General features: G+C 30.2%; 1 protein-coding gene and 1 long non-coding RNA gene across 12 annotated transcripts; both read right to left on the bottom strand.

The window, feature by feature from the left end:
• Positions 1-25,036: 25,036 nt before the first annotated feature.
• On the bottom strand, positions 25,037-28,537 carry LOC129958135 (uncharacterized). The gene is made up of 2 exons (XR_008783158.1): positions 25,471-28,537; positions 25,037-25,316 (listed from the first exon to the last, which is right to left on the bottom strand). It is a non-coding gene; the product is annotated as an uncharacterized LOC129958135 (long non-coding RNA).
• Positions 28,538-31,195: 2,658 nt separating this feature from the next.
• LOC129958134 (nipped-B-like protein) lies at positions 31,196-128,087 on the bottom strand. 11 transcript variants are annotated; one of them, XM_056070338.1, is made up of 9 exons: positions 127,457-128,087; positions 117,794-117,914; positions 113,127-113,326; positions 105,420-105,555; positions 83,014-83,137; positions 63,720-63,891; positions 44,963-45,088; positions 44,434-44,549; positions 31,196-39,093 (listed from the first exon to the last, which is right to left on the bottom strand). In XM_056070338.1, the coding sequence occupies exon 9, from the start codon at positions 39,014-39,016 to the stop codon at positions 32,387-32,389; it is 6,630 nt and encodes a 2,209-aa protein (XP_055926313.1). In that variant the 5' UTR covers positions 39,017-39,093; positions 44,434-44,549; positions 44,963-45,088; positions 63,720-63,891; positions 83,014-83,137; positions 105,420-105,555; positions 113,127-113,326; positions 117,794-117,914; positions 127,457-128,087; the 3' UTR covers positions 31,196-32,386. The 11 variants fall into 11 exon arrangements, with proteins under 11 accessions (XP_055926313.1, XP_055926316.1, XP_055926312.1 ...); XM_056070341.1 differs by lacking the exon at positions 83,014-83,137 and adding an exon at positions 62,635-62,774; XM_056070337.1 differs by lacking the exon at positions 83,014-83,137 and having other exon boundaries at positions 117,790-117,914.
• Positions 128,088-128,516: the final 429 nt, after the last annotated feature.

Raw genomic sequence — 128,516 nt, 5'->3', positions numbered from 1 at the left:
AAAGAGTATTGTCTACTGTTGCCGTGCTATTTCGAACACAGTTTTCTGTTTCCTTGGGAACCCTTATCTGCCCAAAGATTCTGGGTTCATTTAAGATTAGAATGACTTACAGGCAAAGTAAAAGCCTTTCTATTTTTCGATTGAAACTATGTTTTGATATTGTTTATAATGTGAATGAAATAATTGTCTTGCTAATAACGATCCACTTGAAGTTCAACAAATGGTAGCAAGTTATCCTATTAGCTCCCAAAGTATTTTTATTTTTTAACTTATTTTATTAACCACCGAGCTTTTCATTGTGGGTCACCGAGAGCTGAGGAGGATCCCGCTTCAAAGAATTGGCATCCCCGTCAACTTGCCTATGACTCCTTCCTCACGTCTTTATCCTGGGCCCAGTGTCATCACCTATCTGCCACTCAATAATAACTATAAAAAAAACTTTTCTCATTGTATTAAAGAAAAAAACAATTTATCAAAGCCACCTGAAAAGAGAAATGCTTTAAAAATTAACGAAACATTGACGAATCAGACTTCCCCGAGTAGAACTCAGAAACGGTTTGAGGTTTGAATTGGAACAAAATCCTTTAGGAAGTACGTCAGATTTGATGTAGCATTCTAAATATAGATTCTCATCAAATTTTGAAATCTATCAAGTCTGAACTTTCGCAATAACTCATTCTGGCGATGACTTAAATCAATGAAATTCGGTATTAGATCTTGTGGCTACAATTGTCATTCCATTGAAGCGATCCAAAAAATCGATGCCATTCTCCCAATGTTTCCAATTTGATGCAGATCAAACCTTGATTGTAGAGTATACGAGAAAATTCCGGTTTCTTGTTGTTTACTACTCTTTTGGAATTTGCTTTACCTCCAGATTCTTGATCAAAATATCATTGGCCCTTTTTATGACTCGGATCAAAGCATTTTTTTAAAAGGTATTACATTTAATACTGTCTAGTTTTTAATCTTTATTATATTCACCAAATAATCATCACTAAAGGAGATGCTGCTTCATTTTCTGAGATATAGGGTGGCTGAAGTCGGGCGTTGACTCTTTTAAATGCCCAAACCTTATCTGAAAAACATACCAGTTCATTCCGTTGTTGTAACGCTTTGCGCAAAACACCCTATTAAATAAGGCACATATCTGTATTCCTTGCCATATTTTCACCTTTATTATTCTGAAAATTTCATCCTGAACAGAAAATTGAATCCTGAAGGAAATGACAGTCAGATATTTTCAATTTCTAAGAATAACCTCGTAATAAAGTAAATCGTACATAATCAAATTCGACTAGAATATTAGATAACGTAGTTTGCCTTTATAGCTTTTTTCTTTTACGAATATTTATAAAAGTCGGTGAAAACAATTTTTATCTGAACTAATACAATTAATAATTTTAGAACTAATAATTATCAAAAATATACAATCATCATTAAAAACCAATAACAGTAGAAAATTTCAAAACTCGAGTATAGAAAGAAGTGAGTGAAAAATCGTTTACAAAATTTCTTTCTTGCAAACATGGAACATGCGATTTAAATAAAAACATTTAAAAACCCTGATGTTCTTTGCGCAGGTTATGCTAGCATTATTCCCTGTCGTCTTACATGGCGTGTATACATGTCGAATGCAATAAAAATGGTTGCATAATAAATTTCACGAAAAAAAATTATAGTAAAGTGAATAAGATTTCATTTTTATTCCATAAAAATAATCCACAGTTAAAAATCGTATTCTGAACTGGAGGCATTACTTGATGAATACTCGTGCCAAATGCAAGAAGAATTTCCAGAATCATTGGAAATGATTGGGCAAGCCATTTCAAAACGCCCTGAAGTTTCAAAACACCTCAAAGCCATGAGAATGATTCTGAAGCTAGGATATTGGATTCCATACGAGTTGAAGCCGAGAGTTGTTGAAGGACGTTTCTCGCTTGTGAACAGTTCCTTTAAAGAGAATCGGAAGGAGTTTCTACATCGCATTGTGACTGTCGACGAAAGATGGGCCCACTACAGTAATCCCAAAAGCAAAAAATCATGGGAAATGCCTGAACATGCCACCTCGTCGGTGGCCAAACCTAATGTTCACGGTGCCAAGGTTATACTGTGCACTAGGTGGGTGCATCTCAGTGAAGAATTTTATGAGTTGTTGAAACTGAGAGAAGCCATCACAGGAAATCAGTATCGAATGCAACTGGTGCTTTTGAACCGAGCATTGAAGGACCAAGGGAGACACGACAAAATTCTTGTCCAGCGTTACAATGCTCTTCCACGTGTATCCAGACTGGCCAATACGTACTTGGAAATGCTAAAATGATAGCTCTTACCCCATCTCTCCAGACATTGCTCCTTCTGACTACTTATTGTTTCGATCGGTGGCTCAAGTAAATAAATTATTTCCGCTTTTAGAATGAAGCCTGAACATCGCTTGAAAAGACTCATTTTTTTTTCTAGACAGAGAAAATGAGTAGCTAACGATGAACAATACTTTGGATTATGAATAGTTAATCACTTTAAAAATCAAATTTTGAAAAAAAAACTGCGAAGCAAAGTATGTAGAAGGACGTCATTCAAAATGTGAACATGTCTACAGCTACAGTTCGTTTTTGTCTATGCATGTCCGTTCTCGGAGGGCTGTTCAAGGGGTCAACGAACCAAGTCTCGCCGAATGAAAACGTGAGTTGTTGCAGACAAATTTGTGCAAAAACACCTTGTGTTTCGTGTGGTTTGAAACAGGAACGGGCTGCAAACTCTGAATGTTATTCTCTAATGGATGGATAAATTCTAGAATTGCAGGACTAGTTTTACAGGAATGAAAAAAATTCACCAGGGAGAAGCAAGGGTTCACCGTAGGGGAAACACTTAAGTCTTCTTTGAGGCTAACTCGGATACCCGTCCAATGTGGTGTGGAAAGGCAGTAGCATTTAACAGTATATTTCAACTGTCGATGGGATCTTTCCATCATGCTATTTGAAGCTGGATGATAACTTGTCGTTCGGATCCGCTGTAAACCTAAAACTTGAGTAAATGCCTGAAATAGCTCATATTCAAACTGTGTACCACGATCTGTAGTTATGATTTCAAGTACGCCAAATCTTGCAATCCAGCCTTTAAGAAATGTTTCAACACATGTTTCGGCTTTCATATAGGACATCGGAAACACTTCCAGCCATCTTGAAAATCTATCGACGCATGTGAGGCAGTAAACATGACCATCAGATAGTGGTAACCGTCCCACGATGTCGAGATGAATATGATTGAATCGTGCTGAAACGAGAGGAAATTATCCGACTGGAGACTTGGAATGTCTCGATATTTTACTTTTTTGGCATTTCAGTTTCTAGAAAACTAGATGCAATCTTTCTGCAAAGAAGACCAGATAATTCTGTCTTTTATTAATTTAGCCGTGATTTTACCTGTATTACCGTGATTATCTCATCCTGTACCGTGTAGGTACAGGATGAGATAGGCAATGAACGCTGTTGAAAACAAATTTTCTGAAAGTTTCTGGAACGTAAGGGCGTCTAGTGCCTGTTGAAACATCACACATCAACTTTGATCCGCAGGCAAGTTCAATAGGTTTCGGTTTCAATCTTGAACCATTTTCCATTAAAGACTTGAGACTGTTATCGACCTCATGTTCCTTAGCCATAGTTTCATAATCGATTTTAGTTGGCAAGTGAATTTCAGCTACACGAGAAAACATGTTAGCTACTACATTGGAATCATCTGAAATGTGATGATAAAAATTGATCATTGCTAGCAAACGACACTAATAATAAACAGTCTTAGGCAATGGGAATTCTGGAACATCTTTAACGTTTTCCGGTAAAGGAGAGATACCTTCCTTATTAAAAAAAATATTCAATAAAGGGTAATTCTTTTAAACATTCAAAAATGCATTTTTGGTCATAACAAAACGATATTCAAGTTTTTGGAAAATTTGTCGCAAAGCATGCAAATGTGTGGGGAAATCTTTAGAGGCAACACGAATATCGTCCAGGTAAACATATCAATTTAAGCCACCAACACTTCGTCCATAAACCGTTGAAATGTTTGACCTGCATCCTTAAGACCAAAAGGCATGCGATTGAACTCAAACAGTTCTATTAGGGTGGTAAAGCAATTTTATCGATATTGGATTGGTTAACTGGTATCAGATTATAAGCTTTAATCAAATTTAGTTTAGAAAAAATTGCTTTGCCATTTAATTCCGTAGGAAAATCTTGGATATGAGGCAGAGGATATTTATCAAAAATTGTAACCATTTAATCTGCGGAAATCACCACATATGCGAAGAGTGCCGTCTTTTTTCTTAACAAGATGTACTGGAAGCCCATGGGCTTTTAGAAGGAACGTATGATACCTTGTTCTAGTAAAGACTGGACAACTTTTAATGCATTTAATTTTTCTGGTGCGAGTTGTCTCGGTTTACTGAACACCGGAAGTTCTTGAGAAAGTATACAATGATTCGTGGAATGATTTACTCTTATAAGATTGAGAACAGGTTTCATTATGTTGGGAAATTCAAAAAGTAATTGATGGTAAGGCGTATCATCCAAAATTGTTGTTAAGCCAATTGATGGACCATTACAGGTTTTACCATTCACTTTAAAGGAAGTCAACCTGTCAATTAGTCTACGATTCTTGATATCGATAAGTAATTCAAATCTTTCTAAAAAATCTGCACATTAAGTCGAGAGACATCTGCAATTACGAATTTCTAGGAAAATAATCGTCGTAAACCAAGATCTAATGATAAATATCTAGTGCCGTAATTTGAATAATTGAAGAATTTGCTGCATACAAAACGAAGTTCGTGTCAGGTACATGTTTAGTTAAATTCGCATAGGAAACTGGAAAAACAGAATAAGCCGCGCCGCTATCTATTAAAAATTTAAGTTTAGATCTGCGGTCGTAAACAAATAAACGACATAAATAATTGCAATCATCAGTAGCCGCTACGTCTGACGATTCTTAAAGTTTTCCGAATAGAAACATGGTTCCTCGGAATTTTTAGCTTTATTGCCATAACGTGTATGATACCAACATTTCTTAGTATCAGTGTCTGTAACAGAATGTGATCGGGAACGACATTTTGACGTTCTATTTCTATTATTACGTCGAAATAAGCGCGTAGACATTCGCTGAACTTGCTTTGACAACTCCTCAATTTTTGTTTCTAGTGACTTTAAAGAAGAATTTGTTGAAAAAGCACTAACCACTGCAGTATTAGCCGTTTCCTTCATTTTATCACCAATTTGTGATAGTTTTTGTAAATCATCATCACAAACTGATTGCATTGTAACAGGTAAACGTTGCAAGAAAAGTGTTTTTAAAACATCGTCATTAACGCGACCGTTATTTAATTCTTTCATTTGCATTAGAAGTTGTTAAGGAGGTTTAAGTAAGGTTTTATCTCCACGAAGATCTTTGAGTTTTAAATCTTCGGAGTCAGCATATAGTTTAATTATTTTATCTTTCAATAATGTTTATGGAATGTTAGGTGCAGGGGAATGAATTAGATTACTTACGTAAGCCAAAACATCGCAATCCAAGACAGAAATTACACAATGAAATTTAGAGCTTTCAGAATCCGATAAATTGAGATTTTAATAGCAAAAACCACAATTGAGATAATTCCCGATGTGATAAATAGAGATTTTAATTGCAAAAACCACAATTGAGATAATTCCCGATGTGATAAATTGAGATTTTAATTGCAAAAACTACAATTCAGGACTACTTTTCCAAAAAGGAGAAGCCTAAATGTAATACGAGTGAACTCAGCAAATGCATCAAGTTTCGTGTCGGCATCCATTTTGAACACTAGAGAACAGGAGTACGATCAAGTGCGAAAGTCAAAAATGATTCAGAAAGAAACATACCTCTCATTTGAAATTGATGATTTTTCATTTCCGCTGACAAAGCTGTACAGTATTAATGTCAAGGTCAACACTTGTGGGGATATGGGAGGATTCCTCATCTTAAAATGTTCAGTTTCAAGAAATGCTACGGCATTTTTTTTTAAAGAACAGGAGTAGATTTATTTTATACAAAAAGATAAAAAAAAAGATTAACAGAAGGAGTTAAAGTAGCTCTTTCGAGCTGTGAAAGAAAAATTAAGTTCTTGCCGGCCAGATTACATGGTAGTGTAATGTCTTGATCTATACTGATCAAATAACGAAGCAGAATTTCCATACAATTCTTTATTTTACAGCCCTATATATACAAAAGAACAACTTGTTCTAGGTTAAATAAATAGTTATTTACACCTGTAGTAGGAGACACAACAGTCGAAGTCGAAGGTTTATCTTGAAACTCAGTTCTCCATCAATACGGAGAAACAACACCACAGGGAACTTACAGGGTGTTAGTAAATACGACCACTCAAGGGGCAGCTCTCGGACTCCGAACTCGTGGGTGTAGTCCAACAGTCTGCCTGCAATTCGTTTCTTCTCCTCTCCCAAAAAAATCTCCGCACTTTATTTCGGTGACAATCTCCGCCTCTTAATTTACGGTCATTTGAGCTCTCTTTCGGCCAATCGGGCAATATGCTCTCTCAGCGGCGCCAGTCGGTCGTGGGAAGGTCCTTTGTGTGATGCACCTTTCATAACTGACTATTCTGGAACACGGAGTTATCATAGTCCTTTCACAATGAGAAACATTTAGCATCCAGATGTTTGGACACTCCTTTCTCTTTGAAGGTACTCTCAATATCTCTTGGACGAGGAATTCCCACATGTGGTCTTTCACTGTAGTCGCTAATGAACAGATGCGAGACCACTAAGGTGAAAAGATCCATCATCTAGCTATCTCGAGGAGTTTAGTAAGTAACTGCGACGACACAGCTGGCTGTAAATGTCTTATCAGTACTGGGAAACAGGGAATGTTACAGTAGGCAATGAAACAGCAGTACCCACAACTATAAATTCGAGTCTAACTTAATTATTCAACTAAAAGACCTTAATTGTGTATATATGCAACGGTAAATTTAAGACATGTTACGTTATACAGAAAGCTGAACATCTTACTTAAAAAAATGAGTTTGAGCATTATTAATGTCTTTCCTTTCTACGAAATCAATTGAGTTCCATGTAGAATTCTAAACAATTTTGCACTGAACTGGTTTTCTAAACTATTCTGTATAGTTTTAAAAATTCACCGTATCAATCTGTTTATTTGAACATTTAAGTGCGAAATAAAACACCAATTTGTAATTCTATAATTTTACCAGCGGCAGTATGATTAAAGGTTAGTTAAATTTATACAGTAGAGTAGTTTGTGTTGAAGATTACTTGGTTAAAGAGACTCAATAAGTACTGAACAAGGGCGTTTCAATGCTTGCTCATTTAAAGTATCCGAGTAGTTTGTGTTGAAGATTACTTGGTTAAAGAGACTCAATAAGTACTGAACAAGGGCGTTTCAATGCTTGCTCATTTAAAGTATCCGAGTTTGAAATGAATGCAGTAAGATAATTTCAATTCATATAAAAAAAAACAAATGTTAAAGAATCAATGAAATGACTTCTTGATTTTATAATAGCAATTAACCAAGAAATACTTTTATAGTAACAAGAATTATCTAATATGTGAGAAAAACTTCTAGTGAAATAATTTCTTTTAACTATCGGACAAAATTACCGAGAGTGTTGAAGAAACCACTTTTCATATAAAAAAAACTAATACTTCTAGTAATAGAATTTATATTAATCGAAAGAATCGATTCCCAATTTTGAAATCATTCAGAAGTCAGAGGGACTTAATTTGAAACTTTTCCACATTCAGAATGCATGAAAAATATCGTCAAGTACAAATAAAACATTGAAAGAAAAGAACTTGTAGACGGCTATGGGTATTCAACTTTAAAAAGTTTTGGAGACATCGTCCGTCAAGAATATTATTAGTCGATTTCGTGCATTCTCCTCGCCATTTTATATAAGATTTACACAAGGATATTCCACTCGATTCGGCAATACATTTGTTCCAGTCAAGATACAAAGAAGGCCAAAGCACGTTCATCTTTGAATGGATGCCATGTTATTAAGAAAGACGATCCTCATTCATTAAAAGCTATACCTGGATTTCAATTTCTTTGAAAAACTATGAAACCATTACAAATATGCTTTTCAAAATTTGGCCAAGAGTATCGCAAAAATAAGTCTGCTAAATATGAAAAGGCTAGATGCCATTTTTAGCATTCAGCTGCCTTTAATGATATTTTGATAATGAAATACAGTAGAGTGGATGGAAATGACAGCAATGCTGAAAGTGAATTAAAAAAGAAAAAAAAAATGAGTGAGTTAGACAGGGTATAAATACAGACAGGGTTCTTAAATTACTATTGTTAATGAACATCAAACGAATAACACCTAAAATGAATAAAAGTAACTTTTGTAACCATCTCAGCATTCTGAAAAATATACATTACTTCTACAAGAAATGTATTTCACATCTTTCACTTATTCTGTCACAAGTCGCTTATTCTGTTTCAAGATACTTTTACTTTCTTTTATCCTACTCTTTGCCGTTGCGAATGAAATGTTTCAAACGAACTCTTTTACATAAGATGAAGTAAATAAACCACATCATGTCAAAAACCCCAGCAGGAATGTTCCCCCCGAAGCTTTCTCGCATCATCCTCGATAATAGTCTGTCTTATCCCCGCATAAAATGGTGGACCTTAGGCAAGGTGGACAATAATATGCATGGCATGGATCACCGATCTTTGGCAGGAATCTAGAATTTTCAATGAATCTATCGCGAGAATGCGTATTCAAGACGCTTTTTTGCTAGCGTTTACAAACATTTAAGACCGTCCAAAATTTGATACGTATCTATATTTTCGATGCGTACCAAATTTTATTGCCTTTGCAGTTATCGAATTCATTTGAATTCCAACAGCCAGACAGACAGGCTCCAAATTGGATCGAAATTTATAAATTTCAATCGTCGATTTGAAGACCTAACACCAAGAATCAGACTCGGGAAGGTCCGAAGAATAGACAAGAAATTAAAATGAAAAGACTTGATGAATCAAAAGAAAAACAAAGAGTTAGCTGCAAAGCAACAAAATGACCCTATCAAGAATTGTAAATGTACTTCCGAAAACAATTGAAAAGTGGAATCTTATGCTAATGGAGATTTCTTTGAAAAAAAAATTGGACGTAAATACGAAGATGATGGAGAAACACCATAAGATGAACAGCTCACACCATTGAAGTTCCCAAATTTCCAATACAATATTCAGAATTTTGATTAAAAAAACCGTCAAAAGATTTCAAGCACCATTAAAATATTTCTTTCAGAAAAGATTAAAAATGCTACCGAAAAGTTTAAAATGCAGTAACGAAATGATTAAAAAAAATCTAGAATCTATGAGAACGCTCCAAATAAAAATGAATAACTTTAATATTTTTCATTGAATGTTTAATAATCTAATTTTTTGATAATAAATGTCGCGTTCTATATTTTTTCAACTATTATTATGTTACAAATTAAATTCGTCAACTTCTGTTATTATGGGATAAAGGGAGCATTTTGAAGTGATCGCGCAACCAGACAGGCACAATTTTGTTAATGAATGTGGTTCAAAATTGGATAGAAATCAATACCACATGACATATTTTCTCCGTTTACCTCAAAGTGTCTTTCAGTTACAGTGTTCAGACACAGATCATTCCAAAAATATTTTTTACGGATTCAAGGAGTTCCGAAACATGGAGATTTGTCAAACTCCCGAGGTCGCATTTTTTAATTCTTACAAAACTCTCTTTATATTCTTCGTATACGAGGAAATCAAAATCAAAATATTTATTCCTACTGTTTTGATTAATTATAATTAGAAATATTGCTCTTTTATCCATCTCTGATTTGATACGAAAAAATAACTATATAAAAATAAAAAGTCTTAACATCAAATGAAAAGAAAATGAATTGAATGAACCATTAAGATCGATAGTGACATTTTAAAATAATTTTCAAAAAAACTGTTTCGCTGGGATTACAGGTTACGTAAGATTTTCAGTGAATCTTAATTTAATCTTATTATCAACAAAATATTTTTAAACTTCAGATTTTAATAGCTATGTAATGCGTGTTTTTTTAGGAATCTTGCACAGTTATACTCATTGTACGATAAACTTTTGTAATTTCATCGAACATTTGATGTCTAATTTTAAAAGAAAAATTATTTGCTAATCCAATAGCATGCTTTTTGAATCTATGCACTTTCTTAAAAATATTAGGAAGAATCTTTTGTGGTATGAAGTTTTGGACCACAAAATATATGATATATGTAATATAACGGAGGGTTGTTCAACAAAAATATTTTTTTTTTTTGATTTCATAAAAAAAGCAATATACTTTATTAAAAATGAACGATTTTTAAGAAATTTTCTCCATTGCTCACTTTTTAAATTAACATTAGTTGCAATTGCCAGAGTATTCAATAATTTTATTAAAAGTATGCTTAAACTATTCTTCAACTACTTACAAAATCACTGCCTCAAAGCGAAAGCCACATAGCTTTTTTTATTATCTTTAATAATTTTTAAAATATTTTAAGTATATTTTGAAACAATATATTTCATTGTTAAAGCTGAAATCGGTTTCATTGTTGCCACTAATATTTCATACAGGTTTTTTTTTTTTTTTAACTCTGTTGATGATCAAGTAATGAAAATTCTGCTTATTTTATTTTTTTTTTATTTTGAGTAGGTTTTAGTATAAAGAATGCTTTTTTATAAATTTTCTGAAATTATATTGTACTTACAATTAAGGTTTAACTTCAAATCAACAGATGGTAAAAAAAAAATTTTAAGTACCTCCTCCACACCCGCGTTTAAATACTGCTGCTCTTTCCTGTGATAATTAGATGCATAAATATATAGACAGAAATCTAGAGAAATGCATAGGATAATGAACAGAATGGTGTAAAATGTTTAAAATAGTATATGTCTATCAAGATTCGTGTATCTAACAAAATTTTGTCTTTAATTTATTCTATAAAAACAAATTGACATTAAAAAATTTTGAAAATTGAAAAATATTGAAAAATTGAACAAAACATTGAAAAATTTTATCGAGGAAACCACCAAGAAATAGCGTTTAAAATATTTCATTTAAATTTTTAACAACCATTAGTCCCGGAAAACCAAATGGTCACCAAAAACAGCTAGTATGAAAAAAAAAATTCTTCAATTCACTTTCAAAGTGAAATGAAATTTCAAGAAAAAAAATAATAATGAAATAATGAAAAAAGCCAGGATGAAATATTAGTTGCAACAGTGAAAACGATTTGAACTTCATCCCATCAATTAAATGTATTTTTATAAAATACGTTTCAAATATTTTTTTAATTAAAAATGGAATAAAAAGGTATAAAAACTGGTATAATTGAAAAGATAATAATTATTTTTTTAGTTTTGAGAAGGAATAAATGTAATTTCTGTGCCGTTATATTTTTGAAAGTAATCACGGGAAAATGATAAAAGTTTTAATTGATTGTAATTAAAATTTCAAAAAAAATGGCCACTCTTCCAAGTGTCAATGTTTGGCAGCTCTGAGTGAAACGTCTTTTCTTGTAGACACACACATTCATTCATCTTTATTGTAAGAAGGGATAGAGATTAAGAAATTACTCTCAGCTTTACTGTTCGAATAAAATGGCATCGAAAGAATTCGCTTCAATTCCATTCAGTGTTTCATACAAAATAATGAAATTTTTCCTCTCATTAAAAAATGTTTTAATATTGTAAACTAACAAATTAAGATTGACATATTAGAATAGCAGAAAAAGGTCAAACTTACTTAAAAATAAGCTCAAAAGCGCCAAATTTTAATACGTACTTTCCACTAATTGATTTGAAAAATACGTCTTTCATGTTTTCTAAAAAATTTTATTGAACTAATATAAAACATAAAAGTGCCTGTTAATTTTTTTTTTAATATACACAATCTCTTCACGTCTCCAAGGATCTATCATCAAAATTCTTTTTTTGTGATTAGATTCTATTTACGATTTTTTCAAATAAATCCAAAAAGTTTTTTAATGTATTTTTAAAAATGACATACTCTCATCTCAATTAAAAAAAAACTCTTTTTATGATTTTATGTTGTTAACAACTGTTCTTAAAAGTACTTAATTTGAAAAAGGATGGAACAAAAAGTAATACTTTGCTATGATAATTTGAGGTCTAAACTCCGCCTAAATATATTTTGGCAATCTAAGATCATTTAAAGTTGCTAGCTTAACGTTTTTTCCTTTTATAAAGAAAGAAAACAGTAAAATTAAATTTAAAATATCATTCCATAAAAACCGTATTAAAATAGTCAAAATAAGACTAAAAAGAAGATGTTAAAGACCTTATTTGGAGGAATGAAATAAAATGCTGCCATTCAGCTCTTTTAGAGTCACTCATCATGAATTTTAATTGTTTTCACTAGAAGCACACATCAGAGCTCCTAGAGAAAACAATTAAAATTCCTTTACGCTTGATATCTTTTCAAGGTTAGAGATAAAAATGCTAGTTCAATTCTTGTTTCAACGAATTGATTCTAAAAGAAAAAAGAAAAAGACTCGAAGAAAAGAGTCAACCGCAAATGGTGATGACGTTCAATTTATTGTTCGGCAGTTCCACTTGCTATTCAGTTACTAATGGATGCAACAACAAGAAAGCGAACTTTTATATTGCAACATTATTCAACACTGTAAACGCTTAATACATCAAAATATAACTCCAAACAATAGCGATATAGTGATTATTGTAATTAAAATATCTCATTAAATTTTGATGTTTATTTAAGTATTATAAAATTATTATCAAGTTTTGAACATAATTTAAATAAAACATCAACATGATATACATAAATATAAAGTATCATTTATATCTATCATGTTGTAAAATTATTTTTAATTGACGGGAGTGGTCTCTCCAAAACTTTCTAATCAAAGTGTTCAACCCCACCCCTCGCCTTGAATAAAAGTAGAGAACGGCTTGCATGCTATCGGCGTTAGACTTTGTCGTGATCCTTGGCGATTAATCCCTGGTTCAAATCGAATTTGTGTTTGAAACCCGCTTTCAACCAATTCATTTCAACCATGGACGAGAGATCTCATCTTTTAGGAATTCATGCTGGTCCGCTTATGAATGAGGGCATGATTAGAAATGTCTACAAAATGGAATTTTTCTGTGCACACAGTTAGAAGCAATCTCTTCTACAATTCACATGTCATTTGAATTCTAATAACATTTTTTAATGGCATGAACGACCAAGCCATTTCCACGAACCCTGTGCTGAATTCAAACTAAACTGAAACCATTCAATGAAAGTGCATGTGCATCAATGATGGAAACTTTTAAGGACCGTTCATTCCCGCTGTTCGATAGGAAATGGCCGCCATCTTTGCAGATGTCTCACTTTCAAGACTTCCGATTATTTTCCGTCGCTTTCAACGTCTGTTTATGAAATGTCAGGTTTCTTTTCTGAATGAGTTAAACACTGGCGGCCGCAATCTTCATACAACTATTGCTTCGGAATGGTGAACATGATGGTTTGTGCGTCAAATTGGGTGTGCTTTGTCTAGAAACGTTTGAAAGGAAATATAAATAGAGTGGGATTAGACACTAGATTTTAAGAAGAATTCAATATAATGAATGACAAAGAATAAAATGAAAAGTTATTGAACTTCGTTTTTAAGACTAATATATATAGCTTAATTCGATTATAATTTTTGAAAGAATCTGATTCGAGATGGTCATGGAATTCTCGTCATAGTGTGTCGAATGACGAATGAGTTTGTAAATTTAAGAAACGGATTGTATGAACAGTGTGCATGTGAGTGTGTGTGGTACTATCATTTGGAAATAATATGTTTGAAGCAAAATGCAGTTTCATTGACGTTTTAATCCATCCCGGGAAGGCATAATTTATTTACAAGAACGGCATGTCAGCAACAGATTACTCAAGAAGTGGCGTAAAAAGAGGGAGAAACAAATGATCCCTGTCTTATATACTGTGATGTTTTAATAGGGATTTCCATGGCATGTCAATCAAAAAGCAAGGGAAACACAGGGATCTTTTATAAGAATTTGTAAAGTCAACGGTATTTTGCTCCTTCACGCAGAGCGCGTGAAAGTGTCGGTGTTTAGCCGATTCAGCAATTTTATAAAGCTTCTGTTGAATTAATTAAGTAGAGAAAGTAGAATTGGATCAGGAAATAAGACAATCAAATTACTATGGGCTAAATTAAGATAAAGCTTTGAAAATTAATTTGGATTAAATTAAGAGTTTAAAATATCATTATATATATATATATATATATATATATATATATATATATATATATATATATATATATATATATATATATATATATATATATATATATATATATATATATATATATATATATATATATATTGTAAACTCATATTTCTAACAAACAATTTCATGGCCGAAGAGATAAGATACTTTTTGAATTTTTCATTTATTTCATCCTGGGAGGCATGAATTATGTACAAGCAAGAAGAGATGAGATACGTCAATCTACAGCACGATATAAGAGCGAAATATTTATTCCGAGGGATTTTATACTATGAGATTCTGATATGGATTTCTTTACACGTGTCGACTTAGGTAAGGTATATGTATCTTTTAAAAGAATTTGTTTAGATGGACAAATTTTTATCCCTTCCCTAGGAGCGTGAGAACCGCTGATTTAAACATTTTTACATAGCTCGTATAGCCTTAATTAAATAAAAAAGGTGGAAATGGATCAGGAAATAAGAGAACATTTTAAAATTAAGTTAATATGGGTTAAATTAAGATGAAATTTATGAAATAAATTAAGTTTAAATTAGATTTTAAAATATCATTACATTTTCCACCCCTCCCCCCCCACACCGCAAGACGTGGAAGTGCGTCGGGGCCTCTTGACAACCAACCATACCTTACAGCGGTGTTCAAGTGAGAAATTCTAATTTGAAGGCATATTAAAAGTGATACCTAAGTTTTCCTTACTTTTTATTAATAAAGAAATCATTTTGAACAAGATTATTTAAAATATAAAAAAGATAAAGTGATATCTGTGAAAATATTAGATAAACTTAAATATTCAACAACACCAAAAATAATAATATTAAAATGCACAGTATAAAAATGATTTTCTGCAGAAACTCAGCTGATTGTCTCTATTTGGTGAGGAATGTCTCTTAGGAAAGCTTACACGCAGTGTCCTTTAATAGTAGAAGGTTCACCAAAATTATCAAATCGAATATAACATAATGGAATAATAAATTGAACTTATATAATGATAAAATATCAACATAGTTCTAATTTTGTATGAAATACTTGAATATGAAAATAAAAAATATGATATTCAAATGCTCTCATTATAAACATTAATACTCAAACAAATAGCATAAAAATGTGCAATTTTAAAAGTATAAACCTTTAACCTACTATTTAACCAATTAGTGGTGACTAATTAGACCTTGCCCCCTAATTTCAAGTATTGGGTGACACTTAATGGCCAAAAAATTAGGACAGCAAGAAGGGGAACGTAATTCTTATTCTCTTTCTACTACCATTCAAGGAGTATTCGTTTCCAAAAACGAAAACAAAATATCCAGGACAAAAATAGAAAGAGATAGAAATTAATTGGGAGGTTTACCCTATACCCGTGTCTCAATAATACTGCTATGTTTCAATACATGTTGTGATGGCACTTATCAGAACAACATCATCATCATGAAAAAAAAAGAACAAAACTAACACTTACGTGCGGAGACAACAAGTCAACCTAAGTTGGGGTTTACGTGGGAAAAAAATGGGAAATAAAAGGATTTTTTTTAAAAATTATATTCATGACTTAATTTTAATTTTTCTGTTGGGTAATAAGTTCTTAATTTAGACACATGGACAATATAAGTAGTTATGCATTTGGTTTAGTTATTTCATAATTTAAATCTAAAAGTTTAGTTACTATTTCAGATGGACCTGAAAATACTGGAGATAATTTTCTATGATTTGGATAATTAAATTCCTCATACATTATGATGTTATCAGGATTGAATGGAGAATTTATGAATCTAGAATCATTTTATTTTAATCATGATATTTTATGGTATTATCTTTGGCTGATTTTCTAGCTTCTTCTACTGGAGGATAGAAGATTGATTTTGAGTTAAGGGAAGAGAATAAAATAACAAATATGCAGGAGGAAATTTTTGTAACAAAATGGGGTGTTAAATTATATTTATTGATTACTTGTTCTAAAAGTCAAGTCAAAGGAATTTTAGTTGAAGAAGAATTGACTTTACACTTTAATTTATTTACTATTGACTAGTTAACACTTACACATTTCCCATTAGTTTGTGGATGATGTGAAGAGGTTAACAGATACTTGACACTGTAATTTCTGAGGAAATGTTTCAATTTATAGTCTGTGTATTTTCTGTAGGCGGTTCAAGGTTACATTTTCTATCTCGTTATTGGTTGTCTGGTACCAGTAACGCGGTAGAAAATATGACGAACCGCCTACAGAAAATACACAGACTATAGATGAGGTAAAAGCACCATTTCAATCAGTTAATTTGGAAGGTACCTGAATTTGGAAATTTTTTAATACAGGATGGTTATAATTAAACTTCCCCTATGAAGAGAATCACACAACACGGATTGCAAGAAATTTGATACACGAGATGCGTTCATGGAATTTTGAAGAAAAAAAATTAGTTCCAAAATGTCCACCAGAGGGCGCCTTTTCCAGAAAAACATTAAATTTAACAAAATAAACGACCGAAACGGAATACAGAAGCAATATTCAAAATCCAGAACAAGAATTATGAGTAATAAAAGTTAAAACCGGGAAAAGCTATTAGTTCTAGGAAAAAATGTCGAGATTTGCATGCTTGCGAAGAGGAAGCTTTATGCAACACAGGTTAGGATAAGAAACGTTGGCAGTCGTTGTCATGTTTTTGATCTATATTTCCGGCTATAATGATGATGGTATCTTGTTAAGACGGTGTTGTGCCTTTGAATGACTTAAAGAACTCCATAACGCTTCATGTGCGAAGCATCACAACTGATCAGTTACGATCTGCTGTTGAACACACTGCCCATCGACTTGAAATTTTGCAGGTGAATGAGGGTGGTCACATAGAAACTTCCCTACATCATCCCGGACACGATTAACAACTGTTCCTTTTGTGCAATTTTGTCCTAATCTGTTCTTGTTTCTGCAAACTGAACTTAATCCTCTGAAAACTGTAATCGATTTCATAACATTTGACACCTTTTTTTACGCAAATTGTAATTTACAGTCTATTGTAATGACTTGATCAAATAAAGAGTTTATAGACAATTTTCTTTATTTATATAAAAACAACTCTTTCTCATCTAGGTAAAATGGAAATGATACTATTCACAACACAGTTGAAAATGAAACAAGAATAGTTCCTCGAATCATTTCGGAGGAAACAACTTCACAAGAACAGCTAACAGGCTGTTAACGTCTCTAGGAATCCACCGAATCTCATTCGGGGGGAATTTTACTCAGAAGCCTGATTGACACGAAGCTTCTCTGACCTTTCCTCAGAACCGCTCTCTCTCTCTCTCTCTCTCTTCTCTCCTCTCCCGAAAAATCTGGCCTTTTATTTTTTACTCAAACTCAACCCCTCATTTCCACATTGGTGCACTTGGGCTCCTTACCCAATAACCGTTCAGAACAAACCTAAATGGTCTCTGGTCGACAGTGGGAATGTCCGTTGATGATCCGTCCTCCATAATGAAAAAAATGAAGATTTACATCCGGAGGGTTTGAAAGCCAATACCTCTTTCAAAGACACGATTTATTTCCCTGGAAAAAGCACGTGTGGTTCCTTATCTGGACTCACACTCATTGGCCAGATGACCGTAATTAAAAGGAGGGTCCCCCATCTGGCAGTCGGGAGGCACTTAACACTGTGGTAGTTCCGTTGATGAAACAGTTGGCCAGAAATGCCAATTATTAAGTGTGGGAAAAAGGAACGTCACCAGGGTTTCAGGACGATTGAGCTGAATTTTGAAAATATGTCTATGATCAATATTTAAGGAATAAAAGCCGCGGTCAAGGACACCCTGTATATATTGATTAATAATTACAATATATTTTCCAAATATGTAACGAAAAGTAATACTACATTATTTTAATTATTTTTTACCGTATCAATTACTATAGAAAAGGCTAAATAAACTTTCAGTAAATTAAAATTAATTAAAAATGTAAAGTTAAAGTGTTTCATCGTCGATTTTCGAAACCAATGAATTATTAAAATACAGTATTTTGACATGAATTTTAAAGTTGTCATTGGGCTTTTTTTTTTTTTTTTTTCATTATACTATGATTACATAACCGCATTATGCATAAATAGCAAAGAAAAAAAATCTTGTGCAAGCAAAATATAATAGAAAATAAAAAGAAAAGGCGCAGTAACAACATTAAGATTCAGGCAAGAATACTACATTTTTAAGGATTCATTCATTACAGAAATCAGCGACACAACGAAAAAAAAAGAGTGAAAATGGCTTGAATACACTCAAGACATTAAGTAGATGAAGTTCGAAATTGCCATTATTCAAAGATAAAAATATTCTGGGGGTTGGTGGGATCGCATATTTCAATAAATCTAATTTTATAAATATATCATTTACAGAGACTGATGGAACGATAATGAGCTGTAAGTTGATTTCTAGCAATCTTAATGATTAACAGCAATGAAGTGAGAAGGTGAAAGAGAAATGAAAATATTGTAAAGAAAAGAACTTTGGCTTTATTCAGCACCATAAATTTCAGGTAAGGGCTATTTCAATGTTCTACTGAAAGATGTATTTGACATCAAAAACAGATAGACATTAAATAATCTTAAAATGAGTCCTTTCTTTTCAAGATGAACTCCAGTTGCAAAATTATTACGATGCATTATTTCTAGTGGAATCTTTTTGTAACAACAAAATATTTATTTAAAGCGCAATTTCATTTCCAATCATTAGTAAAAAAAAAAAAAAAAAAAAAAAAAAAATGCTGCCTATATTTTGAGGGGAAAAAAAACCCTACGAGCATTAAAAGATTTTCAAGACCTATAAGCCGGTCCCAGGTTCGGGCATGGTTGTTCCTCATCTGTGTTCTATCTGTGAAGGGTGTGAGCTTGCCCCTTTCCAAAAAGGGGTTGTGCAAGCGAATGTGAAGCATGAATAGCTAAGACGTACTCTTGGCCTAGATGGCGCTACTGAAAACAAGAAACGCTCTCTCGGCTTAAAATCGCTGACTTTGTCAGCGGTGCCGTAAAAAACAACAACGAGAAAATCTATAAAATAAATTTTATAATATTCTTATAATTTCATAAACTATTAAAGATTTATGAGCTATGTAATAAGGATTATTGAAATTTTTTTTATCTGGTCATCACCGTTTCTGCCATGTTATTAAAAGTAATTTGAAATTTGGATGCTTTACATCACTGAAAGTAACTTTCAAGAGCTAATAATAATCATTGCATAAAGAAGTCAGTTGCCTGGTACAGTCATGATGGGCTCCAAATATATTCTTTCGTGGCTGTGTTTGCATGTCTGAAATAAAAACAAAATGAAAGATGAAAGAGTAGGACCATATTGTAGGATTTGAAGCTCGTCTCATCTTATATTTATCAATTTTCTGTATTTTCTGAAAGGAAAAATATTTAAAAAGAAAGGGTGTTTTTTTTTTTTTTTTTTTTTTTTTGTACTTGGTGTAAATTGCTAAACTAGACATTAGACTTTATGGCATGGTAGTAAAATTAGTAAAAGATAGATCAGAAGACGAATACTTATTCTATAAATAAATTCAAAATTGAAAAATGTTTTGATAAATTAAGGTTTCGTTTTGTAGCTTTATGATGGCTACAGGAGACAAATTTCAAAACATTCAAATGTAGCCTGATGATGTACATAAAAATAATGTCAACACTAAATATGGACATTTTTTTTAGGGATAGATGTTTTAAAAGATCAAAGCAATTTGTATAATACTTTAATCAAAAAAAAACTGCACAAATTACTGACACTTTTATTGTGCTTTTTTCATGCAATACAGTTTTATGTTATTCTTAGCTAATCATTTCTTTTCGCTCAAGGTTTATTAATTGTCAAAGAGCAATTCAAATGAACTGTCATTAGTTCTGTGGCACGGTATTAAAAAAGGTAACTGATAAAAATTTCAGTGTTGAAACGCTATTGTTTTGAATTTTTTTGAATACTAGAAAAAACAAAATCATTTCAATGTAATCATTAACTTTGACTTTGCTGATATTGTTTTGATCCAAATTATCCTGACTGCCTTGTGCATTTACCTGTGTTTGAATCTTTTTTTTAAATATCGTAAATACTACAACTTGCTAATGTATATAGAAAATCCAAATTTTGCATCTCTTTTTATTACAGCAGCCATTATTTTCATGACTTAATGCGGTTCTTCTCATTCTACCTACTTTAATAGTTGTATTGTTAGGAACAAATACAGCAAATTTTTTTTAAAGTTTCTGAAATGATAGAGAACATGCACAACCTGAATACATAGAAATATATATATTTTTTTTCCCTTCCTTACAACCAGCTCTACAAAATGGTTAATGCAACTGGAGCAACTTTTTCATGTCCATCTTTTCTGGTGTTACCCTATCCGAGGATTCATTTCTTGTTACGTATTTTCAAACAGAAAACAAAGGTTTCTCCCTAGCTATCTCCCGGAAACGTGTTCACTCACGGTTATTGTTTTGAGTATTTTGTTTCAATTCCAGTTTGTAATTCTTCCACAAACGCTGACGAATAATCGAATTTGCGAAATCCATGAAGCTTACAGTTTCGTCGAATTCAACCTTTCTTTCATCTTTTAGATGTGCATTAACTTCTGATTCTGAATCTAAGGAAGAATTGACATGTTGATCTGAAATTAATTTTATAGCAGTGAGATATCATATGCTACAAATGAAACGCTTCTAATTTATGTATAAATTAACAAAGTAATTTATCATAAATCTTTCAATTACCTAGTAGTAGGAAGATAAAATTCTTTTTAGATCATTTATTGTTATTACTAATAGAAAGTTCAAGTTTCTCTATCATATATATGTATAGAGTCATGTGTGTGTCAGTTGCAACTAGTGTTAAAATTCAATAAATATAAGAATGTTTAAGATTGCTGATTTGACCTTAGTATGAAAATTTCACACTTATGTGCCTTAAAAAATGTAAACTAAGCTTTTAAAATAGTATCTATATTTAATTTATTTAAGATAGGTTGGCTATCTATTATTTTTTAGTTATAATACATTATTACTCAGCATTGAACTAATATTAATATTTTCAAACTGTAATAACTTATTCTAGATATTTTGCTTGAAAAGTCTTAAAGAGTTTCTAATAAACTTAAATTTTAAGAAAAGTCTGATTTAAGTAATTACAATTTACATTTTCTGGCAGTTTCTAAGTATTTATAGGGCTCTTGACATTTAACAGACGGGTCGAATCTGATCTTTCTTTTTCGGTTAATGGAAAAATGTAAATTTACATGGCCCGTCCGTTAAGTGTTAAAATCTTACTTAAACGATAAGTCTATTGCTGCTTCTTACAGGCACGAAGATAATTTACCTAACCTCATGTAGAAGTATTCACTTGCTTTGTGGAAAAGAAATTTTTTTTATTATTTCGTGATACAATGATAGTAATTCAATGAGCATTTGTAGTATGCCTAATTTCGCGCTGTTCTGCTTATTAATGACATCAGAAATGGGTGTTTTCATTCGAAGTTTTCAATTCAATGTTTTATATCATTTTTTATTTCAAAATGTCAACAGAATAATTATTTGAATATTTACGTTGAGGGAATAATTCACTTCAATTCAAAGGGAAGTCTCTAATTAAATATGAAATCGAAAACACGATTATTTATCTTTTCTGTTCATTTCCTTGATTCTTTCTCACTAAATCTCTTAAATCTCGATTGTAACTCACATAGTTGTAATACTTTACTAGCGAAACTATGAATTCAAATAGGATTTCTCTAGGAAATACCAAAAATTTTGAAAACTTTACAAGTTAAGTATTTTATTTAAATTTAAATTAAATTAAACTAATAACGTTTTTCAGCCCAAGCTGGCTGCGATTGATTTTGCATTCAACTGGATTATGGAAAATGGCATCAAGTTTAATATTCATTCAGATGGCCAGTCTTCTATCGTGGCTCTTAGTAGAGCCAAGTTTAGGTCTGTCTATTAAAAGAGAAATTTTGTGAGGGTTAAAATGGTCTCAACAATAAACTCAAAGCGCCTTTAGGTGACCCGGACAGCGATTTCGCCGATCAACGTGCCAAGCTGGCATCTACGGAATGGAAGACCCTGTTCCCAATATCTGTGTAAAATTTAACGTTTGGCACAAGATTGGAGTAAATAGGATTTAGAATACGGGAAAAAGATATGGAGATTCGCTCCCAGTGTAGAGAAAAAGTGCTTAATACATAAAAGTTTTATTTTTTTAATCTGAACAAAAACCGTTTCCTTATTATCTCAACAGATTTAAAAAAAAAAAAAAAAAAAATCTCATCTGAGCCCTTGTGCGTCGGTCGGTGGTGTTGATCATTTTGTATGTTGCCTTATCAAAAAATTTCACCTTAAAGAGCGAGTGATTAACCATTGATCCATTTGGTTTAAGAATTTACAAAAAGAGAGAGAGAGAGAAAAGAAAAGAAAAAAAAGGAAAGCAAGGAATCTTTTTTATCATATTTTCTAACTTTTTAAAAAAATTTTAGTCATTAAAATAATTCTCTCATTTTCATTCGTAATTAATTAGGTAGACTTTAAGATACATGGCACGTAAATTTTAGAGTCTTAAATTACTATATTTTTAGTTGCATTATTTTTTATACCATGATGCCACCTGTATAACTTTGCCCCGTAAGTGGGGCAAGATTATCCGATTGCCTGAGGCATATTTACACTAAATGAATAAATGTAATATTTAGTGTGATTGAAATATAACAAATTAAACCCAAAGAGACTTAGTAGTATAAATTATGATCATTAATTATAATTAAATTTCTTTTTTATTCTTTCAAAATCGCTCCAGCAACTTATACAGACAACCAAAATTGGAATGATTTATGCTAATACATTCCATTCCTTATGAGCCGGCCAATTACATTCGGCGAAATTGTACCCACTGTTTATATTTTAAATCCTCACATTGTTTTGAGCATTAAGAATACAGAAAATTTTCATTGTCATGCTCTTCATCGGTGTATTTTAAGTGATAAATCCCTGTAAACCGTGATTTCTTTTTCTCTCTGCAGTAACTGGAAAGTTGTTTTGAAATTAAATCCGAAAGCCGCAATTACTTTTCTGAGAGATGGATCACTTTTTATATTTCAACTGGGTGCCACCTTCCAGATGAATAATTTTATTTCTTTTAGTATTCTTTTTTATAATTGCGAATCATAAAAAATAATGCAATGATTAAAAATCAGAAAAAGAAAATATTACTACGAGAGGCAATTTTACAGTGCTTAAATCCGCCCTATGCGCTGAGTGTAAACTTACTCGATGGCCATATTTTTATTATAATTAAGCACATTAAGTTTATTCATCCGTAAAACAATCAATTCAATAGTTTAAAACAATCACTAAACGACAATCGAAGAGACTAAATAGTCCTTAATAAATTACAACGTTCTAATAGTATTAGTTTTATTAAAGCCAATAAATTAGGGTAAAAAATATCCGTTAAAATTACCCACTTTATTCTCTGCTTTCAAAACTAACTCCAACTGGTGTGAGGGTCAGTGCACAACCACTATCGATGGTCAATGGCGGTCGAGAAGCTCCTCCTGAAATGACACGTGGCGTCCTCTGACGTATGGTTAATGAAATAAAAGCCTTGCGTACTCATACTCTCATTCGAAACTTTATTCGGTTTCCCCTGATTTATTTCTAAGTAATTTTAAAATAAAGGTTTTAATTAATTAAGTCGCTGTTATTTGTCCATTGAATTTTATCCTGGTAGCTAGTCAACCAAACATTTATTTTATCTTTCTACTCTTGAAATTTTGTTTTTGCGTTCGGATGCGGTGCAATGGAATATTTTATTATTTTTGTTTGAATTTGATTTACTCACTTATAAATGATGATTTTTACAACTGAAAGTTCTGAACTAACATTTCATTACATATTAAAGATTATGAAACATAACTAATAATCATAAATAGGATCTCTCTGCGTTAAATAATAAAAAAGCACTGTGATATTTCACTAGATCTATCTTCAGATATCCTTGTTTCTCTCTCAATACTTAATTCGAAATGCTTTCATATAAAATTAATTATAACAACTGATTTTAATTGGATGGTTTAACTAAATGTTTTTATTCACTGGTAATTGTTAAGGGGGGGGGGGATTAAGTGAAACTTCTTTTAAATCATTAGTATCCTTTTACGCGATATTTGTTAATTTTGCCCTCGTTTTAGAATGTTTTAGTCTTTTTTTTTACAAACAAATTAAAGATATGCGTGTTGTAAACCCAAAGGGGTAATAAATTGTAAAGTCCCGGGACTCCTTTGCAATTAAAACACACACACACACACATAATATATATATGTGTGTGTCTGTTATATTGGCTACTGGTGCCTAATGAAACCTTGCAAATATTTTTTTATATAAAGCTACAATGTTTTTATTCAATTTATCTGTTACTGTGAAAACCCGAAATCAGTCAAAATGCGAATTAACTAGGGAAAATGCGTTTTAACTGACAACGCTAGTGAAAACCCGAATTAACTAGGGAAAACGCGTTCTAATTGACAGCGCTAGGGAGAACCCGAATTAACTAGATAAAATGCGTTCTAATTAACAACGTTATAGGAACCCGTTTTATTAGTGTTTTGACTAATTTGTTAGACAATATAATTGAATCCAAAATTATTGAAATTAAACTATACTTACAATATTTAAGGAAAGAACTCACCATTGAAGAAAAAATACTTTACTTAGATATTATTTAATACAGTTCCATTATTATAAATGACTTATTTCGACATGGCAAACTATTGTGACACTTAGAATTGCAAAGAGAACCATTTTTCATACAGAAACGTTCCTTCGAAGAATAGTCTTTTTTACAAGAACAGCGGGCGAACCCTTGTCCAATTCCTACAGTTCCTTTCTTGCTGATATTCTCAGTGAAATGTCCTGATTCAGTACTCGTTCTTGAGTTAAGAAAATTTGCGGCGATACATCGAATTGAGATCTGAAAATCAGTGAATATATTAAATTTTTATGTTAAACTTGTACCGTGATTAGCTGTAGTCTACTGTATAAATACTTATCAAGTTAATATAAATAATAACCATATATTTATTGAATAAAAACTGAACTAATTAAGTTTAAATATATTTTCTTACCTCGAATACAATTTGCTCAGAACTCCATCTTTCATTCCAATTTTGAAGACCATCTTAATTTTTTTTCAAGCACTACACCGATGATATTTCGCAAATCAGTTTTTATTCTATCAACATATGGAATGGGAACAACTGAATTACCTCCAATATCAAACTCAGGATGTGTTGCATCGAAGATCTTTTTCATTCGTTTGGCTTGCTTTATTAAAGTTTCTTTGGCTTTCTCTCTAATTAGAAAAATATTGGTCGATTTACTAGCAAGCATATGCTCCCCTTATTGTGCTTATTCAGTTTCTTGTTTTTCTACATTCATATCCTCGAAAATTTTCTGTAGTTCATCCTTGTATTCGATATTTTTTATAATATCTGATTAGAAGGTTGAGGTAGCTCCAGCTCTTGGTTCAATACCAAACATAGATTTGTATGGCGATTGTTTAATTCTATTATGTAGAGCTCTGTTTTTCGTGAATTGGACAAAGTGAAGACCATTAGACCACTTTGTAGTCGGATCATCCCTCATCCATGAAGCTAGCATATTTTCTACGCCTTGATTGGCCCTCTCAACTGAATCCTGCGACTGGCTGTGCCGAGGTTTCCCATAAACAATCTTCAATTCTGGCCATTACGTACATAACTATTCTATAACGGAATTTACAAACTCTATTCCATTATCAGATTACTGTATACAAGGAGCCCCTAATATCAAAAAGATATCAAGTACTAGCAAAGCAACCTCTTCCGTTCCTTTGCTCTGAAGTGGTCGCAGTACACAAACTTTGTTAAATATTCCTGTAAACCATAATATCAAAAAGATATCAAGTACTTGCAAAGGAACCTCTTCCGTTCCTTTGTTCTGAAGTGGTTGCAGTAAAAAAACTTTGTTAAATATTCCTGTAAACCATAATAAGCCTAAATTCCTTATCTGCCTGAGATTGCATGTCAATCAAATCCACTTGGCAGCGTGTAGTTATTTCTGAGTGAATAATAGGTTTAGAAACCAAACCTTTCCTTTTTTAAAAAAATTTATTTTTTCTATTGACTTGTTTCATACATCGATAAAAAAAAATGTGTATTCTCAGTAGTTATGTTGGCAAATGTTCTTGAATCTTCACTTTTAAGTCTGTTTCTATCCCCATGTCCTTTGGCCACATGTGCAAATTCGATAGCATCACAAATTCCTTTAACTGGTAAATAATATCTCATGAGCTCATTTGAAAAAATCAACTTTTTTACTTCACTGGTTTCATGAATGTCAAAATTTTTTAATCTGGGGTACTGGAATGAAATCTTGCTAACGGCAGATTTTGCCTCTTCAACCTCAGATAAGAGAATGTTGAATTCATCATGCGTAATAGCTTTAAAGTTATTCTGGTTGGGTTTTTTTAATGCAAAAACTGTAACTGTTCAAGAAATTTAATTTTTCCATTTGGCGCATAAAGCATTAACATTTCCTTCACAAATCGTAAATAAATAAACAGCGCAAACACGTTCCAGCATGAATAAAACTAGACAGCACTTACTTTGAAAATATCACAAGCAAGAAATCTAGATTCATATGGTTTTAAATAGACAACACCTGCAATAACTAGAGAAAATGGGTTCTCCTTAGCGCTGTCATTTGAAACGCGTTTTAACTAGTTAATTCGGGTTTTCACTAGCGCTGTCAGTTAAAACGCGTTTTGACTGATTTCAGGTTTTCACTGTAACATATCTATTTTTGTAAACAATTTTCAACCATTTATAAGTGAAGCATGTATAAAAGAATTTGATTTTCTCCCCGACTACCTCAGGCATACACAAACTAAGCAGGTAGTGAGCATTAAATATATATTATTTGCTCTTTCCGCATACGATTTTGCATAAAGGCACGGGTGTTTAGTTTCTAAGGCCCTCACTAAAACTGTCGCCAAGGCATCTGTACTCCTCTTTGGGCCCATGGTCATTAATTACGTATCTGAATAAAAATTATTTGATTTTACATATGTAACGTAATCCTTAATGTTTGCTGGAACCCTTTCAAATCAGCCAGTAGAATAACAATTTGCTCCATCTGTTTGAACTAATTTATAAGAAGCATTTTAGAATTAAAAATTATTATGAAACAAAATAGAATATAAATTTTTATTTGTAAAAGAGCGTCTATTTTTCAGCATATTTTGATTCCATGAAACATCTTAATAGTAAATTTCATGCTACGTCTTTATTTGTTCTAAAGCAACTGTATGCAAGGTCGTATTATTAAATAAGTAGACAGTTACCTAGAGGCCTCTGTATCTCTTCTGCGTTATTTTCAAAGTAATTTAATTTAGTGCTTTAGTTTAAATTACAAGGGACATGCACTCTAGCTTATTCAAATTAAAATCAAGTATCATTTAAAGTTTGGAATGCTATTCCAACAATATTGTCAATCAATCTCTTTTTGCAAACGTAATATTGTTTTTTAAATATATTACTTAATAATTAAATATAGAATAAATTTAATTAAAAATGTTTTTTTTAACAATTTGGTCTACAATTACTTCAGAATTTACATTTTGATTATTTTATGCGCAAGATATTGAAATTATCTCTTCAGAAAGTGGCTCACAATTTAAAATATTTTTTATTTCAGCATGTCAAAATTTGCTACGTCAAATTACTCAGAGATTAAACAAAAATTATAAAAATTTTCCATTTCTGAAAGTTAGGGAAGGAAAAAGGGGACCCATGACTTGCATTGCCTAAAAATTCCTAAAGAATTATAAACTTTATTTTTCACCTTTTTTTCTTTTGAATATTCTTTTTTCCGTTAAAAACTTCCATGTAGTTTGCAAAAATGTATAAATCTTTGATATGTATAGCACTCTGGAAATGTCGTACTTTTTTAAAGCTTATGCACATAAAAAATGTATCTGTAGTTAATAAATTTTGAAGAATTTATGTAACTAGAATTTTTACTAAAAATCTTTCTCTCTGGTGTCTCTCAAATTTTAAACTAAAAATGCATGAAAACACACACACACACAACTGAAACTTAGTAAGTTGTTAACTGTACATATTATTACAAATGAATATTGCGAATATTGCTTAAAACACACTACAGATAAAATTTAAGTAATTTTTAGATTCCGTGTAAGTAATTTTTAGATTCCGTGTAATATAGTTTTGCAACATTCTTTCACTACTTGAAAGTTAAACCAAAAAGGTCTTTGTGAATTCGCGTGCTATATTTATTATTTGGCGTTTACTGCTAATCTAAATTCAGAAAAAGTGATATCTCTGTCTGTCCATGCAAATGATACCTTCATCCAAGTCGAAAATGATTGATCAGTTTTTTTCAGGAATTTATAGCAAGTACTTTTTGATTTGTTTCAAAGTTCCCTCCATCCATTTTGGAGGGGGGGGGGAAGCGTTTCGAAAGCTGCAAGTGTTTGATGAACTTAGAAAATTTCATTAGCATGCCAGAGCCTTTGGAATCAATATATATAATATAGATTCCGTTGGCAAAGTAATCAGTAAAAGATGCGTGAAAATACTTTCTTTGCATTACCTTAATGCATTTTGTTTCCTTTTTAATATTTAAATTCTTCCGTCAAGTGCCCTTTATCCCTTCCTTCCAGAATTCAGCAGTTCGCCCGATTTTGAAATACTGTGTAAACAATATCATGACATTCTTTCATTTCAAGAACTGAAATATTCTAAACAATTATTCATTAGAAATTCAAATCATCTTTCATCGCCTTAAAGCTATTCGCATTTCCTTCACAATCGCATTTTTCAATTGAAGTTTTTATATCCTTGAATAATATATTCGCTTTGTAAAAGCTAATGTTTCTGGAATGGCAATATTGTAGAGAGAAATGTTATTCTGTATTCAGTTACAGTTTTTATTTTGTTTCTCTAAAAATAAAAAGGTTTATTTTGCAATCAGAAACCTATAAATTTCTCTTTATAGTCCTAGAGAAAAATCCATTTCCATTACAAAATAATTGTTTGCACCTCAAAGAAACACTAATTATTCGTCAATATTCATGAGCCACTTTCTAAAGTGGAACAAGAAACATTAAAACCGCACATTCTGAACACTTTCCAAAAACTTTCGATAAACAAAATACGAAATGTTAAATTTGAGATGATAAAAAGAATTACACTACATATTGTGTCAAATGATATAAAATAAGCCCTACTACAGGCAGAAAAAAAAAAAGAGCACAAACATTATTTAAGTTTAATAAATAATAATAAATAAACAGCACGAGAAATATAATTTTATCCAAGAACCCCAATAAGTCAACAATTTGGTTAAAAAAAATTGATTAATGTTCTCATAGACTATGGAGCTCAAATCCTATTAAATTCATTGTTATATGCAATCAAAAAGCCACTTGATGTGTTTATGATTCTTAACTCATGATTTGAAGGAAAACATCAAGTAGATATTGTGAGAGTAATGACGATCGTGCATCATAATCAGTTAAGATATTTTACTGCGACGATTCCAAATCCAAGTACTTCATATATTTTAACACGGAATGCTTACTACAAATTACAGATAATAGGACATGACGTACAGCAAAGTATCTTGGGAAGTCGTAAACAATATCCACAAAATTATCTTTTCTTCTCTTTCATTTATATTGCAAATAAAATAAATGAATTTGCAAATAAAGCAAATGAATGTGATCTTGATCTGTCGTATTAAATTATTCAAACATGAGAAATGATCTATAATTATTCACTATTAATTTTAAACACAACTAAACGAAGGATAATAAATTACAAATGACCATTGTAGTAAAAAATGATGCTCTCATTCGTCAAAGGGCTTGGCGATTATCTTTTCTGAAATGCAGAAAGTAAATAAACAAATAAATGATTAATTCAAACAGGGTATAATCAGAGCTAGTAGTATTCATTGTTGTCCTTCGTCAGTGTTAGGTAACAAAAAAGAAGGAAGTTTAAAACCGAAAGAATACCGAAAATTAAATGCTAAAAGTATTAAAGATAGGAACCCATTCTTCTAGATAGAAGAACTTTTAGATCATTTGCAATCAGGAAAATTGTTTTCAACTATAGATTGGAAAAATAGATTCTTTTACGAGGGAATTGTGAGGAAGTAAAAGAATTTCTACATTTGTCACTCATGATGAACAATATGAGATCAATAAAGTTTGGTCTGGCTTTACAACAGCCTGAGTATTTTCCACATATTCATCTACCATGTATTTCATGCTCTTCTTGTAGAAAGCACTGTAACAGTTTAAATAAATGGCCTAATTATGCTTTCTATTGATCAGCAGGATAGAATAAAAGTTATAATTTGAAACTTTCATTAAATAATAAAGTAATAGTTACTTTTATCATTTAACAAAGAATTCATGACAGGTTTTTAGAACTACTGATCATTCTTTTCAAGATATTACTTTGCAATGACTGAGTATTTCCACCTTTCAAATAATCACCATTCCAATGCTTAAGATAGTAATATAATTTTTGAGATCAATGGCATTGTTTATTAATAAGGTGAATTTTGTTTTAAATGTACTGTTTCTTAATGTGCACTAAAAAGAAAAACATTCAAAACAAAAGTAAATTTCAAATAGGCTAATAAATTTGAAAAATAGAAGTATAATTTACTAAAACAATGAAAAGACTAATAAATTATAAATTCTATGAAGTATAAATAATTTAATATAATTTTTCAGTATCAACAATGTATTAGCTACCTCTTTTTAAAAAATACCATTCCAAATGAGTCTTGAAATAATTACAAAGTGAACCATTAAACACAAAATAGTTCATTCATTAGAAAAAAAAAATATATTAAAAAATTTTATTATCTTTATTCTTTGCTTGTTTAAAACTGGCAACAAATTGGCCACAGTTTTATTATTATTAATTTAACAAACAGACACATTTTTAACACGTTCTTTTAAAAACTGTTAAAACTTTGAAAACATAAAACAATGTCATTTTACTTCATTTTATCTACAAAAATACCAATTCCTGCCAACGAATCTCTTTGGTAAGAGTGGCATTACCGTACATTATTGTTTAGAAACTGGCAGGCTTTATTATCTTAACATGACCAGGCATGACTTTTATAATTATGCAATTCAACACTATCTACGTTCATTATAAAACTAAGAATAACCTTTTAATTCATCTTTTATTACAGAGAGCAGCATTAAACATTTCAAAATAATAATTTATTGCATAGTAGGCTGCTAAAACTGTCGAGTACAAAACAATGAATTTTACACTTTTGTGACACATAGTTAAGTTACAACTCCTGGATCAGTTTATGCTGACGAAATGATGCTTTTCGTTTAAATTAGTTAAAATGCTTGTGCATGTGTAACTTTTTTTACAATGTGTTATAACAATATAACTTACAGAGTTAAAAATGTACCAGAACATATGGCATAATGCATTATTTATAATGACTGTAGAAAGGGAAGGAAAAAAAACTTTTAAAATTGCTGCTATCTCATTTTATCTATACAGATACGTAAAAACATCACTCATGTAGCCCCATAAAAAGTTTTATAACCAGTAAATTTGTTTAACAATTCCTTAATAATAAATAAGTTACATCAATTTATATATTATGATAATACCCACACCTTCTACTACATACACTAGTTCACTGTTAAAATATATATTGTAGAACGTGGGAATTCAGTTTTAATGAATCATTTCATGAAAAGTATTATGCATAGCAAAACCAACTATTACCATTTGCAGTTTGCTCTTTTCAATGAATCCACTAACTTCAATTTATATGTGTGAAATTCATTCATTATACAACTGATTCCCCACATGGAAGAAATCTATAAAACAGCTGTTGAATGACAATTCCTCATATAGACGCAGTGCAAATGAACACAGGTACAGGCTTAGGTGGGTTTTTTAAAACTGCGTATTACACATCCCATCATGAAGAATCCATGTAATCAGGATCACTCCCGGAATCTTCTGACGCCGAATCTAGCAACCGTTTTCGTTTCTTTTTGTGCTTCTTTTTCACTTTTTCTTTAGACACCTTTGGTGATTTTCTGAGATGTCGAGTATGAGAGGGTGATTTGCATTTTCTTGATATCACAATCTTTGTTTTTTGCATAGATGGCTGGGAAGGCTTTGTGTCACCCTCTGTATTTTCGTTGTTGGCAGTCATTTCTGTTGTATTTGTTACAGTTGTTATTGTAATAATGGACGCTACAGGTTTAGCCTGATTGTCCTCCTCATCATCATCATCAGATGGATCAATAGTGAGCATTAACTGTTTAAAATGAAGATATTGCTGAACTAATTGCTGCCTACCTTTCATATCCAACTTTCCTTCAAGTTGGAGTTCTCCACGTTTAATAAAATCTATAACAGTTTCTGGATTGAAGCGAACATGTCCTTTACGATTAAGAGGTCTTTCATAAACTTTAGCAGTCTCATTTGGAGAATATTGCTGAATTTTATTATCAGTAAAACCATACATTTCTTTAAGCGTTTGCTTTACATATAGGAGCAATACACAACCTTGAGATGCTATAATGCACTCTTGCAAAACTGATGTATCCTCTGGAAGACGCTCCAAGATAGAATCATAATCATCATCATCATCGTCATCATCTATCTCATTATTTGCAACAGATTGTCCTGTTGCCTTTGATGCTTGCTTGTACAGAAGAGATTCACGAAAAGTCTGTAACAAGTTAGAACCGGAGACTGAAAGCATTATATCTAACTGATGCATAATAAACAAAGGTTCATCTTGTGCCATATAAGGAAAATAAGCAATATTATCTGCTATGTACAAAAGCTCTGTTAAAGGTGTTTTTGTCTGTTCATCAAACAGTTTCAACAATGAAAAAAGAAATGCCCTTCTACTCTGTCTAGTTGATCTCATAACAGAATATAAAAATCCATTTCTACTGACAGGTGTATCGGGTGTCCGAAAACCTCGCAAAATTTCATCCTGACTTCGTATTAATTGCTGCATTTTAAATGACATTCTGACACCTAACATTGCCTTCATCTGAATAAAACCAGGATATTTCTTTTCTATTTCTTGAAGTAACTGATCAGCTTTAGTTCTAACAATTGGATCATCATCAGAACCCAAACATACTAAATATGGTACTATTTGCACAGGATGTACTAAACCTTGCCCAAGAATCAATTGAATAACTTGAAGAGACGCTTTACGAACATTTATTTCTGTGTGAAGAACACATTCAAGAACTTGTTTTAAATAAAGTTGAATGACTGTACTCGCCATGCCAGATGTTATATCACCCATTTCTTTTAAATCTTCAGACTTTGAGTTCTTGCTCCATTCAGCATCTTTCTGAATCATTCGCAGTTCTTCTTCAATAAGATAATTTGTTATGTTTTTCAAAACCTGACATTTAAGTATGCTCGAGACTCCAGGAGAAGTAAGCAGGTAATGATATAAAGATTTTACTTCTGGACCAAGCATAAATTCATAATGCCTTATCATTATGAAGCCAAGACCTGTTAAAGCTTTCAATCGAATGACTTCATCATGATGCTGATTGAAATACAGAATGCCTTCAAAAACCCGATCTTTCAGAGAGATATTGCTATTTCGATCTGGACAAGTATCCATGGCATCAAAATCAAAGTGACGACAAAACAATCCAACAGTGTAAAGAGAACGTAATAGTTTTGGACGCATTGCTTTCAGATTATGGTTACCAGGATTTTTTTCATACTCTTTCTTACATACCAACAAAACAACAAAAAATTTTTGAAAACAATCCCTAACAAGTTGGTAGTTATGGGTAACTTTGTTAACAACAGCCCCAAGGCAACTAACACAACTAGGAAGTAATCCCATGTGTTGACGAAGAATTAACTTTACCATGTCCTCTTCTATTTGGGCTAGAAATGTTTCACTAGGATGTTCTATAAGCGGCACAATTAATTCTAATGTCTGTGCAACATTTTTTAATAACAAAAAATCAGAATGTGTATTACATCGCATACTGAGATATGGTTGAATGGTTGTAGCATGTGGAACAACAAAAGGGGGGTATATTTTACTAAACAGATGTAATGTTGCTAAACAAGCTACAAGATGGGGGCTAGCGCCACCATCAACATTTTGAGAAGATTCTTCTAACTGCAAAAGATTTTCAACTAAACAATCTACTATCTGTTTACAAGACTTTATAACAGATTTATAATTACTATCTTCTTTGTTCTTTAATAGATTTGTAAGTAATTGTTCGAACCATTCTAATCCAGTGTCTCGACAAGCTTCTACCACATGTGTTATATTCTTAACTTTCTGAAGAATTCTCTGCGGGTTTTTTTCCGAAGTTGGTGTGAACCACATACTTTGAAAAACTTCTCCGACCAGCTTCTTTATGCCATCTTCATCATTCACACGACGAATGATCTTGACACATATTTCTGAGGTCTTTGGAAAATCTGGATGCTCAAGACAGATGTCTTTTAATATTTTGATTACTCGTTTACGAACACTGACACCAGTATCTAGAATTCGTTCAGTTAGCATTTCATAATACTGACTTATGAGCTCAGGACGGATTAAAATAAATTTGCCCAACAAGTCAACTGCAGCCTCTCGCACGCTGGTTGAATGATCTAGCAGCCTCCCATGAACACCTTTCTGCATATCTGGACGAGACAAAATGCTTGGATCAGCCTCAACAACAAGAGTTAAACATTTCATTGCTTTAGTACGTACAGCGACAGCCGTTTCACTAAGCACACGTAAAATCTGAGACAAGTACAAATCAAAACTCTTGGAGAAATATCTGGTCGAAGCTAAATACTGCGATATTAATTCTGCAGTTTTATAATCAATATGTTCTTCTTCTTTCATATTAACTTTAGGAGGTTCTTGTTTCTTGATAACTGTCAAAAGAAATCGTTTCCTCTCCTCTGCCAAGGCAAGTATTTTGGCATTCACTTCATCATTTTCTACTTTTGATTCCTCCTTGTTCTTTTCTTCGTCTTCTTCATCTTCCTCCTCTTCTTCTTCGTAAGTAATTTGGGATGATCTCCTCCGAGAAGTTCGTGCTCGCTTAATTTTGATTTTATTACTACGAACAGACTGATCCAATTTGTCCGCTTTTTCGGCTTCTTCTTTTGGGAAATTTAATGATTTATTTGATCGTTTAATTTCAGCAGCTGCATCCCGATACCACTGAGCAATGTAAAATCTACGTGCAAACTGGAGAGCTGGGTCACTTTCTGCATTTGAATCAAGATACTGTAGAAGAGCTTTCTGAAGTATTTGAGTTTCATCTCGTTTAGCAGTCCTCTTTTTATTTTTCTTCTTGCTTTTTGAGGTACTGGAATCAAGATCATCAATTCCTGACATTATTCTCTGGATAACATCATTTATCATATCTTTACGATCTTGACTAGTAACAGCATCCTTCCGCAAGCGCGCTGCTACAACTCCTAAATAATCTAAAGATGCAACCCTAAGTGTCATTTCCATAGATTTATTACTAAAATTCCTCACTAATATTCTTCCTAAAACAGAAAGTAACAGTTCTGATGCTGGCCATTCGGGTTTATTAACTGTGCTCAACAAATCTTGGACAAAGTTTTCAAATAAGGGTCTGTAATCCATTTCTTCATTTTTTGTACCACATTTTTTTAAAAATACAGAAAGAAAATTAACAGCAGTCGTAACTGATGCTTCATAAGATGTAATAAAAAGAACATCTTTATCAACATAAATTTTTTCTTTAGTTTCGGGATTGTTGGGGCGTTCTTCATTAGAAAGGTATTCAGCTTTTAGATCTGGTTCTGGTAATTTAACAACACTGTGAATCAACTGCAAAACCAAAGCTGTTAGCATCTGTATGTTTTCTTCTGAATTTAAACGGTAATTTCTCAAGCTTCTTTTGCTTGTTGGTAATCTCGCAATTGATGCTAATATATCTTCTAATATAAGCTGTCTGTGCTTTTCATATCGCGAGAAAACAGTCGTCACCAGACGAAGAGCATTCAATTGTAATTCACTTATACCTTCTACAAAAAAGGGGCTTACTCCTAAAGTTGAAACCTGCAAAATGATGGTATCTGTTAATGTTTGCAATTCTAATAATTCAGCCAACAAACTAACAGTTTCGTGCAATTTGTTATACAGCTGGAGTATAGATTTTTCCTTGACTCTATGTGCATGAGCTCTCTTCTGCTTTATATTTCCAGCATATCCATCCTTAGATTTTGGATCTAGTCTATATGCAGGATCAAACACTGGGAACACTGTATTTTGCAGCTGATACTTCAGAAAAAGAACAATTCTCTCGATTACATCCTCTAAAAATACTTTTTCAGGCATATTCTGAGATGTCATAACATACAGAGCAGTCAATGATGCTTCAGCACTTCGCATAACTCTCTCCATTGTTAATTCCAAAAATAGACGGGCTTCTTCTTCATCTTGCTCTTCCATACCCTGTACAGGAAGTAATTTTGCTCCATCAATAATATTCCTCTCCAAAATTGTAAGCAATCGCACTAATCGTTCAGGTGGAAATTGGTTCATTGCATGTAGCCTTTTAAGTTTCGCTGCTTCATTGCTCAGATCTTGCAACTGATTTAGAGGTATAAGCACTTCTGCAGCACACTCTGCATCTTCATCTATCACAGCAGAAAAATCAATATCTTCCACAGAATCAAAGATAGCATCTACAGTTCTTGAAAAATGCTGATAAGTATTTGTATCCATTAAATCCTCCACAGAAAGTGGTTCAGAAGCGAATTCTTTTTTAACTTTTTTGCTCTTCAATTTCTTCACTTTAAATGGTGATACATCAAGTTTTTCTGAGATAACGTCTTCCTTGAAAGAACCATCACTGTTTTCGTCGTTTGAACCAAGAGATTCCATATAGGTTGCTTGCTGGCTTGTACGCCTTCTCTTCTTAACTCTTTCACTTAGAGAGCTAGTATTATTATAGATCTTATCATCTACTACAATACTATTTCTTTTCAAACCCTTATCCTTCACAACTTCTGAATTTTTACGATTAACAGGGCAATATTCATTATTTCTTCCTCTTCTACGAGATGACGCCTTATTAGTTTCAAATTCTTTACAGGTTGAGAACCTCCTTTGGTTATTCATTTCAATGTTTTTACTTGGTGTAGGATGTTTAATCGGCTCTGGAGAGGAAGAACTTTTTTGTGTTTTTATGAACTGTTTCACACTCTTTTGTGCAAGAAGTTGCTCCTCAATACTTAACTTTGATAAAACTACCAAAGGTTCAGAGGCAACTTTCAGTTTATCGTCTTCAGGTACCATAGCATTTTCGTTTTTCTCTTTTGATTCTAAATGATTATTTGGTTGGTTTTCTTTGAATATTTCTAGTTCAGGCACAGATAATGGCTGAATATTTTCAACCATAGATACATTTACATTATTGCTTACACTATATACATTTGTTTTGGAAAATGAATTGTGTGAAATATTATATGAATTATTTGGTACAGGCTGCCATTGCTCAAAGATTGGCTTTTTCATACAATTAATATGCATCTGTGGAACAGTAGGTCCAACTATAACACTGGATGAATTTATATGCTGTGCTGAAGATGATGATGATGATGAAGATATATCATTTGGGTTGTTTAAAGGCGATATAAGAGGAGAGCAGTTTGGTGCTAAGCCTCCTATTACTTGTGGTGGAATCAGAATGTGATTTTCTGTCCTATCATTCTGTTTTGTATTTATTGCTGAAAGATCAATATCATCAACGCAGTTTCCATTGCTAAATGGATGTATTGCAGCCGATGATTGAGATACATTAATAATATGTTGATTGACAAGCGGAGAATTAAATATTTGTGGGCTTTCTTGCAAACCTGAGGATAAGGAATCAGTTGTCCCTTGGGAAATGGCATTATGGTGGAGAGGAGTGATTGGATGTTGACCAGATGATACCACAGGATTAGCATATGGAGAATATGCCGCAGGTGATTTGGGTGGCACCACATTTAATGTTTTGCTTTGTACAATTCTTGCACCTTGTGGTGTTGGGGGATGCTCAAGTGGAAAATAATTTGGACTGTTGTCTTGAGTTGGACGAGGCTGACAAGGTGAAACTGCAGTTGCTGTAAAAGCATGTGGCTGTGAATGCACTGGAATATTTGAACACTGCCTCTGCAGCCACTGCCCAGGAGGTACATGGTGTTCAATACTTCCACCATGAAGCTCGTGCATTGAGCCTTTGAAAAGGCCAGGATTTGTACCGAGCAAATACTGCACAAGTTGCGATAATTGTCCACTATGGGAACCACTTCCATAATAGCCATCTTTCACTTCAATATGATCTGTGACTGTACAGCCTAATGCATCAATGAGCGGTGGGATTAATATGGACTCTTGAGTACTCAAAAGTCTCCTTGCTTCTTCAGAATCTCTCAAATGAGAAAGAAGACTTTGGTGTCCTGTGACACTTGGCAGTGGTGTAGGAAGAGGCAATTCTAACAAAAGGTCAGTCAGGCTTTGTATACCAGCTAAAGTTGTAATAGGTACACTAGGTCCTTCCCCATTCATCATGACTCACACATGGGGGAGCCCAGTTCTATCTGGTGACCATCGTGCAGACAAAATTAACAAAATTCAGACCAGGAGGACTGCAACAGAGACGAAAAACATATTTTAATAAATTAATAAATTACAAAATCAAATCACAGTAAAAAAACATTATATATATAAAGAGTAGTGTAAGTTAAATACAACATTTTGTATTTAATGGAATTAATTTTATATCATCCACCTGCGACTACTGATAAATTCAAGAATAACATACATACGACTTAATTTGTCATAAATGCAAAATTATATTAAATAAGTACTTTTTACAAGGAAATTCAAAAATCCTTCAGCAGATTTTAAAAATGTGCATATGACGTTTCTTTAACATAGAAATCACCAACAAGGTACACAAGGTGTATAGTAGAACTGTGGATAGTGGACACCCTATGACCTAATAGTTAAGGTCCACTATCCTCTTTATAAAAAAAATTATTCCAACGGCCCCTGATTCCATAATAGTTATTCATCTCAAACAAAAAAAATGTTACAAATGATATATTTTATATGTTTATTTATCTATTACAAATCACAAAATAGAAATATAAACGACCATCAAATGTAATTAAAAATTGTTTATTTAAACTTTATAAAACAAAAAATCTCACAGAAATAAAAATAATATCAAACTGCCAAATTTAGTAATGTGTAACCTTTTCCTTTACTTAAACAGCAAATAAGTTTCCAAATTTTCTTTTTCTTTTTTTCATACATTTTTATGGAATGCCACCCCCATTAAGTACATAAATCATTAGAGACAAGCATAAAGAATAAAATCATAAGAGACAAGCATATATTTCCTATTGTAAAAATGTCATTCGAGTCTTTAAATTGATGTCAAAATTTTTAAAAAGTTGCTTTATTTCTATAGTCATATTTAGCAAGACATTTTTGACACATTACAATTAAAAAAAACAGTTCTGCAAACATAACTGACAAAGTTAAAAAAGACAATATTTTAAAAAATTTTTATGATTGCTTCCAGGAAGATCCACCTTATCAATGGGTGGCGTTCGCTCGAGATAATCATTGATCAGTTACACCCATTAAGTTCCAACTTAATTTAAACCATAGATTTCAGTAAATTTCTTATAAATTTTGTTAGAAACACAATGATTAAAATAACTGTTGTTAATTTTAAATAAATCTCAGCATGGTCCTTAAAGACAGAACATTTGGTAGACATAGAAAAGAAAAGAACACAGATATTGACGATTACGCACGCAGCATCATGTTAAGCAGTTCGCGGGAGGAATGCGCCAGAATGAAGTCAGAAGTGTAATCACACAGATATTCCTACGCGAGAAAAATAGTCCGCTCGCTTCATCCCAACACACCCCTCCTGCAAGTGACATTTTTCGAGCATTTATAATAATACACACAAAAATTATTCAGTACACACAACAACACAAAAATTGCATGCACATACAAAAATTAAGAGATTAACGAAATATTTTTCACAGAATATTTTAACTTTTTTTCACTCACAGCTTTTGTAAGAAAATCTGCAATCAACAATTATGTTTGAACATATTCTAATTTAATTACATTGTCTTCCAACCGATCTTTTACAAAATGAAAACGTAAGCTCATATGTCTTGATTTAATTGAAGATCTGGTGCACTTAATTCACTGAGTTGCTGCTCGACTATTTGAGTTTAAGGTTACAGCATCATTTGTAAATTATTTACAGTATAACTCAGTTAATAAATTTACAGTCCAAATAATGTCTTTACATATTTCAGAAATAGCAAATAACTCAGCTTCAAAAGTTGACAGACTGACACTTTTTTGTTTATGACATTTCCATGAAATTAATGAATTACCTAATAAAATTACATCACCAGAGAATGATTTGCCATTTTCTGCATTACCCCAACCAGCATCAGAACTTGCATTAAGCAAACCAAATTTACTGTCATAAAACAATTTTTTTATCTTTTGAACCCATTAAATATATTAGTACTCTTTTAGCCAAATTATAGTGCCTTTTTTCTGGTTTATGATTAAATTGTGACAAATATGTTGTTACAAATGATAAATCAGGCCGCGTTCTATTAGCTAAATATAAAAGTTCACCAATTAATTCTTAATACATCGTGATGCCAATCAGTTCACTTGTGGAAGGGTAACTCTTATCTTCTCCTTTTACAATTGGAGTTTTAACACTTTTACATTATTTTAGATTATGTTTAACCAATAATGATTCAATATATTTAGACTGCCACTAATACCATTTTCACGCTTAACAATTTCCTTGCCTAAAAACTTACCGGTTTTGTTCTCATGTAATTCAAATATGCTTTTGATGCTATTTACAATCTCTTGATACATTTCATTATTAGAAAAAATTGCTAAATCATCTCCATACATACATAATATAAAAATATTTTTACTAACATTTTTAATGAACACACAATTGTCAGAAGCCAGTTGCATCAATCCAAATTTTTCTAATTTACCTTTTACAGTCACATACCAGTTTCTACCAGATTGTGGTAAGCCATAAATACTCTTTCGCAACTTACAAACTTTTTCATCTCCAATTAATTTTTCATATCCAGGTGGAGGTAACATATAAACAGTTTCTTCAATATCACTACATAAATATGGAGTTTTAACATTATATTACTATATTATATACTTTGAATTTCTAAAATTTGTAATAAACATTTTCCATACAATTAAAAAAAATTATTTAACTCCTATGCTGATGTGAAAGTTAATAAGTATCAATTCATTTTCTAACCATTGAAATAGAGTTCAGCAAATTATATAGTCACGTTTGAGGGGAATGTAAAATATGAATGATTCTGTAGCTGTTTAATGTTTTAATGAAAAAAATAATAGTGAAGTTTTTAGTTTTAAAATTAATTGAACATCCAATCACAAAATCGCTTTTTTAGCGTATTTCTGTGTTAAATTTGATATTCACAATTTAATCAATGAAATATCAATACAGACACATTATGCAATTATTAGATTTTTTTTGCACGTAAACCTGTCATTATTAATGAAAAATTAATAAAATTAATGGGACAGTAATATATCCCAGGATTAAAAAAAACTATTAATAAAATAAATATAGCAAGTAAAAAAATTGAAAACAACAATAAAAATCCATTATAAACAGTAACATACAGAATGTATTAACAGGAATCCCACTAACGAAATGAGTAAACTACAGATATTCACATAAAAGGTAGAGCGAATAAAGAGCGATAAATTAACCGTAAAGTAAACCTGTGTTTTTCGATTTATCATACAGCAAATGCCCACATGACGTCACGACATTCGTTTTCCCCTGCCATTCCCACGTTTTGTCCACGAAAGAGTAAACGGTATTTGATCGTCTGATAAGGTCTTGAAAAATAAATAAAAATTTAAAATATAAATATCTGCGAGTCTTTTGGGTGACATGTCGGTCACGTCATCCTAACGCGTGGAGCTACAGCGAAATGGCCAAGTGCAAATAAAAATAATGGTATTGATAATGACTGGTTATCATGGCACACAATAACAAATACTGCCCATCCGTGTTTGTTGCGCCATCACAACCAAAAGGGTGTTATCCACAACATAGAGGTTAACATTCAAAACGCCACAAGGATGACCCATTTGCTTGCTTTACTTCAGTTAGTTACTTTTTACACATTTATGTGAATATTTGGAAAAAGATATTCAAGATCAGCTTTATTCTCTGAGAAATACGACCAATAACTGCATAATCGCTAGAGAAAATCCATAATAAATTTCGAAACAGTTGAGTTAAAAGAAACTGACTTAAGTAAAGAGATCGCATATTCTGGACAATGTGCTACAAATCTGGCTGCAAAGGATTTTGGATCCCTCAATCCCTCTGATGGATGACATGCATAACCTAGTTTTATGGTATGTCATTTAGAAAACAAGAACTACAAAAAGAGATGAAGATACTTTTATACTATATTGTGATGATATGCATTTCAACTTGCCTGGCATTAATAGATACACTCTAAAATAAGGCACTGAATTTATTTTAAAGATTGATCAAGCAACGATATATTAGCCAGAAAAAATAAAAAAACTAACTGATCCTTTGACATAATTGTGTTTTGTTATCACCAACAAAACATGTTGTTGAATATGTCAGTGGCTGAGACACAGTATACGTTACAGTAAATATAACAAACTGGTGATTATGTATAATTACCGGATTAATCACCTTCACTGTAACATATACAAGATTTCAGATACAGAAAAGTACTAAGATAAGAACCCAAAATCCAAATTCTGCAGAAATTATGACTTCCTCACAAAAAATTTGATGCTGCACTTTTTATAATTCACATCAAGATAATAGATTGGATAAAGGGTAAGCTGCTGCCCTCTCCTAAGGAAAAAAGGTTCACAAAAGAAATCGTTTTACCAGTTCTGGTAGATGAAACTTCCCGTATTCAGTATTTAAAGAAAGTTCAGTTTTTTTTGTTTGTTTTTTTTGGGTTTTTTTTCCTCCATACAAATACAAATTACCTTATAGTTGGAAAATGCAACCAACTATCATAGAGCCTGCAGAAAAAGTGTATAAACAAGGAAACAAAACATTAGATCGAGTTTACTCTCAAGATACATAATGCAAAAATTTAATTTAAAAAACATATTTGGCAAAGGAAATATAACTGCTTAGATAAGGTACAAGCAGCCCTTCAATTACAGTAAGTTCCTTCAAGTGAGGTTTGAGTCATTTCATAAAAAACTTTGAAATCGGCAAACAGCTGTAAAATGACGTAATCTTATCAAAATAGAATATATAAAAAAATCTTATATTAATGAATTATCCATAAAAGTCTTTTAATAATTTAAATTGTCATAATGCATCTGTTTGCAATATGATAAAAGCCCTAATTTTTTTTTTACTTAAATTCTAAAATCTAAGACTTTTTGTGTGAATTCAAAATGTAGCATATGATTCTTAAATATAAATTATCTGTCTTCAGACAATTAAAAATCTATTAAAAACTTAAAACCATAGTCTATATAATCTTAATATAAAGGGTTTTTTTTATTTGTTATTTTTTAAATATTTATTTATTATGCTATTTTTTCCAAACTTTAGGTCCTTTGCGTAAACTAAAGATTCAAGGTTAAAACCTTTCGCAAATTGTTTTATTGATTAGAATTCAAACATGCAACTTGTGAGCCCCATTAGAATTTAATGCTAGAAAAATCAAAGGGTTTTTTTTATCTTCTTAAATCCACTTCATTTAGTATCCTGCATTGGAACAAATTAACAATATTTGATAAAATACTTATGAAAATAAATTTAAAAAATCACACAACTCAAGAAAAATTATATGCTGACTTCTGACATGGGAGTCGTTCCAACATTTAATTTTACTTACCAATTCACCATCCTCATTATGTCTGCTGCCATGAAGCAGACATGATAAATTTATTTGTTTGAAGCTAGCCCATTATTCTATTCAAAATGGAAATGCATGAAACAATAAGCTGTTAGCTGAAATACAAAGACAAAAGGATTTAGATTTTTTTTAAATGATATTAAAATGTTAAAAAAACTCATAAAAAATATTAAAATTTAAAATAAATACATTCTTAGCCATATTTTGAAAATAAGACTTTTGTAGAAACTTATTATAAAAGAGTTATACTTTCATGAATAAAAAAATTTGAAAATCTGTTATGAAAATTTATATGTACAGTAACACTGCAATTTAACTTCATTATTGTTCATATTCTTTCCAAAAAATACATCATTTTCACTATTTCACTCCAAAATTAGCTAAAATAAATGTAAATATTCATTGTAATTTTTCCATTTATATATAAATCTAGTGTTTTTAATACCATAGAAAATCAGAATTTATAAATTCCATTTATAATCTAAATAGATAAAGGTAGATTAAATACCTCGGTCTACTTTTGCCACAGTCATTGCTTAATACAGTGTAGAACGATTTCTAAAATCTTCCACAACAGCCTGGAATCTACTCGTATATTCTGCTTTTGTTCTAAGTTACTTACTTTCCATTCTTCCTGTAAAAATAATGAAAGACACTCAGGTACACTAGTTAAAAAATAATGTGTAATTATTACATTTTGGACAAAACATTTTGCATAATCCTCTCATTCACCATCCAAATAGTTCATATTCTGAAGTCACATACTAAAAGAAAACAACACTGTAATAATTGGTAAAATCTACTACTGATTATCTCTTAAAGCGTAACTGTTAAGTACTTTGTTACCAATGAGTCAAGTTGGCGCGCTCCCATTCTAAGATTGCACCCTTTTGTAACTGCGCAGGTCATGACCCGCCAGAAGAAGATTGAAGACTGAACGAGATGTTATACCGTTGGTAGCAGAGAGATTCCCAGTGGCGGATTTCAGCACAGACGTTGGAGGCGGTCACCTTGTGACTTGAGACCTGAGGGGGGCCTCAAAATCAATATCGTAATGTTAAAACGGCAGTATTTATTATTATTTTCATAGGAGACCTGCACGCAATTTTTTTCCATCCTTTACTGAGGAAAAAAAAAAGAAACTCATTGAAAATGAAGAGTCAAAGGAAACATGGGGGGGGGGGTAATAATTATGTATGGGAAAAACCAAAAATAAATAATTTTAAAAATAGTAATATTCGAGAAATTTCTACGATTTAAAAAAAAACTATAAAAATTTTGAGAAAAAACCCCTCGAAATATCAAAACCATTTGTTTCAAACAAATTTCAATATGATTAGCAAAATCATATTGATTTGAATAATATTAACTCAGGCAGATATACCATACCATCATGATCTAAATGCTTTTTTTTTTCCGGAACAAATGAGTAATTGTGTTTTAATTATTTGACCTGCAAGAATAGTGTACTCGAATGCATTATAAATAAAATTAATTTTCTGTTAAATTTCCGAATATTTCTCTCAGAATTTATTTATTTCAAATTTGTTTGCAAATCCGTGAGATAAATCTTTTCTCCCTTCTACTTATTTTTGTTGGCTAACTGCCTCACAAATTGACAATTCTCAGCTAACATAAGATAACGAAAAAAAGAATATATATATATATATATATATATATATATATATATGTAATGATAATTTAACTCTAATTTCAATTTAGTTAATTTTCATAGTAACTTCATCTTAATTTAGCCCATAGTAACTTCATTCTAAAATATTCTCTTATTTCGTGATCCAATTCCACTGTCTCTACTTAATTAATTCAAGAGAAGCTTTGTTAAATTGTTGAATCAGCTAAAATCTAACTTTCCCACACTACGCGTGAAGAGATAACATACCGCTGATCATGCAAATTCTTTTTTAAAATCTCCCTGTGTTTCCCCTACCTCCTCCGCGCCTGTAATGAAAATCCCTATCGAAATCTCATAATACATTAGCACTGTGAAGAAGTATTTTCCTTATCAAAATCATAGGTTATATAAGACCAGGGATAAAATGTCCAAGAGCTCTTCCCTCATTCCTCTCTGTGTCGTTCTGTGTGCTCGTCGCTTGTACATATGCTTGCTTCTTCAAAATGAAATAAAACGACGTCACGAAATTAAAAGTATCTTCATTGTCTTCAAACTGCATCATGCTTCGCAACAAATAATATTACATATTAAAAAGTCGACAAGGATAGTTTCCTGTGAAAAATTATGAAATGAACTAAAAGAATTAAAATTAAATCCGCTGGCCAGATTTCAACGTTGCAATGCGCTAGCCGTGCTCCAAAGATGACTTCGGTCCAGGTTCGCCCAGCTGCGATGTTTTCACCGCCGTCTGCTTCGGCTGCCTCCGGCCACATCGTTTCACGCAAACCGTAGTCCGGGATCCGGTCCAGTTCCCGTTGAATCCTATGCCTTCCACAACCTGTGACTTCATCCGAACACTGTTGTCATGTGTGTGCTCCTTATATCTTCAAAGAGTTGGGGCTCCTTGTCATCATAAAAATTTTCTTGCTCCTTACCTGTGCTGAATAATCCCGATCTCGACGTCATTTCCATTTTATATCATCACCACAATATAATACTCGCCAGTGGTCTCCAGTGCTAAATTGAATCAACCAGATTTTCAAAATATCACTTGTGTTTTACGTCATCACCAAAATAATAGTCACCTGCCGTAGTCTTCAGTCTCCAGTTCCAGTGCTCAAAATTGCATTTTGTGATTAATTAAAAAAAAAAAATGATTATTCTTCAAAAAGTGTTTAGTGTTTCCCGACTCAACAGCGAAAAATCAAGATTTATATTGTGTGTTTTTCTTTTCTTTTGATTTTCATTTTTGAATTTTAGAATTATTGCAAGTTATATTTTTATAATATTATTTAAAATATTGAATTTTAGTCTTTTATCAAGTCTATTTTTTAAAATTTTATGCATAAATATATAATGTTTTTTATTTGAAATACTTTAATGTGTTACGAGCTAGAAAAATGACTGACCCAGATAAAATAAATGTGTCTAGCCCTCAAAGTAAAGAAAATAAAATTGATAAAGAAAATGATCAAATAGCCCAAGAACCCTCCATAATCCCTTTTGATCCTGAAAATGGGATGAAAGTGGATTTATGGTTGGGATATTTTAACAAAATTTGTCAAGAAAATAACAAAAATGATTTGTGGAAAATTAAAAATATTGCTAAATCTCTAAAAGGGTCAGCTTTAACACATTATATAAATAGTTGTTTAAATATTGATAATTTTGATGATTTATATTGTATATTAATTGAACAATTTATTCAACCCAATATTGTTAATTTTTCTGATTTTTCACAATTGAAATTTAATTCAAAAAATGGTAACTTAGTTGATTATTTCCATCAAAAATTAAATTATGGCAGACAGTTAGGCCTTAATCCACAATTGATTTTAGAAGGTCTTACTGATGGGCTGCCAACTCAACTAAAACAATTAGTTAGCATAAAAGCTCCTAATACCCCTATAGAATGGCTTGCAATAACAGCTAAATTATTAAAAATGGAAGAATCTTCAGAACCAAACCCAGGCAGGTGTAATGAAACTAAAATCAGAATAAGACAACCAGAACCTTTTACACCTAGGCATAACTTTAATTATAAATTTCAAAATTCTTTTACTCCTCGAGCTCCCAATAATTTTAGACAAAATTTTCATAATTCAATAATGCCACATCCCAATAATTACAATAACTATAATCATAATTTGCATTTTCAACAAAGATTACCACCTTCTCCCTGTAGAATTTGCACTGAAATAGGTATTCCAAATGTTTATCATTGGACACAAACATGTCCTTTTTATCAACCTCACTTTATGACCAATACTCCAATAACAGCCAATGTGACTTCCCCGTGCACAGAGGTCCCTCTTGGTTGTTTTCAAAATCCTCAAAGGAGACCAAATTCTTCTAATGAGGCCCCTAGCCCAGCACAGTTACAATTATTAGTGTCCGGACACATCTCAACTTTACCAAGTCTAGCTAACTTGGACAATGTTTATAACCCTCACAGTAATATAAATATTGTTATTGACACAGGATCCACTCTTTCAATTATATCTGCAGATACTGTAAAAAAACTTAATTTGACAAGAAAAAATGTATACCCTATTCGAGTCAAACAAGCCCATGGAACATTCCAATTAACACAAATTTGTGACATATATTTAAAAATTGGCCAAATAAATAAGAAAATCAAATTATATATTATGGACAATCCTTTACCATATATTATTTTAGGACTACCAGATTGTAGTTTATATAAATTAATTATAGATTGTGACAAAAATAAAATATTTCAAAATGGACAAATTATTACCAATTTGCATACCAATAATAATTATCTGTCTTTACATATTGTTGAAAATGATAACCCTAGTGATAATAAGGTCAGGGTAGTGAATACCTCAGAGGAAATTTTCCCACCTCTGATTGTAAATAAACTATCTGAACCTGTATTATCTCTGGTGTCAGAATATTCTCATGTGTTTGCAAAAAATAAATATGATGTTGGTAAAATAAGAATGGAACCCTCTAGAATAAATTTAACATCTGATTTACCAGTTTCACAAAGGGCTTATAGAACCTCTGCTACTGATGAAATTGAAATAAACAAGCAAATTAAAAATTTGTTAGATGTAGGTTTAATAAAAGAATCTACTAGTAATTATTCCTCCCCTGTAACATTAGCATATAAAAGAGATGAAAATAGAAAAAGTAGACTTTGTATTGATTATCGTAAAATTAATTCCCTTTGTAAATCTGAGGCAGAGCCTCTCCCTAGAATAGATACCTTGTTAGATAAATTAAGTACTGCTAAAGTTTTTTCAACTTTGGATCTTGCATCTGGATATTGGCACATACCCTTGCATGAACAAGATAAACATAAATTGGCATTTGTAACTACTGAAGGTTTATATGAATTTCAAGTCCTACCTTTTGGCTTTAAAAATGCACCTGCAATATTCAATAGAACTATTCGTAGAATTTTAAATAAACATAAATTTTCAAATTTTGCATGTCACTATTTTGATGACATAGTAGTTTTCTCTAACTCATTAGAGGAACACTATGATAATTTAAAACAGATTTTTCAAATGTGTGAAAAAGAAAACATTAAATTAAAATTTTCTAAATGTGTGTTTGCTCAAGATAAAATTAATTTCTTGGGGTATGAAGTCAAAGAAGGATGCATTTCTCCTGATAATCATAATATTGAAAGTATTAAAAAATTACAACCTCCAAAAAATGTCAAGCAACTTCAAGGTTTTCTTGGCTCTGTAAATGTTTATAATAAGTTTATTGATTCTTATGCTAAAATAAGAGAACCCTTAAATAATCTTCTTAAAAAAGATACATCATGGCAATGGACAGAAGACTGTCAAAAAGCTTTTGAAATGTTAAAAAATAAATTGATAACTAAACCAGTGTTGCAACTATATAACCCTAATTTACCTCTTCATGTTTTTTGTGATGCATCTCAGGTAGCCATTGGAGCTGTTCTAAAACAGCCTGACTGTTCTGGTAAATTACATCCTGTATCTTATCATTCAAGAACTTTACGATCTTATGAAAAAAATTATTGTATAACTGAGTTGGAATGTTTAGCAATAGTAGATGCCCTTGATAAATTTTATTACTATTTACATGGGAAAAAATTCATAATTCATACTGATCATGCTGCTCTTGTTTGGCTTAAAAATGTAAAAAATTTAAGGGGAAGATTATTTCGTTGGTCTTTAAAATTAAGCATGTTTGATTATGAAGTTAAAAATTTAAAGGGAACTGCTAATGTTGAAGCTGATATATTATCAAGGCATCCTACTGCTCAATATCTCCAACATTCTGTGCATTTATTGGAATTAGATGAGATAAAACACTATCAAAATTTAGACAATTTAGATAATACTAAATATAAAAATATTAATGATGTACTTGTAGTTAAAAAGAAAAATTTATTTAAAATAGTTGTACCTTTTTCTCTTAGGAGAAAAGTTTTACAAACAGCTCATGAACAATTTGGGCATCCAGGCACTCAAAAAATGATAAATTTAATTACTCCTCAGTATTATTGGCCCCATATTACTAAAGATATTGCACTTTTTGTTAAACATTGCGATATTTGTCAATTAAATAAAAAGAAAAAGCAAAAAAGATTTGGCCTTTTACAGACTGTGCCCCCCACAGATCGTCCTTTTAAATGTCTTTCTGTCGATACTGTTGGTGGATTTAACTATTACAATTCAACTAAAAAATTTCTTCATATAGTAATTGATCATGCGACTAGATATGTTTGGGCTTTTCCTTCCAAAAATGAAAATTCTGAAACTTATATTAATATATTAAAACAAGTTTTCCAAATTCAGGTTCCTTCCAAATTATTAACTGATAGAAATGGTGCTTTTACCTCATCTAAATTCAAACATTTCCTCAGAAATTACAGTGTCAAGCATCTGTTAACATCTTCACATCATCCACAAACTAATGGGAAATGTGAAAGAGTTAACCAGTCAATAGTAACTAAATTAAAGTGCAAAGTCAATTCTTCTCCTACTAAAATTCCTTGGACTAAACTTTTAGAACAAGTAATCAATGAATATAATTTAACACCACATTCAGTCACAAAATTTCCTCCTGCATATTTGTTATTTGGCACTTTACCTTATCCTCCTCCCTTAACTCAAAATCAATTCTATCCTCCAGTAGAAGAAGCAAGAAAATTAGCTAAAGATAATACAATAAAATATCATGATAAAAATAAAATAAGATATGATGCTAGATTTATAGATTCTCCATTCAAACCTGGTGACATTGTAATGTATGAGGAATTTAATTATCCAAATCGTAGAAAATTATCTCCAGTATTTTCAGGTCCATATGAAATAGTAACTAAAACTTCAGATGTAAATTATGAAATATTTAAACCAAACGCATTAACAAACAAAGCTACTGATATTGTCCATGTATCAAAATTAAGAACATATTATCCACCAGAAAAATTAAAATTAAGTCATGAATAATAATTTAAAATTAAAAAAAAAATCCTTTTATTTCTCATGTTTCTTCCACATAACCCCACTTAGGTTGGCCCGTTGTCTCCACTCGTAAGAGTACCTCAGTCTTATTGAGATGTGAGTATAGGGTCAACCTTACAATTAATTTCTATCTCTTTCTATTTTTATCCTGGATATGTTGTTCTCCACTTTGGAAAAAAATTGTTCCTGGATGAGAGTAGAGAGAGAATAAGAATTACGTCCCCTTTTCTTGATGTCCTACTTTTGGGTCATTAAGTTTCACCCACTACTAGAAATTGGTGGACAAAGTTTTACTATTCACCACTAATTGGCTAACTAGTGGGTTAAAGTTTTTCTTTCACAAATACACATTTTTATGTCATTTGTTTTAAATATTTATGCTATAATAAGAATATTTTGAATCTCATATTATTATTTTCAGATTCAAGTGTTATATACAAAAATTAGAACTGTGTTGATATATTACTATTATATAAATTCAATTTGTTATTCCAATATTTTACATTCAATTTGATAATTTTGGTGAGCCTTCTACTATTTAAAGGACACTGTGTGCAAACCTTCTTTAGAGACATTCCTCACCAAATAGAGACAGTCTTACAGACTGAGATACAATAGACTGAGTTTCTGCAGAAAATCATTTGTATATTGCATATTTTAATATTATTATTTTTGGTGTTGTTGAAGATTTATCCAATATTTTCACATATATCACATTATCTTTTTTGTGCTTTATATAATCTTGTTAAAAATCATTTTTATATTATTGTAAAGGTAAGGGAAACTCGGGTATCACTTTTAATATGCTTTTAAATTTTAGTTTCTTACTTGACCAATTTTTGATTTTGACTTTTAAATTTTAGTTTCTTACTTGACCACCACTGTAAGGTAAGGCTGTATGTCGAGGGCCCCGGCATACTTCTGCGTCTTGCAGTGGGGGGAAAATTGTAATGATATTTTAACTCTAATTTCAATTTAGTTAATTTTCATAGTAACTTCATCTTAATTTAGCCCATAGTAACTTCATTCTAAAATATTCTCTTATTTCGTGATCCAATTCCACTGTCTCTACTTAATTAATTCAAGAGAAGCTTTGTTAAATTGTTGAATCAGCTAAAATCTAACTTTCCCACACTACGCGTGAAGAGATAACATACCGCTGATCATGCAAATTCTTTTTTAAAATCTCCCTGTGTTTCCCCTACCTCCTCCGCGCCTGTAATGAAAATCCCTATCGAAATCTCATAATACATTAGCACTGTGAAGAAGTATTTTCCTTATCAAAATCATAGGTTATATAAGACCAGGGATAAAATGTCCAAGAGCTCTTCCCTCATTCCTCTCTGTGTCGTTCTGTGTGCTCGTCGCTTGTACATATGCTTGCTTCTTCAAAATGAAATAAAACGACGTCACGAAATTAAAAGTATCTTCATTGTCTTCAAACTGCATCATGCTTCGCAACAAATAATATTACATATATATAGCTCTCTTTTACAAGAAATGTCAATGCCATTCCGTACACCGCCAAAAGGATGTGACAACCTCACCCATGACCTTAGGCGGAGGCGATGACAATTTTTTGTAGAGATTTCTGTGTATTTGCGTTTCGTGTCATCCATTTACATTAAAGCATTTTATTCTCACGAGAATATCTTTTTGCTGAATTTTTGACGATACCAGCTTCAAAATACGAGAACAATTTTAAAGTGTAGAGACAAAAAAATGCAGTTTTTAAAAATTAAAAGTACTTTTCTCAGCTATCATAAATATTTATTCAATACCATTTTTGAATGGTTCAAAGAGAATTCCTTTTATAGTTTTCTGTATGTGCAAATGTTTAAAAAAAATTAAACGTAATTTTATAACAAAAATAATAAATAAAAAATGAAATGATAATTTTAATTTTGTGGCATGCTATTTTCTTATAAATTTGATATTTTTAAATGAAAGAAAACATTTATGAATTCTTATTTAAAATTTCATTAGTAAATAAGGGATATATAACTAGTTGAATTCTTCCAGTTGAAATTTTCTGAAAACACAATTAACAAAACAAAAATCTTGAGTTTTGAAAATTTCCAACATGGATTTAAAAAAAAAAAGCAATGAAAACATACACTTCGTACAATTACTTTGATCAAAATATATATTACGAAAAAAGTTGCCAAAATTTGATTATTTTGGAACAAAAATCATGTAAATGCTACTTATTATTCAATAGAGGAAGAATTACCGTCAATGAAATGGTGGAGTTTTTATTAAAGTGAACTTAATTATAGAAATACTAGCATCTATTAAAGCCAAAGAGTTGACAATTAAGCCACTGGTTTACCTTTTCTCTGCTGTACTGTTTTTTAATTCGTTAGGTTTTTTCTTTTTTTTTTTCTTCTTTTTTTCCCCCTATCTTTTCATACTAAATAATGAAATTTTTTGCTTCCTCTTTCTTTTTCTGCAAATAGTATTTTTATTCGGGGGGGGGGGGGGTTGACAAGTGTTTAAATCTAGCGAATTACATTTAAATGATAAACATCTTTAAATGTTTTAAAATTCTAGAAATTTTAAAGTATTAGTCTCATAAAATGTAGATACGTGTTATAATCAATTCATGTTGTGTGTAACAAGTTTATGTTATGTATGACGCGTTTATATTTACAATATTCAAATGTCAGATCGTTTCGAAAAATTTAAGAACTGTCACAACCTTATGATTTAACGCGAATAGTTCATCCCCCCCCAAAAAAAAGCTTTGGAATTTTCTTAATCTTCTTGTTGTTGTTATCGTCGAAAATATGTTATTTATTTTTGCTGGCATCAAACATATATATAAGTCCCCATTTTAATTTTTTTTAAAATTTTAATTTAATGTTATATAACGCTAGAAAAAATAATAGTTCTAGCTTTCCAGTCTGTTTGTCCTTCCAAGTAAAATATGCGTACGTTGAGAATAAAAAAATTTTAATAATGTTCAAAAGCATTGACAGTAAATGAAGCTCAGGATGGACGATTTCTTCTTTCTACACTGGGGCAAATTTACTACCTGGAAGGGCCTTGTAATTTGATAATGCCTCCATATCTGAGGGTTAAAGTTGGCTTACCCTCATAAATTTATGTTCGAGAAAGATGTCTTTATATCACTCTTAGCTGTTACCAATGATTCAAAACGGTGGTAAGAACAAAGACGATTTTTTTTTTTCAATAGAAGTAGTTGCGAGACGCTGAAAAATACTGCAACTTGTACAGTTAGCGTTGCTTTACAAAAGGTGAGAAAATTCTTATTTTATTACATTACGCTTTGTTGTATTAAATATTTATTTATAAAACTATTATTTTTTTAATTATTTCTAAGAAAGTTCAGCAAGCATAAATTATTCATAAATGTTCATGATAAAATTAAAAAAAGAACATTCATTCTACTTGATTCTCGTAAAATTTATAGTAAAAAATAGAATTTTGAGTTGGAATTCACAGCAGTTTTCTGTTTATGGCGAGTTATGTAATAACAATTTTGATTGACAGAAGTAATAGGATTTTGATCTTTTCTACAAGGTCATTAAAACAATGATAAGGGTTTTGGAATAAATCAGTTTAATCTTTATCTATTAATCATGTATTTCATACACACTGACTCTTTCTCTTTCTAATAAATTAAATTCCAGGGAGTCTTTAAAAAAATGATTATTTTAGAAAAATTAGTTTAGTAACCAGAGTAAAATAGGTTGCTAACAAGACAATAATAACCTTAAATTTGCATGAAATGTTATGTTTTTTAATTATATTATTCAAAATTTTGCAAGTGAAAGCTTTGTTAGCTTATTTAAAATTTCCGTCTCGAAATATTTGCGATTAGCTATATTTATAAATATCTCTTCTAAATTATGTGGTGTTAAAACTACAGTCCAAATAACATGTTGATGTTTGTTTCCCCTGGTAACTAAGAATAATGAGTTTTAATTTAACCTTTTGAATTGGCAGCTGTAGATCTTGGCATAACCATATAAGATCAGATTAATCAAATTTTAAAGTAATCATGGATCTTTATGAAAATGCGCATATATATTTTTTTTAATTTTGTTTCAATCAATCTTTAAAAGTGGTTGATATATAGGTAAAGAATAGATTTCTTTTCTATTTCTGATGGAAGAATCCGTGATGTAATGAAAACTGGCAAAACTTGGGCTGATTTATTTATATTACTAGAATTGCATGATAAATATGAAATGAAGGGGGAAAAAATCGAAGACGGTAGTATGGAAGATCTTGTACGTAGACAAAAGTCGTAACAAAATTAAGCGTCAGATATACTACGACCAGAACTTTTTTTAGAAACTTAATGAAATAAAAACTAAATTGATGCATTTGTCAAGAATAATTTTTAAGTTTCAAAATTTGAATGCTTGGACACTGTAATGTACATCCCATTTAGAAAATACACAAAGACAGAAATAAATCACTGTCACGTTATCGTTTTATATTATCAAAAAAATGAGAATAAAAAATGAAGATAAAGGATAGCAACTTTATATTGGGGGAGAGAGAGGGAAAATATTAAAAATACCGACTCTAGTAATGTACTATGCCAAATAATTTTGACTGTGCTTAATATACAAAGATGCTCTTTTTCTGAAGTATAATATAATTTTTGATTAGATATATTTTATAAAGCTTCTGACCAAGCCTGTTTCGGAAGTGAAGTTATTATTGCATCATTTAATTTCAGTTATCCCCTCAACTTAAAATACATAAATTCTCAAAAATTGTTACATTTTGCACCATATAAATAAAAAGAAAAAGAAAAAATCACAATCATAAAAACATTTTCTAATTAAAAATCAATACATCCTAAATGGAGTATTTATAATTAAAGAACGAAATATAATAAAATTAAAATATTTGATTACATTCGTAAATGAAACATTTTTATAAAAATAAAATATATATTGTCATAAATAATAAGATAATGATACATAATAGCAAATATTAAAATTATTATTGACGAAGATTAAAGAATAAATAGGTCAGTTTCATTGTAACTATTTTCATTCACTACAAACATACATCAGATCAATTGCAACCCTATCCTATACTTATTTTTAACTAGCCGCCTTTGGCGACCAGCCGGTTCGCCAATCTTAATGCTCGTTAAAATCTTAATAATTAAATATTTTATGTAATTCTTATTTTAATAGATTCTTCATCAAAATATTTTAAAATTTTAATTTTTGATGGTCATATAATTCACTCATAATATTATAAAGGCATAACATAATATGTATCTCTCTAATTTTCTGTTAGCTCCTGTAGAATTTATGCTTTAAATTAAAGTGGAAATGATTAATATGCAATTAATAAAATAATATTTTTACTGAAACAAAGCATTTTTTTTAATATGATTATTGAAAACAGAGTCACTGAGCATTTAAACTTTATGGGCACTAAAGAATATCTTTCTTAATTTATGTAATAGCGCAAGAATTTTTCACCAAAATTTTCTCGGATTCATCAAGTGCAGATAGATTAATTAACAATGTTAATTTTAAATGCATCAAACACTAAGAAAATAAACAGAATCGTTTAAATTAATCAGACGAAAACAGTTTTAAAAAACTACTTAAAAAACGATGTACTTAAAACTATAAGCATATACAAAAAATATATAACTAACATAAATACAATTTAATTATAAAAACACACAACTAACCTAAAAATAATTTAAATCAAGTCCGAATCCGTTGAAAATAGTTGTCAACAATCAGAACACAATGCGCATGCGTGAGTTTTTAACGCCAGTTATGGTAACGCAAATGCGTGAATTTTCTACGCCAGTTTGGGTAATGCTATGCAGATTAGAAACTTTTAATTTCCTTTATTCTGTTTTATTTTAATTCAAAAGTACTTCAGAATGAATCTCAAAGATCGATTAAATTACAATGCTTACTTTTAAATACATCAAACATTAAGAACATAAACAGAATTGTTTGAAATAATCGGTTGAAAACATGTTAAGCCTAACCTCATTAGCGTGGGTGGAAAACTGAAGCCTTACTCATTTGGCGGTGGGGAAATGAAGATTTTTTTGGCGGGAAAGTTAATTTTTAATTAATAATTAAAATTCTGATTAAAAATTCAAAAAAGGGACCCCAGGTACTCATTCCCGATTTCCAAGGTATACATGTATTAAATTTGGTATCTGTAAGTCAAACGGTCTGGTCTGTAGAGCGCCAACACATACAAACACGTTGAGCTTTATATAAGTATAGTATAATAGCATGGCTGAAAATCTAGTTTCATAAAAACATTATGTGTTGAAAGAAAATGCAATCGTTTTTTCATATATATGCTTGTATTTATCTCTTCATTAAACAAAAATTTGCATAAATTATCATTTTTTATTTTTATTTATTTATTTTATTTATTTATTTTATTTATTTATTTATTTATTTGTATAATGACCAAAATAAAAATAAAAAAACATTACCTCTTATTTAACATTCACTTTCCATATTTTTAGGGAAGTAGTTACCCTACGGCGATAAAACAGTAACAAAGCATATGCGAATTTGGTCTCGGCCATAAGCACATATTTATGGGGAGGTAGACAAGAATAGAAAAATATACAGGGTGAGTAGTCAAATTTTATCCTAAAAAATAAGCAGTTTATAAGAACTTTTTAAGCACCTTTGAGGAAAAAATTAAGGAATAACATTAATATAGTAGTTCTGATTAAGGAACTAAATTATAATGAAATTCACTAAGATGAAACTAACTATAACTTCACTAAACTATATTGTAACTTCACTAAACTATGCAATAAAAAAAAAAGAAACATAATTTTTCGCGACTCATTAGATTTTTTTAGCAGTGAAAAGTCTCTTTTTTGCTCAGCTTGTTGAGCAAGTGCATTAACATTACATTCAATTTCAGCTATTTGCTTTCCTAAAAGAGATTTCTTTTCCCGTAAAGAGACTGATGAATCAAATTCTGTCTTTTCTTTATGTCATTGGTAGCAATTTCTTGAGCTTTTTGTTCCTCCAAAAATAGGTGATATTTTGAATGTGCTGCTGATGCTGATATTCCGTAGCGTTTATTGAGTGAATTGCTTTACATGGTCATACACTAAACGCTGTGAAATATATGATATTTCGTTCAAATTTTCCAACTCAACATTTTTATTAATGCTGAATCCTCTTGCAACAGATGCTTGTCCATGAAAAAGAATGAAAATAATTTTCAAAACATCCACAGTTGTGTAAACTTTATTGCCTTCAAAAAAAAAAATTTTTTTTTTTTTAAGTCATCCAATCTTATTTTCTGACATTAAAATTCTTGAAATCAATTAAGGATGGTTTTTCCCAAGAAATCTACATATTCTATTAGAACAGCATCACATTCATCTTCATCTATTTATCTTTTCTCGTTTCATTTAGTTTTCACATTAACTAGTTTTCTCTGCCATGTATACTGGGTCAATATATATAACATTTCTTACTAAAACATAATTTATTGGAGACTTGATCACTATGCATTCAAGAATTTTTAAAACCAATTTTTGACAGGCATGCTTGAAAAACATATGATTTTTAGCAGATACTTCTTTTTAGAATACAATTCTTCCAATAATTTATTCTTCTCTTATACCTGCACTCACTTTATCAATTGCAGAATAGGATTCATTATCAGAAAAATTAAATTTACATAAGCTATTTATTAAAAAAAAATTTCAGCTAAGAAATTTCTTTTAAAACTTTAAAAAAAGGAAACCTTGTTTTATAAATACAAAATGTATAAAAAGGCAACAGTGGGGTATCACTATGATACATTTGACGAAATGGCTTAATACGGTCTGCAACACATGTGAAGAAAAAAAGAAGCTAATGGGAAAGAGTGAAAAATCAGGTAACTTTGGGAAGTTTACCACTTTCAATAACTTTTACATTATCACATCTTGCCTCATTTCAAATGCACGTTGGCTCACTAGTACATTTTGTGACCATCTATGATTGCAGAATTTAAAAGGTAGTTCTTTCAACTTAAGAGATTCCAAAAAATCTTACTTTCGAGTAGTAAAATCTTTAAATTTATAAAACAGAACCGACAAAATTGATTATAATTCTCATTCAGTACAAGATTTAAGTTTCCGAAAAGAATTATTCACTGTATGTAATCCACATGTATCAATATTAAAAACACTCGATACTATATTCATTCTTTAAATCCTGATGAAGAATTTCATGAAATTTTAAATTTACTACTGGGCCATCCATGTTGATTTGCTGACCAACTGCTGCTTGAAATGCTGAAAAGATACCAGAAGTGCCCCATAATGCCTCATAAATAAGAAGTGCCCCATAAATGTAGATGTAATGTAACTTATGTGAACCTTTTTTTATCGTCAGCATTCGAAAACCTTATGTGTAAATCAAGCTGCCTTTGTTGATTTGTTCTATTTAGAGTCTCACCACACAATAAAGTGAAATGTGACAATTTCTTTAATTCTTCATACATTATATTCTGAAAGTATGGAGCGAAACCAAAATGACATAAATAAGCTACTTTCCTTTCGCTGATAGAAAATCTTTTATCAATTGCACTATCTGGAAACATCATGGAGAATATTTTACCAATATCATTTTTTGATTTTTATGAGAAGTGGCTAGTTATCACTTTCATGCACCACAGAATTTCTGCATCAAGAACATCTTTTGATTTTGCAGCAGAATCTATTATAATCACGGTATTAGGTGTTGAAGGTAAATTTGAAGAATTTGCATTAATTGTTTCAGAAATCTTTGGCTTGGAAAAAAATTCTTCCAATCTCAGCAGAAGCAACATTCTGTGTATTCTTAAACGAGTTACGTTTAAATCCTACAAGAAATAAATAGAAATAAGTATATAACTTCAAAGAATAATTAATCATAAAAAATTCCTTTCATAAAAATATATTTATAAATTAGCAGAACAGTATTACTTTTTTTTTTTTTCAAATAACCTTTAATTTTTAAAACATACTGGAAGAAGAGTGAAATAAACAATATATATGTGTAATGATATTGCTTAATTTAATTTAAATTTTAATTAATTTCCCATTTTGGTGTCTTAAATTAATCCATGTTACTTCATTCTAAAATTTTCTCTTACTTCCTGTTCCAAATCTTAATTTTTTATTTAATTATTCTCAAAGTGCACTCTAAATATTGCCTTTTCTTTGTTTCCCACATCACAAGCAAAGAGATAAAAATTCACAAAAAACTGGCGCTTACGCAGTTGTTTCAAAAATACCTAAGATACCCATTCCTAAGTTGACCCATGTCAAAGAAATCCTTATTGGAATCTCATAATAAAGCCACTAAAGGGAAGAATTAAATTACTTTTGCTCTTATATTCTTGTGAAAACGAACGCATCCCGCTTTTTTCCTTGCGCAAAACTTACGACACCTCAGGCAAAATAAATTCAAGTTCATTCAGAAAGTATCATCCATCCACAAATCTGTCAAAATTACGCCATAAATATGTAGGTAATGATATTTTAATTCAATCAAAATTAATTTCCAAAGCTTTATCTTAATTTAGTCCAGAGTAATTTCATTCTCTTATTTCCTGATCCAATTCCACTTTCTCTACTTAATTCATTCAAGGGAAGATTTATAAAATTGCTGAATCGGCTAAACGCCGGCACTTTCACACGCTCAGCGTCAAGGGGTAGAAAAATGCCTAGTAAGCACATTCTTTTTAAAAGATTCCTGTGTTTCTCTTACTTGTGATTGACATGCGTCAAAAATCCCTATCGAAATCTCATAACATATTAGCACTATGGAGAAATATTTTCCCTATCAATATCTCAGATTATATAAGACCAGGAATAAAATGTTCAAGAGCTTTTTCCTCATTTCTTTCTGTGTCGTTTTGTGTTGTGCGTGTTGCTCGACGCTCCTGCTTGTAAATAATGCGTGCTTCTCCAAGATGAAATAAAACAACGTCACGAAATCGAAAGTCTCTTCACTGTCTTCGAAAGTGCATTCTGCTTCACATAAAATAATACTTACATGTATATGTATAAAAACAAACAACAACAAAAAATATCCAGCTCGATTTTTTTTTAGATGTCTATAGCAAAACTCATTATATACATAAAATATTAATAGATGATTTTCAAGGATAGGACATTATGGGATTATTCAAATTATTAGCTTTAATTTAATAAGATTTGAATTTATTGACAATACCATAATAATATTCATAACAAATCAAGCAATACGGAAATTTTTCGATAACTTTAGATCTGCTTGCCAAGATCTTAATATACACACAGAGTATCCTAAAAATCATTTATTTCCTTATTTCATCCTTTATTTCCTTAAATATTGCAGTAGAGGCGCTTTCAATTCCTAAATTTCTTTAAATAAGGTAGGCAAACTTTAAAAAAATGCTTTGGTTTCTATAGATGATAATAAGTAACAAACATTAAATTTTCTTAGAGGAAAAAGACCAATAAGTAAAATATTTTTTAAATAGATTTATAAAAAGTTCATGCTTCTATCTACAAAAGTTGCATGAATATGATTATTTCCAAATTTAGACTGTCTTGCCACAAATTTTGATGGTGACATTTATTTCAGAAATGCAAATTTATTCAACTTGAAATAAGAAATAAAATTTAATTGCGACCCATTCTACGCAATAAAAGGCAAACGTGCATCGCGCTTCAGAGGCGCGGATATCTTTTTTTCAGATGAAAAAATGAGCGAAATTTCTGTCATCAACTTACAAATCACCTTGGAAGCAGCTTCAGTGAAATTAGAATTTTCCCACTGGAAACCCAATTTATATTATATTTGTATTTAAAGCCCTTGGACCCCAGAGGCCCAACGCACACCTTTCCGGGTTGCCATTGATTCAAAAATATTGCGCTCAGTTTATATATATTTTTTTAAAAGCAAAGTAGCATCAAATATATAGAAATCGATTATAATTCAAAGAAGAGTTCAATTGTCTGAACAGAATCCGTAAGAATTAGTCAATAGTTTTCTAATTTAAATAATTATACAGAAAAAAATGAATAAAATAAAGTATTACCTTTCATATGTGCTTTTACAGCAGCCTCTCCCATATTAGAAATATCAAATTCTTTGGAGGGCACGAACATTCCGCTTTATGTTTATTTTTGCAAGCCTTCGATTATTCAGTGTATTCACATCACAGTAAATTATATACACCTTTTTCCGGCATATTGTAGAAAAAAACAAAAGAATACAACTTTTGATCAAAAATTACATGAAGTAAAAATATTTAAATAATTTATAGATAAAAATATTAAAATATAAGAAATATTCTGCAAAGAAATAGCCGCGGAACAAAAGTGCAACAAGGAGCTTAAATCAACTTTACAAACGCATTTCGCGCCAAAACATAAAATAACCCCACAAACAAACCCTTTTATTTTTTAACCAATGCAAGCAATAGGAGAAGAAAAAGTAAAATCAATGAAAGAGATATTTTTTCTCCATGCATGTATACATACATATTATATACTATCGTCCCAGAAACGTTTTTCAACCTTTAAACTCATTAATGCAAATAAATCAGCAATCAGCATCACTTCCTTCTTTATGGTCAGCACTTTTCATTGAAGGATGAGACAAAATAAAGAAAATTTATTCCTATACTAGGGCAAATCTAACTTTCCGAAATTTTATTTTATCTTCAGAAAGAAAACTAAGCACCTGAATAAAAAATAAGCACTTTTAAGACCTTATATAAGGACCATAAAAAATAAACAGTTAGCACTAAAAGGGGTATTATTTTGCGTTCATTTAATTCTTTTGAGTAAAAATTATACCAGCAAAAAATAATGTAATGAACCATTGACGAACTTGTACCATAATTTGAAACACCTTGCTATATCTTGATTCATTTCCTAAATCAACTATTTTTCAAATTATAAATGATCTTAATGGCAATAAACGTTAATGAAAGTTTCTTCATAGGCCTCAGAACACAAAAGCATTTAATAAATCTACAATAAGTTTTAATCAATTCATCGATAAAATTAGAGAAAAAATACTTAGAACGATAAGTTTCGGTTTCGTGCTTCTAACAATGATTCTAGAAACAAATACTGCACACTTAAAAAAAAAAAAAATGATGAATGCGCTGCGTACCTGATCTGCCACGATTCACATTTTATGACTTGCCTTTTTTCTTAGGCAAGTTATCTACATTCGATGAGAAAATACAAGCTCCTGCCAAGCCTACGTTTTGTTGAGGAAGATCGCAGCCAGTTTCGTAGATGCTTCACACACCTGACAGGGCCAGGAACAGACATATGAAAACCTTGAAAAGTATTCAGAAAAATCAATAATATAAATATAAAATTATCTTATGATTGAAAGATAATTAAAGCAAAACAACCAAAACAAATTTATCTTCACATATAACTGAACATCATAAATAACTTTTCTTCTAAAAAAAATCAAGAATTTTTATTGATGTCTTTATTTTATAAAGCTTTTATAAAATAAACATTTCTATTTCTTTTATAATATCGGGAATGACAAACCTATAACAACGTTTTCTAACGAAAAGCGTAATATTATTTGATCTAAATGTTCACCCCTTATGTTTATTCTAAAAAGTTTATTTTAGTACTTTAAAACTATTTTTCACAAGATACTAAAAATAAAAGTGATGTCAGAATGAAAAATTTTGAAAGTTTACGATTTATTTCCAATTTGAAGAATTTACTAAATTTCAAGTATTTTTCACTCGAATCTAGAAGCATCTATAATTCGGCATAAACATTATAGTCTTGAAAAAAAAAAAATTTGTAATGAGTTTTTGCCATGGATTTTACCAATTCGGTTAAACTAATTAATGTTAAAAGAAAAGGTGCTTTGCCCGAAATCGCAAAAAAGCGTTCACACACTGTCTATATACACATATTTTCAAATTATAGTAAATCTCATTATTTTATTCGTATGATTATATATTTCTATATACATTTTATTATATTCAATGTAATCAGCATAATGAAGATTTCAGGCCAGTATAATTGTGTACAATCCAAAATAAACAACACATTCATCTAATAGACTATCAATCTCTGCCAGTTTTGCAATTTTGAGATATTCCCGTTGCGCCCACACAATCTCGCTCACTGTACCTTAATATGAGTTATCTGCACAGCTGCAGATTTGCAGCAATCGTCACCTAGCAGTCGAATGTTCAGAAAAAGCGTGCAGAAGTCTGCATTATAATCGGCCATTATGAGTATTTCTATGTTTGTCCAATATAATAAACAAAAATAATTTCAATACTGAATAGCTTAGAGATAATAGGATTAAACGTGCGGCAAACAAATGCCGAATTTCTACTTTATGCACATTAAAGAAACGCAAAATGGCAAAGAAATTATGCAACTACAATTTGTTTATTTGTAAAAGAGACTTTATAACATCTGCCAAGAGAACAAACGAGAACAATTCCCATCACTTTAAAAAAAATTCACATACTGCATTACTTCTCTAAGTTACGCTCTTTTGTTTGAAATAAATAAAGGAAATTTTTAAAAAAACATACACTTATTTTTACTTCGTAGTTTATGAGTCAAATGATTATTTATAGAGTACCACTAATTTTATTTGTACCTAATGATAAGTACAAATAAAATTTTAAAATTGTTTCGAAATTCCCTGGTTAAAAATGGATTTTGCGGACATGCAATTTTTATTTTTTATGCTAGTTGGAAACGCATCATAATTATTGAGTTGAATATTAAAAAATAATTATCATTGGAGAACTGGCCCTTGATAAGTAGAAACTACAGGTTACGAAGGAAGAAATTGGCGAATATTATGTTTCATCGACAACAGCTGTGACTACTGGATTAAAGCAAACTGTCTGATAATTTTCATATGAAACTTACTTTTATTCAATTCTTTTGCCTTTCCATCATTAAAAATTTATCTCAACACAAGTCAATGGAATTGGTAAAAAGAAAATCAATGGGTCAAAAAACCATATCTCCATATTCTAATTAAATTTTAATTTTAAATTAACTCGAATTAATCTAAAAAATTTGCATTACTAATGTTAATTAAAATTTCAAATAATATTGGAAATAATACAGGTAAAAGTGGAATTCAAAATAAAAGCTTCCACTGACTATTTTCTTTCTCATGAGGTACTAATTGGTACCCGGCGCGTTGTTGCCGCAGAAGAAAAAATTTTGGAAATATCGTTTGAAATTTGAAATAGCTATCTTGCTTAATTAGGAATGATAGAAAGAATGATATTTTTTCTAGTCAACAATGAATACATTCATTGAAATTGAATGATACATGCATAAATAATATGTATTCTATTTTTTGAATTTATTTTTCAAGTGCTGTAGGGTAGACAGTATTTTTTGTGTTTTTCCGTCTTCAGCAAAAACAAATAAATTTCTTCGCTGTCCGACTCTTGAGCATCCAACATACAACTGGCCATGTGAAAAACATGGATTTTCTAGTTTCAATCCGCACACTTGAAGTGATTGACCTTGCGCCTTCTTTGATGGCCATCGAAAATGCAAATCGAATGGGGAACTGCAGTCGTTTGCAATCAAACGGCATGTCAGAGGGAATAATGGGAATGCGTTCATCTTCTCCATTCGAGTTTCCGTTAAGAATAGTGCCCTCGATTCTTGCCGCAAGTTCGTCTTCTGATTCTGATGCGCGTGATCGGGTGGCAACCCGATCACGCGCATTGTCTTTTGATTCTTGCCACATGTTGATCTTGAGATTCTGAAGCACGTTAATTTGTAATTCATAAACGATTTGCTTCGTTACTCGCTTGTCGTTCCTCGTATTTTAGAGAAGCTCGAATTTGCTTATTTCTACGAGTTGCACTGGATTCACAGAATATATATATATATATATATTGTTTGCACTGGAAAATTTCCATTATATATGACTTAACTAGATCTGCATCGATAATAATAATTCTGTTTTGTATGTGTGAGTTAAACTCTTAATAATATGTGCGTTTCGCCACAACCAAAATATTGTGCAGTCTGAATGACAATATCTTGTGTAGATGGTTATTCATTAATGAAAAGAAAAAAAAATAGCGCTTGCACTAAATATTTTCGATTTTATTTCACTCTGATTGATTGGCATCCATGATAATAATTTTATCTTGTTTGATACATGTGAGCTTAACTCCGAATGACTTGTTCCGTTTGCCGTTTACTGCTTGTCTTTTGTCAATTTTAAAATAATGTTGAATAAAAGAAACTTATGAAGCGATTTGTTTGTAAATTTTATTGTGTTCAAAATAAATGCTAATAATTCTACTATGGCTATAACCTTCGCGCAAATGCAAGGAATAAATTTGCAAAGTTTTATCGCAATCGGATGAACGGTACGGCAGCGCATAAAATACGAACAAACAAAAATTCATTTTTATATATTAGATTATGAGTTTCACACCCAGAAAAATTTCATGGATGCACTAGATAAGATGATAGAAAGAATAAATAATTACAATGAAGCTAAAATTCTGTTAATGGGGTACTCAAATTTACCTTTTCAAAAAAACACAGATGACTGAAAGCATAATAAAAAGGGATTGCTATTTTACTTTAAAAAAATTTAGATTTATATAAATTTACAATAAATATAATAGAAATTGGGATTCTTCTCTATTTAAATTAGGAATACTGAAGACTAATTTTAATTTGAAGTTCCAACTGCAAATATCTTTAAAGAAAGATAATTCAAAAATATTTTTAACTGTTAATTTCAATTTTTCATACCAATTTGTTTGAAAACTAATTCTACAAAAATGAAAGTCACTCCAATTATAAAGAAATTTTCCAAAAAATGTGTTAAAAAAAATTATGTTGTGCAGAAAATGTCCGTGTACAAGTGTTTAACATAAGAATAAAATAAAATTATTGCCATAAAATGACAAAATTTTAATTTAATTGCTATATTATTCGGAAGAGTCGAATTTTTGTAGCTGGTATTAAGAAAACTGAAAAGATTTTAAAACGACGGAAGAAAAAGAGCTCAACAGCAGCTAACACTAATAAATGGGCTCAAAAACTAGATTTCATATATACATTCTAAAAAATCTGAAAAACAAAAGTCACTATTAAGAGCGACATTTGATGCTGACGGAACTGAAAATGGATAACAATGAACTTACGATAGTCGTCTATTAATAAGCATAAAAATCTCTTGCCGCAGCAGCACAATTTTCAATGCACTGACCTTCCTTTTTTGTAACAGATTTCAGAGATGACTTTTAGTAACATTTTTTCTCAGAATTCATCAACATATATGGTCAGTCCATATATGAGACTTGGTTTCATTCCGTTCATCACTTTTAAATGCAAATGCCTACAAACAATGAAAACTATTTTATGACCAACGTGTATACAGGAATGAAACCAAGTCTCATATAAATAGGATGTAGCTGATAAATTCGGGAAAAAATATTTGGGTTGATGAAATATACAGGGTCACCATAAAATAACTTTCCCGATTTGAATATACCTGCTCCTAAAATTAACGAATGACATGTAACTAAATCTCATATATAGACAGTGAATGGTATGGGTGTGTGCAGGTTTGAGACGCGTGAGGATAGAACCTGGGACCTTTGGGTTAGCAGTCCAGTAACTAACCGATTTTGCTAAAACAGCTGTTCGGGCAGAAACGCTGTTACTGGCTTATATGCGATTCACCACAGTACTCTCCCTCCAGTGAGGCGAAGGGGAGACGAACGATATTGCGTTGAGTGGTGATGTATTGAGTAGTAGCTGTTGTCTTAATGGGCTGTACCCTTATTTGAGTAGCGCCAAGCGTTATGGCGAGAGTTTGTGAGTGAGGATGCGCCAAGTGTGTCTGGCGACTTAGGGTTGCTGCGTCACGTGAGTCTGACGACTTTGCTGCGCCAAGTGAATCTGGCGACTTTGGTTGCGGGTAGATGGCGCCACAACAGCCGTAAGAAGGTTGAAGGTTCAGCGTCCGAGGTCACCAATGTGCAGGTTTGGGAGACGCGTGAGGATAGAACCTGGGACCTTTGGGTTAGCAGTCCAGTAACTAACCGATTTTGCTAAAACAGCTGTTCGGGCAGAAACGCTGTTACTGGCTTATATGCGATTCACCACAGGTGGATGAATCCAAAATAAAATAAATTTACAAATTTCGAAAAAAAATTAATATAAAATTATAGGGACAAGAAAATCATGCCGATGTATCAAAAACGTTTCTTTTACCCAAGTTACATAGCAGATAGAATCCATGAGTAATTTTTGACAAAAGAAAAACATCTGGGCAACTTTGAAGAATCTGTTAGCAAAGTGGAAATTCAAAAACTGGCATTTTCATTGCGTTCATAAATTTTGTTGAGCCCATGTAGTCTAGTTAATTCTGTTATTATCGAACTCCAGTTTAATAACCACAAATTCATATTCATATTGATTTTTTTAAATTTTGGTGTATCAAGATTAATAATATACATAATACTCGAAGAAATGTTCATTAGACAGTAAAAACAATGTTCGTTAATTAAAATTTTCGTACATTTAAAAAATATCTTGACTTTTTTTATTAGCAAAATTTTCCATGTAATATTACGAATATCCAAAAAATTAATTTTCGTATAATTGCTTATATTTAGCATCATTATCACTTGCTGACTAATTGTGTTATCTAAAATATAGAATTAATAGCTATTGAAAACAATACGAGCTATCTGGTCACCAATTCAAAAATAACCCTTTTGATGAATAACGTTCAAATGAAGAAGATTCGATATTTTATTAGACGTAATGCTGCCAATTTCAAAGAATCAACAAGTTTTTTCTTTCGAAAAACAATACATTTCCACTAAATGTCAGTAAATATTCCACAAAAAGACTATGTTCAGAAAAAGATTTTAACATAGCAATGATATTTATCCAAAAGTCGTCAATGCACAGAAATAAATGTTAAATTCATTCATCATTTCAAAATTTGTCAATTTATTTAACCGATCTACTAGCTTGCGAAAAAAGAAGTGGGGGGGGGGTCAGTCCCTGCATACATCGTCCACCTTTCCATGCAGAACCGGAGTCGTGATTGGTAGGTAATGTAGTTCAGTGGTTCTTAATCTTTTTAAGCCGCGACCCAAATTTGAGAAATATGTTCATGTCGCGAAATGCTTCCTTGTATTCACGTTTTGCCATTATTAGGGTGATTACAATTTTTTTACAATTAATTACAATTACAATTTAGAAACGAGTTTTTGACAGAGAGCTTACTGAGTCTGCGCGCACGCAAAGCAATGGCGTGCATATTACCAACCTATATTCTGTTTCACCCCAACTTGGCAGTATTGTAAAAGGCAGAAAATGTGACGCTCCGCGCTGGGAAAGAGTTCCCCATCCATTTTGACTTTAAAACAACTAAAATGCGCTGAAATTTATCAAAATATATCATAAATTATAGATATCGTTTTTTTTATCAGCATGTATTTAAAATTATTCTCTAGTTAGAAGTGCTTACCTATTAAATATTTTGTAAATAAAGCGAACGAATAAAACCAAAAGATTGACATAATGAATTCCACTTTGTAGAACCGGTCTCCAAGGTCAAATATTTGGCGCGCTTCTCTTGTACGCCCTCGCCAGCTTTGCTCCATTTAGTTCTCACCGTTATTATCATCACACGTACTTTTTTTGCTCTCGCTTTTTAATCAGCTGATATTTTTTGATCTTGTTAATCACATTCATTTTCGACTGTTGATATTTATTCAAGTCGTCATTTCTAAAATGTCTGAAATTTGGTGTATTACTAACTTTTTTGGTTCGACAGCGCGACCCAAGAAATATGCTTCGCGACCCATAGGTTAAGAACCGCTGATGTAGCTGACGCAGGCCAGATTCTATAGGACGAGCCTGCACAAAGGCACAGGCACATATAGTTGTAGCAGCCCGTATTAAAAGGCTTGTATTTCCCAGTTGAATGTCACTAACTTGCCTTATGAAAAACGCAAATGAAAAGAGGCAGCTCATATAAGCAGCACATTTATTACAAGTTTTTGTAGACTTTCATGTTTGTTACCATAATTTCTGTGATTGCTTAAAGCGCAAAAACAAAATATATTCATTTAAATATTTTTCCCGTGTATTTTACTGATGAATTAATTCAATTTTTCGCCAATTGGTTAAATGTGCTATCAAGTTTTTTACTGTCTGAATAAGTTTTCTCAAATTTCTTTTGAGGTTAAAAACATTTATAAATTGAAATACACTGGTTTAGAATAGAAGAAATGTTAGCAAAGCCTCTCAAACTATTTTACAGATCCACTAGAGGCACATAATACCATTTTTGTTGGCATAATTTATGACAAAAGATATAAAATGGTGTTCCCTTTAACACTTTCCCTTTAACATTTTTCAGATATACATATTTTTTATCAACTTTAGTCTACTTCCCTATAAATCTACGCTTATGGTGGCCATACCCACTATTTACTAGTTACGCTTATGTTCACTATATGTTAGTAACTACTTTCATGAAAATTTAGAAAATAAAAGTTACATAGAAAGTTGTTTTTTTTTTTTTTTTTTCTAGTTTGGAACACTGTGTTTGATAAAATTTTAATTCAAGAGAAAATTTTTAAATACTTCATGTGACAGAAACCTCATGAGAGTTCATGGAAGATAACGCATCTAAACTTTGATTCAAAAGAAGTCGAATATTAACGCATTTCTATGAAAGTGATTAGATTTCAATGTCTTTCACTACATCAACTTTAAGAAAGTAGATTTTCTACTATAGAGGGAGCTGGTGGCTAGATGTAATAATATTCGGTAAAATGTTTCTATTTTTAAAAATATTAAAAATTTCTCATTTACAATTTAATTCTCATTTACAACTGTTTTTTTCTTATAATATAACTATTCGTTCATCATATGCAAAAAAAGAAACATTTTACAGTTTTAATGATTTTAGTACAATAAATGTTTTTTTTTAAACAAATAATCTGTTACAACTTGCTCGGGGCAAGTTGTAACAATAATAATAATACTAAAAAGTACTTTTTTCATTATGATTCTTTTATTAATTGAAATAAAAATCACATTAGCTGATTATTATTATTTGGCATAGTGACAACGAGTGATATTAAGTGGCTTATAACAAAAAAAAATGATAAAATTATTTAAACAATCTACATAAAAATCAATCTTCAATAAAATTGCAATTGAAGCAAACAAATGACAGATCGTTACCTCTCACAGAATTGAAAATTAAGTATAACACATATTCCTCATCATCAGGTTAATCAATCATTTTATTTTCATGCCAGGAAGAAGGCCAATTCAGATAACCAATTCTTACAGCACTCTGATAAGCCAACTTTCTTACTTCCAGTGGAAGCAAACCCACATTTCAGGAAATAAGCAAATATTCAGCATTTTTTTTTTTTTTTTTTTTTTTTTTTTTTGCCTTTATCCGAAGGTTAACAAAGGTTAACTTTAAGGTCCAAAGGTTAACTTTATCCGTAGGTTAACCGCTTGGTTTAACAAATCCAACAAAAAGAGGAAAGCTTTGCTTCTTCTTTTTAATATATCTATGCACAGACACATGGCATATTTCGAATAACTTGCATTTTTAATTTTATTATTTTTTTCTGCGACTTCAACTGCAACTAATTTATATATAGAGAGAGATATTAAGAGATAGATAGATAGATAGAGAGAGAGAGAGAGAGAAGAGACTTTTTGAAGCCTTTTTCATTTTTTAATAATTTCTCATTCTAAAACAAGAAAATAACAACACAGAATGGTTCAGATTTATTATTTGTTCTGTAATCACATTCCTTTCTTTCTCTGATGAGTGATGCAACTATGTACTTTGGTTTGGCGAAATTTAATGCGATTGGATAATATCTGCTTCATATGTATCTATGTGTGCTTCCTTTCCACTAAATCATTTGTTTACTAATAATAACTTTTTTTTTATTTCTTTCGGTCAGCAAGTGTTTATGAATTACTCTAAGAAGAATAAAATAATTCGCATGATATCAATTAAAGTAAGAAACCGTAATTACACAAATCAAAACACGAGGGAAATGCGAGTTACAACTTACTCCAAGATCTGTAGCATTTGCTAGATTGTATGGTTCTGAATATATATATATATATATATATATATATATATATATATATATATATATATATATATATATATATATATATATATATATATATTGTTACGAAAATTGCCCGGGGTTCGTTTGGATAGTGGGAGTTATATGGTGTGGAGAACGCTCAATCAGCAGGCGGCAGTAGAAAATAAAACAACGACATTTATTTACACGAAGACACACAGGACAGCACAAAGACGACAACTATATACAGCACAGAACACGATTATCTTCAGCCGAGACGTGCAGCATACAACAGACTCTAATGCAGTCAGTAGCGCACAGCTTAGTTCAGCACTAGCTTCACTCCGTCGCTGGTCCGCTTATCTCTGGAAGGCCAGTTCTTTACCGTCGCTTCCGACTACTCCTGGTTCACGACGACTCTTCTCTTTCGCTTCCGACTACTCAATTCACCACCACTCCCCGGCAGCTGCATCTCCTTTTATAGGTCTTAGGAGGCGGGGCTAGAAGCCTCTCAACCAATCAGGAACGTTCGAGGCGTATCTCCTTTCCTACTGGACGGTCGGGAAAATTCTCGATGTTTCGGGTATAATCTATTTTGGCGCCAAAGTCGCCAAGTTTGTCGCCAAGCTCTGGGACCTCCTATGGAAGCAACTATGCTGGGAAGCAGCATCACAGGTTCATAACATTGTCCCCCTCCTAAGGACTGCACGTCCCGGGCAGTCCCACTTCAATCCAACAGTTGGCGTAGGCTTCCGAATGATGTGATGATGTTGATGCGTTTGGCGACTTCCGCACTCTCGAAGATGACATCATTCACTAATTTGGCGGCGACTAACGATCCATCCGAACCTTCTCAATCCTTTTGACACGGACCTCTTCGTCGTTTCGGATTGTACACCCAGACTTGATTTCTCTTCTTAAAATGCAATGTGTCCCATGGAGCGAAACGCTGGATCATAGTAGAGGCTTCCGGAATGAATTCTTGCCAGGCTGGTCGGTTGGTCACTTTAAACCTCTTCCAACGAACCAATCGTATATCCGGATGATCCAACGGTGCCTTCTGAAGTCCACTCGAAAGCCAGGTATTCGCCTTAATCGCCAAAGCTTTCACGGGAATAGTCCACCTCTTCCCGGTCTATTCTCGACACTCGAGAATTGTCCGCAGCTCTCCACGCTGGATCTTTTGAAAAGGACATCTGCTTTTACAGGAAAGACTCCTCTGCGTCGACGTAACTTGACCGAATGTACAGGAGATTCCTCAGCACCTACTTGCATGACACTCCTTGGAGAATCCACAGCAAAGCCGAATTCTTGGAGGAAATCGAGGCCGTGACAACAAGGATCAGCGATTCCAGCCACGTAGTCTTCTTCCGTGTCACTATGCCAGGAGATACCAAGAGACTTGCAGAGAGGCAGTTCTTTAATCTTCGGGACGAATCCAATCCAAACATAGTCGCATCAACTCTTGCATCCATAGGCATCGAGCACGGGTCGCCACCAACAGACCCGTCCGAAGAAAGTCCATCTTTTCCATCCCCAAGTGCCTGCACTTTCGGTTCCACCCCAGGGGACTCAGTCGGAGAAGACTGTTTCAGCTCCGCAACTATTTGACATTCTCCCTCTTCGCTCCCCTCCTCGTTAAACCTCGGCTCATCCTCCGGATGACTAAGCTCCCTTTCGGCGACACCGGTCTCCATTCGATCCTCAATCTTTTCCTCCACTTGGCTCTCGCTGCTTCCTTCCATTTCTTCTGCGATAACTTGGATGTCTTCAGTTTTGTTAACTTTATCTTCTAAAATTTCTTTCCACGACGAAAGGCCATACAAAGTTTAATATAGTTATATTTTACTAAAATATGAAAATTTTATTTACGAATGTAATATAAGTTTAATATATTTTACTCTTTGATTATAAACACTTCGTTTATAACGCAATGACTTTTATTAAATCAGAAAATGCGCTTTAATAGTGTATGTTTTTTTTTTTTTTCATTTATATGGTACGAAATTTAAACAGTTTCAAAATGAGGGGAAGACTGAAATTAAACGACAGTATAGCGGCTTCGCCTCTAATATCAGGCATCGGTTTAAGCAAAAATACGCCATGTCATAGTCCTTCTTTAAGGCTCTGCTATTACATGTTAAAGAATGATTTCTTTTCAAACGTATTTTGACAGTCAATATAATTGTCATTTTATCATAAACCAGAATTTTCACAATTTCAACTCTTTTATTATGCGTTTTAAAAAACGCATTTCAATTTAGAAAGAGATTACAAAATTTCACGGGTATATTGTATGGTCTGTCTTTAAAAATTGCTTAAACTCTATAAAATCTGGCCACCTCGCCTTTAAGCATTTTAACAAATCTGCAATTTTCCTAAATCCATAAAAGTAATATGCATGTTGTAAATGCATAAAAGTAATATGCATGTCGGTCAAGACATTAATTACAAACCGTAGGAGAAAGATTAGTAGCATAAAGTATGTTGATTACATCGATCTGAGGTGACAGGCAAATAACGGGGAAAGGGGAGTATATACTCAATTGGTATCAGTATATTTCAAGCCGCTAATTGTTACTCAGTCATTCTGCGTCGCTCAAGAGGTTTCTGACTAAAATCGCGTCTGTGCGCTGACATGACGAGTTTTCTATTTTGTTCCATGCTAACTTCTGATACATTAATTCAGTTTGAGGTGTAATGGTTTGTCAACTGAGATATTCGCAAATTCAATTCCTTGCTTGATAAAATTAATGAATATTTCAAGTCTCTCCCCCCCCCCAACTGTTATTACTTGAAGATGTATTGAAAATGCAAATTTCCTGATTTTTGTAGCTTTGGAATTCAGGTAAAATCTATGTATGTTTGTATAGAAAGACCGCAATAATAACTTTGTTATCGCTCTTTTTAGCGAAGTATATAAATCTATGAATTACTACTTACATATTGTTAAATTTGAATGTGAATTAGATGACATTCTTTTTTTTTTTCCAACTTATCTCTCTCAAAAAAAAAAAAAAAAAAAAACTTTAACAGACTAAAATAAAAGCCATAAATCTGATAAAAGCCAAGAGAATCCGATTTGTGTACAGGAGATAGAACTAATTTTAGCTTTGTTACTCAAAATAGATTCCGAATAGATTTTGCAGCGATTTAAATCGAAAGCTTACTGCAACGCAACTACGAATGATAGATTACAAACAAAATAAGATGAAATTTGAATTTCAATAAATAATCAGATATTTATAACTCATTTTCGAAGCATTATGTTAGTGAATTGTCTATTAAGAAGAAAATAAAATACAAAAATGTTTGCAGCGAAATGATAGAAAATGTTTTGGGATATTCCTTTAGGGTTCAAAGGACTACATAACATTTCTGATGCATAACGCTTTTACATCTTCATTTTAATTATTTCTTTTCTGCAGTTTTATTTTCTCATACTAATGTAAAATAGTCGTTATAAATATTATTCGTATCTTGCAACACTATGTAACTCATGTTAACAAGAACAAATTTCCCTTTTCTATTTTTGGTGTATACAATTTCCACGTTGTGCACTCACAAACTCGAAAGGATTACGAGGAATTAACAGCATTTATAAACTTATCAAGCATTTAAATAATTCAATATCTGCCACTTTTTCGAAATAAGATGGAGTTAAAATAACCATGAACCCCTTTTGAATAAAAATCAATGTTATGCAAGTGCGTAATATTTCATCACGGAAATCATCAAAATTTCAGCATTTTGTTTAATGAAAATAAAACCTCACATTGCAATAGCATGAAGAATACTTTGAAAATACCTAATTTTTATTTTATGCAAAATATGCATCTTTTTATACAGAAAAACTGTTATGATCACAATATCTTATGTTGTTCCCAGCTATACATAAAACCCGAAAGTGTATCCAAGCCGGATTGTGCTATTTTGTAAACACAATTGAAGGAACTAGTAACCTGAAAGAACACAGCATTCCAGCTTCCATGCAAAACAAACAAAACCAATTTGAAATCGATACGGAAGCCAAATATGCCAGACGATTATTCATATCGGAGGTAACCGGATGGAGCTGGTGATAACCATAGACTTGAAATAGTGATAGAGGGACTGCAACCCTGTATTGGTGTAGGACAAGATAAAATCACGTGACTTGGGGAGAGAATTTGTATTCGCTGTAACCGCATTTTCCATTCTCCATTATATTTCAATGGCAGATTATTTTTCGCTTTTAACTGTTAAATCTTAAAGCTTATTCAAGCCATGATTAACTCTTGCTGTGGAATTGGCCGCAAAGAAAAATCTTCTAAGGATAATCCTGTATCATTTCACATCTATGTACAATAAACATATTCTATTGATATCCATTTTAAATCAGTTTAAAATTTCGTAACTTGGATCACTCAGTGATTTTGATGTTATACCTGAATAATATTTCATAGTTTGGTTTAGTTATTGTATTTAATTTAGTTAACTTGTTATTAGACTTCTTTTAAACTGATATAACTGTATTATACTTTGCTACTCGCTTTATTTTAATCTCGAACGCGCTTGGCTGCAAGCTTGGTATGATTTTTTTTTTCTCGCCAATACAAGTGTATATATAAACATTATTGACCAATTAATAATTGTGTATTCATTTTATGCAGATAAATTTCCTTTTTATTTCCAATATGTTGTTTCTTTTTTACCATAAATATTCGTATCGTATTATACCGTGAACGATATTAAATCATCATTGTGAATGAAATAGTGAAACTAAAACGTATGTTTTATTGAAAATGTTATAAAGAAAAATTTCATAAATGTGCTAGTCATAATTGCATGTTTTTATAAATTTTAATTAAGATCTAAAAAGAAACTAGTGGATATTCTAAAGATAAGAAACTATTAAAGAAAGAAATGCTATATTTACAGATAAAAATTTTGTTTGAATGTCACCATTTATTAATAACTTGCGGTATGTACAATTTCGTAAAAATTTCTAATTTCTTTATTATTTTGTATTAAAGTCAACACATTTAAGATTGCAAAAATGATTTACTTTTGTTTCTGCGATAGTTAGAAGCAAAGTTATTAGAAAATTATAAACCAGAAATGACATATTTAAAACTGATACTAACAAGGGGAAGGCACGAAGTTTAAAATTGAGTTCGGGATGAGATTTTGTATAATGGTAATATACATTTAGAATGTTCATTCATAAAAATATTAAGGCTCAATAACCAACCTTGAGATTTTCAAGATAGCTTATATACTAATAATGTGTTACCGCGAGTGAGCGCGCGAATAGTATAGTGGTTACGGCTCTGGCGTTCCTTCGATCCTGCGCTAGTATTATTTTTTTTTTTTTCTAAATTATTTCAAAATAATTTAACAGTTTTAATTACTATCTTTTTCATTTTTTATGCAAAAATAAATATTTATTCTCCTAATTGTTGGATTATAATCTAATTTTTAGAAAGAAAAATAATTATAAATACCAATGCATTTTTTAAAATATTCAGAAAAAAAAAAGACTTAGGCCACTTTTATAATCTGTTTTTATAAAAGTTTTTTTTTATCTGTTTGAGATAATGATGCAAGTATTTGAACATGTAATGTAAAATTAAAAGATGTTTTAGGTAAATAAAAGAAAATGTTTCCTTAAAGAAGAAAAAGAATCACTTTTAATTAATGCGAGAAAAAAAAAACAAAGTAAAAAACTAAACATGATTTAAATCAACAAACTCAGCTATTGATGTTATGAAAAAGGAAAATTATTTTCGAAACCAATTTGCTTATTTTCCGATTTTTACTTAGAAGAATGATAATCTCAAAACAAGAAAATAAATAAATACATACGCTTTTCAGGAAATGAAAACCGAACAGACCCAATGCCGGGAAGCAAAAGATTGCACGACAGATTTGGAGTATGTCAAGATTGTATATATGTCGCCAAAATGGTATTCTTACTCTCAGATTCTCCCTAAGTCACATGACTCATGTTGGGTACACTTGTTTCGATAAGAAATATACGACTAGCTACCTCCATTTATATATCATCTCTATGCTGATAACAAAATAAAACTTGTCCCTGGCTCATTCGTGACTTTTGAGGATATTCAGTGATGAAATGAAGGTAAATGGCACTTCATTTTCACATGCTTTAAATATGTTTACATTCTCTTGTTTGTTTCCCCTTTTCTATATTTTTAATATCATCATAATAATCACTCCACATTTTGTTTCCAAACTGATTTCCACATTTTATATCTTCTAATGTCATGAAGCATAATTCCACTAACAATACTTTATCATCTCCTCCTTCACAATTCATAGTTGATACAATAAATGAATTGTAAGCATGCAATAATAATAACCACCAGCAGATTTAAAAAACAAATAAGTGAAAATATTGAATGGAAAAATAGAACAATACACAATTAAAAATTATTTTAAAGAACCAAAATACAACACGAAATAAAGATTTAAGCAAAAAAGAATAGCAAAAATTGCGGTAACAAAGATTTGGTGAACACATCTGGTTACTGGTGTAAATAGCAGAAGCGCTATGCACAATAATAAATGAAACTGTAGTTAAAATTCTTAAAGAATATATCAGGTGATTTCAAAACAATAGACAAGCTCACAAATATTTAGTTAAAACCACATCACAATGAGAAATTTAAATACCAAAAAAAGTTCCACAAATGCAGGATTAAAAGAAAAAAAAAGAAAAAGATTGAGATTATTTTAAAACAAAGTTTAATACACATAAAAGAACAGAGAAGAGCAAGATATGAGAAGAAAGCAGATCAGTTTCAAAAATCGATCATGGGATGAATATGTATAAAATGACAGCATGACAAGTACAGTAAGCAAATAGATTTTTCCAATTTTTTAGTAAAATAAAAAATATTTGCTTGGTTTCCATGGTCGTGCTGCCGCCCAAAAGCCTTTGATAACAAAATCCAACCGCGCTGCTCGATTGAGGTGGCGTAAGCCACGTCGAAATTGGACCGTAGATGAGAGGAAACAAGTTCTCTCGGGTGATGAATCAAGGTTCAATCTCTGCCAGTCGGAATGCAGAGTCTGGATTTGGCGTATGCCTTTTGCCAGAATGCATTGTGCCAACAGTAAAGTTTGATGGAGATGGAATTATGATTTGGGGATGTTTCTTGTGGTATGGACTGGGACCTTGATCCCGATTCATGATAAGCTTAACGCCGACTTCGCTATTCTACACAACAATGTCCTTCCTATGATGTGGTAATTTTACGGGTCGGATCATTATTATTTCCAGGATGACAACTCTACTTGTCATATTGCGAGGTCCATCATGGATTGGTATGATGACAATGGGGTAAACTGACTAGCCTGGCCTGGTCCGAGTCCAGATTTGAATCTCACAGAAAACTTCTGGGACGAGATGGATCGCCGAATTAAAGGGTGAAGCAATCGTCCAAAATCGGTAAAAGAACTTGTCTTCTCCAAGCCGAGTGGAAGAAAATACCACTGTCCATCATCTAAAAACTTGTGGAAAGTGCCCTGGAGTTTTAAGACTGTTGTTGCCTCAGTTGGAGGCTCTACCAACTACTGAATATGGATAAATTGCATTTATCTCTTTTATCACAGGTGTCCCAAATACTTATTGGTAGATAATGTGTTATGTAATATATATACTTAAAAATATTGATTTCTTTTAATTGACATAATATTTACATCTCATAATTTTCCAATAATCTACACCTAACTTGCATTCAAAACATGAAAAAAATACATTAACATGTTTATGCGTTTACAAGTATACAAATTATGTTTGTTATTTGTAAATTTCAGTGCTTTTGTTCTCATTAACATTTAGGATAAATGCATCTTCATCAACATCAGCTGTGATTTCATCTTCAACTGATATTACCGTCAGACCAGTCAAATTTTTCTTCATGGATTAATGAATGCATGCATTTATCAACTCAGAAAGCAGTTTCAAAAAGAACAATGCAATTAACACAGTTTATTAATTTATGTTGATAAATGCAATATATCATATTTATGCTATAAGCTTTAACATTTTCTACTTGTTTGTTGTAGTTCCTATCAGATTAAATGATATTTAAAATATGTTATTTACCATGATTTGCATTTCCTCTCAACAGCTTATATCACAATTTATCTGGTTCTTTGAAAAGTGTAAAGCAGAGGTAACACTGAGTGAGTATATTTTATATAAATGCAAGGACATCAACTGTCGAAGTGATTTTAGAAATTGTTTTGTTAGCTTTTGGAAATCATTATAAAAAACCAGATTTTAAAAACATATCCTTTATTTAAACACAAAAAAAATATAAATTTTTATTATAATTCTCTACTTTTTAGTATTTTAAACTATAATTCATTGTTATATGCAAGGTGTCCATTTTTATTCTGAGTCAATAGTTAATTTTTACACTGTTTAGACATAGGCATATACATACAGTTTGAAAAATATTTTAAATGATGTAAAGATTGATCTTTGTATTCTATTTGAATCAATTATAATGCTAAAAAACAACAAAATCAAATTTTCATATTGTCCCTATCTACTAAAGTTAGTCAAATATTCTCGATGCATCAACATTTTAAATTAACAAAATTCCATTCTCCTATGCTTTAACTAGCTGAGTTATGGCGCTTTGAATTTCCTATTCTAAAGCTGAATTCAATAGCCTCAAAAACGCTTTAATGAGTTCATATCAAATGGAAAATTCAGCACTTCGAAAAGATATCCAATTCCTACTTATCTGCCTAGAATAAATGTATCTGTATATTTACTGTTCATAAATACGTTTTATAACTAGTTGGTATAATGTAAAATAGCACGGTTCGATTTACATTAACAGTTTGGTTTGCACTAATTAATGTCAGTATACATGGAGCATATGACTGTGAGACAGTATACCTGGCCAATGACTAACTACTAGGCTTTTCAACCATTTTAAATATATTTATGTTCTGCACTTCGAAAAAGTAAAATGGCAACAAAGCAATATTCATTTAAACTTCCAAGTGAAAGACAAGTCATCCACAGACGAGGTGATGCCAGTGATGTTTAGAAAAACTAGGAGTGTATTAGTTTTTCATTGAGACATTCTATGTAATAACCTCCATTCATATTAGTTAAAGATGTTTTTTGTGATATACCTTGCATATTACAAAGGGGTGTCTGCGAAATCAGTATAGTCTGAAAATATTCAGTCTCAAGTGGAAAAGAATTTAAATAAATATAAGACACATCCATATCCTCCAAAATTGAAACAAGGATTTTGTTGGGATTACATGGAGTGTGATTTTAACAATTTTATTGTAAGCAAACAAGATTAAAATCAAATTCTGGTGATGAAATGTTCTAAAGTTATGAATGTTGCTTCAAAGAGCCAAGAAATATTAATATAAAAATCAGCAATGTTGCTAGAATCCTGTAAAAAAAGTGGCATCAAATGTCTGTTTTTTTTTTTTGTTGTTGTTTTTTTTTTGTTTTTTTTTTTTTGCAGAATATGAAAAGATTTTCTAGCTAGCTAATCTTTTTGCAATAAAACTTTAATATCTATTAAATAAACAACTATTTAATTTTGACCAGTATCTGATTATTTAGAGGAATCTGTTTTACTATGGGATTTGTCAAGAATGTAGCTTCAGTATAATATGATAGAAGCACACAAAACTCTTTAACTTTGTATTTTCTTTAACAATTCCTTTAGATATAATAATATTGAGTCACAGCAATTCTTGTGAGTGGTTCAGTGATGACCACATGGACTTTCTTTAAAAATAAATCGCAAGCAGAGTAAATTAGATAAATTATATTCTGATGGCATGTAAATTTGTTACACAAATTAAATTATATTATGCACAAAAATAAATTGTTTTAGCCAAAGAAAATCAAAATTATTTGTCAGATTGTTGATTACAATCATAGTTTAAATAATATTCATCTTATAAGTTAATAATAAGTTAAGTTCTTTTTTATTGAATTTTTAAATGAGTGAGAAAATCAAAATGCCATTTTCATATTTTGTTCAAAGATTCTACTTTTTTCTCAGAAAGAATAATTATTCTCTGAAATAAATTTGCATGTGACCCCCCCCCCTTCCATTTACTTTAAGCAGTTATTATTTGGTCAGTTTTTATTTGTAAAACATCTGAGCATTTTTTATTGTACATGATATTAAGACTGTTTTAATTAATGTAACTTTTGCACATGATGACTATAAAAGTTTAGATTTCATAATTTTTCTAAAAATATATTTATTAATAAACAGTATAGAAATAATTCATTTAACATACTTTTATAACAATAACTATATGCCTGCCATTGACATTCAAGAAATTAGACCATACTGTGGAATGGTCCATATCATACGAAATTTTGTAATCAAATCCTTTTATATTCATTACTAAGAGGCACCATCTATACAAAATGAAAAAGGAATTAATTGTTTAATTAATACATAAGTTCTGAAAATATTAACATATAGATATTAAGAAAACAAGGAATTCTTCCTGAATGTGGGGTTATGCTATTAACAACTGCATGCTCAGCAAAATCATGTTCCACAAAGTTAACTTTTCATAGAAAATATGTATTAGGTTTAGTTTAAAATAAGAAAGTACGTATAATTTTAACAAGCCTTAATATTGTGATTAAAAGAGAAAAATCAAACAAATGTAAATTGAAAGGATTTTTATTATTGCTTAAAAACTGGTACAAGACACTAGATATTTCTCTTGTAAGTGATGTATATTACTTTTCATCTAAATTGCAGTTTTCTGATATAGTGACATAACTTTGTCTTTTTGTTGCTTTATCATCTTTCATTATTGTTTTCACAAGTCTTACCGAATTTTTGAAAATAAAAGAAATACAATGGCAAAGTAACTGATGCTTTGCAGTGTATTGATTATTAAATTCTAGCATTAGACAAATTAAATTAAAACAAAAAAAAGTAAACATGTATGTGCAAAATAGCATTCAGCTAGGCTTCACTGCACAAAAATTCAAAATTCCAGCAAATTAGGAAGTGAAAGAAATATTGATTATAAGATCTCCTCTTTACAAACTTGAAACAAATAACATCAGTGAAAAATGACAAACTGTTTTTTGAAAACAGCTTTTCAAGGAGATATTTTTTCATATGACAGCAACTAATGACAATTTTTATAAATTTCACAGATGATCAAAATATTAATTTAAAACAAATACTTGTTTGGATTCATCAACAATCGTTGAGAAGCAGTGTCAACGTTTGATAAACACTTTTTTGTCAGCTTGGCATAGCAATGGGTATGTTTGCTAACTCGTACATAATTTATTTATTTTTTCTGTCAACCTGTTTTGTCGTCAAAAATAAGGTGCTAAACTAAAATTCTCAGCAATTTCATCCAACAATATTTCAAACTACCAAGTAAAAATCTGCAATAAGAAATAAGTTCATCAGTCAAACAGCAATTTCATCTAACTGATGAGAACTCCATTGCTGTAGCACTTCCTGCTCTCTTCAAAGGTAATACTGAGTTAACTCACAAGAGATATCTTGTCTTCATGAATTTAAAGTTAGTTCATTGGAACTAAATATGTGTGATCTTATTTTCAATATTTATTTGGATTACTGTCCACATCTGACTTGCACAAACAAATTGCCAGATTGGAGGTTTTGTGTGGTTTCATACCCCCCCCCCCCTCCACACACACAAAAAAAACCGCTTTTTCAATCTGAAATAGAAACACTATCAAAAGCTTCGTAAGTTGAAGATTTTCCATAAATAACAACAAATGGTTGGAAAAGTTTGACAGCAGCACTAAAGGAAGCTTTTTTAAAATAAACTCTCTGAACAAGACAAAGTTGGGAGGGAAAAAAAAAAAAATTCATGTAGCATCATAGTTACAAGACATCAATCAAATTGCACTTCAGTTTTTCATTTTTTCCCAGCAATCTTCTTTTAGTGCAGTTTACACTATATTTCCATGTAATCATGTTCTTATCTTCTTGATGTTTCTTTTAATAAATACTGTATTACTCACATATTCCATCCTTATTTTCAAATTCAATATTGTATTACTCACATATTCCACCCTTATTTTCAAATTCAATAGTGTAAGCTGTACGCTTTATAATGCATTTTTGCATGATTATTATTTTTACACGGCTCATTAATAAAGGCTACGTGTATATCTTTACATCTTTTCATAATTCTAAAGTTTTGTATTTATATGATGAAATAACAGGAATGTATTTTTATGGTTTCTAGCATGCATATTTACTATATATTCTTTATTAATTATTCATACCTGATGTCCATAATAGAGCTTCTGCCAACAATCACAGGTGCTCATTTGTAAAGCAGATAATGTTTGTTAAACTTCACACTACACACAGAGAATATCCTTAGAAGTAGCAAGATCCTGCATACTTTTTGGTAATCTGATGAACAGGTCTGAGCTTACAGATTACAGGAAAAACATCAACTGTTCAATTAAAGACAAATTTGAGAAGTAACATGGATGGCATTTTGGGCCCAGAGTCGCGTAGAATTCACATATACCACAACCTAACTTACCAATTTAGTGCAGTCTAAATTTAAATAAGTTTGGTAATAGATCTTTCAGATTTCAAAACAGAAGAATAATTATGCACACAAGTTTTCAGGTTATTATAATTTTTTATACGATTGCAAAAATAATTTTATAATAATATGAAACATCCACAAATGCTAAGATAATTGTCAATATCCATAACAATCAAATAATCAAGTGTTTTTCAAATAAAATATCCTACTAAAAAGAAGGGGAAAAAACATTTGAAAAGTCCTCAATTCTTATACATAACAAATACAAATGACTGCCAAAATTTAAGCATACAACCAAACATCTGCAAATGACAAAATGATCATAAGGCCTTTACATATGAAAATACAGCCTAATAATTGAAGAGACTTCCTACTGAAATTAATGAATAATTTCTTAAAATAATTAATCATTAACAGATTCACAAGAAAATATAAATTTATTTAGTAATCAAAAGTTGTAAAATTGAATGTTACTGATCTCAAAGAAACAGTTATCATTAATTTTCTAGTCTCGTTTTTTGTCAGGTAGTTTTCAAATCGCAGAGATGGCATATTAAAAGATTGGAAACAATTTGAATGATGACGCAAGCCAAAGTGACTCAACATAAAAACAAATTTTATCATTCATGAAATTAAGTTCCCTGTGGATTAAGAAATAGCAAAACTTTTAAATATTAAATAGCTAAGCATAATTTATACTTTCTTTAATTCTGTCCAAGAAAGATAAATTGAACAATGATTAAATATGCAACAATCCTGGCTAAACCAGTAAAGAACCATAAGATTGATCATAGATAAAATGGTATAAGTAGTGCAACAATAATATTCAATATTTCTTGTATACCAGATTATATTTCATAATTTATTAATTTTAAAAGATTCAAACATTTGTGTCACTGTAAAGCATAACACTATAGCATAGACTTCCTGCATATAAGTACTCAGGTACTTTTTATTTCTGTTTTCATTGGACTATTTCTTTTACGATCAGTTTTTATTCAGTTTTTTTAATATATTTAAATTGTACAGAAATGATTGACCCAAGTTCTCTCACATCATAAATAAACTTCACATGACAGTAAAATACCAAAAAAATAAGACACCAAGGAACATAATCCATTAATAATGCCCAGAAATACCAACTTGCATAACCATTCTTCCTGTTGATATTGTCACAAGCACGCAGTAAAAAAGGATGTTGATTATCCTTGTCAGCAATAAACAGGACGATTTTTGTAGAAAAAGAAGAGCAAGATTAGGCATTATTATATGGCGTCGGTGTTGAGCTGCCACACTGTCCACACACTAATAAAACCGAACAGTGTCATCAAGGTGGATTGTATATCATAGATTGAACAAATTCAACAGTGGGCAGGAAACTACTATCAAAATACAGGGAACAGGACAACACATCATTCACAGCAGCAATGCGAAGTCAATGTCAAGCATACTAATGAGCAGAAGCTTAACATTTCATGGTTGAAGAGCGAAACAGGACTTGCTACAAGATGACAAAAATGAATGCCAATGTCCATAGACGGTTCACCAACACAAAATTGAATAGTTTGCTACAGCCATCCAAAAATTCTCAGCCAAATCGTAGAAGTGCAAAGACTTGAATGTGGAGTTAGTCTAACTAATGTAATATTCAGTTTTTGGGTCGGAAATATTCCCCACCCTGTGACTGGACTGTATTTTTGGCAATCATATCCTCACAATGTAAATACATTTATGGGAGTTCAAAAATTTGCATACAGAAAACTCCTACACTCTTCTTTTAAATTTTCATACTAAATTAACAGGATAATAATTTTGTTAATTCAAGCTTAATACAATCTATTAAATCTCAAAACTGCTAATTTCTCCTTTTAAATACAGATTACACAGCGTTTAGATATATTTTTGGGGGTATAAGAATGATAACGTTTAGTGCATAATTAATATCTAAGAATAAATGAATGGTCAGCGAAATTACTTCATATTTTATTACTGAAACCACATAATTATTTCTTGAAAGAAGCTTCAATAAATTATAATAATCACAAATTGGAAATTCTGATTCATATTTTCCACTGAATAAAAGAAACTATTAAATTAGAAAACTGCCATCTATATGAAAATTTGCCAGCAATCAGTTTGAAGTTTGCTTGTTGTTTTGGCTATTAGTTTTCTTATAGTTACTCAGCTCAGCTCTACCGATACTGAAGGTTAAAATATTGAAATAGATATTGAGACATTTCTCAAATACAAATAATAATAATAATAATAATAAATACATGTGGTTTTAAGAAGTTTAAGAAAAATAATTATAATACAATAAAAAAATTCGTATAGTGCCACTCTTACAAATAAAATATTCGTTTGGAGCGTTATTAATTATTATTATTTGAAGTTGTATATTTATATGCTTTCAGGTTAACTATGATTTTTTTAATAAAAAATTACTGTTTTGCCCAAGCAATAATTTCTGTATAAGAAGAAAAAAAAATCTAAGACTCCAAGTCTTGGAAAACGAAGCATTCTATATATCAGAGGTTGTCGGTTGATGGACTTGGGTTACCTAATTGCTGTTACAAAGATAAACTTCTTTTGGTACCGGGTTCTACAGTTATACATTAATGCCCATTTAACAAGTAAAACGTTATCTAATGGAAAGAACTGTATAAATATTTGATTCCATGAAAGAGATTTCTCAGGTAATTTTCAAAGATGCTACTGGTTTGTTTATAAAAAAAAGAAAATTGTAATAATTAATAATTATAAAATCAAACATATTTTGACTATGTTTTATGAGATTATTTTGTTTCATGTGCATAAATTCACGAGAGTGCATGAAATATGAATTTCCTTTAAATGTAACAAAGCAGCTTCAGCACAAAAAAAAATATATGATTTGTATACCAGATTTGTAAAGAATACTTATTAAAATCAAATTTTCTTCCAGATATTACCAATTATTTGTTTTGCTTGATTAAATTTTGATTTCTGAATTATTGATTTGTGCCACAATTAAATGCAAATTATTTTTTATTATATAAGAAAATAAATTTTTCAACATCAAATTGCTTCACCGATAATAGGTAAACTCCAGGTGAAACTTCTGAAGTTGAATTACTTTTTCAAGTATCACCAATGAGGAGAGCATGGATCTTACTTGATATTATTAAATATTAAAGCCAAATTCTAGAAGGCATATTAGTTTCAGGCTTCAAATCAATTTAGATTTTTTTTTCATTAAAGCTAAAAAAAATTAAATGCTACTACAATCATCTCGACATTCAATCAATTTAAATTAGTATAAAAATCGGAATTTAGAGACTTCAAGCAAAATCTCTAAGCACAGGATAATAAGAATTCAATTATTGTGCAATAGAAACAACTATGCTTGCTTTGCCTCTTTGTCTATAGCCCTAATTCTCTAATTCTGGTATTGTTATTGCATCTCTGAAGAATATTCAGTTATCCACATTCTCTGTAGCTTATGTCTGAGAAAAAAAATCTTTTTATATTTGATTGACCTTTTCTACATGCCAAAACAAAAGACTTACAAACACATGTCCTATAAGAAAATTGTCACTGAGTGGTAGGCATAAAATAAACCTCTGCTATTTTAAACTTTAGAGTTGTTGAACATGAACTGAACTTGCCTTTAAGCTTTTAATTACTCTCTTATATGATGATAAATTTGGTGCATTAAGCTTTTGATTAAATATCTTGTGATTTTTTTCAATAGCACATGGTTGTACAATAACTTACAGAAAGAATCTTTCATTGAAATATTTTCCTCTTTCGCTATCTTTTGTGATATTTTTTTTAAATGGTTTCTTATGGTGGTTAATTGATTGCAGAATACTGTAGCAAGTTTAACATATCTCCCTACCAAAAAAGTTTTTCACCATCTTACCCAAAAGCGTTTTAAATTAAAATCACTGAATAATAAATGAAAAAAGTAAGTGAAATAAAACTTATTCAATGCTACCTTTCAAAAATAATCTTAAAATTTCATTACTTGAAATTTTTCAAAACTAGGTTAAAACAATTTCAAGTTAGATTTTGGTTACAGATTATAAATTAATTAATTTATAAGCATTTTTTAAAGCTTTGAGACATTTGATGTTTCATATGAAATAACTACGTTTTTTTAAACTTTGTTTTATATGAGACAGGAAATTAGTTCTTAAATTAATGAAATGCAACTATAATGCTTCAAAATAGACAAATAAACATTTCTTCAAATTTAGCCCTACTCACAATTAAAAAGATAGTTTTAGAAATTTTCTTTCCATTTGTAAATTAAAATATTACGAAAAATAGACATCAAAATTTTGTGCTACATATTTAATCTGTTTAAACAAATTTGAATTTATGTAATTGATTTTGAAAGTAATAGAAATATTAATTGCCATTAAAAATTGAAGGAAAATTAAAAACCAACAATTGGAATTTAAAAATTGTTTCCCTAATGAAAATTTTATTTTATGAAAACTCAAAATCGCTGATATTTGTTACATATTTCATTCAGAATATGATAAAAAGTTGAAGCAAGACCATAAATTATACTAGTAAATTATAGCTATTCATGAAAATGCTGATATACAAACACTTATTAGAAAAACAATTATTTAAAAGTGACAAATATATTATTTAATAATGATCACAGCAGTAGAAACCAAACCAGCCTTCACTATTCTTTAGTGAAAATAATTAAATGCTATAAATAATAAAAATCATCATAATTATTGGTTCAATAAGTTAATATAAATTTTGTTGCTTCTTGTTTCATTGCAGACTATTTAATAAATTAGGTGTGTAGTCAATTTATTTGAATAGGATTTCCATTCTCCAGAAGAAGCAAAGTCAGTATGAATACCAATCTGCCTTCAATTACATTTTATATAAATATTGTGCAGCTAAAAGTTTAAAATATATAATGATTGGGATATTTGATGTCATATCATCTCTGTTATACAACAAATACAAAAAAAAAAAAAAAAAAAAAAAAAAAGATGCCAGACAATATGTAATATTTTTTTAATCAGCTCTATCCTATCAGAATCTAACTTACTAAGATTTAATAACAAATAACAGAATATAATGCTAAAAAAATATACTGTATGTATATAATTAATAATACCAGAGCTATCCCTACATTCATAACAAAATCTGGAGGGCACCACAAAAAGGAGATAGAAAAGGCATTAACCCAAAATCATAATAATAAAATATTAGATATATTCTCATCAAATAACTATTTATGGAAAAACTTAAGCAAACATGAAAGGTTTTGGTCATTATACATGTATACATTTGGTCATTATACAGTGGTGGCCAAAATTGAGGACACTTTTGAAAAATTTTGTTTTCTAAATTTGCATGCTTATAGAAAAAGTTACGTTTCAAACTCTTGTATATCATTTTAAAGATAATTTAATACTGATTTCAAAACAAAAACATAATTCGTATATTTGCTATACAAAAAGAATTAAGCAACAATAATTATCGAGATACATTTGATATTGAAGATTGCAGTGAATTATCAGTACTTAGTAGGATAGACTTTATTTTTTATTACAGATTCAAATAGATGTTTTATTGAGCAGACGGGAGTTTCAAGCTCTTCCTTTGCTATTATATGATGCAAGGAAACAATTATATTACAATTAGTTCCTTTTTATTTGATGAGCGCCTCATTCGTGCAAGTTTCCAAACAGTGCCGCAAGTTCTGAATAGGATTGAGGTCAGGACTGTTTCTTGGCATGAGAACAATTCAATGCTCTTTGTACTAAATCACTCTTTCGATATTTTTGCTGTGTGGCAAAGAGCAGAATCCTGCTGAAAAATAAATGAAGCATTGGTAGGAAAAATATCCCCGATAGAAGCTGTAACTTTAGATTCTAGAATAGTGTCAATGTATTTTCTTGCATTCAGTGTCCCACCGATTACATGGACGTGACCAATACTGTCTGCTGACGTGCATGACCAAATCATAACACTAATTGGGTTTTTCACATTTGCTTGAATGCAGTCAGGATGTAGCTCTATGCCTATTTACTTACATATTTTCGCTCATCACTAGCGAATAACAGTTTCATCGCTCCATATGTGACCATTGATCAACTGTCCAATTAATGCATTCCTTTGCTCACTGCAATCTTTCTAAGTGCTGCTGTAAATTGAGATAAGGCTTTTTTCGAGGAATTCTACCCTTTAATCCAACGTATAATAATCTCCTGATTGTTCTTGAACTGACATAAACGCTAGCATCATTCGATTGACTTCTGATGGCCAATGATGACATTCTTCTACCTTGGAGACATAGTCTTTTTATTCTTCTGTCATCAACAAATGAGGCGCACACTTTTTGACCTTTTCCCGCTTCTTTTTTATTGAATTTGTCTCCTGATATAATAAATCGAATCTTCGGATTCCAGATGTAATCGCTGAACCAGCCATCTGTCTTGCCTTTTCAGTATAGGAAAGATTACCAGGAAAGTTAGAAATTACTTGCGCTTCATCAATGTGTTTGTTTCCCAGATTTAACTAAATATAATTTATTTTTAAATAGCAAATATTTGAATTTTATTTTTTGTAATGTAATCAGTGTTAAATTCTCTTTAATGTGATATAAAAGAGTTTGCATTTTGTGAAACACAACATTTTCGGCCAGCATATCAAGTCAGAAAACAAAAATTTTCAAAAGTGTCCACAATTATGTCCAACACGTGTAAGTCAGTAAAAAATGCAATTTAAAATATATAACAATAAAAATCAGTACACACGCTAATAGTACAGCAAATGTTAGATGAATCAAGTGTGACTATGCATGATTCTTTAGAAAATGACATGCTAAGCAATTGTTTGAAGCTAATTACACTGCATGCATAACATTCTTAATGGTATATCTTATACATTGTAATGTCTAATTAAATTGAACTAGAAACATTATTCTGAATAAACAAAAAAAAAAGTAGTCATCATCAATAAAAAGACATCTCTATAGCCTGAATATTTATTATTGTTTCATGAAAGTGGTATCAATTAAAATGGCTCAGTGACAAATTAATTCAAATTGACAAACTGAATAACCTTTAATGGTCCCGAATAACTTCTCACACATCAACATGTCTGTCAACTATACCATGTATAAAAATCTAACCTCCGATAAGGATTAACCGAGTTGGCTAACATTGTTCAAGATAAATTAACCGTATTAAATAGACACATTTCAAAAATTTTCCATTATGCCTATTAATGTTTTTTTTTTTCAGTCAATTGATTTCCCGGTATGAAATTAGCTCACAAATAAATTTTTAAGTAATTCTGATAGCAATTTGAAGAGTTTGGGAAAAGTTAGGAGTTGAGGTTTCAGAAAATGCCATTTCCAATTAGTCATGTCAGTTTAATGATATTTCGAAAGCTATTATACAAATTTAAAATATATCTAAGCTCAATGAAAGAAGATAACCTTACTATATAAAATAATGAAATAAATGTATAGTCTTTTCTATAAATTTTTAGACATAACTGTGAAAAATGATGAATTGTACAATTCATCATTTTTACAGTACAATTTTTATATGACAGCAAAACAGGAGGTTTAAAACATCCGAAACCCAAAAAATTGTGCACATATTATAATTATTAAAATATTTCCAAAAACTGAATAATTCCTACAATTGACAGATAGTGGCCATTTTTGGAGGGCTTTATATTATTTTTTATACTTACTAATTGTGAAATTCGAGCTTTACCGCCATTACAAAATCGCGATTAGATAAATAATGGTTTTATTTTCAGGGGAGATTATTTAAATATAAAATGAATTACCTTATTCTTTTCTCGACAAAAATTTAAACATTTTCTTACTCACATGACAAAATTTGAAGTATTTATATAGAGTAGAATTTGTCAATAAGAAAAAGGGTAAATATATTACTGAACTGCAAATTTATTTTTATACCTTCTCCAGACTCTCACCTTGCTTTGCCAGTAATCAGTTATGCAAATGATGCATTTTAAAGAATTTTTGGGGAAAAAAATAAATTTATAACAATTGCATTGTTTAAATATTTGATACTTTGTTCAACAGTTTAAATAAAACTGCTGAATACTGCCCTTTTTATAAATGTGAGCTAAATATATTTTACCAATGTTTTGCATTTTGCAAATATTATGAAAATAGTTCTGCATATTTTTATATTTAATATTTCTTTCTGAAAGGATACTCTTTAGTTTTAGTGATTAAAATATTTAATTTTAATGACAGAAATTTTCTTTCGTGTTTTTCGAAGTTTGAGAAAATTAATCCCCCCCCCTTCTCATGAATGCTGAATTTTTTCCAGAAATTTAGAAGTTGAAATAAGAATATTAATTTTGTTACATATAAGTATTTATTGAACAGCAAAATGGCAATTTTTAAGTATGTTTTACATTCTCATTCAAATTAACTAGTACATCAACTGTTCTCATTGTAAAACATTACAACACACACACACACAAAAAAAAAAAAAGACTAAAATAATATTTTAAAAAGTGTTCCGACCTGTCACTGTGCTGCCCTCTTGCGGCAAAAGGGAAAAACACTTCAGTGTAGCGTTAGCGAGTGTGTGTGCGGTAGCAAGGCTGCGCCTGCTATGCAATGATGACCAGAATAAAAGGAAAAAGAGTCCAAATTTATTCTTGTGTTGTGATTATTTAATAATGTGAGAGCTATCGACATAAATTTAGTGCATGTGTAATCATATGGTCCGTCGAGCCGGAGTTGAAATAGCGATCAGCGATGGATTACGTTTTTTTTTTGTGTGTGAAAATATGCGAAGTGGATTAGCGTTGGCTTAGGAAACGAAACTTGTGCTTGAGTGGTGTTTTTTGTTTCTGTTCTCTGTGTTTTCGCGTATTCTCTCGTCCCAATTCTCAAGGATAATTATTGTGGGTAAGTGTTCAATTACTTAAATTTTCATTATGTCTTTGTCTAGTTTGAAGAAAGACGAATTAAAGAGTTTGTGTACGGAATTAAATATTGAATTTGCATCTTCCGCTAAAGTTGTAGATTTGATAAGTATAATTGAGAATAGTGACATTTATAAGCAAAAAATTGAGGTTGTGAAAAATTTAATTAAAGAGATTTCAGACGAAAGAAGTAAAAATTCGGATCAAGCCGAAAACGAAAGGCGTTCATTAGAACAAAAATTGGAGATTGAAAGGCTTTCGCTTTTGCGTGTAGAGAAAGAAATAGAGCTTTTAAAACTCAAATCCTCATCGTGTGAGCTTAACGATAATGAACAGAGTTTTAGTTTAGAGAATTTAATTAAGAGTATCAAAGTTTTGACGATTCCTGTTCCCAAAAATGCTGAATGTTTTAATCTCTTTTTCAATTCGCTCGAAAAAGCTTTCAAAACAAAAGCAGTTAGTGATAAATTTAAAGCGGAAATTTTATTAAATCTATTAGGGGATAGAATTGGCAATTTAATGGTTTATATCAAAGAAGAAGAGTTGAGTGACTATGAAAAAATTAAATCTATTGTCTTAAAACAATTTCAACCAACTTATCAAGAATGTCTAAAACAATTTAAAAGTGCAGTAAAATTGCCAACAGAAAATTATGTGCAATTTGCTTCAAGAGTTAGATCTGTTTTTGAGTATTACATTCAACTTCGTAATGTGAATGATTTTTCTAAATTGTGTGAGTTAATGGTTTCTGATCAGATTTTTAGCACTCTTCCTCAAGATTTAAAAAGTCATATCAGTATTAAACAAGGAGAATCTGTTTTTAATGTGCAGGAATTAAGTAGAGAATGTGATTTATTTGTGGCTTCTAAAACCGGAACCAAAACTGAGTTTTCCCGCGCATTCGTTACGAATAGAAATGAGCAAAGGAATTTCGGTAAAGGAAATTTTGAGAATCGTAATAGAAATGTTTCTAAAGTGTTCTTATCGAATACTAATTCTAAATGCGTTATGTGCCAGAACAACCACTCAATATTTAAATGTCAGGAATTTCAAAAACTTTCTGTTAGTGATAGAGTTGCATTTGTGAAATCCCAAAACTTATGTTTTAAATGCCTCTCACCAATATGCAATGTGAAAAAGTGTTCTGCAAGAAATTGCTTTTGTAATAAACCTCATAATAGGTTACTTCATTATCCCAGAGAGTTTGATCATTTCAGTGGGAGTGGTAAAAACGAAACTAGTACCATAGTTAATAAAGGGGAAAGTTCAACTTTAAACCCGGAAGTTAATTCCTTTTATCCAACTTCTTGCGCAACTAACGAAAATGTGCAATCGACATTTTCAGCTACGAGTACGGTTGAAAATAAACAAATGAGAACTGTATTGTTAAGCACGGCTAAATTTTATATTCGAGATAAATTTGGGAATCTGCAATGTGTTAGAGGGTTACTGGATGTAGGAAGTCAGTCCGATATTATGACTTCGGAGTGTGCAAACAGATTAGGGTTAAAACAAGAAAAAATAAATGTAACAATTTCATGTTTAAATAATTCCTCAATGACTGTTACCAAATTTATTAAAGCTGAAATTTCAAATGCTGATAAGAGCTTTAAGCAAAATTTTGAGTTTCTTGTTGTAGATAAAATCACTGAGTTAACCCCAGTTAAATATTTAAGTGTTAAAGAACAAATTCCTTCTAATATTAATTTGGCTGATAATTTTATGGTTCCCCAAAAAGTTGATTGTCTCCTAGGTGCTAAATCGTTCTATCATTTGTTGAGGCCAGAAAAGATCTACTCATCAAATGCAGAGTTGTTTTTTCAAAATAGTGTTTTTGGATTTTTGGCTTGCGGTAGTGTAATGGAATTTGATTCCCCAAAAATTCATTGTGGGTTAATTATTGATGAAGATTTAAACAATACCATGAAAAAATTCTGGGAACTAGAAACTGTTGAGTTAGAGACCCCTAAATCCCATGAGGCAAAAATCGCTGAGGAACATTTTGTTAAAACTCATTATAGAGAGCCTAGTGGAAAATATGTAGTCACAATCCCACTTAAAGAGGAACCTAGTTGTTTAGGCGAGTCTAAAAGTATAGCATTAAAAAGATTAAATTCACTTTGGAGTAAACTATCTCGTGATAAAACTTATTTAAAATTGTATGAAGAATTTATTAATGAGTATGAAAAGTTGGGACATATGAGAGACGTGACGCATGAGACAGAACCAGAGACAGTGTATTACATGCCCCATCATGGAGTATATAGACCAGAGAAAATGACCACTAAGCTTCGTGTAGTATTTAATGCCTCTAGTGCAACCACGAATGGAACATCATTCAATAGCTTACAATTTAATGGGGGAATTGTGCAGGAGGACTTAATTTCAATTATGATGCGATTCCGCAAACATCCATATGCATTTATTGCGGACATTGAAAAAATGTATAGGATGATTTATATTCATCCCAGTCAGCGAAACCTACAAAGAATACTTTGGAAGGACAGTGAGTATGGTTCAGTGAAAACGTTTGAACTGTCGACAATTACTTACGGTACTACTAGTGCCCCATTTTTAGCTACTCGAACTCTAATTCAAATTGCAAGGGATGAGGGACACAATTTTCCCCTTGCAGCACCCGTTGTTGAGAAAGATTTTTATGTGGACGATGTGCTATCTGGTGCTAAGACCTTACCCGTATGCATAGAGATGCAACAGCAGCTCACTTCCATGTTAAAACGAGCTGGCATGAACTTGCATAAATGGCGAGGCAATCATCCTCAGTTGTCTACCACTTCTGGATGCAACTACGACTTTGCAGACTGTGATAACAAAACTTTAGGTGTCACGTGGGACCATACTAATGACTGTTTTTGTTTTAAGGTGTCCATAACTTCAACGGATGTTCATACTAAACGAACAATTCTATCCACAATAGCCAAGTTGTTTGACCCTCTGGGCCTCCTTGGTCCTGTGATTTCACTAGCGAAAATCTTTCTACAAAAATTGTGGCTTTTGAATCTTCAATGGGATGATCAGCTTCCTCCTGAAAATCATAGTGAATGGGAGAAGTTTTCAACCGAGTTACAGTGCATTAACAACATCAAGGTGAGCAGATGTATTCTTCCATTTTCCGACGTCGAAGCTATAGAGCTTCATGGGTTCAGCGACGCTTCTGAAGCTGCCTTTGGAGCTGTTGTGTACTGCAAATCCCAAACACCTGCTGGTGAGGTTGTTGTCAAGATGGTGGCCAGTAAATCCAGAGTGGCTCCACTGAAGAAGCTCACGATCCCGAGATTGGAGCTCTGCGCTGCTGTGCTGCTGGTGAAATTGATGCAGCGTATTCAGTCGGCTCTTCGATTGAAAGTGTCCAATACCTATTACTGGAGTGATAGTATGATTGTGCTGTCATGGATTAAAAAAGAGACGTCCCAGTTAAAAACCTTCGTGGCAAACCGTGTAGCCACACTTCAAGACCTTTCGTGTCAGGAGCAGTGGAGACATGTTTCATCAGATGATAATCCAGCTGATCTTATCAGTCGTGGTGTAAATCCGTCTAAAATGCTCGAGAGTCACTTGTGGTGGGAAGGCCCTGCCTTTCTAAAAAACAGTGAATATCCATGCAGAGAAATCTCTGACTCTGTGATAAAGGACGATGTAGACTGTGAACTCAAAAAAGTTGACTGTGAAAGTGTTTTAGTTACTACATTGAACAATTCATGTGTTACTGATATTCTTAAGTGTAGTAATAGTTATACTAAAATATTGCATGTAATAAGTTATGTTTTCAGATTTCTCCACAACTTGAGGAGTCCAACCAAGGAGACTGGGTCCCTTGAAAACAGAGGAAATTAGGAAGGCTGAAACCTTCATAATAAAGGAAATCCAGAGTAGGGAATTTTCAGAAGAGTTAAGGTGTTTAAATAAAAATAAACCTGTTCTTGGCAAAAGTATGTCATCGGATGAAAGATTTAATATTATTATGGATTGATGAAAATTGTACCTTTCGATTCTGTTTCACCATTATGGTAATGTGATAGAACTGCTGTTTTATGGAAATTATTCTGTTAAAGCAATTTTGTGAAATTTTTATATATTAACTGTTAAACTGCTTCATAGTATTGCATAAGAAATTGTGATTTAAATTAATGCAGCTATTTATATCAAACTCATGTGAAAATTGAATATGAGATTAATATCTGTTAGTAATATATAGAAAAATATATTTATTTTGTTATGCATATTACTTACTTTATTAAATATTTTCTATTCTCTAGCTTTATCCAAGTGGAAGGTAGAAAAAGATAATGTAAAAATCAATGAGTTAGTGCTTCTTAAAGATGAAAACCTACCCCCTCAAAATTGGGCATTAGGTAGAATAATTGAGTGTTATCTGGGTGAAGATAAAAGGGTCAGAGTTGTAAAAGTTAAAACTCAATCTGGAGTTTATAAAAGAGCCATTTCAAAAATTTGTATTTTACCTATTGATGTGTAATCTTATATTAGTGTTCTTTATTGTGTGATTAATGTTATTACCTTGTAATGTGTAGTGTTTAAAATCTGAATTTGTGTGTTTTTATTCAGCATTGTGCATTGAATTGTGATATTTCATAGTTTTTCCTTGTGTGTGTGTGTTGACAACATTATGTCAAGGCGGGCGGTATGTTCCGACCTGTCACTGTGCTGCCCTCTTGCGGCAAAAGGGAAAAACACTTCAGTGTAGCGTGTAGCGTTAGCGAGTGTGTGTGCGGTAGCAAGGCTGCGCCTGCTATGCAATGATGACCAGAATAAAAGGAAAAAGAGTCCAAATTTATTCTTGTGTTGTGATTATTTAATAATGTGAGAGCTATCGACATAAATTTAGTGCATGTGTAATCAAAAAGATAAACTTATAGCTTTATACAATTTAAAATATACATGTGATTTAATTATTTATATATGAGGCATCCCTGCAAATTGATTGCGATTGTCTTAAAATGAAAGCTTAATTAGACTGAAACCTGTATGCAAATAATGGCAATTGATTTTCATGTAATTTTCTTTCTCTTCTTTGTATAATTGTCTACTGGTTTACAGATAAAACTATATACGAAATTTCAACCATCCAGATTTTTTTTTTCTTTCGTTTACAAGAATGTGGACAGATTGACAAACACTCCCCCCTTTGATAGATAGTGCCAAAAATTTGACACAAATTATCATTATGGTGTCAAAAATCCCATAGATTTAAACTATTCAATTTTTGATGCATCTTATTCACAGACAGATCATAATTACATTTTTTTTTTCCCCTGGACTCTTAGGGAATGGAAACATCACTAAAATATTAAGACAAAATTATTTGCTAAATTCACTACTTTGCATTATATTATTTTGAATATAATATTAGAAATTAAAAACCACTCACTCCACATATTGTTTCATCATCATAAATATCATCTTAGAAAAGTTGCTTTAATCTATTAATGGCAACTAAATTTTGGCCAAGAAATTAAAATGCTTATATTTTATTATATTCTTATTACTTTAATTTTACTATAAAAAGCCTTACATATTTCACAATTACTTGTTTAATTGATTAGTTCAAATGTACAATGTTATTAATAATAACAAAAAAATAGTTTAACAAATTGCCTATCCAATTAATAATTATTTCTGAATGAAAATAAAATCTGTTCCTTTTAAGCCTTAACACTACACTGACGTCACTAAGGCGACATTGAACTGTAAGTACTATTTAAGCTTTAAAACACTTATAATTCCTTATTTTTTTTTTCATTTTTTAAATTTAAATAATATAGACGGACCTTTCAGAAGATCATACTTACTAATTCTGATCGCTAATCAAAGCAATTTATCGTGATCATGAATTTAAAACAAATGGAATTATATATGTTTTAAAAATAAAATATGCATGCGACTCAGTGTCGCCGTATCGTCTTCAGTGGAGTGCTAAGGATTAATAAAGCCTAACAATTTCATTGGTTTTAAATTCATTGGCTTATTTCTTATGAATATGCTAAAATTTGTTGATAAAAGCACAGAATTAATGCACTTCATTCTCAATAAAAATTTATGGATGTTAATTAAATATATATTGGTATGAATCAAATATTGAAGATGGGTTATAAAATATTTTGAAAATAATTGAAAAGCTAACATTTTCAATAAAAAACATTAACTATTTAGTATCTCAAAAAGATCATTCTTATTAAAGAGTAATCTAAATCGCATTTGGTTAATTTTCCGAAATGCTAATGGGAAAAAAATAATAGCTTTTTTTTTTTTTTTTTTTTTTGCTATTAAGAAGATTTATTCAGAACCTTAAGAAACTAGTTTACAACTTAAAAACTTCATTTTGCCCCCTCAACACTTCAAAATTCGTTTCACTGACATAAGAACATTTTTTTTTTTTTTAAGTTTCTAAGAGAAGACAGAAACAGTGACTAGCACAAAGAACGGGAATTATTTTGATGACTCAATTCTATATCATATTTATTTTCAATTTCCGAACAAACAGCAAGATAGGGCCTGGTGGCATTTTCATTCATCTTGTTATCTTAATATCAGAAATTTTGGTCGAATATTTATGGATACAGACTACAACAAATAAGTAATCCTTAGAATGCACATCCTGCATATCTTGTTCATTTTAATAAGGCAGATGTTCTTGTCCTCATAATGATAACTTTAAATTTTCCCAAAAGTAATATTAAATTTATTTAATGATTCAAAGCTAAGAATAAATAGACATTTTCTAAGAGTAAGAAGAAAATGAATTCTGAATAATCCGGGATAAAAACAAAAGATTCGAAAATGGAATTGAAATGCAAAACATAAAAGATAAAAAGTATGGCTGGCAAAAATGTTACCATCTTAATAAGAAATTTTGCACATATATCTCATAAATATATGTACCTTAAAAAAAATCATATGCAAAATTATCAACAACAGAAGCCCAAAGTATGTTATCATAGAGAAAATAAATTTCAAAGAGTTAAGACTTTATGAACTGTTTCACTGCACATCCTTTAGATCATCTAGTAGCGAATGAAATGAAATGGAAGAGAAGAACCAAAAGCATTCATGTTAAACTTTCAGAAAGAAGAGGATTGCATAGTACTGGGAATTAACAACAACAATAATAATAAATATATAATTTTAGACATTTAAATTTAATAAGAAAATGGATTTATTGACAAAAGTTATTACTCTATGATTAAAAACAAAACGAATTTTAGATAAATCGATCAAAACCTAAAATATCCAGTTATCAAGATTTGTAAAATCTTTATTTAACTGTTAGTTATTTTTTCAAATAACTAACAAAAAATCTGAAAAAAGGTCAATGAGAACAAAAATGCATTTTACTATAAAAGTTTATTAACATTATGAAAATACAGGATAAGCTACACTAGCAAATTCTTGAATAAATAAATTATATGTTTATTAAAATACTGTAGAAAAACATTTAATACTGTGTCATTATGTTTTCAGTAAACAAAACTATAAAAGATTATAACAAATTTATTGGCAAAATTCCGAGGTAATGTAAGAAAGGATTTATATATATTTTTTTATAATAAACTATTTCCTCATGTTTAATTCAGATTTTGAAGCCCTCAAAACTTCTGATACTTGAAATAAAATAAGGGTGACTTAGAAATTCTAAAATAGAGTTTTACATCAGCTGAAGAAGCAGAATCAACACCTAACTATTATAAAATTCAGATTCCACAATGATATATTTCATCAATTTATAGAGATTAATTATAGCATAAAAAACTATTGCATAAATTAAGTGCACACTTGCAGCTTTTTTTAAACAGTAAATATGGCTTGTCTTATAACCTCTTAAAAGATGCCAAACACAAAAAAATAATGATCATATAGTCAATAAGGTACATTATAAATTTTTAAATAAACAAAAGTAACAAAAGAAATCCAATAATAAATGGAAATATAATAAATGATTAAAATAAATGCATAGAATTCGCAATACATATTCAATAAATAAAGTCAGGTTAATGAATATCAGTAATTTGGATGAAGATATCAAAATTAATTTCTTAATGTATCAAGAGTCCCAAATTAAACTTGAAGTCTGTTATTAATCTGTAAGTAAAAAACTACACTAGAATTTCAAAAAAAAAGTGGGGGGAGGAAATAAAGGAATAACAATGAGATAAAGGGAATTTTCTCTCATGCATGAATAGTTTATTCCAAAATCCACCACTGAACTGCAAGTTTTATACAGAATCAAAAACAGCTATCAAAAGTTGCGCATTATCTATATAATGGGAAAAAAGAATAATTTAAATTAAGATTAAAAGCATTGATTAAAAGCATTGATTAAGGAATTAAGATTAAAAGCATTGGTCGATGAAAGTCAGTCATCAAAATGTTATGCAAGAAAAAATCTCAGAATAACATAAGGCAGTCTAACAATGCTACCGCTGTAATATCTGGGAAGCACGAGAAAGTTTAAGTAATAACAAGATTACATGGCTTCACAAGAAAATTATAGCCACCGTTTTAATTATAGACTTAACTTCATTCTAGTTAATACTATTAAGTCAATTCAATGTGTAATGAATTATATATATATAATGATTTAGCAATATAGGAAAATTTCCGCAATACTGCAGTACATTAAAAGGATCAAAATGAAAACTAACAAGGATTTAAACGTTATGGAATTAAAGCAAATCTCAAACGATGGACATGTCAATCATCAATGATGTAGATTATTTGTAAAAGATTTAAGCTTTTATATGAACTGTTGTCAAATGAAAAGGATAGTATATTTGACAGGATCATAGAAGAATGGAGACAGTTCATTAGCTTTTCACAGCTTTAATTAAACATTGTTGGCATTATGATATAATTTCAAGTTCAAAAAGAATACTTCTTATTTTCTCCAAAGCTCAGAATTAAGATTATTCCAATGCTCTATAATTTTAGAAGACATAATGAGAGAAGAACAGATAATACACTACAGAAAATCTTCGAAACAAGTTGGCTGTGTCGGTCATGAGCTACGAATGTATGCGGCGATATAAAAACACTGAATGACATTCAGAGTGTATTAACCTATTTCCAAGCAATGAAAAATTTTATTGCCTTGTTGAAATGGAAAAACTCCAGAACCAAGGGGATTTTAACAGGCATACCATTTATAATTTCCATAAATTTACCCAATGTTTATACATAATTCATGTATTTTTAAAAGTGACTGAAACAGTTAATATCTAAATCAAATATTTCCCATGGTTATTATATCACCCATGCTGAAATAATGATGTGCCCTTGTAATTAATATAATAAGAAAAATGCTAAAATGCCATTGCAAAGAAAATTGTCAAGATATAGAAGCAATTGCATACTATCACAACTGAATTCAAGGATTGATCGCATCTTTATGTCTGTGCTTTATTTGAACCTCAGTTAAATTTAAATAACTGTAAATTTAAAATATATTTAGAATTACGTGAATGAGATTACCTTTATCAGTGGTAGGGGCAATTATTTCACTTGAAATATACATAACCAGATTAGTAATCTAAACAGAAAATAACTCTTTATATATTTTAGCGGCAATATTTGTGTACTCCGTCCACAAATTGCCAGATTTTTATTTATTTGATTAACACATAAATAAAAGTCAGGCAAAAATTTGACATGTTTATCATCATGCCAATTTCCCATAAAGCAAATCATGCTCCTCAGTCAAGTATATTTTAATACTGCTTCTAGTATTGTTGTCAGTAATGGAGCACATTGCAAAATTTAAGATGCTGAGCTCTCTGAAAAAATATAAATTTAGAATGAATGTGGCTGAAAATATATCATGTGAAAAGTCTACCAGAATTTACACCTCAAATATGACGTATGAGATAATCCTACTATCTAAACAGAAGTGGGCCTTCTACATCCACACGATATTTCATTATCCATTTATTTCAGACATCACATGCAAGAAAATTGCAAAGTAGAAGTTTATCAGCCCCATAATCAGTAAATACGAATTTCTAAACAAATGATAATGTGTAGGACATTATTCTAACAACTTCAGAGAAGAATCTTGTAACATCGGCATAATGTTCTACTATCATGTTATTTTAGTTCTTGGTTAGTAAGTGGATCTTTCCAGAAACACTTCAAATACCAAACTTTCTGCAATGATACAGTAACATAGTTACAATTTCACTAGTAAGCAAGCTCCTATTTGATCAAAATCATCTTCAACTAACAGATAAGACTTAGGTTTGCCTATTGCAGCTTCATATCACCTGTTTCTCTGTGTAAATCAATGGTTAATTATAATTATGGTATTTGTACATGCCAATTTTTCACCAATGAAAGCATCATTGGTTCCCTGAACTTTTAAGTGACAGATAAATTTCCCATATTCTCAATATGCCAATTCCCGATTCAGGAATTTTGCTGCATATTTTTCGCTCAAAACTGCTCACAAATGTCAAATTTAATTTGGGAAATCTAGTATCTTAAACATTTATTAAATAATGTTAATGATGCAAATTGCAGCTGCATATCATTAAAATCAAAATGACAACTAAAGCAGTTGAAGAAACATACTCAAAATTGTAAAAAGTTAAATTTTAAATACATTATTTACCTACATATTATGGTACTGTATAATAAAAAACCTTAATAAAATGGGGGGGGGAAACAATATTCTAGAAAATATCCAACATTCACAAATTTGAACAAACTAAAAGGAAGTATAAAAAAATATGCTGCCAAATACTCATCTCGTAATACAACTTCGTAAACACTAAAAGACATATTTACTGATAAATGGAAATCCTTTAATTGTATTTTTAATGTCTTGTGATTGTTGAAATGTTTGTAATAAGCAATAAAAAATTATATTTTAAGACAAGAAAAACAATAACTTGCAATTTTAATCTCAGTAAAAATGCATAAAAACTAAAAAAAATCTTACTATGGAATATAAAATGAGTAAAAAATAACAAGGCAGTGTTAGATTACAAGATGTTAACCGAAAATAACTATTCAAATCTTATTATATAAAGAAAGCAATTAAAATTAGTTAATAAATATAATAGCAACAAAAAACAAACAGAGCACCCTAGCATTTTTATTACATAAACTATTTATCATTAGAATAAAACTGACAAAATATTACTTACTGCTTACATGGCGTACTTTACTTGAAAAAATGGCAGATGAATAGAATGTCAAATGTTTCTAACATTTCCTTTTGAACATGGCTTTTGCAAAATAATGGAATGTTTCAATACAGTATAAATGGAAGCTGTGATTGATCTAAAGAGAAATAAAAATGAACATGCTGAAACATTAAGTATACATAAAAATAAAGCACAGAAATCAACACATACATGCTGTTCAGACAACGAAATTTTTTATCTAGTTTCAGATTATTTGATATTTGTTTCTCAAAGAAAAATATACCAAAAAAGACCATAACTTTTCTTGATTATATGAGCTATCCATTCTAATCATGGTCCAAACACTAATTTTTAGCCATGACAGATAGACATATACCTTCAAAATAACAAAAAGAAAAAAATACTTGAATCAATAAATGTTATGTTCAAAAAATTATAAAATCTAAATTTTCTACATTTCTTTAGTTATATTAGTTATATTTAGCAAAAAAAAAAAAATGATAATTTAAAACAAGCAATAAAAACTTCCAATGATTTATAACTAAAACGGATCAAGTAATAGCTGAAAAATATAGTAATAGTAATAGTAAAAAAGTAATAGTAAATAATGTAAGTAATAGTAAAAAAATGAAGGTCAAAGACAAAATTGAATTCAAGGAGAAATTATCCACTTTTGAAAAAGTCAAATGTTTGAACATAATAAAAGACGTATTTATAATTTTTTCTTATTGGTTCAAATGCTCAACATGTGAACATAATACAGATATTCAGCCAGTATGAAGGAAAATAAACTGAAAAATAACACAATGAGGAGGAGGGAGTTAACAACAATGAACTAAATAATCTCACAATTAAATTAAATACAGTACGCTCCCGAGTATCTGGTGCGCGACTATCCGGCGTAATTTTCCTTTATCGTAATTAAATGAGGAAGGCTAGGCGTTGCATTGGCAACATTGTCAAGGCATTGGAAACGGGCGTCTGCTACGATCCTCCTAGGTGTCATGTACAAAATTAAAGTAGTGACAGGAAAACAGCAGCATTCTGCTTGTTGTTCATTGTTCCGTCAGTGTGTAACGGACCTCACTTGTTACCGCTGTTCCTGATTATAACTGCACAGTACGTACAGTATTCGTTATAAATTCTTGAAACGTGCAGTGCTGTATATGAACATATATAAACTACCAGTACAGAGCCTTCTATTTTAACTCGACACGTTACCGACAACTGCTTCTGTTATTCACCAGGCGTCGGCTGCGTTCACATTGTGATAAATGGAGGGCTTAGTACTCAGTAAATGAGAAAATACGTATTGTAACAGTGAGTTTTGGTATATGTCTTCTGGTATTGGTGGGCAAAAAAATGACTTCATAGAACTTTGCCTATCCGGCTTGCCCTTCCGCCACATTAGGCCAGATACTCGGGAGTGTACTTATTTAAAACAAAATTACTATAAATAATTTCATAAATTTAAAATTAATGTCACTTTATCATAATTTTTATTCAAAATTATTCCTTTGACCAAAGTAAATAAATGCACTACGGTAAAAAATTGTTCTTGCATATTATGCAACACTATTGGTATAACATAATTACATGCCCTACAGCCCCATGTTTACAGCTGTATTCAAGATTTGTTTTGCAAAATTTATTTTCAAGTAAACTCAAATGGCATAATTTAATGGATTTAAATCTGTATACCATGGGCTACTCACAAGAACTTCCATATTCAATGATGTAATTACAAAATGTAAGGACTGGAAGTGCACAGATGAGAAGATATGTTCATTAGAATCCCATAACGAAATTAATTCTTCCAAAAAATCAGTTGATGGTCCAAATAAAAAAAGTCATATTTAGCAGATGTTAAAACAAAATTTTAAAATAATGACCTGATTAAAATACATCAAATATTCACTGACCAACACACTTGGTGCATATTTGATCATATGCTATAAAGTTTTTATAGCGACCAAAAGTGACTATTGTATGTCTTTAAATTTCAACTTGTGAAGATTTTCTCAGTAAAGAAAAGTCAGCACTTTGTATCTGACATACTCTGAATCTAATTTTCAGTATTTTTAATGGGATAAGTAGTTTTTAAGTTCAACTTTAATTTCAGGAACAAGACAAATACTGCTGATGTAGTAGGCTTTTCTTCAAATTCATCATCCTTTTATATAAAATCTTATAAATTAATTTCATTTTAAATATAGTGATTTTGAAGCAGCAGTAATTTTTAATTTGTTTCTCAACAAACTAAGTGAAGGTATTATTTAAATTAGAATATGTCACAAAATTTTATTTACTTTTTTATCGTATATAACCATTTGTATAGCCATCTCATTAAATAAAAAATGGAATTAATTTAGTTGAATATTTTTTTTTTCAATCCTTCGTAAGTCCAGGATAGTTTAGAGCTGAAAAATTCCCCCAAATTGTTTCAGTTTACCTGAAATTAAATGTTAAGTATATTTTACCAGTGAAATTTCAAAGATATTTTTTCCCTTAATGTTCAGAGTAACAATATTTATCATTTCAATTTTGTCTTGAATGATCACTAGTAAATATATTTATCGTCACTAATTTCATAGATTAATTAACTAACTAACAAAATTTTTTAAAGTTATTTTATTCTTCTTTCTTAAGATTGTTTATTATAATAAAACAAAAAAAAAGTTTTCGGATATAACCCAGAATTATGACCAATAAACAGTAAAATAAAATGATTAAAAATAAAAATGTTATGCCTCTAGTAACATACCTAGAAATAAGAATATAAATCTCTAGTAGTAAGAATATTAAGCAGTAGCAATATCTCCCTCCTCAGAGAGGTGGATTTAGATAATTTGCAACTTTTGGGTGAATATTATGAGGACCCTATTTTATTAAGATTATCAATTTACTTTCACATTTCTGCACATTTTTCATTTATTAATGATTTATTTTAGGCTAATTATTTTATAAACACTGTGAAAAATATATTTGTTCTCATATATTAAGATTCCACATTACTCAACATTACATTTGTAAAAAATATTATTGTATCAGAGGTTGGGTATTTATAAATATTCTACTAACTAATTGAACATAATGAAACATACAGGAATGTGACCAATTATATTTGATTAAATATTATTATTACTCAGAAATGTTATCAGTTGGCGAATTTGCATTTTCCACAAATTTATTTATTTGGCAACTAGGGAAATAAAAGTTTTTTTAATCACCTGGCTTGCAGATCCCCCTCCCCCACCACAGACAACTGACCCAAGGGAGCAGCCTAGTTGAGAAGCTATCACTGCTCCTCCTGTCAAAAAATCAAAACTTATCTAAAACTAATGAACTTTAATGCATAATTTCCATTTCCATAAAACCCTTTCCAGTGCAGGTTATTAGAATTTCTGATATATGATTTAAAAGCACAATGAATGAGATTAATTGATGGTCTAAATACATTTTATGGTTGTAAATTTGTTTAACTTTCTTCGGTGGGAACGTAGTGTCCTCAATTGGAAACTTTGCCAATTTAGAGCAATCGATTCATAAGAAAATCCTCAGAGATGATTATAAACATTTCTTATGACAATAGCTATAATTAACAATTTCTTACATTCATAAATATCTTTATTTATATTCTAAGAAATTTAAATCATTTAAAATATTAAAAAATAAACAATTTTATACCCTTACTCCAAAAATTATTGTAAACTAAATTTTACATTTAAGTAAATTTTTAAAATTTAAATTAATTCCAGTTTAATACAAATATCAACAAAAAATTAAAATTAAACTAAAATGCAAAATTTAAACATTCATTAAAGTATTAAAATTTAAAATATCAAATTATAAAAGTTAATAATGCATCATTATTTCAAATAAAACTGCTCGAAGCATATAGCAGTATAAAGGGATCCGGCATGCTTTATGCATTGTACATGCTTTCTATGTGAAGTTAAAACTTTTCATGCTCAGAAATGAGAGATGCTGCTAAGTGTGCTGTATCTTTACATGAGGATACCTTTGAATGCACATTTTTATATGTCCATAACTTAATCTGAATCTTATATACAATTATAAATTAATAGAATAATATTAATGGTGGAATGCAATCAACTGATTCGATTAGACTGGTAATTTTTAAGAGTTTAAAAGAATTCTGATATACAAAAAAATTTAATTTAATAGAAAACCTTATTCCACCGTACTGCCATTTCTAATCTTAAAAAGAAACCAGATGTTACGTTTCCAGCAATTTTAAGTTTTCAAGCGAAGGTTTGTTTGTTTTTTTAAGAAAATGAATGTCTGTCTGTTTAAGAAAATGAAAAAGGACGTCAATTTTAAAAAATTGACGTCTTTTTTTAAACCATTATGGCAGAATGGGTTCAAAGTACTCTCAAGTCCCCAGAATTCAGAAGTAGAATAGCAATTTCCAAAGCTTCATACCTCGGTCAGTTTAGTCATAGAAAAGTGGAACTTCCTTTGTTTAAAATGCTAGTTTCAAGAATATATTCCTAAATATGATAAATAGGACAGAAGACTACATAAAAGCTTCAATTTCGTAATTTTTTGAACATTGTATTTAATGCTTCAAACAACATTAAATGAAATTCGTCATTTCATCAAAAGAATTTTTCCAACTAGAAGTATATACCTATATCTAATGGTTCAGAAATTAGTTAATGGGCCATTATTAAAATGAACACCATGCATAATATATAAAAATACAAAATTAGAATAGGTTTCTCATGGTAGGAAGAATAGAGATCGTTCTATAGTCAATGACATCTCTAAATGATTGTAAGGAAAAATCTAGGCATTGCATCATCATTTATAATTAAAAAATCTTAAATACGAGCCGGATGCAGTATTTAAAAGTAACTTATATCTTCAAATAGAATTCAATTTCCCATATCGATATAATATTCAATGAAATTCTGCATTTAAAATAAATTTGATGAACTCTTTCTACATACTGTCCATCCGAGGTAATTATGGCTAAGCTTTGATATACAGTCATTTAGCATCTTGCGAAGTCGGAAATTTTTCGGTGGAGCTTTGTGTGGGGTTACATTGCGGCCTTTTTTTTTATTTTTTTCCCGCTCTTCTACTGTTGCCACGTTTTCGCGTTTATCCGATTTTGATATATTTTCAAATATTTATATGTGTTTCTTCTAAAATGGAATCTTAGAAGAATCTTAGGAAGATTTCTATATTTCCGTTAATTTGCTGAAGCGTTCATCAGAGCCTTACGACTGGAAACGCTATTGCTGCCGTTCGTGTCATATTCGGCCATATTGCTAAAATTTGGCGCTAAACTATTTTTTTTTTGGGGGGGGGGCGAAACGGACTGCATATCAAAGCTGTTCCGTAATCATTACTGCCATTTTGCTATTCTGAATGGTAAGTATGTACCATATACCATTCAGAGTTTGATTTTTCTAAACCAATAAAATTTCTTAATTACGGGTTAGTTTACAAAAGAATTTAATAAGCCTCTGCAATGATTATTATTAATATAATAAATATCCACAGAAATGAAAAAAATATTAGTTAGTCTTATTTTCATACCACAGAGCATGGAACCTAAAAATTACAAACATTCTATCTTGGCACATTCTGTTAGTTAGGGGGGAAAAAAAAATTTAAAACAGTATTTTTTTTTTTTTCCCTTGTTTGTGATAGTCAATCTTGCTTTATGGTCACCTATAAAGTTTTGAATACGAACACTTTTAACAGTGTGCTTCTTTGAGGATATTCATTTGGACAGAATACATTATTGAATAATGATTCTTCTTTCATCAACGCTTCTGATTGTAAAGTAACAACAGCACTAAGCAAAACTTTCTCATTGTTCTAAGAGCATGCGCAAAATTTTCAAACCCGCAGCTATTTGATTTATCTACTAGCAGTTTTCATATATATTCTTAATATGAACAGAATAAGTGACCAGTACTGATGCTAAAATGTTGCTGTTGTGCAGAAAGATACCTTATAAACTAATTTTGTATGTATAGACGAAAAGCCTCTCATCATATGCTTTAAACTCTATTTCTTAGTAGCTGTGGCTTATGCCACATCAATAAAACCCAAAAACTTAGTAATTTTCTTAACGATGCAACAGAAACACTTGATAGGAAACTTGTTTTACTGCATAATTAAATGAGAGATCGGGATAAACAATTTTGAGAAATAGGGCTATGCTTCATTAATCATAAAATATCTATCAACATAACAAAATATATTTGTATTGATCAAATTCGTCCTTCATATTGCAAAATAAATTGCACATACAATATGGTGTCAGTCTAAACAAAATATTTCAATTATACTTTTTTCTTGACATGCAATAGAATATGCTGCTCAGCACTGGTTATTTTATATTTGCTAATGTTGTAGAATGTTCATATCAATTTACCAACTACTAAATTTATTCTCTACAAGTCTTATAACACTCAAAATTAATTCCTATGTTAACATCTTATTAGCTGTAAAAATAAGATAGCATAAAATTCCCAAATTAATGTGATTTATTTCAGGCCCCAAAAGGAATGGGAATCACAAAATAATGAATGTCCTAGTAGCAAACCTGAAATCATGGTCCTAAAAGAAACACAGAAGAAATTCACATTTTCATAATATGGAAGGGGGGGGATGAACCAAGTGAAGGAAATTCACCAAAAAATATAAAGTGGGCAGTTCAAACTTAGCGAATAACTCAAATATTTAGAAAGTAATAAGGAAAATAAACATATAAGAAAAACACTATAACCAGTAATGCTACTAATTAAACATACAGCTTAAAGCATTTCTTATTTAACACCTGTACTACAGCTTTGCAGACATTTTGAATCCTACTAGCCATTGTAGCTCAAGCAAAATATTAAGTGTACAATGGGCAAAATATTCAGTTTCTCTAGTGGGCGATTTTTCATCAAAGTGGGGTTGTTATGCAATCAATAAGATGAGTGCATTTCCAAATTCTTTGCTATAGTTAACTTTTGTCTCATTAGATGTTTTCTTTTAGTTCTTTCCATGTTAATTATTTTGGTCTATAGTATTTTATTTCAATCCAAAAATTATGTATACATTATTCATATGACTACTTCAGTTTTGCAAAACCAATCTAATTCTGCTGATAATCAGGACTTACAGCACAGTCAAATAATAAGTAAACATCTCTTATTGGTGCATGCACAAAAGCATGGTGAGTTTCCATACCTGAGAACAGACATTATGTAAAAATATTATAATTAGTAAACATTTTATGTTTTTCATAGTACAAAATATTAGTTCATTCAATGTACAAATTTATTATATTTAAATACAGCCAACAAGTAGAACATTATTACATGGAGTGGAAAGATAGATGGTACAGGAAAGAGCAATAGATCAGATTACTAAACCACGGTTAAAGGAACTGTGCCATGTAGACAAGGAGTTATAGTACTTGATGCAGGTACATGCCAGCATTTTACTTCCAGGATTCAACTTGGTGATCCTGGTCTAATTATTTTTGAAAGAAATTAGGATTTCTCCACAGCTGAAGATATTATCACTTTGTTATATTATTTACTACAAATACTTGAAATTTTTTTTTAAATAATACGTGATAAAAAAAAAAAAAGCTAAGAGTAATTTTGGATTCAGCAGAACCAATTTAAGATAAAGTAAGTAACAATAGAAAAAAGAAAAATCTGTGCTGACCTGATTATTGCAAGCCACATGAAGACCTCGTATGCAAAATGTGGCAAACAAAATCTGATTCTTCAATAGCTGAATAACCTTTCTACTCAAAGCTGACTCACCCAGTAATGAGAAACTTTTTTAAAAAATTATGCAAGAAGATGCTCAACACAATATACACAGCTACGTCAGTATCAACAACTTCCAAGAAAAGGCAGATACTACAGAAAACAGGATAACAGAATACATCAGAGCCTGTTTATTGTAAATCTAAACATCTAATAAATTACAAAAAAATATTTCAAAATCATAATCAAATGTTTATAAATATTTTAAGTTCTTCTGCACTAAATATTATGTTTAGTAAATGTATTTATAAATAAAACCACATTATTTTAATGAAGAGGTCAAATCTTGTTAAATAGATTGCAACCAAGAGAATCCCTTACCAATTATGATTTGGCCAAAGATGGCTCTACTTTTATTACACATGCCAAAGAAAACAATTAATATTTTGACAGAAATATTACTTTCTTTAGCAATTTGACAACATTTATACGGGCACTTCAATTTGCTATCTTATCCTCATCAAAAATAAACACACTTAATCACCTAAAAAAATTTGGTAACACATCCTTATGAATTCAATATCTAATAAAAAAAAGTGTAAATGCAATTAAAAATTATTCAAATCAATACATACTACTCTTTTTATTAAAAAAATCCAATAGCTTTTCTTCATGTATATTTATTTTATCTATAATAATATCAATATCCACTCCAAATCTGCAAATTGAGTTTAACAAATTTCAAAGAGATAATATTGTGAGAAAGGGGTTACTATAAAGTAGTAAAAAAAACACCCAACTTTATTCTATTGTCAAACATCATATATATAAAAATAAAAACATTTTTAAGCTAGTGATATAAACTAAATGATGCCGTGCTTAAAGTGTTCATAGGAAATTGTCTACAATTTTAAAATTGTTCAAACTTTGAAATGTTCTATAGCAACATTCTTTTTTGATGTCATGAGTAGGTTCCCCAAGGAAAAATTTCTTAGAGTATAAATTTTAGTTAATTTACTAGAATTACATCAAGAGACATTTGATATTTGTTGTTAAGGGATAGTTTCCACATTTGGATATGCAAGATAGAGATATTCTTTAAACAATGGTAACAGCATTTTTTAAGGCACTTTAAAATTATCTATAAAGTTACAATCTACATATTAAAATCAAATGGTACTTCATGTATGACAAACTATTCATAGTGAAAATTTTGGGGAGAAATTTTATTTTTTTTCCAGAAAGACATATTCAAGAGTATTGAAAATTCTGTTTAAATTGCTTCTCAGCCTAAATTGCTCATCATCATGTTAAAAGCATCAAAATTGAAAATTTGGTTGCATGAGAAAAAGAAATAAAACTCAATTTCTTTTTTATTGTTTAAAAAAAATTTACTATTAAAATTAATATCTTACCAATGGTCAGAGAGAAAAAAAATTAAATGATTTTTATTCTTTTAACACTTTATTCCTGTATTTCTTTATCGGCATATATTATTTCTATCACTAATGCTTATTACTTATAACTGGACAGGAAATGATACATCACTTTATTTCATGATCATGTTTTTTTTAAAAGGTGTATTCCATGCACTGATAAATTTGAATCACTTTTTTTTTCTATGCTGTACTGACAGAGTTTAAAAAATATATATATATATATATATTTTATTATTATTGCAAAAATTATATTACATGAAGACACATATACAGGATATTTGTCTGTTACAAATGTGGAATGCAAATTGCAGACCACCACTTTAAATATTAATTAATTAATTTATTTATTTTACAAATCATTACATTCCATTATTGTAGTACTTTTTTAATATATTATCAGAATTATTACTTACTACATCTTTATATATATATATTGTGCTTTTATTATATTTTATTTAACTATTATATTTTTTAAAATTATTCATATGAATAGAAATGTAAAAGTAGATATAATTATAAAATTATATTTATATAAATTAATATAAGAATAATTAATTAATATATTAAGAATATAATATATTAATTAATATAATATATATAAGAATAATTAATAATTATATTAAAATTAATATAAAAATATATAAATTAATATTATTTTTAATTTATAAAAATATAAGAACAATTATTCCGTAGGATGTCTTTGAGAAATATCCAGTTTAATAACTGAACATTTATATTAGAATCTTTCTGGGTAATCACAATAAAATAAATTCAATTAAATTAGCATTTATCAACCAAAATATTACATGGAATAAAAATACATATAAAAAAAAAGAATTATGTCATAATAATACATCAAAATGAAATTTAACAAAAACAATACAATTATACTTAAAAGCTTAAAGTGCTTTTCAAAATGATATAAAAAAGAGTTTAAATGTACTTGAACAGAATTATTTGACAAATCAAGATTGTTCATATAAAATGAGGTCAAATAAAGTAATTACAATTACTTTCACTTATAAACAGTTAATCACAATTAATAGCCACTTATAATTTCTTGTCTTGTTTGTAAGTATAAACTCTTAAGGAAAAGTAATAACTTAAAAATGATTTCCTTCAGAATTTTGTGTACTTCTTTTTGTCACAAAATATTTTTGCTCATCAAGAGAAATTCTTCCAACACATTATTTTTTAAGAAGTTTATTCATTGGAAATTGTTTTAAAATTTTATTTAATTTGCTTCTGTGCTTCCTTTGAACATTAATTTAAAATTTTATAATTTTATACTGACAAAGATAGTCATAAAATAAAATTTTAATCAATATTTTGAGAATTGTAAACATATTAGAAATTCATTTTTGCATCTGTAGAGAATAAAAGTAAGACACATTTTGTAAACAAAAAATTAATATTAAATGTCTTATCAAATGATGTTCAGATGTCTGAAATTTTTTTTTTATTCTATTTATTACATATAATATAACAATCACAATTACTGCAAATTAATTTAATGAAATTTGAGACTTTTGCAAGAAATACTGAGTACATAAATGTCAATAAATTTAAATGCAAATTGCCCTTTCTTGTTACAAAATATGGAGTTCATTGCATGTTAATTATAAAGATAAATAATTTGGTCAATATATTTGTAAAATTAAATAGTTACAATTCTACAATGTATTGATTTGGAAATAAAATTCCCAATTCTTCAATCATTTCTTATATTCTGTAAGTGATATTATATGAGCTGATGAGTAAAATATATTAGCTTGCCACAAGGACAGAATAATCTCCACATTTAAAAGCAGCAATTATTAATAATATATTATGGTAACAGAAAGCATTTTTTTACTATTGTTTCATATTTATTGCAGATGGCAATTTAATATATATATATATATATATATATATATATATATATATATATATATATATATATATATTCTAACATGCGATACAAGAAATGTATGATCAGTAGCATCTGAATGCCAGATAAAATGCTGTCGAGATTTTGAAATTTGTGAATGTAGCATTTTAGAGGCAATCGGTAAAAATCTACTGATAGAAATTAATTGGAATTTTGCATGTCTCCATAAAATGGCATTTCCTTCAATTTTTGTCCATATTTAAGTGTGTTGCCATTTAAATATTTTTAAAGCTTAAATTTGAATTTTCTTCACATACCAAAAGTTACTTTTTTATTGATAAATATTTTGAGCAAAATGTCTGGAATACCTGATTCTTTCATAATAAAAAGAGTTTAGAATAGTAACTATATAATTTTTTTAAGATATGAATAAAAACCCAAAATTTTAACATTAAAATGTCAAAATTTTGTTAGCTTGCAATTCTAAAAGGAATAGACCTACAAAAATGGAATTTGATGTTCGGGAAAAATTTTTGATGCGTTTTTAAATGAAGATTGATGAGAAAAATGGATGTTGCCATCAAACATGTTTATGCATGTTCTTATTTCAATATATAGACAGGCTTTTACATATTTTTTATTAAAAATCTTTAAAAAACAGTAATTCCTCTCATTATGATACATTCTTTATGATCATATGATGCTAAAATAAAGGAGGTGGATTCTTTTCCCCCACCAGGAAAATTTATGATTCATTGCAAACTATGAAATGCATAATTAATAAAAGTACTACAATAAAGTTTATCATTTAAATTAAAGTACATGCAAAACATTAAAAATAATGATTTAAAAAAAAACTACTCTCATATATAAATTGAAAAAAGAATTCTATTAGAATTCACAAATGGACAAGCTGAAAAGAAATATGATAGACATATTATAAATTAGTTATTACCTCAACATTTTTCAACAAATAATTTTATATTTAATTACCAGTTTTCTTGTAAATTATTAACAATAAGAAATCAAATGGAAAATATCCATTAAAGTAAATTTGTTATTTGAATTAAAATAATAAGACACCACATGCAACTACAGATATTAAAAAATGCCTATAATTTTCAAAAACATTTATTACAAATTTGCATGGAGGGGAGAAAAGATCAAATGAAGTTTAAAACAGCAAATTACAGCTATAGATTTACTTCTTTTAAAGCAACATAAAAAAAACACCCGCATTGTAATTAATCAAAAAGGAATATGAAATAATCGTTTAAAAAAAAGAAAGAAAACTGTAGAAAACATACATACATACAGATGATTTGCAAAGGATAATGTGAAATTTTCATGGAAGTATATAAATATATGCCTTAAATCTTGAAGCATGCCAGAAGCTCTTAACTTAGAGCAGTTTTTTTTTTTTTTTCAAACTCTACAAAAAAGATATATTAAAAACAATTAACATAAAAGTAATTAGTATAAAAATTTTCATATCACATATTACACACATGCAAACATATAAAACTACAGAAACATTTGAAAATTCTATGACATATAAATTTAAGTGTGCTACAAAGAAAAATTCTTTTATAATGATTATCGCTCATAAAACCCTAGGAAATTAAACGAATAAGGTGTTTCATGCACCTTATTCACTTTTGTTCTCAATGAAATTTTTTAATGCTGTAAAGTCACAATTTCTGATTTGCAAACAAACAGCAATTTCACATAAAACGTGTAATACTCTTGCCTTCTTCCTTAAAATTCTACTAATGAAAAAGAAAGATTAAATGACATATAATTTATGAATATTTGCATAATCATAACACAATGAAAAGTTTCACTTCAATATAATAAAAGTCATAAAATTATTTTAGTCTAAGCACACCTTTCCTGTTAAGAAAACACGGCCAAATTTATTCAAAACTAATAATGGTACTTAATTCCTTAAACATAAAAAATATATACAAAGGAATATGAATTAACTAATAATCCGGAAAAAGGCTTTCAGAAAAATTAGATATGCAACCAGAAATAAATCCACTTGCACTAAATACACCTCTGCTCTCAAAAATTAATTTAAAAAATCTTTCATTGAATAAAATGCTATGTTAATGAGTATAACTATTTTTGATTACAGTAATTTTTTTTAATGCAATAATGCACTTTTCAATGCAACAAGCTATTCAGATATCCGATTACAAACCTCTTGAGGCACTTTACAAAGCCATGCAACTTATAACAAAATAGTTGAAAAGTCATGTTTAGTAGAAGAACATTTCACATAAGAAATTAACATAGAAGAAAACTTAAAATTCCCAAGTTCAATCACAAAGATATCTATCAAAGAAAAAAATCTTACACATATTTTTTTTATAAAAATATTCATAGAAGAATTAAATAAAAACATATCCCAGCAAGAACAATTGTCAAAATTCAACAGCAAAAGATACTAAATGAATAGAAGTCAAAACTGTTTTTAAAGTATTTTTGCAGACACCAAGATGTAAAGAAGATAACATTCATTGTATATTGTTGACGTATAAAATCGGAAAGAAAATTTAAATTTCACTGAGCAGACTAATGCCTTCATAACTATAAAATACTCAGCAAATATTTTTCAGAATGTTTCTAATTATGACAGTCAATATTTCGTGCAAAATGCTTTTTAATAAACAGCCTCTTCACTGGCTTCCTCTCAAGGTCATTACATTACCTAATAAACTTTTCTGGTTAATTTCAATTACCACCAAAATTTGAAATTATTGAATTTAATCAAAATTTAAATGAGAAGAAAATTATAAACTCATAAAAACTATGCTGCTTTTAACACTTCAAATGGATATTCTTATATGGATATTCTTCCATATATATAACATTCTCTCATTATTATATACAATTTGGTATTTTTATCACCAATTATTAAATGTATATAGAATACAAATACATTCCTTATAAAAAACAATTATGTCTAATACAATATCAAACAATTCATGTGCCACAGTTATATATATTCATGTTATGAATATCAGGGTGCTTAGTGTAAACACTGATGCAGGAATTAAGTACTTTTAAGCACTTTAGCCACAAAAAATTAAGCACCTTAGCGTAAGTACTCATATGTAAACAGCGCATTTTTTAAGTACAGGGATTTTTTTTTTAATTTTATAATAATACATTACATAGTTTTCAATGAAAAATAATTTTAAAAATTAATTTGAAACACTTAATATTCGCATTTTAATACCTATTTCCGTATTTGCAAAATGCCTTTCATTGTAAAATTATGCTTATTTAATTTTGGCAAACACAAAAAAATGAAAAAAACTATAAATAACAAAAAATTAAATCACCTTTTATAATATTAAGAATAAAGATCTGTGATCTTTTTCAACATTTATTAAAATTAATAAGTTACCAATTCTTTAGATAGATAAAACAGTTCTGAAAATGCCGGGATTGATGTAGAAATATAGCATGATTGAAAATTTTGTATTTGATTTTTATATAGACAGTAACAAATAAAATTTAACATGACTGGGATGGAAAGAGCAAATTTCTTCGTGCTCTAACATTCTATTTAGTAATTTTCTTTGCAATCTTATAAAACTAAGAACTAAAATATTCCTATGGCTATCAAAGTACAAATGGCAAAGCTGTCATGAAATTGATAATAGAACAATGCCATGTTCTAAATGAGTTTTTAGAAAATTTCTTTTTAATAAAAAATAATAGAAGCATTGCCGAATGATCAGACTAAATAGAAATTGTCAAATCGTCTCTTACTTCTAAAGTTTAATAAAAACCTTTCTTGAACCTTTCACGTTCCTAAAATTTAATGAAAACCTGCATTTTAACCTAACAGAAAAAATTCTTACTTAAAAAAAAGCTCTGCAGTGAGAAGCAAAATGAAAATAAATCATCGAGAATGTCTCCTAAAAACTTTCTCACATAATGCCAGAAAATGCCTTGCATGTCTGGCTTCTGTTGTGTGACCCTTGGCAAGTGTTTTGGCGATTAATCCCTGACATGCGGTGGAAAGTACCCGAAAAGAGAATTTGGTTTTTGATGCATTCTTCTTAATTAAAACAAACATTTAACACAAAACTGCATACCAAACTTGATATTTACAGACCGACAGACGATGAACCCCTTAATGATTGGGCCCAAAATTTGACAGATGTCTATATTATAGATGTTAAATCTGTGTGCCGAATTTTATCAATCTAGCTCTCTTCGTTTTGAAGTTATCATGCTAACGTATATTCGAACAGCCGGACAGATAAACAGTCGTCCTTTAAACGGATGTTGCTCAAAAGTTGATAAAAATCTGCCACTTTGGTGTAAAGGCCGTATACTAAATTTCATCAGTCTAACTGAAAGTGTTTTTGTGTTATCTTTCTCAAAGAGAAACAGACATTTCTGAAATTGCGTTTTTCGAATTCAAGGAGGTTCGAAACGTGGAGATATATCAAAATCTGGAATATTTCTCTATATTTCGTATACGACAAAGTAAAAATGCAAGTAAAGCATTTTTTTTTTTTTTTTAAGTATTTATTATTAAGGCAGCGCTAGGTAACATCGCATTGCTTCAAAATTTAACAAAACTCATAAAATGAAGAATTTTATTCAATGAACTTCCTTAAAATTTTCCAAGTTTAAATAAAAGCAAAGAAAGCGTTTTTCTGTCTTTTATCTCAATTTTAACACTCGCAGAATAAAGTGATTCAACGAAGCAATGATATTATTTTGTTTTTCATTATAATAATCAGCAGGAATGGTCTCCCCAAAACTTTCTGGCACTCTTTAATAAACTTGTCACGCCAGAGAACGTCTTACATGGCACTGTCATACAATAGTTACGAAATATTAACTTTTGATGTGAATTTAACATTATCACTGAATCTATTGTGCCATCCTAGGCGAGTTATTAGATGATTAATCCCTGGCATGCTCTAATGGTATCCAAAAATCGAATTTGTGTTTTTGATACATTTTTCTAGTGTTTGGAACAAATATTTGACACAAAACTACACTTGTAGTCACAAAATCTCATATGTAATTTGATATATTTCACTGCGTTTTTGAATTATCTCGTTTACATGTTTCTTAAAATACAGACCGTCAGACAGTCAACCCATGGTTGGATTTAGCTCAAAATTTTATATGTGCCTACATTATAGATGTTAAATCTGTGTACCGAGTTTAATATATCTAGCTCTCTTCGTTTTGTAAAAACTGTGCTAACTAATATTCGAACAGTCGGACTTCCTCTGAACAGGTTTTACTCAAAATTTGATAGAAATCTGTAAATTTGATGTAAAGGCTGTTTACCAAATTTCTGCCGTTTAGCTCAAAGCGGGTTTTGAGTTATCTTTGTGACAGACAGATGAACAGACATACATTTTCCAAAAATGCGTTTTTCGAACTCGGGGAGGTCTAAAAAATTCGGAGATTCGTCAAAATCTCGAGTTCGAATTTTTTTGCGATTACAATACTTTCTATAAACTACGTATATGTATAATTTGTGTCCAAAACTAATTTCTCAAACATTATTAAAACTAAAGAAGAAATTCTTTCATTCAAACAAAATTTTTATAATAGAAAAACTATTTTTGTAACCTTAAAAACGGCGTTAAAACAATTTTTATACGATAATATGCTTTGATGTTATGATGAAAATACGTTAAAACATTTTTACTTTTAAATTAAACTTCGAATTAAAAGTTTGAGAAATCCCTTCTTAGTGTGCCTTTAATGCTCCTAAAATAATTTCCCGAATTTCATGCTCTTAACTTCAATGCTGCGCGTTGCTGAGGAGAAACCTTTATATATTAAAAAAGGCGTCATTAAAAAAAAAATCCTATAAGAATTATAAAAAGAAGAAAAAATCGTTATAAAAGGATAGAATTTAAGCCCTAAAAAATAATAATCTCGAAGAACTTTTTTTTTTTTTTTAATTTTAAATAACAGGATCCCACGGTTTTTTTTTTTTTTTTTTTTTTTTTCCTCTCCCTTTGGTTAAAACTAACATTTGGCGAGATTGGTTCAACAAATAAAAATTTTCACATGGATGGGAACATTCAAGAAATCAGGTAAACAAGATATCAGGAACGCTGAAAATTTAAGGCTTCAAGTTAAAATTTTATCATACTAGATTTTACACGATTGACTACCGTAATTACATACCGCAATTAATTACAATTCAATATAATACAGTTGAATACCTGTAGTAAGTCGTTCAAATGATTGCTCCAAAACGACATATTAATGAGAATGATAGAATATATAAGTATTTTTAAAGCAGCTTCTCTCATGTTCAATATATCTTTTTGACGCACCAAAATCATCTTTTAGTTTTCTAATTTTACGTTAATCGGACCAATTTGCCTATTCTTCTTTAACAACACACTAAAGTTTAAATACTTACTTACCAGGTATAACTTTAAAAATTCAACATCTAAAACATTAAAAATTGAAGTTCGTACGTTTTTCGAATAGCATAAAGTAAGACACAGTAAGTATTTCCTATTGCCCTTTCCGAATAACTATTCTAATAATTTAATAAATGGTAATGTAAATTGTTAAAGAAAAAGGGGTAAAAAAAAAAAGAATCATCAAGCGTTATCTTAATATTTACTGGAACCCCTGGATTCCTTCTTTGAATTCTTCCCTTCTGCTTTCTTATTTGGTACATCCGATAAACACGCCTTTACGATCATGATTTCAAATTATCATAATCAACCTGTGGGGGGAAAAGACAAAACGAAAAACTTTCTTCGTTCTTCATGAGAAAATTAAACACTTTTTAAGGACCTTTTCCCAAAATTAAGCACTTTTAAGGTGCTTAAAAATGGTTTTCAAATTTAAGCACTTTTCATGACTCTACGCACCCTGGAATATATATAAGTAAATAATTCATCATTTTTTAATATATGCATGTCATACACTAACTGAAAAGAGGGTCATTATAAAAAAAACACTAAAGAGAAACACTTGCATTCAAATTTTATACTTATGCAAGTGAATAAATATAAAGTAAATTGCATTACAGCAAAAGAAAAATTATATTAATATTCTCACAAGCAGTTTAAGCATATTAAGTATTAATTTTGTGAAGAAACAGGCTTCATGAATTATTATAGAATACATACTTCATTTATCCAGTTCTAAAAAACACAAATATAACATTTCTTAATGAAAATAAGCTACGAACATAATTCTGAATAAATATAAATCAATTACTTTTTATTTAATATTGAAAAACTTTTGAAAAATTAAAATATTTTTAATGTTTCAGATAAAAAAATTTTTTAAATATTAAATCAAACTCAAGAGTGAATACTAGTATATAATTCCAAATAAGCATGCATAGACATTCATTAACAAATTTCAGAGAACCTTGAAATAAATACAGAATCTTGCAAAAAGGAAATTACTACAGAGATAAATAAATGGAACAATTAATATTAATTCTTGATACAGCATTAGCATATAGATTTAGAATTAACTTAAAGATTAAGTATAATAGAAAATAAATCAATTCAATAATCTGCAAAAAATAAAATTTAGTATTTTAAACTTGAAAAAAAATCAAGTCTACACTATATCGAAAGGGAAGAGTGAAACAGATTTTACAAACACTCTTTTGCTTCACTAATTTAGACTCCTCAAGAATGCAGCCAATAAAAATCTAATAGCTTATCTAATACTTAAAAAATAAAATCTAATACTTAAGGCCATTTTTAAAAAATAGCAAAATACTAACAATTTACTTTTATTTGCATAAAAATTATAACAATTTTGTCTCGTATTTCCCTTACATGATGGAAGAATGGGACTGGCATGAGGGGGGGGAATGGGACAAAGTATGAGAAAATTAAAATTAATAAAGATAGTATTTTGATATTCTTTTTATTCAATGATTTATATTTTTGTACAGGCCAAGCAAGAGCTGATTTTGAAATCTTCATTGATGCTGCTCCATCTCAAAAACTTCTACTTTCCTTTACGACCATTTCCACCGCTTGCACTATGTTCTTATTCTATGTTTCTGGATGCTTTTTCTTTTATGTGCATGGTATTTTGTTTTAAAAAAAAGGTGGAGGTCAAAACTGACAATAATTCTTTTTTTAATTTAGAGAACAAAAGTTGTATATTAAATATTTTCCATAATTTAATATTTATTCTATCATTCTATATATACACAAACACATACATATAAGACGTCCACTCTTATGGTTCAATAGTTAATTTCTAAACCATTAGAGACAGATATATAGTTTCAATTAGGAAAATGCTTTAAATAAGGAAGAATTATAAGTCATTTGAGTCAATAAATATAATCTGAATACGAAATGAAAATATTCTAACTTTTGTGTAGATCTCACTTTCCTAACAGTCACATTTAATGAAAAATTGTCAGCATTCTAAACCAGCCAATAAAAAAACACACATTGTTTTATGACTAAAACGAACCGAGTTATAGCTGCTTAACCTAAATAAAGGTCATACACTAATTATTTTAAGGAACAATTTAAAAAAGTATTAACAATGTATACATTCAATCTGCAAATGATCACTTAAAATATCTCTTGAGGCCTGAATTTATATGAAAAATTCACTTAAAATAATGATTTTTTAAGTTTCTTCTGTCAATCAATTTTAGCCCCAAAAGAATATTTTTATTTTTATTGTTTATAAATTTTAGTCCCAAAAGAATATTTAAAAAATGTTGCAGCATTAAAAATACTTTACTAAAATATAAATGGTAGGACCAAGGGAACTACATAAAAGACTGAATTCTGTAATTTTTTTTTTACAAAATATATTTATTGACTAAAACAACATAAAATATAATTCTTATATATTTTCACTGACTCTCATATTCAACAAAAAAATATATATTTTCATCATTTAAAGCATTTTTCTATTGGAATTACATGCATATCTTAAGCAGTTTAGACATTAGATATTGGGCCATGATAAAAGTAGATAATATATAGTCTCCTTTCAATAAAATTAATTGGTAAATTTGGTTTTAGGAATAAAATATTTTTCTCTAGGCAAAATGATATAGAAAGATTTACAGTATGTATTCATACTTTATATGTTATAGTTATTAGCAAAAATATAAGTAACAAAACATGTTACTGGTATTCTTAAGTTTTTTTTTTTTTCTGTTTTGGCAATTGAAGTCCTATTTTATTATTATAGTACATTACATCATATTATTTAAAAAATATATAGCTTACATTACATAATTATCTATACTAACTTATAAATTTCAATACATTTATAATCATCAACTTGTTATTGCATTGTAACATCCCAACAGGATTAAAATCTTGAGCTGTTAGCATATTTTGTTATTTGGAAATTAAATGTATGTATGCCCCATTACATTTTCCAATCCTCCCGAATGGAGACTGTCCGCCCCCCACACTTCAGAATATTCTTTTAAAATGCTAATCACATAATGCATGCTATATTTAAACTTAATTTGATTGTTAGTTTACAAACACTTATGAATTTATTGTACACTTATTATATTTTTGTTTTACAAATAATACAACTGAAAAAATAAGAATATGTATTTACATTCGAGACATAAGAATTATATTTTCTGCTTTGGAACAAAAACAATACTGTAAGTGGTGTAATAAATAAATTCAAACCAGAGGTTATACCTATTCTATCTAGTACAAAAATTAAAAATTTTAATAATTTATTTAGGCAAAAATGAGCTGTCCCATTCCTTCCAACTCTCCCTTAATCAAGCAAAAAATCTACAGATGTCTTTAAAATATAAAATTGAATTTCATTTTTTAAAAAAAAAAAACTGATCATTTCTTTTTTTAAAAAAAACTGAAGAAAATATTTTAAAATGTGCACAGCTAATTAAAGTAAAAAGATAGCTGACCAACTAGCAATAACAACATACAGACAAAAAAAAAAAAATGAAATATCAAATGAAAAGATTAAATTCCTGAATTACAAACGGGGGGGGGCATTTAATGAGTTCCATCAACTGAAAGATGAATTCAGAGTGTAAACAGTTTTATACTAATAAATTTATGCATTCTACATTCATAAATTGTTAGCCGTTCTTTCTAAGCATTGTTGTTAAACAGTTTTAGCTATTAATATTTTAAAACACGAATTTACATTTTTTTTAAAGCATACAAAAGAAAATGTAAATTTCAACAAAGCACTAAAGTATTTTCAAGTGCGGTTCTCCAGAGAAATTTCTACATGAAGTTTTAGGATGTCAATCGAATTCTGCCGATTAAAAAGATTAGCAAAAAAAATATTCATGGCTTTTAGATGAACATGATTAAACGGAATTCATAACCTAAGAGAAAAGCATGGAAAATATTACGACATAAAAATTTCAAAATTTTTGTTCTTAACTACAAGAAAAATAAACTACAGTATTGTTATTATAATATGCATCAAACAATTATTATTCACGTTATTTTGATAATTTTCAACCTAAAAAAATATTACATGCTTAAAACGAAACAAAGTGAGTAATATTTGGTAGGAAACCTAGAATGACTTCTCGTTTTACAAAGAAATTCGGTAATATCTTAAGAAATCAGATTTTATTTTTATAAATTTCCGCGCCAGTTCAAATTCTTCTGCATTTCTTCACGAATCAAATATTACAATTTCCAAAAAACGTAATTTAAAAATGAAAAATAACGCAAAAAAAAACAAGCTTTTTTTACTCGTTACATACAAAATAATTCTAATCAAAACATGATTTCCAATACGTAAAATAAATATTTTTCCAATGGATGGTAACTAACAAGTTTAAAATGAAAATGCTGACTATAAGATCTCGGTAGCTTCGTTTTTCGTTACTTATATTTTATAAATGAAAAAAAAAAAAACATTGATGTAATGTTTATGTGAAGTGTACTTAGAATCAATAATAATTTTATTTAAATATTAAAATTAATGTCCTACCTCTTAATGAAGTGTTTATTATTATTCTTTAAACTTCATATCACTATTCAATCCTTTTGTACAAACTGTTAAAAAAAGACGGTGCAGATGTGCTATTCAAGCGACTTATGTCAACAAACAAAGCAAAATGCAGCTCAAACCTAACTTTTTCTACGACCCGGTAGGCTTAGTACTCCTCCTCAGCTGATACTTGATTGGTTTACAAACACAAGTCCTACTGGCTGTTTCGCATAAAGAAACGTTCGAAATTTCGTGCACAACATAAAATCCGCTAAGATCGAAATTTGTGATAACTTTCATTTTTGCGCTGTTATCACTTTTTAGTTTCCTGATTGCAATAATGGGCATAGCTTTGAATGTACATCCTGGTGAAGTGCTACTGAAACTCGGGGTCACTGAAACAGAGCCATCACTAGCGTCACTGAGAAATTAGCAGCCCAGTTTTTGCACAATTGTCTGGAATTAATTATGAAATAATGCAATGCTTTTTGTTTCGATTCGCTTTCCAGGAAATTATTTTTTATTCGATTTGTACTGAAATAACATTTAAGTTCCAATCTAAGAAGCGAATATTCTTACTACGAATGCCTTCATCAACACAACAAACCATTCACCACCATTACATGTTAACATGAATGTATCCTCGACCGAAGGTATACCAATATAACTCATATTCGAAAATTGAATCTTCTTACTATATGATTTACAATAATAGAAGACGGAACGAAAAGAGGCGCAAAATTCAATAGAAAATTATCTAACTGAATTATTTTACTTTTAAACAGAATAGGTTTTATGACAATGTTTATTAATTTTTCACTCCTTAGAATATATCGATTTACTTACTAATGTAAAAAAAACTAGAAAAAAATATTTTTTTCCAAAACATTCTCCCAAATTTCGTTGAATATAAAATTTTAGCAAATAGTACTAAATTAAATTTTATGAATTCTATTTAATTTTACATTATATATGTTTTTCCTACACATGTAAAATTTATTTTCAGACAGTCTTAGATAAAGAAAATAGTTGATAAAAATTACATTGTTTTCGAAAAACA

Source organism: Argiope bruennichi, chromosome X1 (assembly GCF_947563725.1).
Source record: "Argiope bruennichi chromosome X1, qqArgBrue1.1, whole genome shotgun sequence".
Classification (NCBI taxonomy): domain Eukaryota; kingdom Metazoa; phylum Arthropoda; class Arachnida; order Araneae; family Araneidae; genus Argiope; species Argiope bruennichi.
Note: the sequence above shows the minus strand (reverse complement) of the source record. Positions and strands in the feature narration are given on the sequence as shown.

What these genes read in the sequence shown, in the direction of transcription:
- LOC129958134 (XM_056070337.1), bottom strand. Translation starts at nt 39,016, where the DNA reads ATGATGAATGGGGAAGGACCTAGTGTACCTATTACAACTTTAGCTGGT.